The 108,363-nt window shown below is 41.2% G+C and overlaps 10 protein-coding genes and 1 long non-coding RNA gene across 24 annotated transcripts; 5 read left to right on the forward strand and 6 right to left on the reverse strand.

Moving 5' to 3' along the window:
• Nucleotides 1–6,006: 6,006 nt before the first annotated feature.
• On the reverse strand, nt 6,007–10,253 carry LOC135485073 (uncharacterized). Its single transcript, XR_010446522.1, has 6 exons — nt 10,165–10,253; nt 8,337–8,460; nt 7,866–7,978; nt 7,410–7,541; nt 6,549–6,765; nt 6,007–6,232 (listed from the first exon to the last, which is right to left on the reverse strand). It is a non-coding gene; the product is annotated as an uncharacterized LOC135485073 (long non-coding RNA).
• A 4,469-nt stretch (nt 10,254–14,722) lies between these two features.
• On the reverse strand, nt 14,723–41,307 carry LOC135484196 (leucine-rich repeat-containing protein 9-like). 9 transcript variants are annotated; one of them, XM_064765414.1, is made up of 31 exons: nt 41,191–41,307; nt 40,493–40,683; nt 40,098–40,316; nt 39,820–39,960; nt 39,166–39,229; nt 37,744–37,814; nt 36,951–37,133; nt 36,528–36,683; nt 29,439–29,537; nt 29,106–29,197; nt 28,739–28,870; nt 27,951–28,130; nt 27,664–27,787; nt 27,154–27,341; nt 26,045–26,276; nt 25,526–25,665; nt 25,061–25,247; nt 24,744–24,932; nt 24,329–24,355; nt 23,184–23,450; nt 22,606–23,004; nt 22,271–22,393; nt 21,856–22,031; nt 21,309–21,610; nt 20,751–21,037; nt 20,222–20,347; nt 19,741–19,915; nt 19,284–19,352; nt 17,924–17,986; nt 16,251–16,413; nt 14,723–15,904 (listed from the first exon to the last, which is right to left on the reverse strand). In XM_064765414.1, the coding sequence occupies exons 2-31, from the start codon at nt 40,556–40,558 to the stop codon at nt 15,883–15,885; spliced, it is 4,662 nt and encodes a 1,553-aa protein (XP_064621484.1). In that variant the 5' UTR covers nt 40,559–40,683; nt 41,191–41,307; the 3' UTR covers nt 14,723–15,882. The 9 variants fall into 9 exon arrangements, with proteins under 9 accessions (XP_064621484.1, XP_064621485.1, XP_064621487.1 ...); XM_064765415.1 differs by lacking the exon at nt 24,329–24,355; XM_064765417.1 differs by lacking the exon at nt 17,924–17,986 and having other exon boundaries at nt 19,287–19,352.
• LOC135484195 (uncharacterized) lies at nt 29,608–36,360 on the forward strand. Of its 2 annotated transcripts, none has more exons than XR_010446431.1 (2): nt 29,608–35,957; nt 36,246–36,360. XR_010446431.1 is itself a non-coding variant. In XM_064765413.1 (2 exons), the coding sequence occupies exon 2, from the start codon at nt 30,208–30,210 to the stop codon at nt 35,455–35,457; it is 5,250 nt and encodes a 1,749-aa protein (XP_064621483.1). In that variant the 5' UTR covers nt 29,608–29,763; nt 30,052–30,207; the 3' UTR covers nt 35,458–36,360. The 2 variants fall into 2 exon arrangements, 1 of the variants encoding a protein (XP_064621483.1); XM_064765413.1 differs by having other exon boundaries at nt 29,608–29,763; nt 30,052–36,360.
• Nucleotides 41,308–44,300: 2,993 nt separating the features above from the next.
• Nucleotides 44,301–46,613, reverse strand: LOC135485071 (KIF-binding protein-like). The gene has a single exon (XM_064766800.1). The coding sequence runs from the start codon at nt 46,610–46,612 to the stop codon at nt 44,708–44,710; it is 1,905 nt and encodes a 634-aa protein (XP_064622870.1). The 5' UTR covers nt 46,613; the 3' UTR covers nt 44,301–44,707.
• Nucleotides 46,614–46,833: 220 nt separating this feature from the next.
• LOC135485072 (cytoplasmic dynein 2 light intermediate chain 1-like) lies at nt 46,834–50,780 on the forward strand. The gene is made up of 10 exons (XM_064766802.1): nt 46,834–46,976; nt 47,325–47,430; nt 47,697–47,731; nt 48,026–48,095; nt 48,231–48,319; nt 48,578–48,752; nt 48,936–49,233; nt 49,651–49,748; nt 50,022–50,114; nt 50,362–50,780. The coding sequence occupies exons 1-10, from the start codon at nt 46,966–46,968 to the stop codon at nt 50,434–50,436; spliced, it is 1,050 nt and encodes a 349-aa protein (XP_064622872.1). The 5' UTR covers nt 46,834–46,965; the 3' UTR covers nt 50,437–50,780.
• Nucleotides 50,781–52,313: 1,533 nt separating this feature from the next.
• Nucleotides 52,314–63,012, reverse strand: LOC135484197 (mucin-2-like). 4 transcript variants are annotated; one of them, XM_064765426.1, is made up of 13 exons: nt 62,896–63,012; nt 62,564–62,678; nt 62,071–62,177; nt 61,748–61,852; nt 61,322–61,446; nt 60,963–61,143; nt 59,269–59,489; nt 58,889–59,004; nt 57,568–58,646; nt 56,714–57,236; nt 55,540–56,488; nt 53,592–53,652; nt 52,314–53,462 (listed from the first exon to the last, which is right to left on the reverse strand). In XM_064765426.1, the coding sequence occupies exons 2-13, from the start codon at nt 62,661–62,663 to the stop codon at nt 53,382–53,384; spliced, it is 3,648 nt and encodes a 1,215-aa protein (XP_064621496.1). In that variant the 5' UTR covers nt 62,664–62,678; nt 62,896–63,012; the 3' UTR covers nt 52,314–53,381. The 4 variants fall into 4 exon arrangements, with proteins under 4 accessions (XP_064621496.1, XP_064621497.1, XP_064621494.1 ...); XM_064765427.1 differs by lacking the exon at nt 55,540–56,488; XM_064765424.1 differs by having other exon boundaries at nt 55,540–57,236.
• A 47-nt stretch (nt 63,013–63,059) lies between these two features.
• LOC135484198 (TAF6-like RNA polymerase II p300/CBP-associated factor-associated factor 65 kDa subunit 6L) lies at nt 63,060–69,178 on the forward strand. Its single transcript, XM_064765428.1, has 9 exons — nt 63,060–63,314; nt 63,676–63,762; nt 64,041–64,191; nt 64,371–64,534; nt 64,688–64,765; nt 64,966–65,067; nt 65,165–65,422; nt 67,369–67,497; nt 67,736–69,178. The coding sequence occupies exons 1-9, from the start codon at nt 63,153–63,155 to the stop codon at nt 68,738–68,740; spliced, it is 2,136 nt and encodes a 711-aa protein (XP_064621498.1). The 5' UTR covers nt 63,060–63,152; the 3' UTR covers nt 68,741–69,178.
• Nucleotides 69,179–69,267: 89 nt separating this feature from the next.
• LOC135484199 (uncharacterized) lies at nt 69,268–77,545 on the reverse strand. The gene is made up of 15 exons (XM_064765429.1): nt 77,309–77,545; nt 76,816–76,866; nt 76,244–76,351; nt 75,913–75,951; nt 74,593–74,667; nt 74,254–74,381; nt 73,788–73,948; nt 73,611–73,692; nt 73,032–73,189; nt 72,518–72,762; nt 72,099–72,207; nt 71,738–71,880; nt 71,103–71,464; nt 70,775–70,929; nt 69,268–70,405 (listed from the first exon to the last, which is right to left on the reverse strand). The coding sequence occupies exons 1-15, from the start codon at nt 77,498–77,500 to the stop codon at nt 70,380–70,382; spliced, it is 2,034 nt and encodes a 677-aa protein (XP_064621499.1). The 5' UTR covers nt 77,501–77,545; the 3' UTR covers nt 69,268–70,379.
• A 726-nt stretch (nt 77,546–78,271) lies between these two features.
• On the forward strand, nt 78,272–82,266 carry LOC135484201 (hydroxyacyl-thioester dehydratase type 2, mitochondrial-like). 2 transcript variants are annotated; one of them, XM_064765433.1, is made up of 5 exons: nt 78,272–78,541; nt 78,975–79,057; nt 79,504–79,604; nt 79,749–79,824; nt 80,160–80,298. In XM_064765433.1, exons 1-4 carry the CDS (start codon nt 78,276–78,278, stop codon nt 79,800–79,802), a joined length of 504 nt encoding a protein of 167 aa, XP_064621503.1. In that variant the 5' UTR covers nt 78,272–78,275; the 3' UTR covers nt 79,803–79,824; nt 80,160–80,298. The 2 variants fall into 2 exon arrangements, with proteins under 2 accessions (XP_064621503.1, XP_064621502.1); XM_064765432.1 differs by lacking the exons at nt 78,272–78,541; nt 78,975–79,057 and having other exon boundaries at nt 79,543–79,604; nt 80,160–82,266.
• LOC135484200 (uncharacterized) lies at nt 78,961–86,171 on the reverse strand. The gene is made up of 6 exons (XM_064765430.1): nt 85,917–86,171; nt 84,296–85,619; nt 83,923–84,066; nt 83,444–83,506; nt 82,274–82,685; nt 78,961–80,031 (listed from the first exon to the last, which is right to left on the reverse strand). Exons 1-6 carry the CDS (start codon nt 86,079–86,081, stop codon nt 79,929–79,931), a joined length of 2,211 nt encoding a protein of 736 aa, XP_064621500.1. The 5' UTR covers nt 86,082–86,171; the 3' UTR covers nt 78,961–79,928.
• Nucleotides 86,172–87,197: 1,026 nt separating this feature from the next.
• On the forward strand, nt 87,198–88,870 carry LOC135484848 (cysteinyl leukotriene receptor 1-like). The gene is made up of 3 exons (XM_064766540.1): nt 87,198–87,666; nt 87,892–88,112; nt 88,392–88,870. Exons 1-3 carry the CDS (start codon nt 87,353–87,355, stop codon nt 88,868–88,870), a joined length of 1,014 nt encoding a protein of 337 aa, XP_064622610.1. The 5' UTR covers nt 87,198–87,352.
• The last annotated feature ends 19,493 nt before the right edge of the window (nt 88,871–108,363 follow it).

Raw genomic sequence — 108,363 nt, forward strand, 5'->3', positions numbered from 1 at the left:
CTGGAGACAGTGACCGGATTAGCACTAGCTGGTCGAAGGACACTTCACAGGGCGTCAATTCGCAACTTCTCATCTTTTTAAGGCACGACCTATTCACGTGGACCAAGGCTTACCCAAAAACCTACTCCTTACGTAGCGTGGGGTACCAACCCACCGCAGATTCAGGAGTGTGCAATGGTTTCGGAATATCCTACACCAAATTGTGCTGCCCATTCGCAATAGGTTTGCCGACCGCCATTCCCCTCTGACATCGCCATCTCTCAGACAGTAACAGAACGGGGCAATGGGGCTGCAAATTTTTCCCAGAGGGGCGGGATAATGATTATTTCAGACCAATCAGAGTGTCACAAGTTCAGAGCGAAATCACCTGACAGTTATATGGAGTTACACCAAAATGCAGACTCTTCATTTCATTTGTAAATAGGAATCGATTATTTTTGTTACATTCAATGGACCCAGTCCTACAAGTACAATCTCTGGAAGAGCCAAGTCTGCACATAATTACTGGTATGCAGATTTGCCCGCGAGGCAGAAAAGACCTGACAATTGCCACTGCTTTAGGAGTGTAGCAACAATATTGCTTCAAAGCAAGAAATGAATCTGCACATATTTACTGGTATGCAGATATGCCAGCAAGGCATCAAAACCTTCGTAAGCCCTTAATGAGCAACTCATTTATAAAGTTACAAACAGGATTTATCTTACAACTGTACTGCTCCAAAGAAAGAGCCAAGTCTACCCATAACTACTGGTATGCAGATATGTCAGTGAGGCAGACAAGACCTGAACACTGCCACTGCTTCACAAGTGTAGCACTGATATTGCTTCAAAGCAAAACTTAAGTACGCATATAATCACTGGTATGAAGATTTGCCCGCGAGGCAGAAAAGACCTGAAGACAGCCACTGCTTTAGGAGTGTAGCAACGACATTGCTTCAAAGCAAAAATTATGTTTGCACATAATTCTTGGTATGCAGATGTGCCTGTTCGACAAAAAGATCCTGAACACTACCAAGCAACACTAATTTACAATCGACATGAAAGAGTATACAGTTTGAGGGAAAGCCACATAACTATTAGATAATTGCCCTCTGTACTGGTGATAATCAGACTGGCTTGAAATTCTCATTATCGACCACTCCTCAGTGGAAATGAATCCAACAAAAAATGGGGTCAATACTGTATTACCCCGATGAGAAGCAACTGATGTCCCCCACTCTCAACTAAGATATTTGTGCGCGTACCGGTTTGACTACGGGCTGAAGTTGACGATGTACTTCTGACGGAGCCATTGGGTGCTTCGCCCGCTCATTGACCGAGGCATGGTGACCTGGAGACAGTGACCGGATTAGCACTAGCTGGTCGAAGGACACTTCACAGGGCGTCAATTCGCAACTTCTCATCTTTTTAAGGCACGACCTATTCACGTGGACCAAGGCTTACCCAAAAACCTACTCCTTACGTAGCGTGGGGTACCAACCCACCGCAGATTCAGGAGTGTGCAATGGTTTCGGAATATCCTACACCAAATTGTGCTGCCCATTCGCAATAGGTTTGCCGACCGCCATTCCCCTCTGACATCGCCATCTCTCAGACAGTAACAGAACGGGGCAATGGGGCTGCAAATTTTTCCCAGAGGGGCGGGATAATGATTATTTCAGACCAATCAGAGTGTCACAAGTTCAGAGCGAAATCACCTGACAGTTATATGGAGTTACACCAAAATGCAGACTCTTCATTTCATTTGTAAATAGGCATCGATTATTTTTGTTACATTCAATGGACCCAGTCCTACAAGTACAATCTCTGGAAGAGCCAAGTCTGCACATAATTACTGGTATGCAGATTTGCCCGCGAGGCAGAAAAGACCTGACAATTGCCACTGCTTTAGGAGTGTAGCAACAATATTGCTTCAAAGCAAGAAATGAATCTGCACATATTTACTGGTATGCAGATATGCCAGCAAGGCATCAAAACCTTCGTAAGCCCTTAATGAGCAACTCATTTATAAAGTTACAAACAGGATTTATCTTACAACTGTACTGCTCCAAAGAAAGAGCCAAGTCTACCCATAACTACTGGTATGCAGATATGTCAGTGAGGCAGACAAGACCTGAACACTGCCACTGCTTCACAAGTGTAGCACTGATATTGCTTCAAAGCAAAACTTAAGTACGCATATAATCACTGGTATGAAGATTTGCCCGCGAGGCAGAAAAGACCTGAAGACAGCCACTGCTTTAGGAGTGTAGCAACGACATTGCTTCAAAGCAAAAATTATGTTTGCACATAATTCTTGGTATGCAGATGTGCCTGTTCGACAAAAAGATCCTGAACACTACCAAGCAACACTAATTTACAATCGACATGAAAGAGTATACAGTTTGAGGGAAAGCCACATAACTATTAGATAATTGCCCTCTGTACTGGTGATAATCAGACTGGCTTGAAATTCTCATTATCGACCACTCCTCAGTGGAAATGAATCCAACAAAAAATGGGGTCAATACTGTATTACCCCGATGAGAAGCAACTGATGTCCCCCACTCTCAACTAAGATATTTGTGCGCGTACCGGTTTGACTACGGGCTGAAGTTGACGATGTACTCCTGACGGAGCCATTGGGTGCTTCGCCCGCTCATTGACCGAGGCATGGTGACCTGGAGACAGTGACCGGATTAGCACTAGCTGGTCGAAGGACACTTCACAGGGCGTCAATTCGCAACTTCTCATCTTTTTAAGGCACGACCTATTCACGTGGACCAAGGCTTACCCAAAAACCTACTCCTTACGTAGCGTGGGGTACCAACCCACCGCAGATTCAGGAGTGTGCAATGGTTTCGGAATATCCTACACCAAATTGTGCTGCCCATTCGCAATAGGTTTGCCGACCGCCATTCCCCTCTGACATCGCCATCTCTCAGACAGTAACAGAACGGGGCAATGGGGCTGCAAATTTTTCCCAGAGGGGCGGGATAATGATTATTTCAGACCAATCAGAGTGTCACAAGTTCAGAGCGAAATCACCTGACAGTTATATGGAGTTACACCAAAATGCAGACTCTTCATTTCATTTGTAAATAGGCATCGATTATTTTTGTTACATTCAATGGACCCAGTCCTACAAGTACAATCTCTGGAAGAGCCAAGTCTGCACATAATTACTGGTATGCAGATTTGCCCGCGAGGCAGAAAAGACCTGACAATTGCCACTGCTTTAGGAGTGTAGCAACAATATTGCTTCAAAGCAAGAAATGAATCTGCACATATTTACTGGTATGCAGATATGCCAGCAAGGCATCAAAACCTTCGTAAGCCCTTAATGAGCAACTCATTTATAAAGTTACAAACAGGATTTATCTTACAACTGTACTGCTCCAAAGAAAGAGCCAAGTCTACCCATAACTACTGGTATGCAGATATGTCAGTGAGGCAGACAAGACCTGAACACTGCCACTGCTTCACAAGTGTAGCACTGATATTGCTTCAAAGCAAAACTTAAGTACGCATATAATCACTGGTATGCAGATTTGCCCGCGAGGCAGAAAAGACCTGAAGACAGCCACTGCTTTAGGAGTGTAGCAACGACATTGCTTCAAAGCAAAAATTATGTTTGCACATAATTCTTGGTATGCAGATGTGCCTGTTCGACAAAAAGATCCTGAACACTACCAAGCAACACTAATTTACAATCGACATGAAAGAGTATACAGTTTGAGGGAAAGCCACATAACTATTAGATAATTGCCCTCTGTACTGGTGATAATCAGACTGGCTTGAAATTCTCATTATCGACCACTCCTCAGTGGAAATGAATCCAACAAAAAATGGGGTCAATACTGTATTACCCCGATGAGAAGCAACTGATGTCCCCCACTCTCAACTAAGATATTTGTGCGCGTACCGGTTTGACTACGGGCTGAAGTTGACGATGTACTCCTGACGGAGCCATTGGGTGCTTCGCCCGCTCATTGACCGAGGCATGGTGACCTGGAGACAGTGACCGGATTAGCACTAGCTGGTCGAAGGACACTTCACAGGGCGTCAATTCGCAACTTCTCATCTTTTTAAGGCACGACCTATTCACGTGGACCAAGGCTTACCCAAAAACCTACTCCTTACGTAGCGTGGGGTACCAACCCACCGCAGATTCAGGAGTGTGCAATGGTTTCGGAATATCCTACACCAAATTGTGCTGCCCATTCGCAATAGGTTTGCCGACCGCCATTCCCCTCTGACATCGCCATCTCTCAGACAGTAACAGAACGGGGCAATGGGGCTGCAAATTTTTCCCAGAGGGGCGGGATAATGATTACTTCAGACCGATCAGAGTGTCACAAGTTCAGAGCGAAATCACCTGACAGTTATATGGAGTTACACCAAAATGCAGACTCTTCATTTCATTTGTAAATAGGCATTGATTATTTTTGTTACATTCAATGGACCCAGTCCTACAAGTACAATCTCTGGAAGAGCCAAGTCTGCACATAATTACTGGTATGCAGATTTGCCCGCGAGGCAGAAAAGACCTGACAATTGCCACTGCTTTAGGAGTGTAGCAACAATATTGCTTCAAAGCAAGAAATGAATCTGCACATATTTACTGGTATGCAGATATGCCAGCAAGGCATCAAAACCTTCGTAAGCCCTTAATGAGCAACTCATTTATAAAGTTACAAACAGGATTTATCTTACAACTGTACTGCTCCAAAGAAAGAGCCAAGTCTGCCCATAACTACTGGTATGCAGATATGTCAGTGAGGCAGACAAGACCTGACCACTGCCACTGCTTCACAAGTGTAGCACTGATATTGTTTCAAAGCAAAACTTAAGTACGCATATAATCACTGGTATGCAGATTTGCCTGTTCGACAAAAAGACCCTGAACACTACCAAGCAACACTAATTTACAATTGTCATGAAAGAGTATACAGTTTGAGGGAAAGCCACATAACTATTAGATAATTGCCCTCTGTACTGGTGATAATCAGACTGGCTTGAAATTCTCATTATCGACCACCCCTCAGTGGAAATGAATCCAACAAAAAATGGGGTCAATACTGTATTACCCCGATGAGAAGCAACTGATGTCCCCCACTCTCAACCAAGATATTTGTGCGCGTACCGGTTTGACTACGGGCTGAAGTTGACGATGTACTCCTGACGGAGCCATTGGGTGCTTCGCCCGCTCATTGACCGAGGCATGGTGACCTGGAGACAGTGACCGGATTAGCACTAGCTGGTCGAAGGACACTTCACAGGGCGTCAATTCGCAACTTCTCATCTTTTTAAGGCACGACCTATTCACGTGGACCAAGGCTTACCCAAAAACCTACTCCTTACGTAGCGTGGGGTACCAACCCACCGCAGATTCAGGAGTGTGCAATGGTTTCGGAATATCCTACACCAAATTGTGCTGCCCATTCGCAATAGGTTTGCCGACCGCCATTCCCCTCTGACATCGCCATCTCTCAGACAGTAACAGAACGGGGCAATGGGGCTGCAAATTTTTCCCAGAGGGGCGGGATAATGATTATTTCAGACCAATCAGAGTGTCACAAGTTCAGAGCGAAATCACCTGACAGTTATATGGAGTTACACCAAAATGCAGACTCTTCATTTCATTTGTAAATAGGCATCGATTATTTTTGTTACATTCAATGGACCCAGTCCTACAAGTACAATCTCTGGAAGAGCCAAGTCTGCACATAATTACTGGTATGCAGATTTGCCCGCGAGGCAGAAAAGACCTGACAATTGCCACTGCTTTAGGAGTGTAGCAACAATATTGCTTCAAAGCAAGAAATGAATCTGCACATATTTACTGGTATGCAGATATGCCAGCAAGGCATCAAAACATTCGTAAGCCCTTAATGAGCAACTCATTTATAAAGTTACAAACAGGATTTATCTTACAACTGTACTGCTCCAAAGAAAGAGCCAAGTCTGCCCATAACTACTGGTATGCAGATATGTCAGTGAGGCGACAAGACCTGAACACTGCCACTGCTTCACAAGTGTAGCACTGATATTGCTTCAAAGCAAAACTTAAGTACGCATATAATCACTGGTATGCAGATTTGCCCACGAGGCAGAAAAGACCTGAAGACAGCCACAGCTTTAGGAGTGTAGCAACGTTGACGTGATCCTTGTCCACAACCGGCAGCTTGTTTACGAGAGATGTCACAGCGCTCTACCAGCTTCAATTACCAGTGGTTTTCCCGTTGAGGTGCTGAAAATAAGACAAGAGTTCTTTAGATTTTAATGACTTCTTCTACAAAGACAGAGTTTTTAGAAACAGCTCTATGAAAGGCCTCTTGCTTACTAAGAGAGGGTTATCAAATGCACAAGTACATCGTACATTGATTGCAGTTCACTCTGGAACCTTATCCGCCAGGAACAGCACTTAGCAAGTGTTATGACTAAAACCTGTTATAAACTTTTGACCTGTTATTCTCATCGTTCTGGACATACTTGCTTTCTGATAAGTTATCCGGCAGGCAGGCTACTGTACATCTATCCTGCACAGATTCACATTGCACACCAACCTTGTATTCTAAGATTGCTTGTCCGTGCAACAACATTTTAGATTCCTTCATCATTTTCTCCAGTCAGATTTGTTGTAGTCAGCTGATCACAGTGAAATCTTGTTAGTGGTGTTGGAGTTGCAACCCTCAGCATGTGGACTGATCTTGGCTTGATTACCAAGAGAACGATGGTGCGGTAGCTTTTCTCTTTTCAAGTCTGTGCCATCAGATGGACGAGCTGGAAAGGACCACAGTTTTCATTAATAAAATTTTCTAAACAAAATAAACAATGGCGCGAAACGGTCCCCTGGCTTTTCCACACCAAGATAATCATCTGCCTAATATGAAGACACTCAGGCAAATACGAAGCTGTTTTAGAAACAAATGCCATTACCTGCCAAAGGCAGATCACTGGTCTGAAGTGCAACTGACAACCATCACGTTTGCTGACAGACTCTGTGAATAGTTGTCAGTAACTTGTTACACACATTCAGCAAGATAAAATGTTGAGAAGTGTCTGCGTTATTGTCAAGTTTCTTATGCCTTGTTTAGGCCAACCTACCTTCAGTCCACACAGGGAACAACTGCTGATTTTCATCACAAGATGCCTTGGATGGTGTATCAATGTGATGAAATACTAAACACCCTCTCCAGATAATCAGCTGAGTCGGCTGCCTGAGACGATTTGATGTTGAGCAGATTTTGTTCATTATTTGGGCAGGAATCAAGATTCAAACTATGTCAACCAGGTTCAGAGACATGAATTTTACTTCAAGCTGTATGAGACTGCATACTTCTCTTGCCTGAATGAAGGGTAAGAAACTTCAATGCTTTTGACAGCTTTTCGACTAGTTGATGGAATATGAAGAACAATTTTCTTACCCGAAATATTTGTTCCTTCAAAAGTCGACTGAATCCCTCTTCATGATACACACACAGACCTTTATGATACAGACACAGATTTCTCCATGTATGTTGTATCTCTCCATCTCATCTTCCTTGAAACCATGCAGGCTGAAAAATAACTCAAACTATTAGAATACCTGAATTTGTAACACCTCAAGCTTTTCACTGCAAGGACGTCTTGACTGCAGCCAAATTTCTTCTGAATTTTTTAAAACATGTATTGACGAGTTTGTCATCGTCCTTTGCCAGATTGGCAAGGCATAGGCAGACAGATATATTCCGAAATCATGAGTTGTGATGATGGGAACGAGGCTGGTACTCAAGCCTTGGCCTGTTATTGAAAGAACAGGAAGTAGAGAGTACGATTTCACAGCCCACAGAAATTTTAGACTGGAATATTTTCAACGAGGAAAAAGACACTTAAATTTTTACCTCTATAAGTTCACAATATGAATTGATCCTTCCTAGAAATTGGGGATGGCGTTGAGGTGAAGTGAATCCATAGCTCAGCACTACACAAGGAGCAATATATCTGGTGACGCGGTCTACAATAAAACAATTCAAAGTTTAGCTGAATATTGAAAGGTATCTGATCATTCACGGTCAGCACCAGAAACCAGCAGGCCAATGACAGAGTCTCCAAGTCAATAAACCCAATTGGCGTGGCATGAAAAAGTCTGGGGCAAATGTGTGCAGCCTTGATGTGAAGAAAAATATTTCCTGGAGAATAACCTCAGTCTCCAAGCCCTGAGCAAACAACGAAGACAAAAGAGAACATCAAGCAGCTTCTCGATATCAATCCCTCAACTCTATGGGTATAATTCTGTACCAAGTCTGTCGTTGACAGTCCACTCACTCGGGAAGGAGGAAAGAGTTCAATTTCGAATCAATTTCAACATTTACCTCGATATACTCTAGATCTTGCTTGGTCTTGCTAGCAGATGGGGATGGGGGTGAGGTAAATTGAATCCATAGCTCAGTACTTGTCACTATTCTTGTTTGAGCAAAACGTTTCTGGCCAGGCTGCCTGCAACAAAACAATTTAAATTCTAGTTTTTAAAAGATGAATATCGAAGTGTATCTCAGAAACCAACGGTAACATCCAAAAGTTTCTGCAGCATGCAACAGCTGAAGAAATCTGATTGTCCGCATTTGCAGTTTTGCAAGCATGTATGGGACACCAGTGGCAGAGTGGCCGTTCAGAATGGCAGCTTAGGGTAAAAGCTCATCAAGATGTAGAAGAAAGCATGCAATGAATTTTTCTTCAGAATTTGATGGCTCCCATCCTATTAATGCTTCCTTCAGCTCGGCCCACATTACATGTGGTTGGGACACCAAACTGTCCTGGCGGGACATCTGAAATCTGAACACTGGATCTGATCTCTAGTTGACATTGACCTGCTCTCAAGAGACATTTACACATGCATGTACAATCTGAACACCAGGATCTAATTCTGGATGTGACATTGTCCATCTTCGTATAACCGGCTTTTCAATTAAACTCCCCTCTTACAAACTAGGCGCATTACTAAAAAGATGTCTTCAGGGCACATCTGAAATCTAAACACCCATTTGTGGATGAATGACCTGTCCTCAAGGGACATCTTTAACCTGAACACAAAAATGTGTTTGTAGTAGTGACATTTTTTTCCTCAAGGGACATCTGAAATCTGAACACCGAGATCTATTGGTGGTTGTTACACTGACCTGTATTGGAGGGACAACTTAGACATGAACAGAGTGATATATTTGTGGTTGTGATATTGACCTGTCCTGACGGAACTTCTTAAACCTGATCACCGAGGTATCATTGTGGTCTTGACATTGACCTGTCCTCAAGGGACATCTCAAATGACTAGTGAAGTCTTTATGAATTCTTGGTGGTTGTGATATGGACCTGTCTTCAAGGGACAAAACCTAAACACTGTGGTATTTTTGTGGTCTTGACATTGACCTGACCACAATGGAGAAAATGAACACCTACTTGTGGTTTTGACAGCGCCAGGTACCCCCTGGACTGTAAATCCCAACTTTTTTACTAATATCCCTGTTATGCAGGTATAAATTGTGAATGTCACAAAACCACAACCAACTTTGCGCCCCTCAACACTTGTGTGGATGCCACAGAGTTCTAGTGAAGATGTCAAGGACACTTCCCCTCTTGACAGTTGTGTGCAAATGTTTGGAAAATATCCCCATGGTGGGAAAGTTTTTTTGAGAAAATTGTGGTGCAAAAGGAATAAACTGTTCAATGGAACATAGCGAATATGTCGATTTCCTCCCCCTCCCCCATCCCCCATTCTCCCCTGCTAGGCCCTGCAAAAATCAAAACACGACCCACAGTCAATGTATGTTGTTCATGCACACAGCAAACACGTGCATATAACATGGCCGACGAAACATTGTATTCAGTTATCGCGCTGGACTGGTCCGTTTGAACATGATTTTCGCCATCAAAAATGGTAAAAATCGCCACGTAATTCAGTTGACCAGATGCAGAATTACACACAGAACAGGAATATCTGACTCCGGCACTTTGGTGAGTTTCATGTAACACCGAATCGGATGTTTTTTGATGAAAAAAATCCGCCGCGCACGTGCGGCCGGAACGCCGCCATCTCATCAAAATTTTGGCCAACCGCACAAAACTCTTTATCATTGCCTCGAAAACACAAGAAACGAAAAAACATCGGAATATGAATGAGCTGCGATATCTAATCTATGAACTTACCAACAAAAAGTTGTCTTTATTCGCGAAAAAGTGGTTAAATTAAAGAATTTAACGGAGAAGTTTCGAAAGATGAAAGCCGCCGCGTCGGAAAATTTCGCACGAGATCAGACGATTGTGATGACGTAATTATCATTATTCATTAGGCGGATGGCATGGATGGGGTGAACATGCGGAGCAATTTTTCGGCGGCAATTAAAAAAATTCCTGTGTATTACATTAGGTCCTAAATTAAATTTCTTTCCCTGGTAATTTTTTCCGCCACTCTTCCGAATTCAAATTCAAATTCAATTCAAGGTGGCACTACACAGTGTGGAGGACGGTGTCAAGAGCAGCGTCAGCAACCTAAAATGTGGAAGCGGGAATGATTGCCAACTGGCAAAGCGAGGGTGCGTCAAATAGGCCCCCGGCAACCGAAACGAGATAGTCTTTCAGTTCCTGCTGAGGCCAAATCATACATCCCAGGCACCATCATCTATACATTTCTGGGTTCGTATGAATCCAGAGAAGAAGTCTACGCCAATTTCATTACGTTTCATTTATAAATGCACCGATAGGTAACGCCATTTTTGACACCACTTGGAACATGAAAATTGTAAAGAATTGACCTAGAAATGGTATGATGTGTGCGATCTTCAAACGGGCCTAAATAGGTTCAAAATGAATGATTTTGGAATGACATTACCACTAGCAGATAGCCAAATGCATCTAGTTTCTTTATTTGATGTGAAAACATGGGGTCATCTCGGCATTTTTTTCGCTATATGGCCTAGAATTTGGACTTGCATAATTGATACTCGCACAACTACGCCCAACCTCGCGTGGCAGATGGAAGGCATGTTACATAGACCTATTGGGGCCAAATGCCACAGATGCCAGGCTCATAAAACCGCCAAAGATCCCTCTGCACATGGAAATTAAGACCAGGGCGTAAAAGTCAATAGTAGTTGGAACAGGATGGACCCATTCATGAACATGGAAACGACCTGCGTCTTAAGACTACTTTTCTCTCCGACGCTCTAACCATTATGTATGACACTCATCTCCGTAGGCCAGTCTGATGAAACATTAGTGATATCAGACGGGACTTCACTACGCTATGGTTGTTCATAAAATTTACGTCGGCCTCGTATATCGATCACGTGACTTGATGACGTCATTGGCACGTGGTGACGAATCAGCAGAGATTTCTGGACAGAACCTTTCATCTCCTAGCATCATGGACCACCGGCTCTCATCTCCCGCCCACTATGGACACCTCGGCTGTCATCTCCCTCCCACCATGGACACCTCGGCCGTCATCTCGTTTCATGGATCAAGGAAAGTTATGTGGCCAAAGCTAAAATGATGAAATCGAAAAAGGTTTCAAAATATGAGAAAACCAATCTTTATTCTCAATATTCTTCGTTATCAGCGACCAAGGCCCCTGCCAAAACCAACTCCTCCTGCAACAGAACAGATATTTTATTCGTATCACGGGAGGGTCAGGGTGGATGCGATGGCTAAATTTCTTCCATCCTTCTTAACATTCCGACCTTGCAACACACCAAGTCGGCAGCAGGCCCTTGCACAAAGTTTGTTTTGGCTTTCTACGTCACCTGTTCTTTTGGTGGGCCCATTGTTCAGGCCTTTTTTCAGACCAACTTGTGCATTTGCTGACAAAATAAAATCTGAGATTGGCTGGTGTGAAGTTGTCTATATTCGGTCTGAAGACAAAGTCACAACCAGAAAGACAAGTCGGTGGCATTTTTGGTTCGGGGACGGGACAGTCGCGATTGATGCAACAGCCAACAGTTTCGACCACACCCTTGTGTAGGCCTTGAAAAGAAGACTCGTCTTCAGGTAGGATGTAATAACATGTAGGCCTACATTGCGTGGCATGGTTGAATTTCACTTCCTACATGGACACAAGGCCTGTTGGAAATTGACCTAGGCCTATAAAATTATCCAGGCCTTGCGAGATAAATTGAGTTAAATTAGATTGAATGTTAATCTTGAGACAAGAATTTTTTTATCAACAAGGGTATGGCCGAAATGGGGGATTGCCACAAACCAAGTTGGACTGACGTCACTCTTGGCATCAATTGATCAGGGTGTGACGGCACAATTGAATGGTGTTGCAATAACTTTTTATTGACCAGATCAGTTCGGAGAAATAAGACCGCCGTAAAAGCTGATCGTGTACCATTTCACCTTGGCGAGTCCGTGTCCCCACTTTCCGCGGACATGCCAGTTTTCCACGGCTCCAGATAATGATCTCATCTGTGCGGGAAAACAAGCAATGCATCACATTGTAAATAACCCGATTTTTATAGCCAAAACTAAGCTTGTACCGTAGTATGTTGACATGCCTTTGGTTACTGACTCTGCGCCAACAATAGTAAATCAGCGCAAGCATAGGCCTCTCAGGTCACGTGAAGACCTCCCTCCCTCCACATAAGCTATAAATTCTGAATTTCCGATAGACCCTATATGGAGGACAGTCTCCTCCATGTTGAAATCCTTCCAATCATTTCCAATTGACCCGATCAAGGATATGCTCCTCCATGTTGAAATCATTCCAAGCGACAACTATAGCATCGAGGACATCATTCGGGTGGGAATAAGATACAATAATTTCGAGTAGGTGTGGACTGTCTCCTCCATGTAGGAAGCCTTCCAAAAGATGCACTTCCCATAGACTCGACCTCGAGGACAGTCTCCTCCAAGTAGAATCGAAATTCTTGCTAGAGACACCTCCAGTAGTCTCGAGGACGGTCGCCTCTATGAGAGAATAAGAGACAATCATTTCAGGTGGGTGTGGACTATAATCCTTCCAACAGGTAGAATCTTCAGGAGACATGTGGTGGGCATTGTCTCGGGAGTATCTTCTCTTATTATATGAATGGGTATGAAAGAAGATCACCATCATCGTCATAAACTCATAGCTCTACAGATGGAGCATAAGACATCCACGCGTCCGGGCCAGCAAGCCTTGTCAAGTAAACTCCGCCTCAACTCGCGCCACATCTTCGTCCTTGCCCAGGTTCCCCTCAAATATCACCGGTGTTCTATTCTATAAATTGAATCAACTTAGATCTCTGGATGAGACTTATAATTAGAGTAGAAGATGTATCTTGGTTATGTTCACACTTGGCGGCGATGGGACATAGTCGCAGAATTTGTTCTGCCAGGGACCCATGCTGCACCCATGAAGGAGGTCCAGAGTGCTTTCATTCTCCTTGGCTGTCTCCTATCCTATGCTTCGCTCTCTTCATATTTGTTGGAATGCAAGTGGAATCACCGGCAGGGGACGGAGGCGACCACATGCTTCACATGGAGCGCAAACAAGGGGAACCTGTTCACGCTCTCAGCACCGCCCGGCCGTAGTTCGAAACTGAAGTTGACGGACTTGCAGAACATCCACAGTTGATGTGGAACTTTCGGGCGCCATTATCTTTCTTTTTTAAGCAGAATATCGGGTGTATTGGCGCTGATTGCCCTTCCCAAACACCATCGATGCCCACTGGTCGGTCACTGACGGCAGAGTCAATTGATCAAGAATGGCAGCCACCAACGGAAGACAAGATGTTTTGGGAATGTGTTGGGGTTGCCCTCGTCCCATGCTCCACTCATTTGCGACCTGAGGTCCGCTGATGCTTGGTATCTGGACAGCCTCAAAATGTGAAAATGTTTGTCCCGATTTTCCATTTGAAGAATAAAAACAAGGAAAAGACTGTCCTCAGGCTCAGGTGTGTTTGGGTCGATTACCCTTAGAAAGAGCTCAAATTGGAGGAGACCACCTGTCTTTGGGTGTTTTTGAGCTGATTGTCTCCCTTGAAAGAATTTCAACATGGAGGAGTCGAGACTGTCCTTGTGTTTGTTGGAGATAATTGTTGCTTGGAACGATCCCCACTATGAGGAGACTGTCCTTAGGTGCATTGGGGACGATTGTCCCTTGAAAGAGTTCAAACTGGAGGAGACTGTCCTTGGGTGTATTTGAGTGGAATTCCCTTGAAAGAATTACATATTGGAGGAGACCATCCTTCGGTCTATTGGAGATGATTGTCTCTTGGAATGTTCCCCTCTTGGAGGAGACTGTCTCCAGGTGAATTAGGGATGATTGTCCTTTGAAAGAGTTCAAACAGGAGGAGACTGTCATTGGGTGCATTGGAGATGACGCTTTTGAATGTATTCAAGATGGTTGCCTCTTTTTGGAAAGTATTGAAACATGGAGGAGGCTTTCCTTGGATATATTATGTTTACTTGATTGCTGTGTCTTGAAAGAATTCCCTCCTCGAGGAAACAGTCATTGGACTTATTGAGGATGATTGGCTCTTGAGAGGTATCCTGACTTAGTGGAGACTGTCCTTTTATAGTCACTTGGGAATGATCACCATTTGGAGAAGAATGTCCTTGGTTCTTTTGGAGATAACTACCTTTTGGGAAGGATTCCCAAATGGAGGAGACTCAGGTATATTGGAGATTGTCACTTGGTAAGGATTCCCACTTGGAGATGATTGTCCTCACTCCCATATCTGAGGAGCTGGAGGAACCAACATAAAAGCCAAAACTACAAAAATTCCTTTGAAATGATACTGGCTTTTATTATTTTTTAAATAATTCGTTTTTACAAATATTTACAATAGATTGCATTTATTAATTCTTTAACATGAGACAGTGTTTTAAAACAAAGAGGGTGCAGTCATCATTGAAAAAAAACCCAACATACGTTGTAAACAATCTACAATGAAGTGCATTTATACATGTTGATGTCCTTTTGACTTATGACCTCCCCAATCAAAATTGATAGTTTGATGCGCTACTGTTTAATCTGTAAAAGCAGAAGCGATCTCCCAACATCATAAGGATAATGAGAGACATTGATGTGTCTGCACGATCCCTAAGAAACTTAAACATGCCGTATTCATAATGTGTAAAGATTAAACGATGATTTCCAAATAACCTGAATTTACAAATTATACAAAAGTCGACGAAAAAATGCCTTAGCACCACCAAGTGCAACACAGTCATTTCTAACAAACATTCGAACTGCCTACCCTGTGTGTCCAGCTATATGTAAAACCCCTGGGTTTTCTGATGATTTTAGCATGATCTTTAAACATTTTTCCTTGAGTCAAAGTGAGAAATGGCCCTAACACCCAAATGTGTAAGGATAGGCTGCAGTGGTGAAACATGGACAACTTGATACAGAACAGTATAGCTCGATATCAAATAAACATCACACAACATCATAGTTTTACAAATAAACCAACAAACAATTTACACACTGAATGTACACAAAAACATACAAGCATTTGCCACCTTTGTTTATTATTATCTAAAATACGAAATATCCAGCATTCGAAAACTTTAGAAAATATCCAACATTTAATAACTTCAAAATAGTGAATTGCCTGAGCAATGGACGGTTGACTTTTACCAGGCATGGTCACTGACGGGTGAATAATAACAATAAATGTACCTCAGACTAACAAATTTATAAAACTACAAATGGTACATTGTACGAATCACAAAGAGATATCACAGTTGATCTCAGAATGTCTATACTCTTGCAGAATCCAGAGCACCAGAGTTGCAGCAGCATTAGAACAGTCCTTGTATACCAAAAACTCATTACTTCAAAGTAATGAGAATTTGTCATTACCCATTGCGAGTAAACTGGCTCCTGAACTATCCCACATCTATTAACTGACGGATTAGTAACTGTGGTAAATTTTCTCATTTTCGCCCTCCCCTTGGCCTGAAAAACAATGAGAGAAATGAATAAAATCAAGTTATTCACCAAGAAGGTATTTTGGAAAACCATGTACTAATTGCCAAGGATTTGCATAAGCTTCATTCTCTTGATATTATTATGAATTTTGTTGTTTAAGCATCCTGGTACCGATAATTGGAGAAGCCCCTAGTCTCAGGAAACACTATCCCCACAATGTCCTAACATGCACACCTTTCGTTTCAAATTTATGCATCGCCAGAATATTGGACCCGATGAGGCAAATTTTGGTGTGAATAATAGGCAGCCCACAAGTCTTTGTTAATGATTACCCCCCCCCCCCCCCCCCCGAACAGATTCCAACAATGCTCACCTCTCATTTCCAAAGTAGGTGCTGCCAGGATATTGGACCTGATGTGACGAATGATACTGTGACTGAGGCATATTCTGGGAGTGCTGGTATAGAATAGTGCCACTTCTTGTGTTGTTCCCGACCACTTGCCCGTCAGTTTTTCCGTTGTGTTTCTGTCTTCTCCCTGCAAAAGTAAAGAAGTATAGGCATTAAGATTATTGTCAGACTATTGATGTCATGAAATTACATCGGCGTGACTTTGGCGCTGTTAATGGTTGCATCGTGGAAAAATTGTATCTTTCTACAAGAAAGATTCAAGAGGAAACGTCAGGATTGACTTGTCCCATAGATTGTTCATTTGATGGAAACACTGATAAGATGGAAAATGTTGCATAATGCAAGATGGTTGGGGAAGCATGAGTGACCACAATCCTATTCCTGGAACAAGAATGAACTGAAAACGCAGGTTACAAAATGAACAAGTTTTTATTGATGGTCGCAGCGCCTCACCACATTGTCTAGGTTGTCAGATGCACCATGTTGGCTGGGAAATAACAAAGCATAGGGATCGAGCCCATTAAATCTCTTTTGAGTACAGCTACCTTTGGTAGATTTTAAAACTAAAATAATCAACATTTTAGTGTTAGCGAAATGACTGCATTAATTTTATATTGAAGATATAACAATTTGAATGGAAATATAAGATTTATCCTGCCATTTTATACAAACTGTGGAAAGTTTTGATGAAAGGAAACTACGAAATAAACTACATTCAATATCTATCTCTAAAATGTTATACTTGATTTCTAGCAATACCATGTAAGCACTGAGGAAGACTAAATACAGATTGTGAGAAAGAGGTACAAAATGCTACAAGGACTGCAGGTAGGCCAGGGCAAAGGTCTCATGGCTAAGCTGAGGAATTGATTGGCCAAATTATCACTTGAAATAACAGAATAATAACTAAAGAAAATTTGAATTTCTGGCTATTATTTGTGGAACAGCGATGTGATCTGAAAGGTAATAATGCTTGAAACTAGTTTGAAAGGACAGGATATTCATAAATAATGTCATGCATATATTGGTTTAGATTGAGTTTGAAAATGAAATCGTAGGTTACTTTTACAGCACAACCGAAGAAATGATTCAAAGACTGAAAACACCAAGCCAAACCTTCACACAGATAACAGCAAATTCACTCCACTATTTAATGACAATCATAGTTTGATCGACTTCAAAATAGGTCTCAGCACAGACACAGTGCCACATTTGACAAATAGACAAATAGAGATGACAAGATGCAGGATCGAGTTTGAGTGACCATAGAGAAAGATTTTTAGTATGACACCATTACCACCCCTGTTGATTAAAGAAGACTACCTATTTCCCTCAATTGTACCTTTTATCCCTGAAGTGTGTTAATTTAAAGGACAATTCCTAGCAATTCAAAATCAATTTAGCACGCTCCTAATTCTTATCACTTGCGTAGACCACCCCTACTTCTAGTACTAGTCTATCAGACATCAGAAGAGGACTACAGGGTGACCCAATAAAAGTCACCCAACTGTAATGGCTTTTCAATCAGTTTAGGAGTTTTTATCAGGTCACTGTGTGCAATACCCAGGACTCAGTGCATCTATACTTATTAAATGATAACTTGGTAACGTCAATTTGACTCGTCATTATTTTTGTACCTGGTTCCTTGTGCCCTAGACGATATCGGTAATCTAATAGCATATCTCTCATATCTTTCAAAGCTTCAGGCAAAAATAAAAGAGAATAAAAGCATTATGAGCGTTGAAAGCAACAAATTACAGTGTCATCACCTCCACGTCAGCAGCGCAGGAAAACTACTTTTGTCTCGTGCTACTACCAACACAAACATATAACCTCGTCAACATGGCCAGGCAACCCTCATTCAAGCCGTAATCAAGTGCATAGGAATGAGGGCAACCAAACCCATGGGGACAGGGTCATATTGGAATGATCCAGAACCACAGTAACTCCCGATTCCATTTTCTTCAAATATTTTCCCATCTAAACCTCAATATTTGACCTCCGAGTAAATTCAAAGGCTGGAAGATGTCATCTGTACAAATCGGGTAGTTGCAGGGCTGATTAGAACAAACAAGAAGACTTGGCAATAGGAAAGTGGTCCACAGCATCTAGATGACTTATCATGGTTTCCTAAGAGAATAATTACCAAACATGGCACCACAAATACGTATAATTACCTGTGATTTTGGATCAAAATCTTTATCACCCTTGAGAATAATTTCCCCAGCATGATATGATGGCAAGAGCTCAGCCATGTCAATGCAGAAAGGGAAACTTTTCTCAAGAATATTTTTATGGGTGAGGCAAAATGAGGGTTGAACAAAATGAGGTAAAAATTAATGTTTTCAGCAGTAATAGCTCAACATCCAAACAGAACCTTTTGGGTGTCTTTGACACGTTTGGTCTTGCCTTCAGAATTGGTAGCCTTCCAAACTTCATGTTCCACAAAAGATCTAGATCTGAAAATTAGAATCGTTACGAAATGGTGTCAACTGTAGTTTATAAGACAACAGTTCCAAGGATGTCATTTTGTTGAATGTCTTAACCAAAGTCTGAAAGGGTAAAATGCCAAATAAAATGGGGCTGTTGTCACAACCACTGTTCAGACACAATCAGGACAACTCTACTCTTGACTCAATGGTGTATGGTCATTTAAGCCGATGACCATTTCGGCCAGGTTGTTTCAGCCAATGACCAGAAGCCGTCAATATCCCTTCTTTTAATACCCCCCCCCCCCCAAAGGTTAAGAACTGTATAAAACTCCTTTGTCTTGTCATTTAGTCTTGGAAATATCATGACAAGATGATGTTCTGCCACCTACATGTAAGTCCTTAAACCTGAAATGAATGTCAACACTCAGGTGGCTAGCTTGGCATACTGGAAATAACTAAGCATACACGCATCTATAGTAATGAAATGCAGGTATGGATGAACTGGAAACAGGTGAAAGTACAGGACATTGTAGCAAGCATATGCCCAAGTCAGAAAAGGTTTTACCACGGAACAGATCTGCCAGTTCAGAGCGCACTTCATCTACACTAGCCTGGCACTGGTCAACTTCGTCGCCTAGAAATTTGAATACAATTGACATGAATTTTACAAAGATAATACAATCATATTCATTTGCTGGCATTCCATTTTGGATAAACTTGAAATCTGACAACTACCTATCCAGGATTCTAGCTGCCCAGTGAAGGAAAAGCATTTCATTCCCTTCAACTGAATAGACTAGAATTTGTATAATCACGGCCACTAAGTAAAATGTACACATGCCATGGATTTCACCATGTAACTACTGTTTTGCAATAAGGGCGTTTCCAACTTTCTCATTTTGAAACATGCCAGTAATGCACAATGCACCAACCTGAGAACTCGGTCTCGTAATCTAAACTCGACCCCAGCCTTCCTCATTTTGATGCTGACTAATGACTAAACTCATCAATGTGATACTGACCTTTATTTTCCACCTGCTGCTGCTGCTGTTGTTGCATCTCTTCATCTTTATAATAGTTTGCCCAGCCTCGCTCAGGGGAGTTCAGCTGCACATTGGTCACCTTGACAGGGATATGTGTCTTATACTGGCCAATACCAGGGAGCGTCGTCTCAATGGTTGTTGTGATTTGGGGAATCTAAAAGAAGACACATCAAATAAAGTAAATACATAAGACAGAACATCTGCAATCAACAGGCATGGCAGTTTTGAAATAATCCATACAAATCGGTAGCCATCTTTATACTTTACTTATAAAACCACATCAAAAGCCTACTCAAAAGTATTGAATAAATTGGTTGCTGTTTTGACAAACTCTACAGAGAAGAATTGAACAGATGAACAACCACTGAAGGACAGATGGCATTACAACACTAGCCCTCAGGCTCAGAAAGCTGAAAAGTAAAATTTGAATTCATCTCAGAGTCCCATAACATTGACCCACCTGTTGCTCCATAAAGTAGAGCTCAGCCTTGGTTCTCTCCTCGTCACTTACAGGGATACCATCTATCACCAATAATGTGGGCATTCTGTAGACAAGCATCGGGCGATGGAGCAGACGACGAGCAACCTAAAGGAAGACAGATAGGTGTTTGTAAAATCATACTTGGAACCGACTGCACCATCGAATGCAATCCTTTGAGACCAGGTGAAAGAGCAGGGCTCTCTAACCACCCACAGCAGATATGTTGATGATTTCCAATGTGCCAGGTCATCTTAAACTAATTGGTGTCGCTGAGGCCATTTCACCTTGTAATGTTAGTTGTTTTCCTGGTATAAAAACGGTCCTCCTTCTTAACCCTGTAAAAGTGCATGAGTGACTACCAACATCAGTTTGCCAGAAAATTGTCTTCTTACCACGTTTCAAGAATGTTAAGGAATCTATCAAAAAGTTAATAAAAATAGGTCACAAAATGGGCAGAAATCTGACTATCGAACAAATGTATGACTATGAGTAGTATAATGATACTTACAGCATTACTGACCACCGACAACTCAATCAGGTTGGGCAACGCTTCAAGTTTCTCCAGCTCATTAATGTCCTGGATTCGATTCATGCCGAGGTAAAACCTCTGCAAATTCTCTAACGGCTGTAGGTTCGACAACTCCTTGATCCGGTTCTCCTCGAGATGAAGCTCCTGGAGGTTCCACTGGTTAAGGAAGGAGAGTTCGGAGATCGCCTTTATCTTGTTCCTGTCAAGGACAAGTTCTCGAAGATCCTGTAGAGAATCCAGACCCTCGATCTTTGTTATTTCATTGCCTGACAAAATGTAAAGATGAAGCCTTGAAGGAGGAGTGACACGAGATAATACCCTGCCAACACAAAAGAAGTTTCAAGAGCTTCTGTGCAGAGGGCACTCCTTGCATGTAGTTCTTCCCACTGCTAACCACATAATTATTTTACATTCTCAGAAAAGGAGCTGTCATCTTTCCAGGAACGTTGTATGGGACATGCTACCAATGGTTCTTGGCAAGGAATCACACTGCTTTTAACAAAATCCCTTTTAAATCCACAAAAAATAAAGACGAACCTTGCAGGAAGAGAGCCTTCAAAGCTGTCAGTCTGTTTAGCTGTAGAAGGGACATGTCTTTGATGCCGTTGTACCCTAAATGCAAAACTTCGAGGTTCTCTAAAACTGGGGTGTACGACTCTGGATTGTACAGGTCACTGGCTACCGTATGTGACTGGCCATTACCCATGCCCCTTGGTTTACTGGCTTTTGACTTGGGTAAGATGCACTCCACGTGGTTGTAGTTGAGACACAGAACCCTCAGGTTCACGAGGTTGATCAGACCACTGAAGGAGGCTAGATTGTTGTGCTCTAAATTTACACTGAAAAAGAAGATGCATGTGCCATCAGTTTCTTTACAAGATGTTCAGAGAATGATATGAAAGATGAACAACAGCAGTCCTGAGGAAACCATTGTAGACACTGGTGAAACTCTTCCCAGCTACACTTATGACAGTAAGTTATTATCCAGTGAACAGGTTGAATGCTCAAAAGCTCAACAGAGATATCCTCAAGCGAGACACCGAATTTCCTTCAACAAAGACAACTGTTCGAGAAATGAACCTACCTTCTCAAGTTGATGAATTGGTCTGCAGTACTCAGATCAACTGTCCGAATACTACAGTTTGGAAGATCAAGTTCCCTCACTTCATCGAAGTTTGAATGACCTATACGTTCAGCCACAAAATCTGCAGTGAGACGTCCACCAAATGTTTCTCTGGCAGTGCTGGCCTCAGCAGATTCCTAAAACAGGAGAGATTCTTTTGAGATTTGACAGCAGAAGGAAATACAAAATCGATTGTTCCAGATCATGAGCTAACTGAGGATTAAAGTGCAGAAGATATGGTAACCTACTTTACTATCAATGGTCATCAAGCTGTAACACGGGATCAATAGAGTAGATATAAAGCAGATTTAATTCTTTGCAGCTTTTAAACTTGTCTTCAGAGTTTCGTTTCTGATATAGTGAAAGGGTTCCCTACCACAGCCTGTCCGTCTAAAGCCTTCAGACTCCTCAGATGATAGATGATAAACAGTCGGTAGTTCTCGGTCTCCTTAGCTACTGGGTTTCCAGCCAAATCCAATATCACAAAGTTGGGCAGGTTCTGTAAAGGAAGTATAACAATTACTAATCAAATACAAGAAGTTCACAGTCAATGATAGTGCTCCTTCAAGTTGCATTAGATAAATCTACCCATGTTAGTAGAAGAAACAGGCCTCGCATCTCTCATATTAATGTTAATGTCATTCGCTAGCTTTGCCTCGAGCCTCTGTGATCTAATCTGTATCTAAATTTACTTATGCCTACAGTACTCACCTTGAGATAGAAGACCTCACGTATGTTTGAAATCCTGTTGTTCCCAATATACAGCTCCAACAATGACTGTATCCGCTGCAGGCCGAGCAGCGACACAATCCGGTTGTTCTCCAATGACAGAAAGTGCAGATGCGTCAACTTCTCTAGCCCAGACGTTTCAAGAGTCGATAGGTAATTATGGCTCAGGTTTAGTCGACGTAGCTTGGTCAGTCTACTGATATTATCAAGTTTAGTGATACAGTTATTCTCGAGGGATAACTCTTCAAGATTGATACAAGCATCTAGACCCTCTATCTTTGTGATGTCATTGTCATTGAAAGATGCCCAGCGAAGATTTTCCAGCTTTTCTAAGTTGGATAACTTGCTGATGTGCTGACTATCGAGATTCAAGGTTGTGACCTGGAAAATATAATTTTAAACTGGTGATGTTTAAACTGACAACTCAAAACCAAGTGCGAAGACCATTCATTGGAGTGCTAACAATGAGCACTGTCTCATGCTACCACTGTACATTGGTAAACAGCGTCAATGAACAGCATGAATTACAACTTCCTCAAAAGTGCCAAAAATTTACCTACCTTGGCATACCACTGATTGTCTTGCTCACCAACCCTGTCAGGTTTGAGCCGACTAGTCTGAATGAGTGCCTGGGCATAGGAACCCAACCTCAGCGTCCTCGGCCGCGTCATGTCCGTCCTTGAGTGAGCCAACAATGAGACTTGTGAGATTCTTGACCCTGCTGCCATGCGGAGGGCAGCTGTAGCTTCTGCTTCCGTCACTGTAGCACCATTGAGCTTGGTTACGGACTTGAGACGCCCGATGGCTCGAAGCCGCAGCCCTTCAGGCTGAAAAATGTGAGGAGAATGAAATCTTCTATGAACATACTTTTGTCTGGGCTACAGAAATATAAATGCCAAGGTTATAGAAGTTTTTTCCACTTGACCCCAGCTCTCTGTATCTTGAATATTGTAAGATTACCATTTGCAATTTGTTTCATGTTTCAACGCTATTTCAAAATGCATTACCAAAACTCCTTTTTTCAAAGACTGTCTGTGTACCATTGAATGAAAAATCTGAAACAGTGATGTCCATTGTTTAAGGTTCAAAAGCTGAAGTGAAGTATGTAAAGTTTGTTAGTTTCCATATTATTTTTTATCTGTACAAATCAGCTTTTGGTTGTATCACACATGTGGACTGCTGTGCTTTTATGCTTGAAGTGAAAAAATTGTTTTTAAGCTGCAGGTCTTAGAAAGGGGTAAACATGTAATATGCCAGATATTTTGGGTTCTTCAGGGGAGTGGGGACCAAGCTTAAGCTTGCATCAGCAATCAGGCAGAGGGCAGGATTTTATAGTCAGCATGATTCACTGTGCAAATTTAGATCTGTCATGCAATTAAACTGTAAAAGACAGGGATACTGATGAACAAATGAATTAGCACAGGGAGGAGGAGGAACTTGCCCGGCATCATAACATGAAGAATTTGATCCATGACTGGCAGACTTTTGGGGTTGCCAGCAATATTGGGCAAAGTTTGCTTGTTATTGTTTATTACAAAAGTGAAGAAATTATTGAAATAGTCTGTCGTTTCTTTCAAGCTTCATTATAGGACAGGTTAAATGCCTTTAGCTATAGCTGCGACTACCTATTTCATGTGATAGAAATTAGTGCCCGACATACACGTATATCAGAGACAAAACAAGTGCATGTAGTTGATGATATTACCTCACGCCATCCATTCAGACAAGATAACTATCAAAGTCAAAGAACAAACACAAGAGAATGATGTTCAAACATGTGAGTGCTGAGAACACGATGGAATTGTTGACATGAATCAGTGATGAAAATACAGAGGTCCGACATGTTGAAATTGCTTCAAATATTTTTCTATTTTCTGAAATTCTATTTATACTGTACAATGCACTGTCTCAAAGTGCTATACATTTGTTCACCGGCCTAATCTCAACTCTTTTCTGTAGAGACCAAGGAGCACACAAATTGGTGTGCTAAACTTGGCCATTTCAGGTCAGTTGAAAGTATCTCGAACTCAAGAACTTCCAATCAAAAGCCAGACAATCTTCCAGTGCTCAATGAGGGGAAAACTCCCGAGATAAGTATTGGAATTGGTCCGTCCGCCTACCTTTTGCCAGTTGTTATGTCTGAGATCCACCGTCAACAGTCCTGGCGCATGCTTCCTCAATATGGAGATATCATCTCTAGTATTCTGGAGCTGATTCCAACTCAAATCGAGGTATTTCAGCCTTGTCATACTCTTTACGCCTTCCAAGGTGTTGATTTTGTTGAAGCTAGCATCTAAGTATTCTAACGGCTGAAACAGATGAAGTTTTCAGTTTTTTAATCATAGGCAACAAAAACTAAACAGTATTGCTATAACCTGAACTTTATGTAATACTAGACTTAACAAGCTGAAAAAAATTTGTCCTGAAGAGTACTTACCAGTCCCGCAATGTCATCCAACCTGACAAATTCATTGAAACTGATGATGAGTTTCTTGAGCACTGGCATTGAGTTCAAATGTTTGAGTCTGTTTAGGCCGTTACCATGGAGATTCAAGACTGTCACTTTCACCAAACTGCTTGCTTTTGTCAATTTCAGAAGCAGGTCTTCTGTCAGCTGTATAAGCCTGGAATGGAAGAAGAGACATTATATCATTCGTAAGAGTGGACGTTTGGAAGATAAGGGAAAACAGACCTCAGGCTCAGACAATCAGGCTCAATATCTGTATCTGATCCCATGTGCCTACTCTTGCCAGAGCAGGTCACATGATTAGATGTGGTGACAGCTAAACTGACAAGTAAACTCCTACATTACATCCTGGAAAGGGTCACTATGATTCAATCAAAGTACTTGAAGAAGGCTTATGTATTTTGGAAACACTTTTTCTGTGAGTATCCTGCATACCTTGGCCTTGGTTTAATCTTTGGTTCCATGTCCAGTACATCACCATCATCACTTCCATCGTCAATACCGACTAGACCTTTACAATTGTTCACTGACGAGATGGTTGTGGTCATTTGGAAGAATGTGTTGCGAGGTTTTAACTGAAAAATATTCATACAAATTTATAAGTCAGTTCATGAGCCTATGAAAACCTATAAGTTCAATTTTAGTGCCTAAAATACTGTACAAACCAAGACAATGGCCAGGCTATTCAACAACTGTAGTATCAACTTCTCAATTTTGTTTCTTCCTGAACTGACTATAGTTTCAAACAGCTATGTAGTGCTAAAGAGGTATATTTCAAGGTTTTCTACGCAGCTGCCAGAAGGGTATGTGCTCTGAGATGTCTGGTTGTCCGTTATAACTTGACAGTTGCCCTGCAATAGGCTTTATACGAAAACTCGTAACTTGTCTATCTGATAATTCGGTTGTCAAGGGCAAGCGGACAAGTGGGAAAATCTCACCCTGGTAAAAGCTTACCCTGGTCATGTATTCAAACTCCACAACGTACTCTGGCATAACTAAATCTCGATCGAACACAAACCATTCACACTGCCGATTGATGCACTCGCATTGCTGGGGTGGGGCAGGAGGTGGCGGGACAAGATCTGGATTACTCATACTTGTTCGGCTCTGAGCACGCACTTTACAGTTGTCATGTTTCTTTGGTCTGAACACAGAATCCGTGTGAGGGTAAAATGCTTTGTTGACTCTGAAATGATGACGGAGGCTGCAGCATACAACTCTGTAAGGTGGTACAATCATAGCCCTGGTACAATCATAGCCATTTATGATGCACTTTTTGATGGCATCCTCTACTACTAGTCTGACATAATGAGAAGACAAGACTGGTAGATGGTTATATATAATTTCTGCCCTGCTGTATGATTATGGCATAATTCATGGAATCTTTCAACTCTACACCATCACGATTCATCGCCAAACTCGAAGGAGTATTAGTTCATATATGAGTTTGACCAGCTTTTTAATGTCATTGTTATGCAAAGAACGTCTCTAGAATGCCAACCACCTATCCCGCGGAGAGTCACTTACGCAGGTCAAAAATTCGAGAGACCCCACGAAACCTCTCACACTGCGCAAGGAACATTCAAACACATTTGAGAATTTCATCACTTTTTAAACCATGACTATCCCAATGGTTACTCCTTCACACTCAGGAGGGCCTCACAATCTGGAACATTCCTAACTGACTGCCCATATTACATGGTCTTTCAAAACCTTCCATGGTAACCTTTCCCTGGAATTCCACACGTGCTCACAGTTAGCTTGCCACCAATTCTAACAAATTGCACCCTCTAACAATCACACCTCTTTCCAATGACTATTTGCACCAATTTTTTTCACACCAAGGGGGCATTACAAGCCGAAACATGCCCTGCCTAATCATCTGCGAGATGCATTTATATAGTATTGAATCACTTTTTTCTCCCTTTTTATATAAGATTTCTAGACTAGTTCACAAAGAAATTAAATTGGTTTGGGTGAATTCGATGAGCCAAAAATGTTACAGAACATGCTTTTCTTGACATGTATATGTGTATGATCTGGGGAAAACAGTCCAAACTTACTGTTTCATATCCAAGGATGGTTGACTCCTGCCAATGTAAACCTTCGAAATGATAAGCTGACCCAATCTAAAAGGAGTGTTGTCGGAATATTGCTTGCCCTTGCTTTGTTTTAGCTTGTATTCTATACGGAACTTGTCAGCCATGTTCAGACTGTTCGCAAGAGGAATAGCACCATCTTTCCCTAGTTGCTGAAAAAGACAAAAGAGTTGATGGCTTCATGTTGCATATTGACTCGAACAACATTGATGCACCTAGTTGACGGACCAGCGCATATCCAACTTTTGCCACACTCAAATGCAAAAGCATAGCTGTCAGTCAACTAAAGGAAGCGGTGGTGGACAGGATTGGCACCAGTTGTCACATGACTTTCAAATGAGAGAGAATCAGTCAGAGTAACCTGCGAGTGCACATGATACAATGCATGCTTCATACCACTGCGGTAACTGCAAATACCAAGTACAGATTAGACAATCAATCCATACTGGTACTTGGTAATACTGTCATTCTTACCAAATGTGTGTCAGCGTCAAGGAATCCTTCTTCAAGCACTCTAGCAGGTTCTGTCTGACCCCCAGGAACCTCAGGGTCCCACACCCAGAAGAGATATTCTAGAAGCTTCCTTTGTTGGGTGTTTCTGCATGGGAAGAGATAAAGACTTGAAATATCTACTGGTATGAAATGTAATCCATTGATAAATCCACTCTCTAACAAAATTCAATTGAGAAATGTTTAAAAAGTAAAGCTGGGGCATATGCCACTACACTAAACTACACTATACACAAATAAACTGTTCTTACTTCTGTGGATTATAGATGTCTTCCTCTTCGGAATGTTTGGCAAGTTTGTCGTCGAACCTCATTCTGAGAATACGATTGTGGACACGCGTAATGCGGTGGATTTTGATACCAGTGATGCCTTGTTCCTTGTAGTCCGAGGCACAGAATCGGGACAAGATCAGGTCATGGCAGGACGTGAACCTTAAGAAAGATAATGATCATTTCATAACGGCAAATGTTACAGTTTATAGTTTGATATCCAAAGCAATGACATGGTCAGTTAACATAACATGTCAGGGGAAATCAAATTTCAAATTTTCCTATCTGGGTCTAACACATTAAAGTCGCATTAAAGTACCAGAACCAAATTTTTTTTCCATTCAATCCAAAACAACCTTTTCCCCCAAAAGAATAAGGCAATAGAAACAGCTAGAAAACTACATAACATATATTTTTTGGAAATACAAAGAGTTTATCAGAGGTTACCAAGATAACCGGGGGTTGCTTTTACACAAACATCATTTCCATGGGGTTTTTCTGTGTTGACAGTCACAATAACCTGTTGCCATCACACCTATCCTACATCGAAGGAAAATGTCAGACTTACTTCCTGGACAAAGGCGTCATAACATCTAATGCTCAGACTGTCAAAAATGTGCTTTCATAAATGCTCAAGTTTTTTGTGGCTTTCTCAAAGAAATTATCAAGCATCTGAGATATAGTCATCTTTAAAATGACCTCAGAGCCCTTGTTTCCAGATATAGGCAAATGCTGAATCCTTCAAAGATACTAAGCATTTATCTCCTTACCAAACATCTGAGAGAGCCCCATCCTCAAAACGCAGGTTTCCTCCTGTCTCAAGTTCACATAGCAGCCTATGTATTGTCAGCTCGGTCATCTGTTTCAGACGATTTTCACTCTCTTTATGGAAGAATTCAACCCTAGAAAACATGACAACACATGTAAATGACCGAATTTGACTCACCAGACCTCCAAGAGACAAAGCTTTTTAAGAACCTGGCTCCCTAATTCGGGATACGTAGGACTAGGATGCCACATGCAAGTTCCAATTTTCTAGGGAAAGAGGTACCCGGTACATTTAAGCTTCATGCAAGGACCTTTTATCACTACCTCAAGTTCAAAGATTATCAAAGTCGTACTTGAATATCTGCTTACTCATTGATCTTTTTCTCCCATTGCTTCATTTTCTCATTGATGGCATCCATTTTTGTTTTCAAAGCAATCAGGGCCTCCTGGTCTTCTTTAGCCTATAAAATCCAGAAAACATCCGGTCAAAAACAAACCATGAAACTCCGAAATCCCTTTTTCAGAAACACAACCCTTTTCCCAGTGAGGGTAAAACTCCTTGAAGACACGATTTTAAACATAATCCCCCCCTTGCATGTTGGTAGCACTCGAGTAAAAACGACACGATGACAGTAAAAGTTCTTTTGGTTTAAAAATATTCCTGTGCTTCATCAGCCATAGTTCGTTAACCTCTAAGCTCACCTGAAGGACTCGTACATCTCGGTCACTCTCGGTGTCACTGTCATGAGTTTCTACCGTACTCTCGTCAGCAGACGTCAACTCCTGAATTTCCCTTTTTATCTGAAAAGATAAGAAGAATTTCACTGAGTGCACATGGTTAATATTGATATTTTCAGTACTCAATGGATTATTAGATGTGGATTATGGCGCGGAAGTTTGAATTTCCCGCACAGATTATTTGTAAGCGCATGCGCACTCGCCAAATTACGTGAAAACAACCGGAGTCAGGAAGAACGGAGTGGTCGGGGAAAAAGGGTCGATTTTCATATACTATATGGGCAGACTGGTAAGAAATCTATCTGTATTATAAGATCAATATGTATAGAAAGTGTACGCCCCTCAATATGTAAGAAAGACTCCTGGTAATAATAGTAATCGCCGGTGGAATTGGCGAAGGTTCATTTCCATGTGGTCGCGCACTGTTCTTCAATGCAGTGCTGCCCTCTTTTATTCAGCTTATAACTAAAGTAATAGAAAGAGTACTGTAAAATCGCACCTGAGACATCAGTTTGCTGGGAATTTCTAGTTATGGTCAATGTTAATGTCACATTCTGTTCACATTGTATCATTGTAGGTTTCAAATGACCTTTTGGACCTTTGTACGGTTAGAAGTCAAGAAAATCTAGTCATAGTAAAAGTCTGCGTTTCGTCCATTGATTGAATACAACTCCGACCCCCCCCGCCTTCTCTCTCCACAATTTGAAACCAGTACCACCAGATAACGAAAAGGATGGCAGCTACAGCTAAAGCCAAGAAAGAAAGAGGTATTGCCAAGGGATCCGTCACGAGAGCTGACAAAACGTTGTATGGTTTGATTGGCAGGAAACGGCCTTTGGTTGAAGTGAAAACGGCACATGAGACAGCTACTGCTGCCTATGAGGAACTGGTGAACAGACATCAAGAGTATTTGCGTACTCTTGATGAACCTTCCGATATTGAACGTGAAGATGAATGGCTTCAGGATCATGCCGATCGTTGTGACAAGTGGGCAGATGATGTGAATGATTACGCTGCTACATTCACCACGACAACTGTTACGCACCCTGCTGTTAGGCCAACGGTAGCTGCTCCGAAAATGGATTTAAAAGTCGATAGGGTGGAAAAGCCTACCTTTACGGGGAAAGTGCTTGACTACTTTCAATTCAGAAAGGACTTCAAGTTTGTGTATGCCAAATACTCTGAGGAAGAAACTCTTTACTGTCTTCGCAAAGCAGTAGGAGACGATGGCCGCAAATGGTTAGTCGCAGTGAACTCTGTGTCCGAAGCGTGGGCCATCCTGGACCAGCAATACGGTGATCCACGTGTAATTTCTGATGCAGTTTTGAACAGCCTTGCTAAGCAGAAACCGGTACCAGAGGAGGATATGACCAAGTTTGCAAACTTTTACCACCATATCAAGAGCGCAAAGAACATACTCGGGGAACTGCATCGCGCAAACGATTTAGACAACTCTACAACCCTGGCAACGATGGAATCAAAACTTAGTTACAATGACAGACTCAAATGGGCTAGATTTCAATTAGAAAAGGTTGTGGACCCTTGTGTTGATAGTTTTTTGAGGTTTTTGAATGTTGAAATGAATGTAAAGCGTATTGCTGGTGCGGAAATTCGTAGTGGGGCATCGAGTAATTATGGCAACGGTAGTCATAAATCCGGAAAGGTGTGCGCTGAAACCGCAAAATTACGCAATGAGGCCGCATCCTCAAATTCTTATGCTACAGTGTCATTTGGTAAATCAAAGGCCGCTCCATCTTCACCTGGAACCGCGTCCGCAGTTAATACTAGAGAACCTCCTAAAACCTCATGTTGGGTTTGTTCCGAGCAACATAGGCCCCAGGAATGTGGAAAATTTCTTGGGATGAGTCTAGGGCAGCGTTTATCTGAGGTAAAGAAAAACAAAGGTTGTTATTTTTGCCTAAACAGGCATTATGGCCAATGTAAACAAAGAAGAAAATGCACAAAGTTGACTGACAATCAACCCTGCAAATACAGTCACCATGTTTTGCTTCATGGAGCTCCCTTTGAAGTTAGAGACAGCCCTGTCCCTAGTGTGGCTGGATTTGAAGGTGCAGTGACCAACCCAATCACAGCAGAAGATCGAAGCCTCCTTCCTGTCATCCAAGGCAACATATCAAACCCATCCACTGGTCGTACAATGGCTAAGGCGTGTGTCTTTCTTGATAGTGGTGCCTCCCTTTCACTGATAAAGGAAAGCACGGCAAAGAACTTGGGACTTCCAGGACAAAACCTCACGGTGACCATTGGGAAAATTGGAGCGTCCGAGGAGGAGTTTTGTACAAAACTTTATAGTCTGATCGTGCAATCAGTCAAAGGGGGTCCAAGTTTCAGAATAGAGGCTATAGGTATTCCCGAAATTTGTGGTGAGATCGCTAAGGTGAACACAGATGTTTTAGCACAGCTGTTTGGGGTGGAAAATGGTGAACTTCATCGTGGTTCTGGTCACCCAGATTTATTGATTGGTCTGGACTTCGTTAAATTTCATAGTGGTGAGACAACGGTAAAAGGGGATGTAGCACTTAGGAAATGTCCATTAGGCCCAGTGTTATTTGGAATCGGTGAGGGAATTGGGCAGAAAGCTGGCATTCATCTCCTGCAAGAGGTTCATCGTGCTCCTGATGTCAGTCTTAAGGAATTCTGGTCTGCTGAGGAAATGGGGATTGCTCTGAATCCATGCTGCTTGGAAAGCCCAGGTGAGAAAAAGATGACTCCCATCGAGAAAGCAGAAGATGAGATGATCCGAAAATCAGCAATCAAGGTTGGAGAGCGATGGATGATTCCTATTCCATGGAAAAGGGACCCACGAGAGCTTCCTGATAACTACACTCAAGCACTGGCAAGATTACAGTCCACCGAAAAGAAGTTAAGACAGAACGATGAGTATGCGCGGATGTATCAGGGACAGATCGATGACCTTGTTGCACGAGGGTGTGCTAGGAAACTTACCACAGAGGAGATCGAAACCTACAATGGTCCGGTATTTTATCTGAGTCATCACGCTGTCCTCAGGCCAGAAAAGGAATCTACACCTTGTCGGGTTGTCTTCAACAGCGCAGCAAATTTTCGTGGTCACTGTCTGAATGAGTACCAGTGTAAAGGACCCAACCTGCTGAACAGCCTCCTGGGAGTGATCATGAGATTCCGCGAAAAACCCATTGCGATATATGGGGACATCTCCAAGATGTACCATTCGATTCTTATATCACCAACTGTCGATGCCAATACTCATAGGTTCTTGTGGCGCGACTTGGAAAACCGCCCTCCGGATATTTACAAAAAACTTGTGCTCACCTTTGGAGATAAATGTTCACCGGCAGTTGCAAACACGGCCCTCAACCTCACCGCTGAGGAAGCAGCTGCCCAGTACCCTGAAGCTGCTGAAATGATACTCAACTCGAGATACATGGATGACATAGCTGATAGCTTGGATGATGATGCTGAGGCAGAGCAGCGAAAAGATGAAGCCGACCAAATATTGGAAAGAGGCCATTTTCGGATCAAAAAGTGGACATCAAATGCCAGCCGCCAAGAAACAGAGCCGACGACAGGAGAAAAGTTCACTCTTCTTTCAGCTGATGACAAAGTTTTAGGCATCTGTTGGGATCGCGTATCTGACACGCTTCACATCGCTTGCAATAATGTCAACTTAAACGTAAAATTAGGCAAAATAGGAGAAGCGCTACCGCCAATCATGACCAAACGAATGATACTTAGTGTTATAGCGGGGGTATTCGATGTCATTGGATATGTCTCACCTTTTTTGATCACTGCCAAGATTGGGCTACAAAAACTGTGGCGTGAAAATTATGGATGGGACGATGATATTTCCAGTCAGGAGAAGGAGCTCTGGCGTCAGTGGTTCATACAGTTGAGAAAACTAAAAGAAGTCCAATTCGACCGATGTCTGACCCCGACAGGTGCACAAGGGAAACCAATTTTGATCGTCTGTTGCGATGCTTCGGAGCAAGCTTTTGGTGCTGTGGCCCACATAAGATGGCTTTTGGACACGGGAAAGTTTGATGTGCGTTTTGTCATGGCAAAATCCAAAGTTGCGCCTTTGAAATCTCTTGGTATCCCAAAGCTGGAAATCAATAGCTGTGTTTTAGGGGCACGGCTAAACCACACCATCAGATCGAATACACGTCTTGATTTTGAGAAAACTGTTCTATTTACAGACTCGAAGATTGCATTAGCGTGGATTCAGTCCGAGTCCCGGGTGTATAAGCCATTTGTTTCCGTGAGAGTAGGGGAAATTCAGATGAAGAGTGACAAAGCTGATTGGCGGCACATCCCATCTGAAGACAACGTTGCAGATGATGTCAGTAGGGGCCTTCAACTAGACCAACTTGATGGACGTTGGAAAAATGGAGCCAGCTTCTTGCGGCGCCCCGAGGGAGAATGGCCAAAGGATAGAGGGGAAATCGTCGGGAGTACGGAGAAAACAGCCATAGAGTCGGAAAGGAGAAAGGTGCAGATTGTGTCAGTCACCCTTGCAGAAATCCAAGACAGCGAAAGTTACATCAAGAGGTTCTCAACGCTAAGAAAAGCCATTACGATAACGGCCATGAGAGACAGGTTTATATACAACCTGAAAGCAGTACTTGGAAAACAACCCAAAATGACAGGGGACATCACTCTGGAGGAAAAACAAAAGGCTGAGAGAACTCTTATACAAGATGCCCAACGTGCACTGGTACCACTCATGGAAAAACAGAAGTTAAACAATCTTTCACCGACAAAGGATGAAAATGGAACTATTGTAGTAAAAGGACGTACTCGGCATTTGGTTTCGTACGACGTACACAGTCCACCCATATTACCGGCCACTGCGTGGCTGTCGACACTCATAGTCCGACATGTGCATGGTAACTGTGGACACCCTGGGATAGCAGCTTGTGCAGCCAAGGTGAGAAGGAAGCACTGGATATTGGGTGTGGCACGCCTTGCCAAAGCAGTGAAAAGAAGATGTGTATTTTGTCGTGAATGGGCAGGAAAGACGGAACTACAAGTCATGGCTGATCTGCCATTGTGTCGCCTACAGCCGCACACTCCACCATTCCACTACACATCAGTTGACCTGTTTGGGCCAATAAACGTACGGATAAGCCGCAATAAGACTGATAAAGCATACGGTGTGCTATTTACCTGCCTTATGGTAAGAGCGGTTTACATTGATGTCGCCACTGACTACTCGACTGAAGGGTTTTTAATGGTGCTGAGAAGATTCTTTGCAGTAAGGGGATACCCAACAACCCTATGGAGCGATCGGGGAAGCCAGCTTGTAGGAGCAGATGCAGAGTTACGTCGTGCAGTTGAAAACTGGGAGCAAGCCGAATTGAAAAACTTCTGCCATGAAAGACAAATGGAGTGGAAGTTCTTCACGCCCACTGCAGCACATCAGAATGGCTGCGCAGAAAGTATGATAAAGACGACAAAGTTGGCGATCAAGAGGGCTATCGGAGAACAGACTCTTACAGCACTTGAACTACAAACGGTGTTCTTCGAAATAACGAATCTAATCAACTCGAGACCCATAGGACGATGTACTAATGATCCAGATGATGGTCCGTATCTGTCACCAAATGATCTGTTACTTGGTCGTGCCAGCTCCACAATTCCACAGGGACCGTTCTTGGAGACCAAAAATCCACGCCATAGATATGAGTTCTGTCAAAAGGTAGTACAAAACTGGTGGGTGCGTTGGTACCGCGATGTTTTTCCTGAACTTGTGCCTCGCAAAAAGTGGCACAGCTCGGAGCGCAATGTCTCAGTGGGGGACTACGTCCTGGTGAAAGATCCTAATCCTATTCGGGGTCAATGGAACAAGGGGCTGATAATAGAAGTGTTCCCAGGAGACGATGGAAAGGTTCGAAATGTTCGTGTAAAAACCGCGCGCGGAAAGTATGAACGCCCAATCACGAGGATTGTCGTTTTGTATCCAGTTGAAGGTTATGAAGATTAGTCATGAACGCAATACTTGACAAGTAGTTGAAAAAATTAGGGACACTGAACTCTATAAGAGTATTCTGTTTGTTTCATTGAATACTTGGTATTCATATTCCAGTCATGAAGTTCACGTTTGAACTAGGTTTGTTCTGTTTGACATGTTTGAAATTTGCTAGTTTGTATCTTTGTAAAGTTGAATCATTATATTGTATTTCATGTTAAAGGTAAAGGTTACCCACAATTTCAAGTTTTAAGGGGAGTGTCCACGAATGTCTTTGTTTCATACTCTAGGTGAATTCAATAGGAGTATCTTTATGTTTCATATCCAATGGACTCTGTCAGCGGGGGGAGGGTGGATTATTAGATGTGGATTATGGCGCGGAAGTTTGAATTTCCCGCACAGATTATTTGTAAGCGCATGCGCACTCGCCAAATTACGTGAAAACAACCGGAGTCAGGAAGAACGGAGTGGTCGGGGAAAAAGGGTCGATTTTCATATACTATATGGGCAGACTGGTAAGAAATCTATCTGTATTATAAGATCAATATGTATAGAAAGTGTACGCCCCTCAATATGTAAGAAAGACTCCTGGTAATAATAGTAATCGCCGGTGGAATTGGCGAAGGTTCATTTCCATGTGGTCGCGCACTGTTCTTCAATGCAGTGCTGCCCTCTTTTATTCAGCTTATAACTAAAGTAATAGAAAGAGTACTGTAAAATCGCACCTGAGACATCAGTTTGCTGGGAATTTCTAGTTATGGTCAATGTTAATGTCACATTCTGTTCACATTGTATCATTGTAGGTTTCAAATGACCTTTTGGACCTTTGTACGGTTAGAAGTCAAGAAAATCTAGTCATAGTAAAAGTCTGCGTTTCGTCCATTGATTGAATACAACTCCGACCCCCCCCGCCTTCTCTCTCCACTCAATTTGATTGAGGCAAGACAGACTAACAATAACATCACAGGACCCAAAAATCAAATTCTGTGAGGTTCGTGTGAAAGCTCTGTGGCAAATTACATAAATGCAGGCATAAGTTACAAAAATGAATTTAAACTAAAACTCTCAATTTAAGTCTAACTCACCTCTTTCACAGCACAATGCAACCGCCTCAGCCTGTCTCTAGGTGATTTCAACAGGTGATTATTCGCCTCCTCGAGTTTCGCCAACATATCTGAGAGCTGGCGCTTGATTGTCTTCACACGCATGTTGTAGAACATCTTCTTTTTCACAACCGTTGTCTGCAAAAAACAAGGTAATCAACAATCGTCAGTATGAATTTTATTTTGATCCCTTGCAAAATACAAATCATTTTTTATTCTAGTTTTCATACATACACGCATTGTATTTCCAAACCTGTGATAGAGTCACCTGTGTGAACGACCCAGTGAAATGCCCATAAAATTGAAAGGTAATCAAAAGCCAATTCAATACAGATTTTAAATGCTAACTAAGATATACTGCACTTATTATCGCTGACATTATAGATGAAGCTCAAATTAACTTACTTCTGCTAATTCTCCAAGACTCTTGTTGGAGACATCCAGGCAATCCAACCTGGTGAGGTTTGGGAGGTGATAGAGCACGTGAGTAGAGTAGTTACAGAGTAAACACACTGGGTTTGGTGAATAAAGTGGGTCCTTTAGGCTCAGGTGGTTCAAGAATGGAAGACGAATCAAGTTTGTCAGGTCCTGCAATTGGGAGAATGAGGCCATTAGAAATGTGTTCATCAGAGTGTGTTTAACACTCGAGAAGCGGGCAATAGGTCTCCGGTTTGAACCCAGCAGTCAGCATGAGACTCAGACAGGGCTCTTTGTCTAACTCAATGCCATACTCATCTAGGTGTACAAATTGAAACCGGTCATGAATGCTCAGGAAGTAGCACTGATAGAACAGCTCTACTGAAATGCTTCAGGATTGAACAGGGTTTTAGTTTGAAGTCAGATGATACCTCAACCGTAGTTGATATGCGAATCGAAACCACAACTTTATCTTTTTGGAAGTGCTACTAACAGGTATTGATTGAGCAAACCACTGTCACTGCACACCAGTGAACACATTGACACGTAACTCTAAGCAACAGGACAAGTCTGAATGAATGCACTGACGAGGAAAATAAATGAGCTAATTGGATCAATTTCCTGTTTCAGGTATCACGCCTTGAATGGGGAGGTACTGCTAACAGCATTCAACAAAATAGCTACAGTGTAGTGTAGACACTTTCTAAAATGCAAAAAAGAAATTTTGTAATCTAGGTCCAGGATATGATTTTACACTACATTTATACCAAACTAGACCAACCTTGAATGAGTATAACTTGTTCCCAGACAGATTTAATGTCTGTAAACAAATGTGCCCATCTAATGAGTGACCTGCAATGGGAAGACATAATAAAGGATTATTCCCAATTATCAATGCTACTGAAAAGACTACTGAAGTATAACGGTTTGGTCTATATTTTCTAGGGCTACATCTAAGAATATACAGTGGAACCCCGGTCGGCGACCACCTCAGTAACGCGACCACCCCGCGAACACGACCAAAATTCTCCGGTCCCGAATGGTTTTCTCTCGAATTCCCATTAACTGGCCCTCGCTAACACGACCACCCCGGTACCCAAACCGCGACCACCAGCTTGGTCGGTCCCAAACTGCAAATTAACCCCGCTAACGCGACCATGAGGCCTAATTGCCGAAATCAACCATGACCGCATCGTATCAATTGGCACCTTCTCGCAAATCCGTGTTGATAGTTAGCACCTCGAACACAATGACCATGGGAATCCATATGAAAATAAATGATGTGTGAGTGAGTTTGATCAAATGTAAGCGCAAATAAAATGAAGAATAAACTTTCTTTTCGACTCACGGTTTGTTTTCATCATTTAGTATTAAATGATGTCAAGAGGCATGCGCACGTAGTTTTTAGGACAAATAAATTATGTTGATTAGTAAGAGTACCAATACTCAAAGTAAAGAATGCTTACTACGTCGTAATATTGATAAAATACGTTTTTAAAAAGATGATTTAATCAGTACCAGTTCAAATTGGCTGAAGTTAAAGCAGGAAGACATCAGGAAGAATTCTCAACATCTTCTCACATCACCTCTCTCAATGTTAGCGGGAATATTAGCTTGACATCAAGAAGGGCAGCTGCCGATGGTGTGAATAACATGCTTGCTCTAATTAGCATGCTCAAGTTTTAATGTAATGTTTGGTCTAATTAGCTCTCGTCAGTTTATTTACTCATTTACATAAGTTGTAAATTAAACGCAAAACACTCAAGAAAATGATTTTTTATTCGTAATATACACACAAAATTATCGAATCACCCGGTGGCGTAGTCATTAATGCATGTCAATGTACACACAGCATATCTGCCAGGATGTTTTGGCGGGAAAACCTACTTATCATTCTTAAATTCACTAACACGACCACCCCGGTAACACGACCACTTCGGCTTAGTCCCTTGGGTGGTCGTGTTACCGGGGTTCCACTGTAATCCATTTTTCCCCAAAGTCATTTTTCTCACTCAATCATTATCTTAAAAATGGATTTTGAGCATCTCGGAATACACATTCTTATTATAGGTAATTCATCTTGCATACATGTAATGATGTATCATCATGACCAGGCTTACAAAGCACTTTCCCATCACTATACATACATTATCAATCAGTTTACGATGGGATATTTTCAGTGTAAACAACTTGAGAAATTTACCTATTTTTTCAATTTGGTTATCGGCCAAGTTTAACTCTTTCAGCCTTCTTATGTGGCTGATATTCTGAAAATAACAGCATAGAGATAACAATTACAAAGTCGTATATAGTGGACACAATACAGAAAATAGGCTATTAATAACACTTCTAAAGAAAATTCCATTGCCATGGGCTTTACATTCATGAAAACTTACATCCTGTATTTAAAAAGGGAAACTCATATTTACAGGCACGAGCCAGGTATCAAGTTTCACGAAGTTGCCGATAGGGGTCTCTCCTATCCCACACTATATAAAAAATACTCATTTTTGAATGAGAAATATAATCTTGTTGAATCAACCAAGCACTAACTGAGTATACATACTATTATTCACCGGCCTGAAGATTACAAATTTGATCCCCTTGTTACTGCCTATACATGTAGTATAGTATAGTAGCCAGGCTTTAGTCCGTCCCCATTTGATTTGAATATCTTTAATGAAAATGTTCTCAATACAATATCACATTGGGATTTTGGGTGAACAATGCTCAAACGTCAAAGGAGGACAATCCTTCCAATATTTACCTTTGGAGCAATCATGATAAAATAATGAGAAATCCCAAAGTGTACAACTTTCATCAAGATTTTTCCTTATGATATGTGTCTATCACCTACCTCAACTCTCTGAATTTCATTCCCATTCAGCCATAGCACCTCTAGTTCAGTCAGGCCTTCTAGACCCTTTATTTTTCGTATCTGGTTTGAATACAGGTACAGTTTCTTCAACAACTTGCATGATTCTAACCCTGTGATTTCCTGGAAACAGATAATAAACAAAGATCTGAACCTATTTTGCATCCATCATTTAGAAGAAGTCAAGGCATTAAACTTGAAGTCTCTGGTATTGAAAATTCCAATTACCTCATTCACACGAAAACTCAAAGGAAACTTACCCTGATGCAGCACTCGGAGGCCCAGAACTCCTGCAGCTTTGGACAAAAAGACAATCCTTCTATTTTGTTGATTTGTTGGCCCATCAGAATAAGCTTTTCTAAGTTGGGAAAATAATGCATTCCTATGAGCTTTGGGAAGCCAGAGAAAAACATTTCCAATAGTTTGATGCCTTCGCCCTCCTGTTCTAGTTTTCCAAAATTGAGTCCATTCACGGCACACTAAAAATGATATACAAAAAATAGGAAATAAAATGTGTTATAAATGTAGCATGTTTGTTAGTTTCAAACTTGATCATATCCAATAATGCTATTCAAAAAGGAATCACGGTAAATTTCCTCTAACATCTGATCCCCCCCCCCCCAAGTCAAGAGAAGACATGGGGTGAAATACATACCATTTCTTTCATGATTTCATCTTCCTCCTCCATTGAGAGCTTGTTTTTTTTCACAGGACTAGCCATGGTGATGTTATATTACTGGGCAGTCAGCACTTCTAACTCGAGAAGAACTTGGCCTTCACCAAGCTGGGTTCATGAAAGGCAATATTCACTGACACTTAGTGACAGCCGAGACATTTTTGGAAATTCTGAAATAGTGAAATGGTAAATTTTAAAGGTAGGCCTAGACTTTGAAATTACTATACAGGCTAAGAGTGGGAGTGGCTCTGATCGTCTTTGTCGAAAAGGCCTAGCCTAGTTAGTATTGCATGTTACAGCACAAACCTATTGAGGCTATTCACCAAAATTTGATTCGAATTCCTGTTGCCCAAGCATGAGATGGGTTGAGAAAAGGCACTGGTGTAAAGGAATGGACATCCTAGGAATGCAGGACCCCATACAATACCTATGTATTGTACTTTAACGAAAGGACCGGACTTCGATTCCGGGGGACTTGCATTTTTTTTACACCGGTCTCACGCACTTCACAGGCATCATACATTACAAAAACGCACGTCAATCAATTATGAATTACGTGACTGTGCGAGACTGGTCGCAGTGCGATTGACTTTTTGGGGGAGAGCTCATTTGAGGCAAAATAAATAAAACGAATACAAGTCTAGGGAAAACAAGAGAGATAACCATTATCCACATACCATTTCCATTTCAACAACACTGTCTACGTTACTTAAGATTATGTGAAATGTGTGATGAAAAACAAAACAACAGCAAAAGTTAAGATTCAGGAAATCACGTCCGCCATATTGGACGCCTACAGTCCATTCAGGATTGGTTGGAATAGGGCACATGACCAAGGCCGTTGCCTGGGTTTCACCAGTCATGTGATGGCGGGAAATTAAAAAATTTGCCACGTGGTGGGTTGTACCCCGTGAATTTCACTGGTCCTGCCCAAAGATGAAACAAAAACAAGAGGGCATTCAGGCCAGTAATATCTCGTGGGGCAGATTTGATCTTTTCCGACGAACAGATAAAAGCCTGTGTTAATCACAGGGGTCTGTGATATATATCGCAGTGCTTTCGAAAGGTGGGTTTTTGGCCAACACAAATTTGCACCCCGTAGAGGTTTTTCGCCGAAATGAAAACGCCGAATGGTTTTTGAAATTCTCAAACACCTCTAAGTGCATTTTTTGTTACTTTAGTTATGTCACGGGCCGGGAAGGTGTGGACGACACACTGGCGATAGCCCCCCGGCACTGAGGAGTGTGGGTCTCGTATTGATCCTCATCGAGTTTGAACTAGCTCTCCCATGGCAATAATGAGTCACACACGCGCCCACTGGTCGCATTTAAATACCTGGGGTGGCAATAAGATTGTCACATTAGCACAATTCAACACCGACATCAGATAGACGGAACGTCTGCGAAACGAACGCTGAGCAGCTGCAACGTAGGCCTACGTTTGTTCGTCCTGGTGAAAGAAAGGTCCAACTGATACCCGCATTTCTTCGATTCATAAGATAGACGAGAAGCTCAGGTAACTTCTCTCTACATTTCCAAACCGTTGGGACGTTTTTAAAGTTGTCTTTATGTGTTTCCAGATCGCCATCCCTTATGCTGATTTGTCGCCGGCCGGTGCGATTTATCGGCGAAGGCCTTGCCATGCAGGCTCCTCCTCAAAAGGATTGACGCAAAACGCCCGTAAATTGGCATGACCCGCCCCTGAATATCAAAGTTGTGGAACCTTTTTTTTTCTTGGAGTTAACAAAAAAGATGTTTCAGGAACCACTGCCCCCAAATACGGTACTGCACATTGTTCCAAATTTGTTCATGGAGCGTACTACGAATAATCATTCTCATCTGACCATATTTCTCGTTCTTCTTGCAGAATTTTAAACACAACAAATAATGGCAAAACGGAGTTTGAGAAATGGACGAAGAAACAGCAGTGTTGTACAAGAAGTGAGCATACTCGAGTTGTGCAAGCGTTTTGGTGAACGCACGGCCTACCAGATTGAAGAAATGAATAAAGAAAACACACGAAAAAGTTTCAGCCTGGCGCGGACTACCGGACCACCAGGACGTTGGGAAAATCACGCAGTGAATGGTCATATTAATGAGCGGAGACGGACACCAGACGTCATGCCGAGCAGACGACAAAAGAGTCTGTCTATTCCAATGGGAAGACCAGCAGCCAAAGAAAACACCACCTACAGACATTCTCTGAGAACACGATCCATTAGTTACTGTGACGAAATTCCATCTCCTGCAAATGAAGCCCAACCATGTCAACGCTTGAGTAACCTTCAGCCTGTCCCTCCGAGTCAGGTCCTCAGGCTGAGAGGTTCTAAAGCTGACTACTTTAAAAGCCCGTCCTTGCATGTCACCACACGACAAAAGTGCGGAACAGCAGCTGAAGACAACCAAATGGTAGCCATCCATAAAACACCAGACGTAGCTTTTGATGAAGCAGACTTGATCCACACAGGTGACGCCAGGGCCGTTCGAAATCCGAAAGATCTCAGTAAGACTCTCTTTGATTTCCCGTTGCCAACAAAGAACACAAAAAAGACAAAACAAGGAGGTAGCGTTTCTGTAGACTCTATAGCTCACCTGAATCTACCAGATATTTTGAAGCTCAGAACCGGAGTAGAAGTTCGAAATGTCCTAGGATAGAATGTCCAGGGAACAAAGGATTCTATTATGCGCTTTAATCTCTGCCATTGATGGTCATGGCCTCTATGGAACTATGTACCATAATCCGTCTGAATATAGTCGGGTTGGACAATCATTTCCAGGGGGACATTTTCTACTTCTACATCGCGGGCCGTTTCTGTGTTCCCTGTCAGAATGGTTGTTAGCTGTCGTTCATTATCGTTAGGGCATAAGGAGGTTATCGGTTGTTAAAGATGAACTGCCAAATTCAATGTTTTGTAATTTGATATCATCATAATAACAAAAGAAAACAATAAAAATGTCATTCTGTTATTTTTCGCTCCTGGTCATCGCAAGGCGGAGTATATTGAAAACCACTCAGACGGAATCGCGGAATTTTCGTGATTGGTCGACCGGTGTGACTTCGTCACCAGGGAAATAAAGACGTCATGTCCCAAAGATCCAATAGATTAATACTTCGTCCCAAAAAGGTATACAGCGTAGCGGATCGAGGCTATATAATGGGCTAGAGATCCAGTTACTGAATACTATAAAACCAGTCAGGAGCTGTCTCGATTATTTTGTGGTGTGACAACACCCTCGGGCTAAAGGTTTTAAAATGATGGTCTAGAAGGGTTCAACAGCGTATATCAGCATCACCGAAGACGGGTGCAACGAGTTTACAGTTAGGCCTAGCCATCACCATGCCAAAAAATATTTCACCCTCCCAATTCTCCATGGTGAAGTGCTGTCAGTTTACCATGGTGAATTGTGGATTTACCATGGGGAAATTGAGACACAATTTTCCTAAGTATGGAAGTGCACTGCGTCATAATTCAGGCTAGAAACCTTGTTGGGTCTTATGTTTCTAGTATCAAGGGTCTTAGGTTTCTAGAAAGGTCTTATGTTTCTAGTATTAAGGGTCTTAGGTTTCTAGTTGGGTCTTAAGTCCTTGCTTTCTAGATCCCAGTGCTATTAGAGACACTGCATTTGGTTAAATATTGGTTGTTTCTGTTCCATTTCATCTCTGCAGTCAGGACACCTTTACAACAGAGGCAGCATTTGGCAGTCCCGAGGATGTCCTTAATAGACAGGCTCTTCAGTGCATATACGATGGCGAGTGAGAAACACAAAACAAACTATTTTAGCCTTGTACAATTCTGTAGAATTTAAAACAATTTCTATGAATAAAAATCTTATTTAGCATAAACCGTACTACAGACTCCATCCAGACCCAGTGTATACATGTTTGTAGCCTGGATATGAAGTCAGCATCTACATTATTTTTTTATGAACAAATTGTAGTTCAACACAAAATATTCTGCACAGGAAATGAACAGTTTACAGAACACTAAACGAAATTCATTCACACTCACAGGCAGAAAGCATGAGAGCTAGCTCAGCGGTATACAGTTTCATTGAGATGTCAACACGTCCAATGTTACACATGAAGCAGGATTCAGCTTATTATACATGTTTGTTCTGTCATTTGTCAATACATTGTATCTCGTTATATCAGAGTTTTTGACAAATTGCTACTACATGAAGGAAATCATGCCCATCACAGTAGGCTAGCCTGTTCTCTATATCTTTCCATTTTCAGAGGCAACAACTGCACCATTTCTCGACACACATCCAACTCGGTTTCCACAACTTCCACTGCTTGTGGGTGGAGCTTGCAGTAATCTACCAAAAATTTATAATGTTCGATGCTCATATTCATGTTAGCAAGCCTCTTCTGAGGTACATATTCAATGAACTTTGAATACAATCGACCCATGCAGAATTTGGCAATAAGAGCTGGTCGGACATCATTATCAGAGAATTCATCGGGGAGTGGTTTGTCTGGAGTTGGTCTCAACGTATTTATGTATCTGTTGAAGTAATCTATGGTTTCTTGCACAAGGGCATTGATCTTTCTTACAGCAGTCATTGTTGGAGGTTGATCATGCATCTCAATCATGGCAAGTTTACTATCAACAAGGGCGCTATATGTTTCAGCAATTTCAAATATCAGTTGCCTGCAGATCAGAAGGTAATGTTGCTGACTGAGCTGATTCAAAGTTTCAGTGAGCATGGTGATTCTCCTTCTGTGCATTTTGCACTGCCTTTCAAAATCTGGTTCAAAGAATGCCAAAATCTTAAAAGCCCTACTATAATCTTGAACAAGTTCAACGTAGTCAGTACAGTGTCCATCTAAGGCATAAAATTCTTTGGCTTTATTCAACCACCTCTGCACACAGAGAAACAGTTCCCTGGCTTCACTGAAATTTTGAGCCATCTCAAATGTAATCACTCCTTCAGCAGCAGTTAGTTCAAGGTCAAAACAAGCCGCAGACTCATCAACTTTTTTCTCATCATCTAATGCCTCTGGTGCACCTCCTGACGCTGATTCACCATCACCATCCCCAGCAACGCCATCGGCATTAGATTCAGATGCAGCAACCTCCTTGACATCTCTATTGTGATCAGCATCATCAAACTTCTCCTGGCTCTCCTCAATTTCAACCATCATTTTGTCCCTAGAATACTCCATTAGAGCCAAACCATATTTGGCCCAGCATCGTTTCAAGTCGGATTTTGCTCTTGGTATCTTCTCATAAGCATCGATATCAGCTTGACCACCAGTTTCAGGTGGAGGTCCAAAATCCTCAACTTCAGCTCCAGGTACTTCATTGAATATCAGAGAAGCACTCGCCAAACAGTGACGAGCTGTGCGAAAATCTTCATTTACAATGTAGTATTGTGCAAGAGTAGCAGCATTCAAGGCCCAATCATAAGGATTATATTTCTTTGTTTCGAGTTGGCGTTTCAGGGTATTTTGACAGTACAAAGCAGCCTTTTTATTTTCCTCTAATCGTCCATAAACCTGAGCAAGATAGTACAAAGTCTTTGTGTATGTTTCTTCAAAAATGTCATTCCGCTTTTGTTCAATTACTTCTTTCGATTCCTTTTCTGCCTCTGCATCAAAAAGTTCATCAATCGAGGTAGGAGCACCTCCGACTTCATGCTTGAATTTCAGATACAAATTTTCTGCTTGTTGCAGATACTCGAGTGACTTCTCTGGTTGTCGTCGACCGGTCCAAAGAATTCCAAGCTGATTTAGTGCATTCTGGAGAACATTGCAACTGTCTTCCTCAGTTCCTCTCGACTCTAGCATTGACACACATTTATTTAAATGCTCTTCCCCGGAACCAGTTTCATCAGTGTCTGCATAGTTCATACCAATATAGAAATGCACTGCGGCCAATCGGAGGCCAGTTGCCCGAACACTGTTTTCATCACCACCTTCATTAAGATACTGCTCCAGTTTAGCTTTCAGTTCAGCCCACGACTGTCTTGCCTCGTACAGGGACTTGTAAGGTTCATTTTCAGGATCATTTTTACTTTCAACATCAGTGAGATGCTTTGCTTTTTGATAAATTGTGAAGCCCTCATCCATCAAATATTGGTTCGTGGCAGCCATTTTTGATGCTTATGCGTTACTCCGTGGTAGTGATTTTGGCCAAGAAAAAACTATTCGGATGTTTGAAAACATAACTTTGTATTAGCTATTTTTTGAATAACGATACATTGTTAATTAATCAATAATATTAAAGAAATCTAGTTGATTAAAATTTAAAAAATAATTATTTGGTGAATACCAACCAATCACAATGCAGAATGTTCCTTAGTCCGACAAGAAAATTCCAATGAAGTTTTGATATTCGGTCTGCTACATCACGATAAAGTCACTTTTCTCAAGTTAGGAGCAATAATTGTTACTTAAACTAACGCCGAACATTTTCTATCATATGTGTGATTCATTCTACATCAACGATGTCGAGAGGGTAAGATTGGCAAATCACTCTGGGGTGATCAAAGTGGGATGTTGACACTGACATTTTGACATTTCAGTAAATTTCACACAGGGTGCAACAAAAAAATGCAACAACAAAAATATGGGATTCCGAAGTATGACCTCTCATTGATGGATGAGACTATGTATTACTACACTTGGAATATTCGAAGTGCATCTCAGTAGATGTTGGGAGACCAGTACTGGTTTGGTTTTGTGCCAATACATACCGTATTAAATGTTGATTTAAAAATAGCAATTAGCATGCATCATATCACCAGCCCACAGCAAGAGTAAGCATGTCGCTTGTCTCTAGCATGGCTTCTGTACCTAATTTCAGAGAGTCAGTCTGGGACTTAGCTTCAAACCAAGCCAAAGCAGCAGAGGTTGAAGAAGGCAAGGCCGGAGAGGAATCATCTGTTCTATTTGTTGGAAGCAAAAATTCTGTAAGTACCGTACACATTCAAGAGTCGATTCTTAAATCTAAGTTATGAATCCACTCTTTTTAGTTTAGGCGTACGAGTAAAAGACTACTTGCAGAAGCACTACCAATCCAAGTGAGATTCTCAGCAAGATTCTCCGGTAGAGTGGAAGGATTTATCATATACATGCACCACGACAAGTGATAATACTAAGATTCCCAGATCCAGCCCTGAATTAGCAGCCTATGTTGACATAATGTGATGTAAAATGGTTTGCTTTGTTATTTCAGGGGAAAACTTCAATAATCCTAAGGTTCTTAGATAGGTATGTCAAAGAATTTTCATGTTCTCTTTAGTAAGTTGTGCAAGAAGGATTTAATATTTCAACCATCTGATAATTAATCCTCAGTTTACACCTACAAATTTTATCAAGTCTGTTATATGAAAATGAAATAGAAAAAATCAATGATAAGTTTTGATACATTTGTTCCAGTCTTACATGTCTTGTAATGGTACTATGGTGTGAAATTTGGAACAAAATCTTTTAACTGCTTCCAGTGATGATTGAGGTTTCATGCTGACTTAAAGTAGCCTCCTGTATGTTTTATTATTGCAATAGGGATGAAGCCCCTAAGCCCACCACTGCACTGGAGTATACATTTGGTAGACGAGCCAAGGGTCACAACATTGTAAGTATTGATTGACCTTAAATTTTTCAAATCCAGCGATGTTGTTATGTGCCTTCTCGTTTTTGATTGTGGGTCCTTCGTACATTGTGATTGTTATAAAATTCCAAATAATATCTGTGTCATTGCAAATTTCAGGCCAAAGATGTAGGGCATATCTGGGAACTTGGCGGTGGGACCTGGCTTTCTAAGCTAATTGACATACCTATCAATGAAGATTCAATACTGTAAGTCAAAAATAAGTCATAAAACCATAAGAAAGATATTGATTTCTACTATTGTCTCAACACTAAAACTATAGGATTTATTAACATTTACAGAATATTGCTTATTCAGTTGGGTGTTTGCAATGAAGTTCAAACTTACCAAAGATCTGATTGCAGTCTATATTTGGTTCTAAGTGAACTGCTCTGCTCAGAACTATATCAATCAAAGGATTTGGGAGGTGTCAGACAATCCAATAAGTTATGTCCTTCATCTTCCAGGCACACATCCCTGATCCTTGTTCTTGATCTCTCCCTTCCTAATGAACTGTGGGTAACATTAGAAACAATGCTGCACACTGCCAAGTCTAGACTAAATGAGGTGATAGGGCGAAATAGCAAGCTCAGGGACACACTGAAACAAAGAGCCATAGAGAGAGTCGGACAAGACCACCAGGTACCTAGATTTCAGTGAACAGATTGAACTTTCTAGTGTTACATTAGAACATACTAGTAATGACATATCATCCAGTCAGTTGGTCCACTATGGTAACGACATATCAACCAGTGAGTTGGTCAACTATGTCAGAACAATGATACCCCACATTAAGCCAGAGGTTAAGCTTATGTATTTTTGCAGGACAAAGACATGATTGATCCTTTCCCTATTCCACTCGTGATGATTGGAGGAAAATATGATATCTTCCAAGATTTTGACCCAGAAAAGCGGAAAGTTGTGTGTAAGACATTACGATTTGTTGCCCATACTTATGGAGCCACGCTGCAGTTCTTCAGTACAAAGCAGGAGAATCTCATGAACAAATCTCGGGTCATTATCAGCAATCTTGTCTTTGGAACGGCACCTAGTAAAACACTGCAGACGGAGCACAACAAACCTATTTCTGTTGTGGCTGGGGCTGATTGCTTGTCTCAGATTGGTAGGTGTTATTTCATCATTATCAGTTCAGTATTGGCAACCAATTTATAAGGAATTCACCCTTGAGAATAGCTCCAATGCAAACAGGATGAGAACAGGTGGTTTTCAAGGTCTTACTGGAGTGAGAGATGGGTCTGATAGGTGACAGTGGAAGAATGGGAGACAATCTGACAAGATGGATTGAGGCATTTCAATGGGACTCCAGGCCATTACATGTGAATATATAGATGGAGATATGAGTGAACTGGCTGCATGTGTAAGATGTAGCCTCGAATGGTTTCATTGCATATGGTTACCCAATTCCTTTCTGACAATATTATAAAACTGAATAAATGCTGGTTCTCAGGATGATGAATCCTGTCGTCAACTTAAAATAATGCTCTTAAAAATATGACATTGGATTTTCTCATCGCTTTAGGCTCTCCACCAATTGCTGAAGGAGATCTTGGAAGACTGAACGCAAGAACACCTTTGGACCTCTGGAAGCACGCTTTCATTACCTTCTTCCCACAAGAAGTAAGATCTAATTCCCCAACAAATCGTATGACAGGCACTGATGGTCGAACTTTGATCTTGCTATACTATTACTATAAGTGAGAAACATGAGTAGCTTGCAATTGATGCTACCTCTGGCCAAAGATGAAGTCATTGGCCCCCCCAGGTGGCATGTAAAAACCCCTTAACCTGCTCTGGAGAAGAAATACTCCCTGGAGAATAACACCTACAAGTGCAGAGCTAACGTTGAAGAAGGTGATCCAGCATACATCAGCTGTTCCTTTTTATTTTCAGAATTTGAATGACCAGTCTGTTGTTGATGATCCAGCGAAAGATCCCCAGTATACAGAAGCGGTTATTGACAACCTGCGGTCTCAGAAAGATGAGGTGAGAACTATTTGATTTAAGCTTGATAAGTTCTCGACGTCATACTCCATAGTTTTGCCTGATGACAACATGTGTAGTGCAGCACATAACAATTCCTGACCTGGCTTCTTCCTAGCAGATGCTCCCACAAGTTACAGACTGAGTCATTCTTGAGCCGAATCTGGCAACATGTTCCACCTGAATAATTTGTAGTTAGCATTCGGGGTCATTCAATGAAATTTGTACTCTTTCACTTAATTTTTTTCAGGAGTTAGAAAGATATCGTCGACTGTGTGAAAGACGTGCCAAGGAAACAGCTGCAATGTCTGCAGATGGTTACTAAAACGACTTGTTTTAATCAAAAAAGCCTGCACCATACACTGTTTGTAGTGATAAATGGCAGACTTGATGTTGTGGAACTTTCCTCTTGACTAAATCCCTTAACATTTTATGGTGACATGATGACTGTGGTCACACAACTGCTGTGCAGACTAAAGCATGATAGCGTCATGCCCAAGATTGATCTATTAAGGAAATATCTTGAGGCATGGAAACAAAACTTGTGATGTGGTCCGTCACAATGGCCTTCTTTTTGTGGACAGATGTAAAATTTCGGTCTGGAAGACCTTTGTACAATGAATCCGTCCTGAAGTTTATCATGTAGATAGAGTATTCTTTGCCTGAAATAAATTAAGTACATCTTATATCGCTTTGTAGTTATCTTAAGACGCATGCTATCGGATGTGCTATTTATCACACTATGCAGTTGCGGATTGAGCCCAAAGCCATTTTGGTGCGGTATTCCAGTGTTACATGTATGGTATATGTACAGTACTTCATATGCCCATGCAAAATGCCTGGACAAGGGTCTCAATGAGTTTATTTCAAATATCTGGTCGGCCACATGAAGAATGTTGGACCAGTTACTGGATGGCTGGCCCCCTTTCTTTAACTTCCCACAGCATGCTATTGAATCGTTCCGGAAATTGGCTTGATCAATGTGCCAGGACCATTTTCAGCAGGGCTTTGTGTGAGTGTTTTAGAAACAATCCAAAAGCCTGCTATGGGAGGATGACTTCCATGACCACAACATCCATGAAGTCTGAAATCCAGAAGGGAGCCCAGCTTGTCTGTTTTTGCTGAGAATAAGAAAGTACACCCCCAGGTTGTCTTGTGAAGACCCCCCAGACTGAGAGTGAGAAAGTTAACGCCAGGATTGTCTCATGAGACCACTCATACCCCAGGTTTTCTCTTGAAGCCCCCCTAAAAGATCAAGAAGAAGAAAGTACGGTACACCCCAAGGTTGCCTTGTGAAGACCCCCATTTTAAATACTAAGAGTAAAAAAGAAAGAAAACCCCAAGGTTGTGTTGTGAAGGCCCCCCCCATTCAAAATGACAACTGATAAGAAAGTACCCCCCCCCCCCCAACTGCCTTGTGTGGATGACTCCCCCAAATGACTGGAAGTTGGATAGTTAACCCCCAGGTTGTCTCCTGGAGATCCCCCAAATGACCAAAAAGAAGTGTCTTCTAACCCCCCCCCCCCCCCCAGGTGATCTTGTTAAAAGACTGTTTGAATAACCGAGTGAGAATGCAGCGGTGGGCAACAGCGGTTAACAAATCAAAAACTGGCCTCACTTGCGTATATTTGACTTGTTACACTCTCAGTCACGTCTTCAACATGCTAATTTCCAACTTAGTGTCCACATGTACGTGTGTGACTTACGTCAAATTAAAATGGCAGAAGAAACTGCCAGAGTCCAAAGTTATGCGTCAAGAATGTTATAAAAGTTGCAGGTAGTACTGATGTAAAGAACTTTTATCCTTGGATGCCAGATGGCTTCTTTTCATTTAAAGGGGTTTGCGACCATCACGCACTGGTTGGGAGTGGGAAGAGACCCAAGACTTCCATCGAAGTGGAAAGAGACCCAAGACTTCCGATTGAGTTTTTTTCACAACAGAGTTGCAAATGGTTGGGAAAACCACAGGATAATGATCAGCAACCTCTGTGAACAATGATATCACCCTACACTCCATGACGACCCAAAGAAAGACTGCTGTAGAGGCAACCCAGAATACAGTGAGCATCGGTAGAACCAAAAAGTTGGGGGAACTTCCACTATCATAGTATTGAATCCACTGGCATGATTTCCTCCAATGTGATCTCGATTGAACAGAGCAGAGGGGAAAAGTCTCTAATTTCAAATACAATGGTTTATTGTTCTTGCACAGTGTAATAAAACAGTACAAGTATAAAACATACAAAGGCTCCATGATTGTTAACACACATAAAATATATACAGATTGCGTTATTACACAAAATGTTCCCATCAATTTTAAACAATGCCTGTTTCAGTACATATGCATATTGAACTATTTTTGTTTCCTGATGGTAAATCTGGGAATGAAAAGAATCCTGGAATCAGATGGACAGAAGACTCTCCCACAAAATAACAGAAGGCACTTTATCATCAAGGAGAGTGAATGGTTAAACTACCGAGCCCATACTGGATGGCAAACATATGACCAGGATCACCAAAATGTCAACGTAACATCTGTACAAAATTGCTGCAATGTATGTGAAATATAGGCCAAGTCATATACAAGTAACGATTCAGCAAGCATCTCTATCCAAGTAATTTTTGTTCATGAATACACGTCATTCATTTATATTTACCTAAAATTGATTAAATAAATCAGATTAAGAAGTTAAAATACGTATATCGCCCCAGAAGATACCAGTGTGAAAGGAGCGTCAATGTATATTATGGATGTACACTTCGCTAAAACTACAAAAACAATCACCGCCAACAGAAATTAACTTCTTCATTTATGTTATTAACATTTCGCTGTACAGTTTTTCCTGCATTTAAACATCACAGAACATAATACCATCTGTTGTCTTCAACCAACTGTTTTCATACTGTATATTTCTGACTAAATGCTAGTAATAGCATCACTGGTTTCCAAGGACAAGGTTGCAAGCACAACAAACCTATAACATCAACACATTTTCATCACGATCAGACAGTATCAAGGACAAAGATCGCCGTCCAAAATGGATGCTACAATTACATCACTACAAGTCCTTTACCAAAGTTGCATTTTATATTGAGGCGTGTAAGATAATTCACCTCAAACCTGAGAGTAACTAACTTTTCTTCAAAGCACCGAAAAATAGTTAGCATTGTTTTCACTGATCCCAAAATTGATTAATTTCCTTTTAGCATGTTTAGGGTCATCTCTAAGCCAGGCTCTGCCATATTGCACAAAGCAATACTGCACCAACATCAGTGACTTTCTAGCTGGAAAGGATTAATGCGCCCCACCGGCCTTCCTTGGATATCTGACGTCTGGTTTGCAAGAGGTGACTAAAAGGCAAAAGGAAGATAACATTGAAAGAGACAAGTAACTCTAACTATGTCAGATATGTGTAAGCTAAGAATTTACACAGAAGATTCCAGGCTAAAGTCTTTAGTTTTACTTGCAATGATACTCACCGGATCATCTTTGGTTGTTCCATCATCATCGTCATCATCCGCGATTACTATCGGCTCAATGCTGAAACAAAATGGGAGAACCTTTAAGCACAATGATCAGGACGATCAAGGAGAATACCATAAACTGAAAATAGATTATTAGAGGGAATAGATTTATTTATTATTTTTTTATTATTTATCACGATCCTCCAGGGCATAACTTATGAACATTTCGCTGGGCAGACGACTGTGGATGACTGAGAAACGTAGAGACTGGAGAGTGATTGGTGCAGTTTTTTTCACCAACCCTGGAGTTGACCTGGACGGTTGTGAATCAGTTCCCTGAATCGTCCTTATTAGATCCAAAAATTATTTACAATCTATCCCTACAGTCAGTTAGGCTTAACAGTGGTGCATAATCTCTACACATCAAAGACTTTTAGCAACAGATCAAGTGGAGGAGAAATTCGAAAGCCCTGCTGTGGGCAATGATTGTACTGGGGCTTATCAGTTATACCACTTTACCTTGCTGGTCTCCAAGTACACCTAATTCATGCTAACAACAACAGCAAGACAAGAAAAGATTGTAAAATATATCTATGAACTGTGCATTGTTTCCATCAGAAGGGTATCACGAAGTAGGGAGAAGTACACCCTGTGGCAAATTTCATCGAAATACCACTTATAGGAACCAGTAGAATCAATGTTTGTCAAAATTTTCAGGAATAGGTCCTCCGCTCCCCTATTGGTTGATGGTAATGCCATTCAATCATAACACTTGACAATATATTTTGTGTCTACCACGACTTCTGGAGGAAACGCTGCTCAGTAACTCAGTAATGCACTATCAGAAATAAATAAGTGCTTACTTCGCCAGTTTTGAGACTATGTTAGATACATAGTATGTAATGTACCGTAAACCGTTAAATGTTTGCAAAGATGAAAATGTCCTCATTTTCAGTTGGCAGTAGACTTCATTCATAGTTCCCCGCCTGCTGCCAAAATTTATAGGTACCGGTAAATGCATAAGAGTAAAAAACAATGGTTGCAAACATTGCCCAATCTACAGTACTGCTCAACACCAACATGCAGTAAATTGTTAAACAGAACATGTGCCATGTGCACTTGAACTGAAACTTTTGGGATGTAAATTTGGTCAGATGCTAACTGGGAGTGGGAGTGAATTAAAAAGTAGGAAGCTGAGGTACAATGTGTCAGGAAGAATCGATTTCAGCAGCATTTGCACGAACACCCACAAGCTATGTCACTACTTCAAACATGTCAAGACAAAGGATGCACAACTTCATACAATTTTCAGAAGATAATGGTGGCTGTTCAAAGTACACCACACTTTACAAGGAGAATAGACTGATGGGGGGGGGGACATGGATTGGTTGAGCTCGACTCAATAATAACAGCAACCTCAACAACAACCAAGTAAGCCTTGAGGCGAGAGTAATTTGAAGCGGAGCTTGTGGGCACTCAGAAACCTACCCAATTTGTCAGAATTTTGGTCAACAGCATAGAAAGAGCAAAAAACAAGTTCCATTCTTAACATTCACGGGACTTACAACAACTGTTAGGAATAGGGAAAGGATGTTCTGTTAAGTTTTTAGATAATGTTTTAAAACTAACTCAGGAGATGTACAACTAAAATTCAACAACAAGTAAATTGTTACCTAGACCGGACCTTGAACTATGCTTCAGATGCAAGTCCAGTGAATGTCAATAACATAGGTGTCGCAATGCCCTTTGAGACAGACTTAACACGAGATGTACTCAGGCAACTGATCACTAAATCACTAACCAAGATCTGGGATAGAGGTTGCAATTACGTTGGGATGTTTTGCAACACCTATGCTGAAGAAAACGTTTACAAAACAACAGGAAAAGGAAATATAGTCAAGGAGAAGACAACATTACATATCCACAAGATTATGTCCACAAGCAGGTTTTTGATTGGACATACCTAACGAGTCCGATACTGGCACGAGCTGGCTGGGACAGCCCTGCTGCGGCAACCGGGATGAGCACCTTGTTTGCCGGCCCCCGGAACAAGGTCATGTTCTTCTGGAGATGACCAGGCACCGATACCACATTTTGGTTGGCTTGATTGAAACTACTCTCTATTATGCAGACCGAGTCGTCATCATCTTCTGCAGTTAGGTCAACAAGATCATCATCATCAGAATAGATGATCACAACTTGCTGACAACTTGGCTCCACTACACTTGATTTTCCCTTTACATGTAGATCATCATCGTCGTCATCAATGACTACTACGGGCGGATGAGTCGGTACCACTAATGGGAGGATAGGGTCACTTTCGTTAGGCTTAGATGTCATCTGAGCTTTTTTAAATGTTGATTGAGAAGGTGCTTCAAAAATGTCAACTGGGCACAATTTTTCACATGTACTTTGAGAAGGTGGTTGAGATTGGGCAACAATGGGTGCACTGGAGGCAGGGGGAACTTCCAAGTTTGGAGATGACACTCTTCGTGACACAGTAGAAACAATTGCAGGTATTACTTCCAAGGCTGGAGACCAAGATCTGTGTGTTACAGTGGGAGAAGTTGTTTTGTAACTGGTGGTAGGGATGACCTCTGGTTCTGCAGTTGTTGGGATGGGTTCGGATGCTTCTCTTGGCACATTTGCTGTAGGAGACAACACTGCAGACTCAGGTCCCTCATCATCAGTATCGCTCAACACCAGGGCAGAAGACAGGGCAGACAGATGTGGGGAAGTCTCAAATGGTTGGCAAGAAAGTTCAGGACTTTGACTTGCAAAAGAAAATGATAAACTCTTCATAGACTTCCTTGCTTTGTTCTTGAGCTTCCTTCGGTATGGACTCTGATTCAGTGTTGCCGAAGTAACAGGAGAATGTTTTTTTGGTGACCCTTGACTCCATGAACTGCATCCTGCAAAAGTTTCCAAAGGGATATATTCTGGCTGATCTGTCAGACTACCTTGGTCTTTAACACGATTGTCCAGTGGAGACGTGGCAGGTGATCCTGGTACTTGACCAGCTGTGATTGCATCTGACAAGTTGGCTGATGGTGAATGAGACGGCCCTGACATCGGCACATAGTCAGAATCGGAGTCAGAGGAGATGCTCGATGTACTAGGAAGTGGGTTCTGCTTACCTGGTGATGTCGGTGCTGAGCGGTAGCGGGTGGATTTCGAATCCCGTCGTCTGAGGCCAACTGCTACATTCGGTTTGATGACAGAAGATGATCGTAATCCCGATTGCTGCAACCGCATGAATGAATGCTTGGCCACTTTGTCAACTCCTTTAGGAAGGTAATACCACTTCCCTCTTGGATACATTTTTGATGATTGTTTCTGACAAGGAGATTCAGTCTCAGAGCCAGATGAAGAGGAACTCCACAGTCTATCAAACTCGGGTTTGGAGAGTGGGACCTGGGAGGGGTACAATCGGAACGAATTGGCTGCATTGGTGAGATTTTGATCAGATTGTGACCCTGGTGATTGGATCGTTGACTTCAGGTCTTTGCCATACTTTTCAATTTCTTCTAAGAAGTCAAGTCTCTTTACTGACTGTCGGGGTTCAGAGTGGATGTGATTCAAGGACCGCTTGGAATGTAGGCCTCTGGACACAGAGTGAAGCGAGCATGTCGACCATGACTTGTTTCCAACATTCCCAACCTGAAATGTACAGGCTAGAGAAATAAGCATATTGTCAACTGAAGAAGTGCAAGGCTCCAGCCGGTGATTGAGCAACTGCTTATCTTAAAATTCTTTCCCCTCAAGAGAGGGGCTGGGGAGACATGTCCCCCCATTAAGTATAGATTATAAATATACTACACATTTAGAAAAATATTCCTCTCAGCCTGAAGTCAGATAAAAGTTGAATTGTTATAAAGACTTGGCTCGGAATTACAAGCCACAAAACAACACGTACAATGTCATGATATGGTATGATATTTATGTGTCTAAAGTTAAACATTATCGTTGTTACTTATGGAGGAAAACTTACATTTCTGTTGATTCCTTCACTGTTACAATCGTTGTGTACAACGTGAGTGCCAGCACTGCTAACTTCTACTTGGGGTGTGCGACATCCAAACTTGGGTGTAGAAAACGTATCATCATGTGAAACAACTTGGAATTTGTTGATACTTTTTGATGACCTGCTGCTGCCTGTTAGGAGACCAGGTGATTTCGAGGAGGACTGAGGCGTCTGCAGACCGACACTGGAACTACGTGCAGGAATAAACACAGGCGATCCAGTGGAAGTATATGGTGTCGTCTGCTTTCGGAAATTTGCAGAACCTTTCGGCGTAAAATCACTTGAAGAGGATGAGCTTGGGGAAACACCTAACGTAAAGCTAGAATTTCCAGGTGTGCGATCGCCAAAGCTCATGGGTGATTTTGGTGTAATTGGTGACGATTTCATAGACGTATCTGCACAGAGTATTGATGATTTCCTTGGAAACGGTGAAAGGTAAACAAATTCAGACCCAAAAGATTTGGGGCTTGATGACTTCACGACACTGCCAAATTCCAAGCCGTCATTTGAAAATGGCGAGATCGAGGGGTCATTGAGGCTCCGTATCTTTCTACGCAAATTATCAGAATCAATTGTCTTGCCGGTTATTGGCGAGGTGATTACTTTAGAGGGAGAAGGCGCACTCTCCATTTTCAGTCTCTGTTGCTTGATAGCCTCAAGTTTTTTCCGGAATCGTGATATGTCCAATTTACTTTTTCTCATATCCTCCGATAATTGCTTGCTTCTCACTTGTTCTTTGGAAAAGAACTTTACCGAAGTACGCCCCGGAGATAACAAGCACCTTTTACCACATATCTCCTGTTCTTCTAATTGTTTATCGATAGATGTCAATCTCACAGAACATTCCATGATTCGACACCGTTTGGCTGATGGCCGCCCTTCGGCTGCACTGCATTTTCGTTTCTGTCCCTTCTTCGCAGGGAATGCTTTTGTTGGTATGTACGAACTACGTCCCTTTTCTTCGAGATAGGAGGCAAAGTTTTGTGGTGACTTAGATTTCACAGTTGCTTGTCCAGGGCTTGGCACCTTCTTCTTTTTATCCTTAACTGGAAAGGCAAGATATTAACATCTAGTAATCTTATTTTCACTCTGACCAATTGCCATGCACAGATTTTGGCTGCAGAAAGGAAAGTGAAATTTCTAAGGTCCCCCATACTACCTCCATTACTAAATCCAATCATTGAAGGCCCCTTTACAGAGCTGCAGACAAATGGGTTTTGAAAATCTTTATTGCACCTTTATCCCTCTAACATTGTGAAGGTATTTAATTTAGACAGGGCATATTTACCTTGTACTTTCTTGCAGTCAGGGCAAGCCCATGCACTATCCTCACTTTTCAGGTTTGAGCAGGCCAAGTGAGTTCCCTGAGAACCACACAAGTCACAGAGGGCGATGTTGAACTTCCTGTAAAGGTAGGATAGAGAGCGTATTCAACTTTTTTTCTCTCAAAGAAACTTATGATTATAACTACACAATTGATTGTTTTTTTCTGTTTTTTTCCCTACAACATCAAGTAAACAAAAGTTTTAAATGCCAATAAGAAAATGATTGAGGATCTAGAGCATATTATAAAAGTCAGGTAACAATTTTTCCCGAGTTTAATCCCTGGCTTCCAAAAAGCAAAAGAAACAAAACTTTTTTTCTGCCAAGTATTTCTTTTTTACATACCCAGATGTTTTGAACGTTCTGCCATTTTGACAAAGACAAGTTTTGACATCGCACCGGCTATGTCTGTCAAGTAATTCCTGAAATGCATTCGCTTCTCGTTCCCAAGCAGCATCTTGATCAGGAATGTAAATGCCAAAAGTCAACATCTCCTTCTGGAAATTATCCTTGTTGTTGCACAATGGGCACTTGAAGAAGTGCAGTCCAGCGGAAAGAGCTTGATTCTGAAAACAAAATGCAATAGTTTGATACCCACATATTTTTTTCATGTCATGGTGAATCCTACAAATGGCTGTAATGCAAATGCCAGTCATGCCAATGCATGTGCATTCACTTCAATGCTACTTTTATATTTTATTTTAAGGAAAACATTAGATCATTACTGTTCCCTCAAATCCAGGTCTATTCCCGAGAATTCTATAGGAGAGCACATATGGTAAATAAAAAACTAGAATTGTCAGTTGAGTCTGCAGGCAGACTCTGGAGTCTCCGTCAACTGTGGGGTGCTTTGTTGAGGAAGTGGAGGAGGCAGTATGTTTTGGTTAAAAGTTTATTGGGAAAATAGATATATACATAATATATATAGTTGGAGATTAAAAGTCGGGTTACTGGTTTGTAGACCTTGGTATGAGAATTGTCTTCGCTGGCAAGGTTTGCATTGGGTTTATGTTGCTGCTGTGTTAACGCTGTGTTGGGATAGCAGCGATGGTGATGTTGTGGTAACTGTAGTAAGTGTGGACTGTGGAGAATTTGGTATCAGGTTAGCCTGGTACCACTGGCCACCGTCAGACGACGCTGTTGTGTTTGACCTATTTTGACTTTTGTATTGACGGGACGGACGTCTAAACACAACAGCGTCGTCTGACGGTGGCCAGTGGTACCAGGCTAGTATCAGGTGCGGTTGAGTGTTGACCGGAACTTGATCGTCTTATCAACGCCGTCGCCTCGCTCCAAGGCCCTGCCTGTATTGACCACTATTGTTGCCGCGAAAATTTGTTTGTAGCAAGAATAACTTATAACAACAATTAATCATAAAAGATTTCAATTTATTTCTAAGCAAGTGTGTTCCTGTAATCGTTGCTCTTAAGTACGAATTTATCAATTGCGGCCATTTTCAGTCCATAACCACGGGCCACTTCCTGTCCAACATGGAAGCTATCGAAATTGGCAGGGAATATGGTCGCAAAATACGTCTCGTTTGGAGAATGTGCAATGGCGGAAATCGAAATTGGCAGGGAATATGGTCGCATAATACGTCTCGTTTGGAGATTGTGTAATGGCGGATCAAATTTTCACGACCCATCGCCAAACGGCTGTCTCGTCCCCTAAAATATGTCGTTATTGCTCGCTAAATAATTCTGAAAATTCGCACTGCACACCTTTGATGTTTCGATAAACAACTCATTATACTATTTGATTTACTTAATGTCCAGTTTTCCCTAAACTTCGCGAACACGAATCTACCTGGGTTCTCCAATCACTAATGATATACACAGTGCATTGCATACACCGTAGTCACCTGGAACGGGGTTATAAATTGGGGGAATTTGCCTAGCTAAACCAAGAGTCTCCTTTCAACCCTACATGCGTAGGTTGACGGAGACTAACAAGTCCATTTATGGAAGTATTTCTAATTTGGTCAGGAGGGGTTTCTAGACAATGTGGAGTAGGTGCCTACAAGTAGTATAGGACCTTACCTGGATGCATTCTCTATGGTACCATGAGTTCTTACAACAAGGAGTCCTAAGGGTATCATTGGAGGCCCTGGCTTCAACTGAACACATGCATATTGCACAGTTAGTGACAGCCGTCCCGTGAAATGCCAAGCGATCACTTGATGGTGTAATCTGCTTGAGCCGATGGACGCCACAGAACGAACTGAAAAGTGAGAGAAAACAACTGAAGAGACATGAGTAATGACAATGTTTTTCAGCAGTTAATTTTCAGGAAATGTTTTTTAAGGACTAAGAGTTAATTTGTTCTTCATGTTGAAAAAACCATGAAAGAGAGATCTCAGTCTCACCCAAACTAACTTACAAATGTTGAAGTTACTTACCTAAAATTACCAAAAAACTGGTTGAGAGCACCATTTTCTTGACCGCAATTAAAATGGAAGACAGCACGGCAACTTTTTTTACAACATCCTATTGTAGCACCTCTTTTCCGACAATAGATACATTTCTGAAATGAAATTGAAAAGGAGAATACAAAAAAATAGAAAACTTGTTTCAGAACGTTACGGTTTTCCAAATTCAAGAGTTTCCAGTAGATTCAGGTCATCACTTGTCCTTTCTAGACAACCTTTAGACAGCTGTGGAAAATCAACTTAGTTCAATAGTATATCCTGACCACACCACAACATCAATGAAATTGTGGAGATGGCCATTGATTCTGACTTGTGACACACTCCTTTGACAAGATCAGTGCACTACTGCTGACAAGCAACCTTGCACTACTATTCTTAATTTAACTCTAAACTTACAAAACGATGTCCTCTGGAAAGCTCTCGGTTGATATCTTTGGGAAGAAACCCCAGAATTCCATCTGTTTCAGTGCAACCATTCTGTCCAAGACCACTGGCAAAAAGCTAGAAAACAGAAAAGATGGCATTGTGGATGAGCCTTGCAGTTTTGCACAAGAATAACCAGTTCAGTTGCTATTGCCTAATCTCCTTTCAGGAAATAATCAGACTGTCAAGTCAAAACAATATGTAGCATTATTAGTATTACACGGACATCTAAGGACAAGTTATTCATTCCTCTCTTGACCTAGCTTCTGTTGCATTATCACCACCTGAATACGTACCATACAAAAGTAATGCGTGACGATTCCATCCTTATTCAGGAACTTCCCATAAAGATTCTCACTGTCAACATTTAAGTGGCAGAAGCGGCATGCCTCAGGGTCTTGTTCTGAAAAATTTTGTGCACACCAAAACTTACATGTAGTCATTATATTTTCATCATTTTTACACCGACTTTGCAATGTCCACTTCCAATTAGAGTTAACAATTTGACAACTGATCAAAAATGCTGTGGAAAAAGGAGCACTTTTAAATCCAGCATATATCAAACCAGTCACCGTCTCTTTTGCCAAGCAGGCATTCCTACAGAGGTTTGACTTTGATAACTCGAGTACCATTGTACAATTCATGTCATTACAGTCAGGACGTTTGATTTCGATACGAGATAAAAAGCGTTGGGCAATTTACACAACAGCCCAATAGTCTTGGGTTGTTTTCCGATTAGGAGTGGCTCTGGCCAGCGGCAGAGAATGAAACAGACGGGGAAAATTATACCTAATTCGCCATCAGAGACTGGTGATACTGGTTCAACCTTCTTATTCTTCTTTGACTTTGGTGCCTTGTACCAAGGATTTGACTTCTTTTTAGGTCCCATGATCACCTATCACATCTGAAATTTGTGAAGTAAAGTAGATCAGTTTTGAGGAAACCCCTGTAGTCCAGGCCCATGCATGACATGTACATGTTACAGGGCTATCCGCTATGTGCATGCATGACTAGTGTTACACACCCGCATCAACATCAACACTCACTAATACATTGATTACTTGTTTTTTAGAGGGTTAGATGTATCTTGCATTCTAGGATTATGATCTAAAGATACATACCGTAGCTATGAATTACATAACAATAATCATAATCAATGAACGTGGACTTTATTTACAAATTTATTCATGTAATTTTCGAAATTTTCGAACAAATTTATCCGGCGGGTGAAAGTTGTCACGTGACTTTGTGCTCATAAACTGATGACGTAGTCAGCAAAGCAATTCAGAAAGCAGATCAGATTTGCCCAAAAAGTCATGATAAAATACAAATAAATTCATATTTACTCAAGTTTTTCAGCCGCTCTTTCCTTTAAACAATGGCCTCTGAGTTGAGATCATTTGAGGAGAAGAAATATGCAATCCTGTCGAAGGAATCTATTAAAATGATGGCAGAAGAAGCTGGCCACAATGAAATTCCAGATGAAGTAGCAGCTATTCTGGCTGAAGATGTTGCCTATCGCCTGAGAGAAGCTACCCATGTAAGAACAATGAAAATAAACTCCTCTGTTCATTTGTGAAATGCTTCAATTGTGCTAGTAATCACCACGTCTTTGGCCGAATGACACTGGCTCTAGCTCTGCCATTCCAGATACGCTGTGCCTGCCCTATCTCGGGTCAGGAAAACATACCACTACAAAAGGACAGGTTTTCACTGTCAAACATTCCAGACAGTGCCTCTAAATCCATTGTCAGGTGTGTTTGACCGTGAAGATCAATTTTAAAGATGGTTTGTTTTCCCACCCTAATTATTAAACATGGCCTGACAGAAGTACTCGTAATTGTATCAAGGCCTTTAGATGATAACATTCAAATCAATCTGTGATTGATCTTCTTTTACAGAGTAGCTGTCAGTACATGAGACATGCTAAACGAAAGAAATTAACAGCGGACGACTTCAACAAGGCACTTAGACACAGTGATGTCGAGGTAAAAATGATTCCTTGATAAATGTATGTAATGAATGATAACTAATTGATAAATAGGCAACATATGTTTTGTCGTGTCATCAAAAATCTTAGCTGATAGGCATGATATGATTCGAAACGTGTGATTCACTGAAAAGCTTTGATTTGATTTGAAACATAATATTGTACACCCCTTAAAACTCTGGGGAAATCATCAGTTGTGTGTAGAGGATTTGAAATCCATGATTCAGATTGATCATTCGGAGTAACACTGAAACATCCAAATATTTTCTGTTTCAGCCAGTGTTCGGTCAGAGTTCTGGGGAGCCTGTGAATCTCTTGTGCACCAGAGAGCTAGATATATTCTTCCCTGAGGACCCTGAGATCTCACTGATAGAAGCTGCTGATGATGATGTACCTGTGTGTCACCCAGGACAGACGTCTGTCAAGGGTAAGAAATGCCAGCAAAATCGAGATTATATATATATATTGGCACTGAATGATAGGCTACCCATTGATTTGTCCTCAAATCCTGTTTGATAGATATGGGATCACTGGCTTATTATTGGTATGGACCATGTCCAGTCAAGCTGCAAAGTACTAAAACCGAAGTACCCATTCCTGTTTCAGGCCATTGGCTGGCTGTTGAAGGTACCCAGAAAGGTGTCCCTGTGTCACAGAATGGACAGGGTAAAACCAATGGGAAAGTTACTAAGCTAATATCGGAGGACCTGCTTGTTTACTATGACAACATGACAAAGGCAATACTCAGTAATGAAGAGGAGTTGATGAAGGTATGTCAGATTTTACTAAGAATATTTTGATTGTGATATGTGGTCAGGCCATTTGATCTTATCCAATTATCCTCTGTTAATCAGACTTGTCTTACCATCATGGGATCAGTACAATGCGAAGATAGTTCTTAATTTTTACGATTTTACTTCTAGGTTGCTTTGGCAGATCTCCGTACCAATGCTAAGATAGTGCCACTACTTCCATACTTTGTCAACTTTGTGTCATATGGGGTAAGTATTTTAGTACTGTGCCAGAGATGAGTCTTAAAAGACTCATCTCTGGCACAGTACGTTTCTGCAATACAATTGCTTCCAAGTTCTATAGTTCTATTTTCGCTTTTCAACCTTTAAATTTTTGAATGAAAGGTGTAGGCCTTTAAGGAGAAATATAACAGCTCTTCATACTTCTGATCTTTCTGTTTTCATTTCAGGTGAAAAAAGTGAGCCATGATATTACACAGCTGACCAAACTACTGCATACCATAAAGGCACTGACAAGTAATACATCATTGTACTTGGAACCAAAACCATATGTAAGTACTCATGACCCATCACATCGAATCAGGACATACTCAATTCTTTGTTTTGTCAATTAAAAAGTGTTTGATTTTGATATTGTCTTTCTTTCAGTTGAACATGCTTGTGCAGGGTGTGATGTATTGTGTGACAGAACCTCTAGCAGCGTCAATCAACCCTTTGAATGATCACTGGAGACTTCGTGACTATGCTGCTCGACTTCTTGCGCAGATCACCAGGCAGTGGAACAGCCCCCTCAATCAACTTCTCTACAAGAACACACAGGAATTGAGGGACATCCTCAATGATGGTACTAGGCCATTGTCATCACATTATGGTGCCATTGTTGGGCTTGTGGCTCTTGGCCACGAGGTTAGTACTAGTTCGCAACCAAAACACTTTAGGAGTTGAATTAGTTGAATTGAAATTTCATTTAGATCGGCTAACTTTATCAAATGGGTAATATCCCTTAGTTCAAGTTGGATTTAATGATTGGTTTTCTCTGAATATTCATATACTTTTTGGCTCACCGTAAGGGGAGTCTATACGATAGCGCTGTGTCCGTCGTCGTCGTCGTCGTCGTCGTCGTCGTCGTCGTCGTCGTCGTCGTCGTCGTATCCTAACAGTGGCACGTTTCTTAACTGCTAGGGCTATGAACTTGAAACTTTGTACACAGAATGCCCTAGGTCAGCTGACCTCTGACACTGATTTTCGGTCTGATCTGATTCTCTGTTTGGCCACCAGGGGGCCAAATGTCGATATCTAAAAAGTGTGATATCTCGCTTATTAGTGACTTGTTTTCGATAAAACTTTTGTTGTAGGTACTCATAGCAAATATACATTTTATATTATACGGGTTTTTAATTTGACCTTGTTTTCAAGGTCGCAGAGGTCATATGGCGTAAATTGGCCATTAGAGTGTAAACTATGGCACGTTTCTTAACCACTAAAGCTATGAACTTGAAACTTGGTACATATAACCCCCTATATCACATAGCCTCTGGTGCTGAATTTTGGTTCGATCTGATTCCTAACTTTGCCACCAGGGGGCCAAAAGTGGAAATCTAAAAAGTGTGATATCTCGCTTATAAGTGACTTGTTTTCGATAAAACTTTTGTTGTAGGTACTCATAGCAAATATACATTTTATATTATACGGGTTTTCAATTTGACCTACTTTTCAAGGTCACAGAGGTCATATGGCGTAAATTGGCCATTAGAGTGTAAACTATGGCACGTTTCTTAACCACTAAAGCTATGAACTTGAAACTTGGTACATATAACCCCCTATATCACATAGCCTCTGGCGCTGAATTTGAGTTCGATCTGATTCCTAACTTTGCCACCAGGGGGCCAAAAGTGGAAATCTAAAAAGTGTGATATCTCGCTTATAAGTGACTTGTTTTCGATAAAATTCTTATGGTAGGTACTGTTTGGAAGAATACATCACATATTTTACGGGTTTTCAATTTGACCTACTTTTCAAGGTCACAGAAGTCATATGGCGTAAATTGGCTGTTAGAGTGTAAACTATGGCACGTTTCTTAACCAGTAAAGCTATGAACTTGAAACTTGGTGCATATAACCCCCTACATCAGATAACGTCTGATGTCGAATTTTGGCCTGATCTGATTCTTTATTCGGCCACCAGGGGGCCATAACGGAAAAAGGAAGAAGTGCAATATCTTGCCTATTTGAGTGAATTGTTTTCGATAAAATTTTATGGCAGGGACTCCTAGCAAGGATACATCACATTTCCTATGATTTTTGGATTTGACCTCCTTTTCTAGGTCACAGAGGTCAAATGGCGTAAATTGACCGTTCGAGTGTAACTATGGCACGTTTCTTAACTGCTAAAGCTATGAACTTGAAAGTTGGTACATGTAACCCCCTACATCAGATAATCTCTGACACCGAATTTTGGCCTGATCTGATTCTTGATTTGACCACCAGGGGGTCAAAACTGAAAAAGTAGGACGTGCAATATCTCGCTTATTAATGACTTTTTTTCGATGAATTTTTTATTGCAGGGACTCTTAGCAATCACACGATATTGATCTTGTTGATGTCATAGACAATTATTGGTTGGATCATAAACTTATATATACTGCCCTGTCTTATTACTTGACATCAATACACATCTAAAAAAAGTCTTCATGCCTGATTGTGTTCACCATATTCACCTCTAAACTAAGCATGATCCTGCCTAATAAAAGATGTATACGGTGAGCACAATGGCCCCTGGCCGTTTCATTACATTATAATTGGGAAGAAGTGAAGATGCCAGTTTTTATAATAGAATTCCGTCCTGATTTTTAGGCCATTGAAAGAATTTTGTTCCCGCACCTGCAAATCTATGTGCCTCACCTTCTGTCCCTAATGAAGGATACATCTTATGCAAATGCCCTGGTCAACACAGATGCTCATAGAGTTTATTCAGCAATTCTGGTGAGTTAACCATTTTTTGGCTCAATTTATTTTAGGTGTCTTCATTTGACCTTAGTTCTGTACCAGTCCAAAAAACATCGTCCTCAAAAGTATCCAGGATGATATCAGAAATGCACAAAATGCTTGTCGGACAAGCTTGGCAGATCAGATTGGAATTTATAAACTTTTGGTCATATTTTCCTCTGTATGAAAGCAATAAAGAGTAATTGATAAATGTAGGCTCTTTCCTTTATTTCAGCTGGCTTCCGAATCTGTTCTCAGGAGAGAACTTCTAAAGTTCCAGTTGCAAGAAACCACATTCAATGGCACTGTTGATGAGATAAGCTTTGTACCAAATGTTGGAAATGTGTATGGCGATGTTGAGATGAGGTCAGAGTTGGCAGACTTAGCGGACAAAACGCCTAGTGATGAACAAAGTGAAAAAGAAAAGAAGCAGAAAAAGGATAAGGCCACAAGTTATTTCGAAATGTATAAGAATCTGGTGGAAGTTTTTGGTGATGAACTGTCATCAAGGTTGCCACCGATTGTGCTCAAATCTCGGAGTTGTCCGCGGAAGGAGGTGCCTTCAGTGCAGCTATACGACACAGAGAATCAAAGAAGTGGTGAAGATCTTTTGGCGGAGTTTCTCGATGTGACGGATGTAGCTGATGTTGCAAAGAGTGATGAGACAACCTACGAATCGAAAAGTGACAGGAGTTATCATAGTCCATATGATGTGGATGTTGATGTGGATAGTCGGTCTTACCGATCTGATCATTCCTATCGTTCTGATCGTTCAGATGATCTGTCATTTTTGGACGATTCTTCGGTTGATTTGACTGTAAAAAGTACAGTCAATGACCCGAGACTCGGTATAAAGTTGACAATAACAAAAAGACCAAAACAAGCCATGCCAAGTAAGGATAAACTGTCTGATAGATCGAAATCAGAATCAAAACATGGACGAAAAAAGAAACTGCCAAAATTGAAAATGATAGACTTTTTCGAAAAGTGTCCACTTCGAAAGGAACAGGAGAAAAGGTTTACTTTCCATGTGCCAGGTATTTTACCGATCAGATCAACTCCTAGACCACGACAGTTTAGTATTGAGTCGGATTATACCTGGTACACTGGCAGTGGTGCAGGACAGTTCAGAAAACTCACTCTCAAGCATCCTAACTTTTGGAAGAGGAAAGTTTTGTTTCCTAAAACCAGAGACTTGAAGAAAGTGTCAAAATCTGGAAATATAGTTTCCATGCTTTGAAAAAGGAACATTGCTGGTGCATTGCTTTAGACTGGGAACATCGCTAGTGGAAAGGCTTTAACTTGTCAGTGTTATCATGCCCTGAATCCTCTAAAGAAAGCTTGTCTTGTGCAACTGTCAGCCTGTATCTATGTCATGCTACATTTAGTTATCGATGTGGTCAGTTGGCCATCTTTGATTTATAAAAATCTTTGTTATCAATCGAATAGATTATGTGTTATTCTTTAAATGAATTCTTCAGATGTCTCAACCTCTAATTGTTAGATGATGTCACACCAGCTTGACTAATAGTTAACACTCTGTTGAAAAATGTGTCTGAACCCTGTCCAAGCAGATGCGGACAATGTCACAACCATCTACGTTGTCCCATCAATGGGTGAAAATTCCTGGTAGATCAGACTCCTAAGCCTGGTAAGGCAACTGATCTTGGGGAAAGACCACTCTAAAAGAAACCAAGCAATGGCAGTGAGGTTTTGAGGAGGCGGCTCCTCCTCACTGGCCAGCTGTTGATGGGCTAACAACTCATTGCAGTGCAAACACTATGTTACAGAAACAAGATCAAGAGATGTACTAAACACGGCTGCTTAAGACCATAGAGAATGGAGATGTGTCTTTGCACAATTGACATTGATAAGTTGTGCTAAAATATGTGTCTCCACCCTGTCCAGGCAGATGATGGACAATGTCAACTTTTTACAACTGAATACATTGTCACAACCAACATACCATGCTGAACACCCTGGCTGAGAAAAATGTTCTGCTTAAAGGGACAATATAGGCTTGGAGTTCGTTCCCCTCCCTGATGGCTGGGGCAGAACTTTCATTTTCATAGCAACAACCTAGGCACCAATTTTGTGAAAGCGGTTAGCCTTCAATGTGGTGTAAGTGAAAGCAACACTGTGTTTATTGACAAATTCTTCTTTATTAGAGGATTGAGGAAAAAACGACGTAGAGAAGTTACAGTTGTACAGCTCAAATAGTTAGACATTAGAATTAACATAATACATATAATCAAAATGAGCTGATATAATGTAGGCTATACGGATTTCAAGGATAGAAATCATTATGAATATATAACAATCACCATCTGCACTTATTCGTGCAACATTATACAAAATTTACAAGTTTTGAGATCAAATAAACTGATTATCTTTAGCTAAGCTTTTGCACGTATCTGTCCGTCAGACTGAACTTCCAGCGGTATTGCCTGCGTAGCCTCCGCGCGTGCGTTGTCTAGAAGCTGAGCAATGTCAACACGTTTAGGGTCAAGATGCATGTTCGTCTGATGCGCCCAGCCATCGACTGACGGCAGCTACCGCGCATTCTCACATTCCTTCTTATAGGTTCCAAAGCGATGCGGTCAGCCTAAATGCAGCTTCTGGTGAAATGCAACGTCAGTGGGGACTAGAATTACTCACCAAGGATATATCTCGAGAAAGATTAGAAAAAAGCCACAAAACACACATTATTACATAAGAGATGGACCAGATACAACATGATGAGAGATTATCTCGAAATATTAGTGCCTTATTTTGATATAGCACCACCGAATTGTCACGTTCTAAGTTAACATCACAAGGTTTTAATCAATATTACAACATGTCCTCGTCTAACAAGAGACATTTTTGCTATCATCCGTTCAACGTGCGGCTAGGAACTTTCGACCTGAAAAACAGAAGATTACGAAAGGTGAGAGACTGAATGGAAGTCAGAGACGAAACCAAACATGCTTATCAAAACGTCACTGATTTTCTGTCACTCAGTTATGCTTTGGCTCCCGCGCGGGAATCTGTCTTGATCAACCATCCCAAGGACCAGACGCAGGCCAATGAAACAGAATCAGAACAAATATGGATATAGAATTGTCATTGTTTTAAAGTCCTGTTTCCTGAAGATGATGTCACAGCTAATGCACGTGTTACATCAGAAAACAGCGTACATCTGAAGGTCTCGAAGACGTTCCTAAAAGATGAATTGACGTTGGTAAAGTCCATGACATTCACTTGCTCATGACCTCGACATTTCATTACTTACCAGTCATCATTTCCGGTTTGACAAAGTCGGCCATGCTAGTTGTCTCGAAGTTCCTGTTTCCTGTGGTATCCATATGGAAGAAGTGAGAATGTTCGATCGGTTTGTTCTTGTGTTTGATGTCCTGGTTAAGCATCGTCTCTTGTGCGTTTGTAAACCTGGAGAAGAGGACATAGGCACCGTTTAGCTCAATTCACGTTACACATTGACCACATTTGCGTCTGAGTTAACTTATGGTTGTATTGCATCCTCTTGAACGAACGATGCATCAACAGAGCCCGGGAAAATGAACCTCAGATATTAGCAATCAAGCCTTGTACTTGAAACTTACAGCCTCCTTTCAGGGTGTGTGTAATCAGCCATCATGACTGATGACGCATGTATTGGCACATCCGAGTCATCCCTATCTTTATAAAGCTTGGCATTCATATCCTTTGTGTTCTCGCTGTGATTGATATGGCCGAACTGAAATTCGGAGATCTTCTCCATCTTTCCCGCCGGTGGGATGTTCTCATCTGATTTTGGCTTGCCGTCAAAGTTCTCCTGTGCCTCGGAGGTATGGCTTTGTTGCGTGTAGCCCAAGATGAAATGGGTGCCCTTGCCGTCTGCTAGACGGGATTTGCATTGGTCTTGCTGGTTGCGACGGCGGTTCAGGGAATCGTTTGAGGTCATGAAGCCGTCGATGAAGTTGAACTGAAAAATGATGAAAAAGTCAACTCGGGATCTGAACGAAAATGCTAGTCGCTTCTGTTTCAAGTGGCGCTCAGCTTTCGTCAACAAAACAGAATATTGTTGAAGGGAATATGTCAGGGGAAAGCAACCCGGTGCAAACTGTTCATTAGTATCCATCCTCTTTCTAAAGACACCAATGTAAAATGAAAAACATCTTTAAAAAACATGGTAGTTAACTCATGTTGTGATTAGTTCATTTCAAATCAGAAATATAGAGAGATATTGATTTCTCACCTGATGATCGGTGGTCTTGACCTTTGGCACGGGGAAAGGCAGAGCTCCATCGGTTTCAAGGAAGTTGTATTTGGATGGCTGAGCGGTCATCGGAGCCATCGCCTTAAAGTCTGCAGGAGGTGCCACGTAGTCTTGTTTTGACGCTGGAAAATAAGACAGGCAGGTATACTCAACAGAAAAGTACAGCGTAAATACATGTACTTGCCGTTAAATGCATGATTGGTAAAATAAAGTGGTACGATTAGCCCCTCACTCACAGAGGCGACAATTGTACCGGGGCCACTCCGATGGTTACACGATAGCCCGGTATATTGGAGGATTCAATGTTCCATCAAACGTTTCGCAAAACAAACCGTCTTACTAGATTTTTGTCTGTCTTGAGAGTGTTTCTGCATGTCGCAGGAGAAGACAACATTGTGGCCGTGGCGACGTTCCAGGTTACGCCTTGCTATATCCATTGTATCCGCATGCTGTAACACAAGACGAGATGTGTCATGAGAACATCTATATCGCAGCACATAAAAGCATTATTAAAATTTCCGTCAAGTGTGAACAATCGTTATTGGAAAGTCTCTAATCCAAATTTAGTCTCAGACGACAGTTATCAGACGATTCATCGCTTTGGACAGTTTTTCTGTATGGTGATGATGATGGTATAATGATGATGACGATGATAATGATAAGACAATTTGCCGTTAATTGGCGTCTCGTCCCAAAACCATTTTGAAAGACACATTTTCAGTGTGGGAAGGCATATCGCTTGGAACATTTCTGACTTACCACGCCAGCTCCCATCTGCTTGATGTGTTGCCCGAACTCATTGGTGGTGGTACTTTGGAAGAAAGACTTGTCGGTATCTCTTTGCAGTACCTCAGAGTCTCTTGGCGGAGGCTGTATGAACGGCTTCATCTGTTGCCTCATCCCTGCCGTCTCGTAGTCCTTGGCGTACATGCTCTCCGGCACTTCATTATCGTTGCCAAACTTGAAATGAGCTGAAGTGTGTTCTTTTTTTCCATCACGTGCCTCTGGAAATCAACATTGCAAGATGTTCTTTAGACTATGAAAGGAGCTCGTCAATAATCTGACCGATCTTCTTAGGTATGGGTGTTTCGATACTCATGCTACATCAGTTTCTACACTGATTCTCACAAGATACTTTTTTGCCAAAACTCAGCGCAAGTTAAAAACCCATCACAAAATCTGGACCAGTGCGATTCATTGACGTTGAAGAAAGACAGAGCCTCTCTGGTTGGATAATGCAAACGGAAGTCCCAGCATAACTCGGAATTCTTACCTCCAAATGTGATTGGAGCAACATGGTTGATGGCGTGCTCAAACAAGCTTGGCATGCGCCCATCTTCGCTCTTTGGTCGTCTGCTGGGCGTTTGCCGATTCTCATTGTTTTCCAGTTCTTCGAGCTCGTCAAGGAATGTCACAGATTTCTTCTTGTTACTGAGAAGTAAAAACGTTTATTTGAAGATATGTGGAAGGATGTGATTTGTGTAGAGGAACACTGATTACAACAGTCGCGGGAAAACGGATGTCAGTCTGTGTCCACGTACTGCTCCCGAAGGGAACGTGTATGGAGAAGGAGGCGAGACGGAGACGATTACGGACGTGAAAAACTGGCTGATAGACAGGTTCCTGTGTGAATCCGTTGGCCACGTTGTATCTTGAATGACTTTTTAAACCATTTCTATGCTACTGTGGCAGTGGAACACTTGGCTTTGGGGACCTTTATAGCGTTCTCGAAGTAAGCGGTAGCGTAGGCGTATGGGCGTCGGCGTCTTGCTCACGAGAGTTAGATTGAAAGCTATTCGAAAATGAAAAGATTGCCTCGAGGACTGGAAGCATTCATTTTAAGTCTACTTACTCTGACCTGCTGATAAGGTTTGTGTCGGAATTAGGTTTACGACCGTAGTCTGTGGTAAACGTCGTCTGGAAGGAGTTGTCCACTGAAAGTGATGGTAAACAGGTTAAAAATGGTGTATGAACGAGTTGACAGGCGCATTTACATTTGAACGAAAGGTGTCTAAACGTTTCGACCTACCAATATCGTTGTAGTCTCCTGCCCTAAAGACGTTAGACGACCTTTCCATGTCCTTCATGAACTTGGTCACGCCCTGCGCGGCATCGATGCCTTCTTGCAATATTCTGTTCCCTTCATCATCGGGCAGGTTCTCGTATGCTCTTTTCGTCTCGGACTCGTAGCTGGAGAAGACAGGATGTTCACACTAATAATGTAATGTGACGATTTAAAAGAACTTGAAAATTATAGCTGTCCTCCACTCTCGATGGTGGTTGTACCAATGCGCTATGAAGAACTATGAACTTTTTCTCGAATTGCGAAGTCTGAGTTCTTTCATCGAGCATGTGATTCAACTGAAATCGAGACATCAACATTTCAGCATTGCTTGCCTCACGCCTAACAGGTAATTTACATTTGCGTGATCTTTCACAAAAAGCTATAGATGCAGCTGCCAGCGTGAAATCGGGAGACAGAATGACAAGCTTACTTTGAAGGGTCACTTCCCAGGTTTACGTTGGTTCCCTTGATGTGTCGCACTTTCTCAAAGTCAACTGGTAACTTTATCTTACTCGTGTCCAACTTTGGATAGGTTGGCCGACTGGGATTTAACATGACCTGCAGAGGTGGAAAAACAAGGTAGGGAAAATTAAAAGAAGATAATTATGCAGGTTTGAAGCTTGAATATATTCTTTAGTCTACAGAACGGAATATTGGGTGTATACTGGTGATTTTTTCTATACTAGGATGAACGGGTACGAATTTTGACGTGCTCCATGCCACACCTCCCATTCAGAAATACTGTCACATGTGTTTGAGTTTCCTTTACCTCGCCATCTGCGAAGGTGTTCTTGTATTCTGAAGTCCCCATCTTTCGATCGCCTTGGTACTGGGGTGCCATATCCTGAAAAAGAAAGATTATACAATTTTTTCTGTGAGACTGATCTCAGTCGCTGCTATGCAACTTGCGACTGGTCTTGACTTGCTGGTGTCGCAAACCTATTATATCCGATAAGTCGCTACAGTGACGCGTCTGGCAATATTCAATCGATGACACAGTTTGCTGGGTATGGCACTGGGGAGGAGATTGTAAGTTGTAACGTAAGTTACTACATGTATCATCTGCGATGGTAGCAGAAGTTACAGCTAGCTCGATGGGCTCCAAAACTAGCAGTGTTTCGAACTCATTTTCGTTATTTCGCATCTCCACCAAGTGTTAATATTATTGCAGAGTTGTTGTTGATTGCTAAAAATATTAATTTTCAATCGTGAATAATATAGTATTCGTTTTTCTCAATTAACATTGCTACATGTTATGCCTTGTTGATTTGTTGATGGGAAATTTGTATAACAAAATATTTCCGTTTAGCACTTGGCATGTTTAGTTATACATAGGCCTTCACAATCTAAAGTCCATTAGAACTTTCTAAGGTATATGTATATGAGTTTAATACTATTCAACCTCAACTAAGTTAAGCCAGATTTAGTCCAACACAAATCCTTTGAACTTTCAACTCACTCTTATTTTGATAAACAATACTTGATGTCCAATATTTCAACACAGGCCCTTTTAAAGGGGAATTAATGGATTTGAGACCATAATAATCCTTAAGCTGTTTAAAACTCGAAGGGTTTGTAACATCATGTAATTACAAAATTATAGGCATATTTTTAAAAGCTAGTATGTTATACTATTTCACACGTTGTATTCAATAAGCATTAATAGAAATGCATACTCTCACGACAGTGGATAACTCAGCAAATCACTCTTTCATAGTTTTTTGTGCACTTTTAGATTGGGCAAAATATACAGCATGACGGTGAGACACTCAATAAAGTATGCATCGATTTTGTGTCATGGCAATGTTAGACTAATTAGTTACATGCCTACATAAATAATTAAGAAATAATATTCCCATATCCAAATGCCATACAAATAATATTGTATATTAGCACTAGTCTGATGACAATATTCGACACTTGGGTCAATAAAACAGCAATTTGCAATATACATGTACTAATTTCCGATACTTCGGTTACTTCGATATTTCGTTGCGATCGGATGTGGGGCCGGTTGTGTTAATAGATAGATTGACTGTTGGAAGCACGTGTCCCAGTCGTTGTGATGACGTCACGAAGTTTTACATACCGGCCAGTTGATCGTCCGATCACCTTCGTAGATCTTGGGCTGAAAATATAGGGCATTGGGTTACTGATCATAGGGACTCCAGGAAAAAGATTTACCTTTCCTCCGCAACAATGCGTTTTGGCTTACGTTTACGTATTCATTATGTAATCCAAACCTCACTACTATATATTTTCAACAAAATCCACTGTTTTGCCCTCGCTTGCCACACATCTTGGTGTTCATTTACACAAACAGCAGCAAAACTCCGAAAATTTGCTTTCTGTGCTTTTTTTCTTCTAAAACACAGCTTGTTTGATATTTTTCGGTAGATTTTAATTTGTCGTCTGCTCACCTTGGCAACGTTCTTTTTGTCATAGTCGGCTTTGGTTGTTGACGTCTGGAAAATATTATTCGGCAGGGAACTCCCACTGTCGTTGCCGAGTCTGAAGTGGGTGGCGAGCTGATTGAGAAAGACGGAATGGACAATCAACGAGTTGTTTCGTGACAGGACGATGAAGACACGACACTTCGCTTAGACGGCTACGACATGATGCTTTCAGCCCATTGTACGCTGGTAGTCTCAATGTAGCCCGAATTCGTCATCCTATTTTATATTTTCCTGCACGTATTCATTAATGCGACACTTTTATGAAATCAGCTGACGATGATCAGGAATTTCGGAACTCTTGAAAAACCGCCGTCGATGAAATACATACATGTAAACATTTACATACTTCATCGTTCGTAGCTGGTCGTATGGGTTGCGATACCTGCCTAATGTTCTTGACGAAAACATGATTATAACTTTCGTCCTCGACCTCATCATTCGGGATTGTTTTTCGCAATGGGCCGGCGGCCCTTAATTGGTGCATTGACGGGCAAAGGGAAAGGCGTGATAACCTTAACTGACATTCATGAACTTACTTGCGTGTGTTGCGTTTCGTACTGTTTGCCAACCACTTGCGGCCTTTGACCCTATAGGAAAAAAGTGAACAAATCATTGAATGAGAAGGAAGTTTATAAAAAATCTGAAGGTGAAGTCCCTCAGCGACCCAATTTTTTATATAAGATATATATATATATATACGTACGATTGGTTTTAGTTCCGCATTTACCTTTGCACCTGTCTCTGTTTAAGACAAAGACCACATTTAATCGTCTTTGGTTGAAACGAACATCTTTTGCCCGTTTGGTCGAATCTTTGTAATGCGCGCAACCGACAATTTAAAAGGGACCTTTTGATATTATCGGCATTAAAAGCGCGCATTACAAACTTGTACCGTCAACAAACCCAAGCTAACGCCAGTTCATATTAGTTTTCTTTTCCTTTAGTCATCATATATTCATAGTTTTAGCGTCAAACTCCACTATTAGTATCACGAAATGATTTGCGGACGTCTAGAGTAAAACTACAAACCCTGAATTCAGATACGGTTGTACTCTTCCATGACGGATCGTGATGCTCCGGCCCCTTGAAATTATATTCCCCATTTTGTAAAACGTGACTCTGCTGTAACACCTCCTTGATCTTATTTGGCTCATTTTGTCTCCCTGGACCGTAGAGTTGTCTCCGGCGCCCATCCACTGCGCCATCCGTAAAAAGAGCCATACTCGTCAAGAGAATTAAGAAGCGTCCGAGTCCTTTTCCCGCGGGTCCCCGTGTCCGTCCTACTACTAATAAACTAACTCGCCTTTTTACAGCCAATTACATGATCAGGTTTTTGGTTTTACTTCTGGGCGAAATGGTGTTGTTGACACGCGACGTATCGAACTCCTGTCGCATGGCAACCATTGTGGTGCACAAGGGATATTGGGATTAGTTGCGTCATCGCTCGGATTTAACCCAGGCGGATATTTTGGATTTACTGATTGATTTGAGCTGTGAGAAATTCATACTGAGCTAAGCGGGAACAAATAGGCAAGATTTCCACAAACCAATGAGAATTTAGGCCCTTTTCACAACCTGCCCGGGTATCGACAATAGCCTACAAATGGGTCAACAGTGGTGATCTTTGTGACACGGACTGGGTATACTACTGTGGCAGAATTAAAGTTGTTGAATACGTTAAAATCTGCAAGGTGCCATCCTGAATTCCTTGATGGGATAACATACCTGGGCAGCCCATCGCCTGATCCTAATTTGGTCTCATGCGTCCGAGGAGTGTAACTCATGCCGGGTTATTGGCCTATCTTAGACTATCGACACTGGCAGGAGAAAAGTTCATTTATGCTGATTCCGAGGCACTTACATGCTTACTCGCATCGATACAGAGGTCATCAGCAACGTGTCACCTCTTTCTCACGCCGAAGACATACTCGACCCCGGCAGGAGTGGTAGTGGCCCACATTTGCCGGGGATAATCACAACAAAGATGTCTGCGCCCATGTTTTGTAAATTTTTATTAAAAATTCCTTCTTTTTCTTCAAAATATGGCCTTAATTTGGCAGATAAAACTTCAATTATTTGCAGAAGATGGTGCTCTGTAAGAGTTGGTCAGACTGCTGAACTGACGAAAGTATTTACTTCGAGGGATGTCCAGAAATTTGCAGATATTTCTTTGGACACCAACCCTGTTCACACGGATCCTGAATTTGCTAAAGTACACTCGAGGTTTGGGGCCTGTATTGTTCATGGCGTGCTGATTAATGGGTAATTACTATGGAACGAGTTTACAATCCCCGATCACACCCCAAAAAAAGGTAATCGGTTGACTAACCAAGCACCACTGTTCAATGGATTTATAGTTGAATGCGATCAAACTACGTCATTTCCGATCGGGGATTCTAAAGTTTAGCCATTACTATCTTCCGAATAATAGGTGTTAAGGAAATGCACAGAGGGGTTGGCGAGACCATGGACTGGAGATAGACATGATGACTGATAAATCTCTGCATACCCTCCTGTCCTGATCCGGCCTCCAGCATGAGGCCTCTAAATCAGAATCTTCACTGGTGTAATGAATCGAAGACAAGAACAATACATTTCATAGAGCATTACAATACAAAGTCAAGTACAATACATTTCATAGAACTTCCACCTAAGGGCTTGTGGGTAATATATTCTTCCCTTTCTCATTTGAAAGCTTGGTATCTGCCATATTTGGAACAAAAATTGGAGGTCACGGATCATTGTACCTCTCTCAAACTGTTGAATTTACAACTGCATGTAAGTTGAGTTTCAGTGCACCTGTTCATCACATGAAAAGAATGATAATTGATATACTGACTACTAGGCCTACAGAGTATAAAGTATTGCTTGTTGAATACAAGTCAAATCCAATGACACTGAAGATTATGATGCAAAACTGCAAACCTACCATTAAAATTACATATTCAATAATAGTGAAGAAAGACCAACTATTTTCAACAAATTCTGTTTTATTTATAATGATACTGGTCATAGTTCATTGTATGCTGAATATATCTGTGCTATTGGCATGTGATTTATCACATAGAAAATTTGGTTGGGTCACTTTTCATGCTCTGTTGACAAAGAAGTACTAGTTAAACCAATGAGGTTAAGTTGTCAACTCAAGGACATTGATTATCACTTGGTTATAAATGTGTTAGGTTAGACCTACAGGTATATTTATGAGGTTGACTCCTTTCCAGTGTTTGTTGGTGAACCAGTAACTGCCAGGGCAGAAGTAACAAAGATCGAGAAAAGGATTGTGGAATGCACCTTCAACTGTGTTGCAACAAATAGGGATAAGGTTGGTATACATGATTGCGTTTAAAATAACATTTGAAGTTTTGGTCAGAGTCAAACTCATGAGAAAGAGAGAATGGTGGCGCTACCAATGGTGTTACCACACTTATTCTGATTTTGAAGTAATATGATTCGCATTTCTTTACAGGTTGTCCTTCGGGGAACAGCCAGACTAATGGTCCCAAGGGAGGCGTTGGTGTGAGTGACAGAATGACAATAGCAAGGTATAGCACTTGAACTTATGTTGTCGCAAGTGTGCAGTATTGTAGATTGCGTGTTTGTTCACTGTTCTTTCAGTTAAAACATGTCACCATTTCCCAGGGATGTTTCATGTGTTGGCCTTTCTTTCCTCTATCTGCTTCAAGTAGTCAAACTCCCTGGGGTTCTGTGTACACTGTTGTTGATTGTTAGGAGGTAGGACTTTGTTGTACCTGAAAAAATCAAACGGTAAGACAATGTGCTTATTATAATGATGGGGTTAAAGGGTCTATATATTTGTAGTATGTCTATGTAGTATTCACATCCCAATTTATTGAATACAATTTATGAATTTTTCCAGACTGATCAAACACTGAAAGCAAACTCAGCCGTAAGATGCAAAAAGGAGAAGTCTTGGAACGATTCAGGGATGATACTCAAACAAACATTGTAAGGAAAATTCAGTCCCTTCATGACTTAGATGATGATGATGACAAAGCAGTGTATGATGTGACTCTTAAGGCAGGGGATTACTCAGTGCAAGCTCACAGGGCCAACCTGGCAGCCAAAAGCGACTATTTCCATGCCATGTTCTCGGGGCGTTGGTCGGAAAAAGAGAACACTGAAATAACTCTTCATGAAATTACACCCGTTGGACTGAAAGCTATTTTCGAGTTTGTGTACCTTGGAAGAATTACCATGGACACAGAAAACGTTGTTGATATTGTCTCTGCTATTCATCATTGTCAGTTTGAGGCTGCCTATAAGATGTGTGAGGACTTTATTGCTAAGAAAATTGATGAATCAAATTTCTATGATCTCTTACGTCTTTCTGAAATGTACGATCTAAATATTCTATTGGCAAAATTGGCAGAGTTTGCTACAAAATTGTTCATGCCGAGATTCCCTATGGTTGACCACTGTGCTTTTTTTAAGCAGTTAGATTTGTTTAGTTCAAGTTTCTTACGACTAGTTCTGAAGACTTGGGACTTTTCAGATGCTGGTTTTGGCAAGATTGGTGTCTATGACCTCATTGCGACTTGGGTTTGCCAAGACTTGTCTAAACGTGAACATTTGCTGAGAGACTTGTTGTCAGCTGTGGCAGATGGAGTTTATGTAAATGAAGCCTTGCGGTATGCTAAGTTAAAGCCAGCTGATAGATTACAGGAAGCCAAAGTTGAGGGGCCAAGGCTAGTTTCAGTTGTCTCGAAAGATATATGCGAACAGATGCCTCTCTTTAAAGACGATTTCGTATGTTATGATTTTGACACAAATTTGATAAAGGAGATGGCACCATTTCCTGCTATGGTAGGGACAAACCTGTGGGAATCCGGTATTGTAGTCATGAATAACATATTATATGTGGTTGGGGTGCGTAATCTAGTAACATATGCAGTTGATAGTTGTTACAGATATGACCCTTGCCTGGACAAATGGTCTCCAATTGAGCCGTTGCAGACCTCGCGCACTCAATGCCCTGTTGTCGCCCTGAATGGTAAATTGATTGTCCTGGGTGGGAGTGCTGTTAATCGAATGATTTTGGATACAGTTGAAGTATATGATCCTATAACTGATACATGGTCATATGGTGTACCAATGCCTGGCCTATTAAAACATCATGCTGCTACAACGCATCAAGGAAGTGTGTACGTTACAGGTGGTGAAAAGGAGGCCAAATCACGTTTAAGACAAGTACTGTGTTATGCCTCTGAAAAACTTTCTTGGTCACAAAAGGAGGACATGATTATGGCGAGAAGTGGTCATGTGGCTGTTACTCACAAAGATCGTATGTACCAGATTGATGGCTTGAGTCCGTTGCAGCCATTTTCAGCTAATGCTCCATTGATAGAGTACTACGATTTCGACACAGACTCGGCCACACATGTCACGTGGACTGGTATAGACTTGACATCAGATCTAAACGACCTCAATGTGGATGGAGGTCTAAGCACGGGAGGCTTCATGCACTTTTGCGTTAGCAGAGATTACAATGACGGTGATGATGAGTGTGGTAAGATAAAGGTTTTTAGATTTGATTCAAATTATAAACAGATGGTTGAAGTCTTTCAAAAGGAGAGAGGCAAAGATGATTACAAGTGCTGGGTGTCGCTGTCTTTTCCAAAGTTTGTTTTGGAACACCTGCCTGCCAGTGCAGAGAAACCGGAAACCAAAAGCGACTAATGAGGACTTCCATTGCATTCTAATATGCCACAATAGGAACGCACCATGTCTAAGATCCTGCAATACCAGAGTAAAGTCGAGTTGGCTTGCATTTACATAACATACCCTTGTCTGTGTTCTCAATAGTTCCCAATTCCATACAAGGAGAAGTCATCAAACCAATGCTTTCATGCCAGACAAGGACTGGTCCTGTCTTAAATCAACCAGGTCGGACGTAGGTCAGGATGGCTCCATTCTTTATCAGCCACAGGGAATAGGCATGGCGTTTTCCTGATGCATATATCATGATCTTACCTTCTCCAGTCTCCTTTGCAAATGATCCAAGGCAGCATATCTATCTTATAATGAAGGATGTAAGAAAGCTCTGGACTGACAAGATTCGGCGTCCCCGCTCCCTGTCCTCTTGTTATCAGCTGCATCCACTTGTCATAGCAGCAATGTTGGGCAGAAAATACCTCGCTATCCGGAACTAACAAGGATCTGATACACCGCTCTGCACTTGGTTTATAAACCTCAAGATGTTCCTCTGGATTACTTGCATCAGTCCACGATACATAGACATTTTTCTCGGGGTCCCACACCTTGTTATCGAATTCCATACCTACGGGGTAGTAGCAGGGACAGCTTGGCAGGCTGGCAAGGTTTTTCAGTTGGCTAAGAAAGAATTCATCCTTGCAGGTTGCCCACTTGCCGCATGCATCGATTTCTGTAAATATTCAAAAGAATCGTTTTAAAGCCATGTTTTGTTGTGTGTTTTGCAAATGTTATTCTTGGAAGACTTTTGTGCTTGCCAAGTTAAAGTGATCTTATCCCAGCCTTCTGGTTGTGACTTTAGTCCTCATAAGAATCAAACACAACTCTACATCCATTAGAAGGATTGTTTGTTGTGTGTTGCCATCCCAACAGGGGCCACTGGCACATCTAGGCCTATTATAGAAGGAACAGAGATATTAAGAGGTTATGATTTTCACAGCCCACAAATTTTTTGGAATATTTGCATGAAGGGAACTGCTGTCTAATGTCTTGGCTGTAGAATGGGCAGTTCTTTCTCTCTACCACACAGATTTTGATAGCAGGCACCAAATCCATTTCTTTTCACAAGCAAGAACATTAAAGGGATGATATCAGGGAACCAGGTTGGTCAGATAATTTACACAGATTGGCAAATAGGTGGAACTCTCAGTATATTGGACTGTTAATGCTCTCATCGGGAATACTTTTATTACCACCAGTAAGTCAAGCCAACCCATGCAGTTATTGACACATGGAGACCACCAATTTGGACCACCTAGCTCTTGTTTACAACCACCCTTAGATGTACTCTGCCAATCTATATATTCGTTCATAAAGATGTGTAGGGTTTTGTAAGATTTAGATTTTTACGAGTTCACTTCACCGTATTCTTGCATTTGTTGAGTTGAAGGCATTTATAAATTTTATAGAATAAAATGATAATTTTCCAACCTGTGTTTAGTGTTTCTTCTGTTGTGCCTTGACCAGGCATTACAGGGAAGATATCCTGGAGACCTGAAAGGAAGATGCGGTTACTGAGTGAACAACCTTCTATGTTTATATCCTTCTTGTGCAGTGAATGGCACCCGATCAGGGCTACCAAATGCCTGAGGAGCTGATGAAACCTGGTGTCCTTTGACTTTAAATTGCCTTCATTCCCTCTCGACACAGGCCTACTGCACTGATTATTGTTAGCTACCGAATCATTTGGTTATAAAGGATTCATGGAAACTCACTTCAATAACGTCGCAAGTGGATTGAAAAAGTGTCCTCAATAAAAACATTACCCTGACTGATTGTGACATCCATAGAATGTTATGAATTGCCTTTTCATATGGACTTCGACTACCAGAGATACGGGCGAACGATGGGGGGGGGGGGGGGGTAGTGGAGGTATGTACAGTGGGATCCAGGTTGGGACAGGTCCTTACCTATTTCAAAGCAAGGCTTCACTTTGCATTCCACTTTATCTTTGAATACGCAACTGTCGCCGCAGTGTCTTGATCTCTCCCTAAAACCATAACCACATGTAGCACTGCAACCAGACCATTCGCTCCATTGCTTGGCGGATCCTGCTATTCACGAAATACAATATAAATAAACAAACTGAAGTGACAGACTGCACTTTTTGGTGTAATTAATGAATACAGCTCTTCCCCTCTTGTCTTGCCCCAGTGAAAAACCAATATCAGACTATCGGTTGCACCAGTGATGTAACGCGAAGGACAAACAATAGAGAGGGGCTGCCTGTATCCCACGCCATATATGTAATGACCACAAACGGCAGCATATAGCCATACTTACACCCGCCGTCCCCTGAACCAAAGCCGGATTCCTCCGTTATGATGTTCCCAGCTGCAGGTTCCTCAGTAACTGACAGAATGTCTACCTCAGTTGACGCATTCGTCCTTTGTCCGTCTGTGTCTGACTTCAGCATATCTGATGGCACAAGAGTAGGAGATACCACTTCTGTCACATACCTTTCGTTCCCCTCAACAACGACAGTAGCCATTGGCCCACCTACTGAAGTCGCAACCACTTCATCAAAATTGTCTCCGCCGGATGAATCTGTGATGTTCTCAACATTAATCAGCGTATCATTGACGTTTTCTCGCTTCTTGAAGTCATTTTCTTCTCTTTCACTGTTTTCATGTCTATTCTCATCCCTTTTCCCATGAGTTCCTAACGTGCTGTCGCCGGTTTTGTGACTATTTTTGTGATTATTTACATGACTATCGATATCTCTATTGCTTTTTTCATCATTCCTCTCCTCGTTGTCCTCGCGACTATCTTCCGCCGTATTCGGCTTCCTATCCACCTCATAGTCATCACCTTCTAGAATGTCATTATAATCAGCAAAAAGTTCGAAATCATCGTCATCATAGCTGTCGTAATCAAAGAAATTATGGTCATAGATGACTACCCGGTCTTCCTCTTGCTTATGGCGGCTTTGATAGTTATAAGGACCAATGGCATCACCCCAATGAGATGCGTCCCGTTGTGACCCGTCCCATATGAAATCCGGCACATGTTCCTTAGTCGTCGAAGCGAAAGTTGGAGTGGACACCGTCGTCTCTGGAGCAGAATTCCAGAGGGAACTAATACTGCCGAATAGCCATGAAAGGCCAGATCGCTGCTCGGGTTTTTCTGTCGTAACATTTGTTTCGTCTGTTGATACGACGGCCACTGACTCGGACATTGTCACATCATTTCTTTGATCTGTTTGCGTATCACTTTGTGAGTCTGATCTCCTTATAGACGTGGGAATGGCAGGTGACCCCTCAAGCACATGATCTCTTGCCCCTAGTGGAGTTGTTCCGCTGGCGTTCAACGATGAAGGAGTCGTTTGAGGATCAATGGCACTGGCTCCAGTTTTGGAACCTCTGCTCAAAATAATTTCACTAATACCAGCTCTTGCGATGCTGTCCAATGCACTATTTTTCCCAACGGTGCTGTGGATTCTTGTCACTGTCTCTGTTTTCTCGATGTGCCTGACTTTGGGTTGGGAAACTACCGGTAGAAGTTCATCCGCCAGATCACTAACGTCCGCGTCGTCGCCGCTCTCCGCCATCCCTCCATAGGAGGAGAAATTGACATCAACAGGATGTAGGGATACGTTAGCAACATTCTGAAAAATAAAGGATAATAGGGTGGAGTGATGAAATGCTCAGTTGCAAGCACCAGCACATTGGCGGTGGAAGTGGAGTGGAGTTGAGGTGGCCGGGGTGGGGTTTGATGGCGATTGGTTGGATGTCAGTCGTGAAGTGAAGATGTCAGTCGAGCAGCTTATACCGGGCTTCTATAGAATCCATGCTTGGTCCCTTAGAGTAACCAGACTAGTCTGGTTACTCTAAGTTAGACTTGACCATCTTGACCAGCAATGTTTTGAGATCGAGTCAGGATGGGGCCTGATAACTGTACTCACCTTCAGAATGCAGAGAGAGACAAAGAAGTAACACACAGAGGATGGTTTAGTCGTCATGATGCAAAACTGATGGTTAAATATTCCTTCTCGAATACGTCCCTGTGTACTGGTAAGACATCCCTTGTTGACTACGAAATCACATCCTGATACACGCCTCCTTACCATCAGCTACAAGGAAAATACCTTCAGACTGATTCACAGTCATGCCACTTTCTTCCCTACTCTTTCTTCGAAGATTTACCTTTCACCCGATCATTCATGAATAGATATTGCATGATTTGTGTGTAGGATGTACGTACACTTGGTATTTTATCAGAAGATTTAATTACCGAAGACCGAAACATTGGTAGGCATGTATTATTTTTAGTTCAGGCTGTGTGTGTTTGATAAACTTCTCGGAACTTCTCGAAATGCAATTATCATTCCATTAGGCCTATGTTTTGGTTATCTTGACGGTTATTATTATCAAGATAGATAAGGAAAAAAGATATATCCTGTTTTCCACTGGAAATTCACTTTACTATCCTAGTTGTGGTAATATGCTGTATTTTAACATTTAGTTGATAGTCAAGGGCAGACAAGAAAGCAAAGATATTTAAATGCAGCGATTGAAAGGAGATCACATTCATAGCAAATGACTAACCATTAAAATTAGTAAATGAATGTCATTCTTCGATCCTTCGACTCTTCGGTCCTCGCCCGTCCCGTCCCAGCCCATAACCTTTAGCTATTCATGGTAGGAAACAAAAATCATCCTCTCGATGGGTTACGTTTATTTGCCTTTGCTGATTTAGGTCTATCGACCCCCTGAAAGCTACTTCGTGGAGGTCGATGTTTTCAAGATTTGATAAGACAGTAGAACAAAGGGAATTTAGGCCTAGGTTCGAGTGGACTATGTGTAAACACAATAAACCGTGTATTGAGCTAGGTCTGAAGTATTTTAAATGCGAGGTACGGGACAAAGGAAAAGTGATGATGAAACAACGGATACCAAGCTGATGGCTTTGTTCACATTTATATATATCTACTCCGACTGCACATGCAGTTTCCAAGGGGTTTCCAACAACAGCAGTAAACAAGTAGCCTATTTTCGCGTTGATCGTGAAACAATTTTAGATCATATCTCCTTGTGCTATAAATGGAATAATGAAGTAGCTAGGCGATACCAAAATATCAGTGATTTAAAACAATCGCACAAACACCAATAATTAGAACTTATTAAGGCTCAGAGCATATGTTCAGGAAATCAACCTCACGTTTTACTCAAGGAAACGAATGCGATGTTAGCCTACCATCTCAAATGCAGCAAAATGATGAGTCTACTTGAAAAGACCATGGCCTCAATATGTAGACTTACACTTTAATTTATATACGATGTGAGGAGAACTGTCTCCGGAGGCACTCAGGCAGGCCTAGTTTTCGGCCATTAGTTGAGGATGGCGGGAACGACGGACGACATAACGCCATATCCCAACGGCAACGATGATGATAGGCTCCTAAAAATGATGCAGGTCATCATCACCATACTCGCCAATTACGCCTGGATAGTTGCTGTCATTTTCGGTATACCAGGGAATATTCTGTCGGTGCTGATAGCCACTAGAAAAAGAAACAGAGGTCTGTCCCCGTGTATCTATATCACCGCAATGGCAGTTGTTGATACTGCGCTGCTGGTACAACTGGCCTGGCTTTCCCTGTTTTTCTCTGATATTGGAAAGACATTTTTGACTGATAGAGGTATAATATTCAGGTATGTAGTAACTCATCTATCGGCTAATACGTCGATTAATTAAATTGTCTTCACTTTGAATGACATCCATTTCAACAAAATCTTGCATGACAAGTACCGCTGCGATCAAAACGAGGCCAAACTTATTTCCCGTTAAAAATATTGATATCCTGTAACAAGGCCTTTCATTCGAATACATTAATGTATCTTGGAAAATGTATTCGAAAATTGTTTGCATTCTTCTAGAGTTGTTGTATACACGATGACTACCTTTGGGACCCAGTCAGGATTCTTCCAAGCAGCTATGTCAGTAGACCGCCTGATAGCAGTAAGGTGGCCTATGGCTGCACCTCGCCTCTGCAGTACGCCCAGAGCTAAGAAGATCGTCATTACGACATTTTTGGCAACAGCAGTTTTTAACATCAAAGACTTCTTTACCGTAAAGTATGTTCTGGATCAAGCTACAGGTAAACCATCCTTTCACTCAACTCTTACTGAGCATTGATGCGTACGAGGGGAGAGCATACAACTGATCCGGGTATTCGAGGATGCAGGTAACAAGTCTCTTGTCGTAAAAATTTGAAGTTCCAGTCAGTTACTGACTGAAAAAAGAATGCGTCATTCACAGCGATAGCTATTGATTTTGATTTCTTTAATCTGAGGTGGATTTTCATAAGCCAGCCATTTTGGAATATAGATGATATCTGTAGCATCTTTGAATTGGCTTTATTTCATTTGCTTTTTAGGGGTTGAGTTTCTTGTAGTGTCAACACCAGGAGATGACGAGCGTCTTAAAGTTTTGTTGGCAGGAGTAGATATTTTCGTTGGAAATATTTTGCCGTTTTCCATCATATTCAGTTGTAACGTTATCATCGTAATCACTATTAAACAGGCGTCAAAACAGCGCCGTCTAATGAAATCAGGACTGGATACAAATGCCAAGGACACACAATATCTGACCCGGATGTTGCTGTTGATCAGCGCCGCTTATATGGTGACGTCACTTCCTTATAGATGGTATGAGTTTATGATAGGTATACCAGGCGTGGCATCTTATTATGATCTTACCAAGCCATATTGGAGCCTTCGACATACACTGGAATTATGGGCCGTTTATGATTTGTGGTGTTGTAATTATGCTGTTAATTTCTACCTTTATTGTCTTGGAGGTGGCAAGCGCTACAGGGATGATTTAAAACAGTTGTTTAAAAGAAAGCCTCAATAAGTAGTTGACCTTCAACTGCAATACCAGTTTGGACCATGACGAGAGATCTCCTTTCTCTTCCTGATCTTCATTTTGAGAACCATGCCTGATGTTACGCAATCTAGATAAAGCATATTGGCATTAAATCAACATAATGAAGGTGGGTCTGATTTAAGAATTGGATTCGTGCCTCTCAGAGGTGCCCAAACGATTTTTCAAGTGCTGTTAGCGCAGACATTATGCGCTTAAGATATGACTCAAAATTTTAAACTCTTAGATAAAGTTCTTAACCTGGTCTTTTTATAGTGAAACAATTCGTATCACGTTATAATGCCTACAAATTAGAAAAGTCCAATCCTAAACACCATAGACTAAAGCCTTTGAGATGAATATCTGAATGCATCTGGATGCCAGTTATAACTCTGCCTTCAGGACAAAAATTGCATGTCCTCATGTTGACTGTAAAACAGTTTTAGATAGATCTACTATAATTAGCGGTATCGATAAATACCGTAGCCAATTCTTCAGAGATTCGAAAATAAGGCTGATTGCTTGATCACAAAAGCACAAACTCAAAGGGCCCGGCCAGTAATGCTTATAGGAAATGTACCCATATGTTTACTTAATTATGGAACGGATACGCAGTGTAATAGTCCCGACTTCAGCATCATGATGAGCCCGTTAGAGGAAATATTGGAGGATATCCCCGCGTAAAGCTATCTATAGGGCGTATTGTTTTCAATCGTATAGATATATAGATGGACTTCACAACGCCAGATGACTATGCGTCCCTTCAATCCGATGATGATGATAATGGAGTCAACAAAATCATGCAGATCGTCAGCACCATACTTGCCAATTACGCCTGGATAGTTGCTGTCATTTTCGGCATACCAGGGAATATTCTGTCGGTGCTGATAGCCACTAGAAAAAGAAACAGAGGTCTGTCCCCGTGTATCTATATCACCGCAATGGCAGTTGTTGATACTGCACTGCTAGTACAACTGGCCTGGTTTTTTTCTTTGTTCTTCTCCGAAATTGGAAAGAAGATTCTGACAGGCAGGGGTACAATATTCAGGTATGTACATGAACTTGTTATTGGGTAATATGTTTCTTGCGTTTTATTCTCAAAGTGTTGAAGAATTTATTTTTTGGGTTTGAGTGGTCATATTCGTTATTCAGTCTGCTCGCCAGGCGAAAAGATTAGGTTACCAATTTTGTTTTGGTTTGTGACTTTCATATTCAGCTTGTTGTTGTTATCATTCATAGAGTTGTTGTATACACGATGACCACATTTGGGACTCAGTCAGGATTCTTCCAAGCAGCTATGTCCGTGGACCGCCTTATTGCAGTGAGGTGGCCCATGGCTGCCCCTCGCCTCTGTGGAACAGCTAGAGCTAAGAAGATCGTCATCGTTACATTTCTGGCTGCAGCCGTTTTTAATCTCAAGGACTTCTTTACCGTAAAGTATGTCTTGGACCCTGCCACAGGTAATCTACTTAATCAAAACTTGAGTGATTTAAAGGAAAACCCATTTACAGAACACACTCGAAAAATGTGATGAGCTTGGTTTTGTCAACTACGCATAAACCTGTTACTGATCGTTATTATTAGTAAAACCTCGGTCTATCCTAGAACACATAATAAACCCTTGTAATTCAACTGAAGGTTTCAGGTGTCGATCTTATCATAAGTATTGATGCCAAGGCACGTTAAGAGTCTGAAATTGTTGTTGTCAGTCGGTGTTTCATTTTCATTTTCAGGGGTTGAGTACCTCGAAGTATCATTGCCAGAGAATGTCAAACACCTGAAATTTCTGTTGTCAGGAGTGGATTTTTTCGTCGGAAATCTCGTGCCTTTTCTTTGTATATTTATCTGTAACATTTTCATCATTATCACAATCAGGCAAGCATCGAAACAACGCCGTCTTATGAAATCAGGACTAGATACAAATGTCAAGTACACACAATATCTGACCCGGATGTTGCTGATGACCAGCGCTGCTTATATTGTGACGACGGCTCCTTATAGATGGTATGAGTTTATGATAGGTATACCAGGCGTTGCTTCTTATTATGATTTTACCAAGCCATATTGGAACCTGCGACATACACTGGAACTTTGGCTTGTCTATGATATATGGTGCTGTAATGCGGCAGTCAACTTCTACTTTTATTGTCTGGGAGGTGGTAAGCGATACAGGGACGATCTCAAGCAGTTATTCGTAAGAAAGACTACTCGTTGATCACTTTGCTGCTGTTCCCAAATGTATACTTAGGAACGGCACGGACAAAGGTAAAACTTCTCATATTTGTGATTTATTTACATGTACCCTCTGTAAAGTGTGCAAGCTCACCAGTTTCATCATCATCCATCGAGACTCGGCGTTAGCAAGACACATGTTGAAATTGGATCTGCTTTTGAAACAACGTTTCAAACTTTTTTGTAATCGTTGTGATAATGTATATCAAATTTCATTGGAGTTGGTGGTCAAACCAATACACTCTATACAAAGTGACATGGGTTTAGACGTATTGGATCTTAAATAGATTCATGCCATGATAATTTATCTTTTCTATCAATGATCTGCTATGAATGGGCTTTACATAAATATTTTTCTCATCACGGTTATTTGATCTGAAGAAGAATTCATTAAAAGCGAGGAAGACAAGAGAAGGGTAGATGCACTCTTTGCAGACACGATGGCACTCAGTGGCAACTCTACTCTCTCGGCGGATCTGAAAGTCCTGCAAGTCGCGACCAAAATACTTGGTTACGCCTGGATAGTTCCTGTAGCCGTTGGCGTACCAGGAAATATTCTGTGTGCGCTGATAGCCGCCAGGAAACGAAACCGGGGCCTCTCTGTTTGCATCTATAGAATTGGCATGGCAGTTGTTGATACTGCGTTGCTCGTACAGGTTGCTTGGTTTTATCCATTCTTTCAATCCCAGATGCGCAACCGATCAAGAGGCTTGATACTTCAGTAAGTAATACTTTCTGGTCAATACTAATAATAGGAATATAGATGATATCTATAGCATCTTTGAATTGGCTTTATTTCATTTGCTTTTTAGGGGTTGAGTTTCTTGTAGTGTCAACACCAGGAGATGACGAGCATCTTAAAGTTTTGTTGGCAGGAGTAGATATTTTCGTTGGAAATATTTTCTCGTTTTTCATCATATTCAGTTGTAACGTTATCATCGTAATCACTATTAAACAGGCGTCAAAACAGCGCCATCTAATGAAATCAGGACTGGATACAAATGCCAAGGACACACAATATCTGACCCGGATGTTGCTGATGATCAGCGCCGCTTATATGGTGACGTCACTTCCTTATAGATGGTACGAGTTTATGATAGGTATACCAGGCGTGGCATCTTATTATGATCTTACCAAGCCATATTAGAGCCTTCGACATACACTAGAATTATGGGCCGTTTATGATTTGTGGTGTTGCAATTATGCTGTTAATTTCTACCTTTATTGTCTTGGAGGTGGCAAGCGCTACAGGGATGATTTAAAACAGTTGTTTAAAAGAAAGCCTCAATAAGTAGTTGACCTTCAACTGCAATACCAGTTTGGACCATGACGAGAGATCTCCTTTCTCTTCCTCATCTTCATTTTGAGAACCATGCCTGATGTTACTCAATCTAGATAAAGCATATTGGCATTAAATCAACATAATGAAGGTGGGTCTGATTTAAGAATTAGATTCGTGCCTGTCAGAGGTGCCCAAACGATTGTTCAAGTGCTGTTAGCGCAGTTATTATGCACTTAAGATATGACTCAAAATTTTAAACTCTTAGATAAAGTTCTTAACCTGGTCTTTTTATAGTGAAACAATTCGTATCACGTTATAATGCCTACAAATTAGAAAAGTCCAATCCTAAACACCATAGACTAAAGCCTTTGAGATGAATATCTGAATGCATCTGGATGCCAGTTATAACTCTGCCTTCAGGACAAAAATTGCATGTCCTCATGTTGACTGTAAAACAGTTTTAGATAGATCTACTATAATTAGCGGTATCAATAAATACCGTAGCCAATTCTTCAGAGATTCGAAAATAAGCCTGATTGCTTGATCACAAAAGCACAAACACAAAGGGCCCGGTCAGTAATGCTTATAGGAAATGTACCCATATGTTTACTTAATTATGGAACGGATACGCAGTGTAATAGTCCCGACTTCAGCATCATGATGAGCCCGTTAGAGGAAATATTGGAGGATATCCCCGCGTAAAGCTATCTATAGGGCGTATTGTTTTCAATCGTATAGATATATAGATGGACTTCACAACGCCAGATGACTATGCGTCCCTTCAATCCGATGATGATGATAATGGAGTCAACAAAATCATGCAGATCGTCATCACCATACTTGCCAATTACGCCTGGATAGTTGCTGTCATTTTCGGCATACCAGGGAATATTCTGTCGGTGCTGATAGCCACTAGAAAAAGAAACAGAGGTCTGTCCCCGTGTATCTATATCACCGCAATGGCAGTTGTTGATACTGCACTGCTAGTACAACTGGCCTGGTTTTTTTCTTTGTTCTTCTCCGAAATTGGAAAGAAGATTCTGACAGGCAGGGGTACAATATTCAGGTATGTACATGAACTTGTTATTGGGTAATATGTTTCTTGCGTTTTATTCTCAAAGTGTTGAAGAATTTATTTTTTGGGTTTGAGTGGTCATATTCGTTATTCAGTCTGCTCGCCAGGCGAAAAGATTAGGTTACCAATTTTGTTTTGGTTTGTGACTTTCATATTCAGCTTGTTGTTGTTATCATTCATAGAGTTGTTGTATACACGATGACCACATTTGGGACTCAGTCAGGATTCTTCCAAGCAGCTATGTCCGTGGACCGCCTTATTGCAGTGAGGTGGCCCATGGCTGCCCCTCGCCTCTGTGGAACAGCTAGAGCTAAGAAGATCGTCATCGTTACATTTCTGGCTGCAGCCGTTTTTAATCTCAAGGACTTCTTTACCGTAAAGTATGTCTTGGACCCTGCCACAGGTAATCTACTTAATCAAAACTTGAGTGATTTAAAGGAAAACCCATTTACAGAACACACTCGAAAAATGTGATGAGCTTGGTTTTGTCAACTACGCATAAACCTGTTACTGATCGTTATTATTAGTAAAACCTCGGTCTATCCTAGAACACAATAAACCCTTGTAATTCAACTGAAGGTTTCAGGTGTCGATCTTATCATAAGTATTGATGCCAAGGCACGTTAAGAGTCTGAAATTGTTGTTGTCAGTCGGTGTTTCATTTTCATTTTCAGGGGTTGAGTACCTCGAAGTATCATTGCCAGAGAATGTCAAACACCTGAAATTTCTGTTGTCAGGAGTGGATTTTTTCGTCGGAAATCTCGTGCCTTTTCTTTGTATATTTATCTGTAACATTTTCATCATTATCACAATCAGGCAAGCATCGAAACAACGCCGTCTTATGAAATCAGGACTAGATACAAATGTCAAGTACACACAATATCTGACCCGGATGTTGCTGATGACCAGCGCTGCTTATATTGTGACGACGGCTCCTTATAGATGGTATGAGTTTATGATAGGTATACCAGGCGTTGCTTCTTATTATGATTTTACCAAGCCATATTGGAACCTGCGACATACACTGGAACTTTGGCTTGTCTATGATATATGGTGCTGTAATGCGGCAGTCAACTTCTACTTTTATTGTCTGGGAGGTGGTAAGCGATACAGGGACGATCTCAAGCAGTTATTCGTAAGAAAGACTACTCGTTGATCACTTTGCTGCTGTTCCCAAATGTATACTTAGGAACGGCACGGACAAAGGTAAAACTTCTCATATTTGTGATTTATTTACATGTACCCTCTGTAAAGTGTGCAAGCTCACCAGTTTCATCATCATCCATCGAGACTCGGCGTTAGCAAGACACATGTTGAAATTGGATCTGCTTTTGAAACAACGTTTCAAACTTTTTTGTAATCGTTGTGATAATGTATATCAAATTTCATTGGAGTTGGTGGTCAAACCAATACACTCTATACAAAGTGACATGGGTTTAGACGTATTGGATCTTAAATAGATTCATGCCATGATAATTTATCTTTTCTATCAATGATCTGCTATGAATGGGCTTTACATAAATATTTTTCTCATCACGGTTATTTGATCTGAAGAAGAATTCATTAAAAGCGAGGAAGACAAGAGAAGGGTAGATGCACTCTTTGCAGACACGATGGCACTCAGTGGCAACTCTACTCTCTCGGCGGATCTGAAAGTCCTGCAAGTCGCGACCAAAATACTTGGTTACGCCTGGATAGTTCCTGTAGCCGTTGGCGTACCAGGAAATATTCTGTGTGCGCTGATAGCCGCCAGGAAACGAAACCGGGGCCTCTCTGTTTGCATCTATATAATTGGCATGGCAGTTGTTGATACTGCGTTGCTCGTACAGGTTGCTTGGTTTTATCCATTCTTTCAATCCCAGATGCGCAACCGATCAAGAGGCTTGATACTTCAGTAAGTAATACTTTCTGGTTAATACTAATAATAGGAATATAGATGATATCTATAGCATCTTTGAATTGGCTTTATTTCATTTGCTTTTTAGGGGTTGAGTTTCTTGTAGTGTCAACACCAGGAGATGACGAGCATCTTAAAGTTTTGTTGGCAGGAGTAGATATTTTCGTTGGAAATATTTTGTCGTTTTTCATCATATTCAGATGTAACGTTATCATCGTAATCACTATTAGACAGGCGTCAAAACAGCGCCGTCTAATGAAATCAGGACTGGATACAAATGCCAAGGACACACAATATCTAACCCGGATGTTGCTATTGATCAGCGCCGCTTATATGGTGACGTCACTTCCTTATAGATGGTATGAGTTTATGATAGGTATACCAGGCGTGGCATCTTATTATGATCTTACCAAGCCATATTGGAGCCTTCGACATACACTGGAATTATGGGCCGTTTATGATTTGTGGTGTTGTAATTATGCTGTTAATTTCTACCTTTATTGTCTTGGAGGTGACAAGCGCTACAGGGATGATTTAAAACAGTTGTTTAAAAGAAAGCCTCAATAAGTAGTTGACCTTTAACTGCAATACCAGTTGGGACCATGACGAGAGATCTCCTTTCTCTTCCTCATCTTCATTTTGAGAACCATGCCTGATGTTACGCAATCTAGATAAAGCATATTGGCATTAAATCAACATAATGAAGGTGGGTCTGATTTAAGAATTGGATTCGTGCCTCTCAGAGGTCCCCAAACGATTTTTCAAGTGCTGTTAGCGCAGACATTTTGCACTTAAGATATGACTCAAAATTTTAAACTCTTAGATAAAGTTCTTAACCTGGTCTTTTTATAGTGAAACAATTCGTATCACGTTATGATGCCTACAAATTAGAAAAGTCCAATCCTAAACACCATAAACTAAAGCCTTTGAGATGAATATTTGAATGCATCTGCATGGATGCCAGTTATAACTCTGCCTTCAGGGCAAAAATTGCATGTCCTCATGCTGACTGTAAAACAATTTTAGACAGATCTACTATAATTAGCGGTATCAATAAATACCGCAGCCAATTCTTCAGAGATGCGAAAATAAGCCTGATTGCTTGATCACAGAAGCACAAACTCAAAGGGCCCGGCCAGTAATGCTTATAGGAAATGTACCCATAGGCTATGTTTACATAATTATGGAACGGATACGCAGTGTAATAGTCCCGACTTCAGCATCATGATGAGCCCGTTAGAGGAAATATTGGAGGATATCCCCGCGTAAAGCTATCTAGGGCGTATTGTTTTCAATCATATAGATATATAGATGGACATCACAACGCCAGATGACTATGCGTCCCTTCAATCCGATGATGATGATGATGATGTCAACAAAATCATGCAGATCATTATCACCATACTTGCCAATTACGCCTGGATAGTTGCTGTCATTTTCGGCATACCAGGGAATATTCTGTCGGTGCTGATAGCCACTAGAAAAAGAAACAGAGGTCTGTCCCCGTGTATCTATATCACCGCAATGGCAGTTGTTGATACTGCACTGCTGGTACAACTGGCCTGGTTTTTTTCTTTGTTCTTCTCCGAAATTGGAAAGAAGATTCTGACAGCCAGGGGTACAATATTCAGGTATGTACATGAACTTGTTATTGGGTAATATGTTTCTTACGTTTTATTCTCAAAGTGTTGAAGAATTTATTTTTTGGGTTTGAGTGGTCTTATTCGTCATTCAGTCTGCTTGCCAGGCCAATAGATTAGGTTACCAATTTTGTTTTGGTTTGTGACTTTCATATTCAGCTTGTTGTTGTTATCATTCATAGAGTTGTTGTATACACGATGACCACATTTGGGACTCAGTCAGGATTCTTCCAAGCAGCTATGTCCGTGGACCGCCTTATTGCAGTGAGGTGGCCCATGGCTGCCCCTCGCCTCTGTGGAACAGCTAGAGCTAAGAAGATCGTCATCGTTACATTTCTGGCTGCAGCCGTTTTTAATCTCAAGGACTTCTTTACCGTAAAGTATGTCTTGGACCCTGCCACAGGTAATCTACTTAATCAAAACTTGAGTGATTTAAAGGAAAACCCATTTACAGAACACACTCGAAACAATGTGAGAGCTTGGTTTTGTCAACTACGCATAAACCTGTTACTGATCGTTATTATTAGTAAAACCTGGGTCTATCCTAGAACACAATAAACCCTTGTAATTCAACTGAAGTTTTCAGGTGTCGATCTTGTCATAAGTATTGATGCCAAGGCACGTCAAGAGTCTGAAATTGTTGTTGTCAGTCGGTGTTTCATTTTCATTTTCAGGGGTTGAGTACCTCGAAGTATCATTGCCAGAGAATGTCAAACACCTGAAATTTCTGTTGTCAGGAGTGGATTTTTTCGTCGGAAATCTCGTGCCTTTTCTTTTTATATTCATCTGTAACATTCTCATTATTATCACAATCAGGCAAGCATCGAAACAACGCCGTCTTATGAAATCAGGACTAGATACAAATGTCAAGGACACACAATATCTGACCCGGATGTTGCTGATGACCAGCGCTGCTTATATTGTGACGACGGTTCCTTATAGATGGTATGAATTTATGAGAGGTATACCAGGCGTTGCTTCTTATTATGATTTTACCAAGCCATATTGGAACCTGCGACATACATTAGAACTTTGGCTTGTCTATGATATATGGTGCTGTAATGCGGCAGTCAACTTCTACTTTTATTGTCTGGGAGGTGGTAAGCGATACAGGGACGATCTCAAGCAGTTATTCGTAAGAAAGACTACTCGTTGATCACTTTGCTGCTGTTCCCAAAGGTATACTTAGGAACGGCACGGACAAAGGTAAAACTTCTCATATTTGTGATTTATTTACATGTACCCTCTGTAAAGTGTGCAAGCTCACCAGTTTCAGCATCATCCATCGAGACTCGGTGTTAGCAAGACACATGTTGAAATTGGATCTGCTTTTGAAACGTTCCAAACCATTTCGTAATCGTTGTGATGATGTATATCAAATTTCATTGGAGTTGGTGGTCAAACCAATACACTCTATACAAAGTGACATGGGTTTAGACGTATTGGATCTTAAATAGATTCATGCCATGATAATTTATCTTTTCTATTAATGATCTGCTATAAATGGACTTTACATAAATATTTTTCTCATCACGGATATTTGATCTGAAGAAGAATTCATTTAAAGCGAGGTCGACAGGAGAAGGATAGATGCACTCTTTGCAGACACGATGGCACTCAGTGGCAACTCTACTCTCTCGGCGGATCTGAAAGTCCTGCAAGTCGCGACCAAAATACTTGGTTACGCCTGGATAGTTCCTGTAGCCGTTGGCGTACCAGGAAATATTCTGTGTGCGCTGATAGCCGCCAGGAAACGAAACCGGGGTCTCTCTCCTTGCATCTATATAATTGGCATGGCAGTTGTTGATACTGCGTTGCTCGTACAGGTTGCTTGGTTTTATCCATTCTTTCAATCCCAGATGCGCAGCCGATCAAGAGGCTTGATACTTCAGTAAGTAATACTTTCTGGTCAATACTAATTTCGTATTTTTTTCTGAGGATGATAATCGACAGTGGTCAATTTTGCTATCACGAATCTGCAAACATTCTGATTCATTTTTCTTCCATTCTTAGGGGAGTGGTGTACATGATGACAACGTTTGGGATGCAGTCTGGATTCTTTCAAGCAGCAATGTCCGTAGATCGCCTACTGGCCGTTAGGTGGCCAATGGCCGCACCAAGACTCTGTAGCACGGCCAGAGCTAAGAAGACCGTCATCATTACATTTCTGACTATTACTGTTATAAATCTGCATACTTTCTATACAAAGAAATATGTATGGGATCCAAACACAGGTAAAAGTGTATGCTGAAAACGTCATCATTGTTTTAGTGAATGCTTCATAGACAATTTTTCCTCCTGATTCCTGATTGTCTTATATCAAGCATACCTACTTTTCATAGGTTTTAAGGGAATCATCCCCGGGCCGGACCATCAGAGGTGACAGGCACGGATGTTTCTTCTATTGGTATACTGCTGATTCCAAAATGACTTCTTGATGTAATATTTCCCTGCTGATGATTCAAGCAAGAGTAAAAAAAGGTATAGCTACCGGTACCACTTTTCTCAGGATCTCCAACATCGTACTTTCCATATTCTATTCGGTTTTAGAAACATGAACCTTTTTACCTTTTCAGGTGCGGAATTTCTCATTGTATCTGTAGGAGACGACAGGCGCCTCGAATTATTGGTGACAGGCATTGAGTTTTTCATTGGAACCTTTTTGCCTTTTCTTATCATATTCATCTGTAACATTCTCATCGTCATCAGTATCAGACTGGCGTCACAATCTCGTCGTCTCCTGAGATCATCAGGCACAGCGGAAGAGGTCAAGGACACGCATTACTTGACTCGGATGTTACTGATGATCAGTATTTCTTATATTCTGACGTCACTTCCTTACCGACTGTATCTGTTTATGATGGATATGCCTGGCGTTGCCACATATTACGATTTCAGTTATCCATACTGGAACCTTCGCTATACTTTAGAGTTGATTGTTGTTTATGATATATGGAGTTGTAATTATGCTGTTAATTTTTACCTTTATTGTCTGGGTGGAGGCAAAAGATACAGAGACGATCTCAAAGAGCTATTTAAATGTAATTTGCACTAAATTAACGACAGAAGAATTTAGTCATCATCTTGTCAAAGAGATATTTTGAGCCATTGGTCAGTTATCATTGATGTTCGAAATAGATAGATACCTGCAGAATAGCCATGATAAATCTGGAAATTTGAAAATACTTCCTGTTTAATATCATTAGCTGCTTAGACGTCGTGGTAGCAATGGCACAAGATAGGAACTCCACATTGCTTTTGAAAGATGTTAAAGTCATGTTATCTGCCCTTAACATACTTGGCTACGCCTGGATAGTTCCTGTCATATTCGGTGTTCCTGGGAATATTCTTTCAGTGCTGGTGGCTACGAGGCAACGAAATCGCGGCCTATCCCCTTGCGTCTACATCATAGGCATGGCTGTTGTTGATACTGCATTACTCGTACAAGTTGCTTGGTTTTATCCATTCAATATATCTTTTAAATCTGAATTACGAAAGGAGTCAAGGGGCCTTATGCTTAAGTAAGTATTTAGGTTTTTAAAATTGATTGTTCTTCATCGTACTTGTAGATTGATTGATTTGTAGAGTGCTGTCATTCTCACAGTGTGCATCTCCGGTCACCAAACTATCATTAAGCCCCTGGCTGAACCACCTCTTAGTGAAGAAAATCCTAAAGGGAAGAGCCAAATTCGCCGAGTGGAGATTCTCGCATCACATTATCACTGTGGCTCATTGGCTGTTTCATTGAATATCCGTGCACCACAATATACATGCTTCCCGAAATTGGTGGCTTGCATTGGAACTAACTTTTTCCCCCTTGTCCGTCATTAAAGGTATTCAAGTGTGTTGGTCAACCATGACTATCTCCTTTGTCCCTCCACCATAAGGTCTAGTTTCCCCTTATGACATCACTATTTCGGACATTTCACTATTGCGCCCCTTTTTTGGAAAGTTATTCTACCTCGTACTTTAGTGCACGACGTCATATTGTCCATGTTACCACATGAACACAATTTATTTTATAATCTTTACCAATGAGCGCACATTTTGGCTATTTTTCTTGTGAGACAAACATTATCCAAGGGCTCAAGTAGCACTATCAAGGGCAGGCTGCTCGGTAAGTTGGAAGGCCTGATACTATTCTCAGCAATTTTGTGAATGATTCTCCAGGGTGACATAAATATAGCCCTATGTTGGTAGCGCCAGTCAAAGAACTTTTATAAACATCGTGCTCTGATGCTAAAAGACTTTATTTTCGTTTTGATTATCAAAGAGATATTCTGTACCGTCGATCAATTATTCTTAGCTAGAGCTATATAAATGAAGAAGCAGAAGCAAGATATATTTTCAAAATAGTTTACATCGCGCATTAACGTGAGGTGGACGCTGTGTTGCTCACAATGTCACGTTTTCGCAACTCGACTAACCTTTTGGGTCATGAAGATATTGAAGTCATGCTATCAGCCCTTAACATAGTCAATTACGCCTGGGTTGTTCCTGTCGTTTTCGGCATACCAGGGAACATCATTTCGGTGCTGATCGCCACAAGGAAAAGAAACCGGGGTTTATCTCCTTGCATCTACATCATAGGCATGGCTGTTGTTGATACCGCACTGCTCGCACAAGTTGCTTGGTTTTATCCGTTCAACTTATCCTTTCGATCTCAGATAGAGAGGAGGTCAAGAGGGTTGATACTGCAGTAGGTATTGGTTAGCAATTGTTTCCCTGAGAAAAATGACCTGATAATAGTTTATATTCTTTTCCTTAATCACCACTTCTTGGTACCTCTATTTTTTAAGAATCCAAGTGTACCAACAACTAAGTTGAATTTTATGCAGTTAACTATACTAATAGATTGTGTATGTCTGTGTATTTGTTTGCATCCTTTAGGTGGGTAATCTACATGATGACAACATTCGGGATGCAGTCTGGATTCTTCCAAGCAGCAATGTCGGTTGATCGCCTTCTCGCCGTTAGGTGGCCAATGGCTGCACCAAGACTCTGTAGTACGACCAGAGCAAAGAAGATCGTCATCATAACATTTCTGACAATAACTGTCATAAATATGCATACATTTTACACCAAGGAATATTCTTTGGATCCCATCACAGGTAAATATAATGTGTAAGAGGAGTCAAGTTGTATAATCATCCATCTACAAATACTCATTATATTGATACGTGTACTATACTTGTGTTTTCAGGGGCTGAGTATCTCGTTGTATCTATCGGAGACAACAGGGTTCTTGAACTTATGGTGACAGGTCTCGAATTTTGCATCGGCACTTGCTTGCCTTTTTCCATCATATTCAGCTGTAACGTTCTAATCATTATCAGCATCAGACAGGCATCAGAGGAACGACGTCTTCTTCGATCTGGGACAAATGAAGAGGTCAAGGACACGCACTTTTTGACCCGGATGTTGCTGATGATCAGCACTTCGTATATTCTGACATCAGTTCCTTACAGATTATTTGTGTTTATGATGGAAATGCCAGGCGTAACGTCAAATTACGACTTTACTGATCCATACTGGAACCTTCGCTATACTTTGGAGTTGATAGCTGTTTATGACATATGGATGTGTAATTATGCTGTCAACTTTTATCTATATTGTCTGGGCGGAGGCAAACGATACAGGGAGGATCTCAAGCAATTGTTTAAATGTTATTTTCACTAAAACCAATCTGTTACAAACCAAAATCCGACATGCTCATGATACATTATCGTGCCTTTGTTCAGCATAATACGTTTCTGATATCGGCAAGAAAGGTACTGATTAGTTGGGTCAATACATGTATTTATTTTAAGATGACTTCAAATGTTCTGGTGCTATTGATGAAAGTTTAATATAGATCTGCCTGAGATACATAATCCTGCCTATTTCGAGCTTTACTTCAGACTCAAAACCATTCGACTGTGCGATGATTGTCCCGTCACTGTGTCTTTCTCAAGCAAGAATCATATAGCTCGAAGAGAAAATTTAGGAGAGGTTACTATGTTAACAGATATCAACGCAACACTCCAAGGAGGCCACGATGAAGATGTTGAATTCTTGATTTCTGCCATCAACATACTTGGCCATGTCTGGGTAGTTCCTGTCGTTTTCGGCATACCAGGGAATATTCTTTCGGTGCTAATTGCATCAAGGGAACGAAACCGGAGGCTGTCCCCGTGTATCTATATCATTGGAATGGCTGTTGTTGATACAGCATTGCTCTTAGAAATTGCTTGGTTTTATTCACTCTTTGCATCTGATCTCGGGAAGGAGATCTTCCAGCCAAGGGGCCTTATATTCCAGTAGGTATCACTATGATATTGGCTGAGGCTAATGCACTTTGTATTCCATGTTGGCAACTAATGAACGTGCTACTACTATGACTATGATGATGTCATGCCAGTGAGCATAACCTGTTGGCTAAATCGTGGTTATCTTACATAGCTTAGTATGCCAAGCATTAGTACAAACTGTATGTCTCAAAATTTGAACAAGAATATTGTTCTAGGCTTTGGGATTATCCTTTTTCGGAGAATTTAGAGAAAAAAACACTTTGATAAACATAGATCGGTATGACACTGCTGGTATAGTATAGAGCGGGAACTATTAAAAGTAGCATCTCGAAATATTGTCGCTGTAGTTTGGCAGGAGATGACAGTACATATTGGTGTATGATATCTCATTTGTAGGGGTGCAATCTACATGATGACAACATTTGGGATGCAGTCTGGATTCTTCCAAGCAGCAATGTCCGTGGATCGTCTAGTCGCCGTGAGATGGCCGATGGCTGCACGGAGACTCTGCAGCACAGCCGGAGCAAAGAAGATCGTCATCATTGTGTTTCTAACTATTTCTATTGTAAACATCACTATGTTTCTTACACAAAGTTATGAATCGGATCCAATAGGTGAGATACAATTATGATAATCTTCATTTGTAGGGGTGCAATCTACATGATGACAACATTTGGAATGCAGTCTGGATTCTTCCAAGCAGCAATGTCCGTGGATCGTCTAGTCGCCGTGAGATGGCCGATGGCTGCACGGAGACTCTGCAGCACAGCCGGAGCAAAGAAGATCGTCATCATTGTGTTTCTAACTATTTCTATTGTAAACATCACTATGTTTCTCACACAAAGTTATGAATCGGATCCAATAGGTGAGATACAATTATGATAATCTTCCTTTTAGTGAATGTTATTATCCTGTGTGATGCATGAACTACACTTTTTAGTTTCTTTCGGTGATGCTTTCGTAACTTTCCCCGTAGTAGCAAGTAGGAATTTCGAGATAACACCTGATCAACTCTAAAAAGGTTTACAAATTTCGTTTATGGAAGGCGGTTCCGTCATGCTTCTGTCAGAAAATGTGCGAAAAGGTGGTATAGCAGCATTATCTCGAGCAATCTTCCTATATGTGATGACAGAACTAAAGATTGTATATTTTTCAGGGGCGGAATATCTTGTGGTTTCTGTAGGAAATGACAGACGTCTACAACTTTTGGTGAGAGGGCTCGAATTCTCAATTGGAACAATATTGCCTTTTCTTATTATATTCATCTGCAACGTTCTCATCATTATCAGCATCAGGCAGGCGTCTGAAAGACGTCGCCTTCTCAGATCTGGAGTCAGTGAAGAGGTCAAGGAGACGCACTATTTGACCCGAATGTTGCTGATGATCAGCGTTGCTTATATTCTGACGTCACTTCCTTACAGATTGTATTTATTTATGATGGAAATACCAGGTGTTACACATTACAACCTAATTGATCCCTACTGGAGACTACGCTACACTTTGGAGTTGATAGGTGTTTATGATTTATGGAGTTGTAACTATGCTGTCAACTTTTATCTTTATTGCCTTGGTGGAGGAAAAAGATATAGGGACGATCTCAGTCAGTTGTTTAGAAGAAAACAGAGGTTTTTAAGATAAAAATGATATTGATAATTATGCTAAAAATAATAATACTGATAATATTATATGTACATGAATGAATAAAAAACGTAAATGAAGAGAAAAAATGTTGTGGATACACGGGGAGTCGAACCCGTGACCACCAGATCGTAAGTCCGGCATTCTAACCGTTGAACCACAGAGGCTTTTTATGTTAGGGTGGAGATTTTCTTTGCCTGTAAATAGCCAAGCTATGGCGATATGAACCTTGTGTGAAATAGAGCGACATTTTTATTTCACGAAACCTTGGTTTAAATTCGACATTAAAAGATATATACAATTGTATGCCTCGTCCAAGATCTTTTGGAAATGCGCTAGTACAAACTAACAAAGAGAAGGACAAACATCTCAGTTCCTTATTTGGTGAAATACTAATTAAGTTTGTGGTGATCAGTGGTCAGAAGTATCAGATGCTTTTTTAGTAATTAGCGTTGCACTTATCATCAGGTGTCTAATAATAGCATATCTTAATATTGACTGTCAAACATGTTACTACAATTGCATTTATCAAATCTAAATGTGGCGCCATAAATATACTTTACATATAGATCTTGCAAAAGTACATAATTATCAATATAAAATTAAAAACTAGCCTGAGGAATATACTTAATTTACCTGTCTACCCTCTATGGCTGAGATATTCTAGATAAAACCTAACACTCACATGAGGACATATGCCGTAGACATAGAGGTGACAATGGCACAAAATGGTAACTCGACTCTTCTTGCGGATAAAGATGAAGGTTATGAATTCATGGAGTTCATCACCAACCTCCTCGCCAGGTACGCCTGGACAGTGGTCGTCACTATTGGCATCCCGGGGAATATTCTTTCAGTGCTGATAGCCACCAGGAAACGAAACAGAGGCCTGTCTCCTTGTATCTATATCATTGCAATGGGTCTTGTCGATACAGCGCTGCTACTACAGATGGCATGGTTCTATTCGTTGTTTAGCTCTGCGATTGGAAGGAAAGTTTTTCAACCAAGAGGCTTAGTATTTCAGTAGGTACTCTTTAGTTTGACATCAATTATTACAGTATGCTTAGTATGCTTTTAAACCTGTGGCAACAACTCATACATAAGAAAGATGACTTGATACTTTTGGCAGCTGCTGCATTCGCTGCCAATGTCAGAAGATGGCTTATAATATCATGTTGCAATAAGTAAGTAGAAGTAATATGCTTTTAAATTAGTGCATCAGTGTGTTTTCTCCGAGTATCCAGCATTGACAGTAGTTGACATATTATAGTACATTTGTCATATCATTTTGATGATCATTTCTGTTTTTAGTGGTGCAATCTACATGACGACGACATTTGGGATGCAGTCCGGTTTTTTTCAAGCAGCAATGTCAGTGGATCGTCTTCTCGCCGTAAGGTGGCCGATGGCTGCACCAAGAATCTGTAGTACAGCCCGAGCTAAGAAAATCGTCATCATCACATTTCTGACCATCGCTGTTATAAACCTCACCTCATTTCGTACACAAAAATATGTAATAGATACAAACACTGGTAAGTTGTCCTGTCTTTTGATTTCTTCTGTTACATTTGGGTAACAGATTTTTGCTCAGATAAGTCACAGATAGGAATAGAATCCTTTTGATCAATTTCCAACTTACCGGCAAACTTACAAACTCTGTTTACTTTCAGGGTTTGAGTTTCTTGTGGTGTCTGTAGGGAATGATGAGCGTCTCGAGGTATTGGTGAGGGGATTAGAGTTCTTCATTGGCACCGTAGTGCCATTTCTTATCATATTCATTTGTAACGTTCTCATCGTTATCAGCATCAGGAAGGCTTCAGAGAAACGTCGCCTCCTACAATCAGGGCCAACTGAAGAAGTCAAGGACACACATTATCTAACCCGGATGTTGCTGATGATCAGCATTTCGTATGTTCTGACGTCACTTCCTTACCGATTGTATCTATTCATGATGGAAATGCCGGGTGCTTCATATTACGATTTAAATAATCCTTACTGGAGACTTCGCTACACGTTGGAACTGGTAGTTGTGTACGACTTGTGGAGTTGTAATTATGCGGTCAACTTTTACCTTTATTGTCTTGGTGGTGGGAGACGATACAGAGACGATCTTAAACAGTTGTTTAAATGTAGAGGTAACCTGCAGTGATATATAGGGTTCATGAACGGCCTTGATAAGAACTGAGACGTTTAGATCGGCATAGTCACTTGAGGAATTAAACGCTGCATACATGCATTACATCAATTAATACAGAAACGTATTTCAGGCGTAAGCTCTCATCATCTAGCCTACACGAAGGTGAAGTTTGTGACGCGCGAACACGTACTCATGGGCATGCATAAATGTACCCAGTAGACTTTTGTGTACATGTAATAATAATATATAATGTAATCTTTAGTCTGGCGTACATTGCATCAACGGATCGCAAAGAGTATGTTTTCATGTGGCTTCAAAGGAAGGTATTTTCGTACCATCGATTAAATAGATATTTACTGGAGCTATAATTGGAGTTACTTCAGCCAAGTTCTAAATTCAGCAGGTTGGGGAAGAGTTTAAGACTTCGATTTGTGCAACAAGAAGAGACGAACCATTCTCAGTTGTACTGGTAACCATGGCACAACATAGCAACTTAAGTATCTTGATGAAAAATGATGAAGATGTGCAAGTAATGCTTTCAGCCCTTAATATATTTGGCTACGCCTGGATAGTTCCTGTTGTTTTCGGCATACCCGGGAATATTCTTTCGGTGCTGATAGCAACTCGGAAGCGAAATCGCGGCCTATCTCCTAGCATCTACATCATAGGTATGGCTGTTGTTGATGCGGCACTGCTCGTACAAGTTTCTTGGTTTCATCCCGTTTTTCAATCGGGAAAGGAATTGAAAACAAGACGTTTAGTATTCCAGTAGGTATTGGTTGGATTATCAATCAAAAATGAGTCTGTTCACCAACATTGTAAATAATATCTTTAAAAGCATATGTCTGATTGGCCGACCCGTGTAAGAAAAATATTGGATGCTGGGAATTAAAAAGTAAGCATCAACTTTTGTAGTATCTTTTTGGTTTAATATTTTATCTTACTAGGGGTGTGATCTACATGATGACAACATTCGGGATGCAGTCTGGGTTCTTCCAAGCAGCAATGTCCGTTGATCGTCTACTCGCCGTTAGGTGGCCAATGTCAGCACCGAGATTCTGTAGTCCTGCCAGAGCTAGGAAGATCGTTATTGTTACATTTCTGGTTATAGCTATTCTAAATCTGCACACATTCTTTACACAGGAGTATGTGCTGGATCCAAACACAGGTAGAGTACTAGTAGATTATTCGACAATTAGCCAAGCTCATTGTAAAACTATGTAGAACGTTTAAGGTCAGAGGTTTTCTCCTCTTTGTAACAAATATGACAAGACTGCCAATATCGTGGGGAGA

The sequence above is a fragment of the Lineus longissimus genome, chromosome 3 (genome assembly GCF_910592395.1).
Source record: "Lineus longissimus chromosome 3, tnLinLong1.2, whole genome shotgun sequence".
Taxonomy (NCBI): Eukaryota; Metazoa; Nemertea; class Pilidiophora; order Heteronemertea; family Lineidae; genus Lineus; species Lineus longissimus.

Coding starts and splice junctions, on each gene's coding strand:
- LOC135485071 (XM_064766800.1), bottom strand. CDS start 46,612: ATGGCTGCCACGAACCAATATTTGATGGATGAGGGCTTCACAATTTAT.
- LOC135484195 (XM_064765413.1), top strand. CDS start 30,208: ATGGCAGCTACAGCTAAAGCCAAGAAAGAAAGAGGTATTGCCAAGGGA.
- LOC135484200 (XM_064765430.1), bottom strand. CDS start 86,081: ATGGTAAGGAGGCGTGTATCAGGATGTGATTTCGTAGTCAACAAGGGA. Junction 85,620..85,916: donor TCTCTCTCTGCATTCTGAAG/GTGAGTACAGTT, acceptor TTTATTTTTCAG/AATGTTGCTAACGTATCCCT. Junction 84,067..84,295: donor TGGTTCAGGGGACGGCGGGT/GTAAGTATGGCT, acceptor TTTCGTGAATAG/CAGGATCCGCCAAGCAATGG.
- LOC135484201 (XM_064765432.1), top strand. CDS start 80,195: ATGCAAAAAGGAGAAGTCTTGGAACGATTCAGGGATGATACTCAAACA.
- LOC135484198 (XM_064765428.1), top strand. CDS start 63,153: ATGGCCTCTGAGTTGAGATCATTTGAGGAGAAGAAATATGCAATCCTG. Junction 65,068..65,164: donor ACTTGGAACCAAAACCATAT/GTAAGTACTCAT, acceptor TCTTTCTTTCAG/TTGAACATGCTTGTGCAGGG. Junction 65,423..67,368: donor TTGTGGCTCTTGGCCACGAG/GTTAGTACTAGT, acceptor CCTGATTTTTAG/GCCATTGAAAGAATTTTGTT.
- LOC135484197 (XM_064765424.1), bottom strand. CDS start 62,663: ATGGGACCTAAAAAGAAGTCAAATCCTTGGTACAAGGCACCAAAGTCA. Junction 61,853..62,070: donor TCACGCATTACTTTTGTATG/GTACGTATTCAG, acceptor TCTGTTTTCTAG/CTTTTTGCCAGTGGTCTTGG. Junction 61,447..61,747: donor TTTCCAGAGGACATCGTTTT/GTAAGTTTAGAG, acceptor ATTTCATTTCAG/AAATGTATCTATTGTCGGAA.
- LOC135484196 (XM_064765414.1), bottom strand. CDS start 40,558: ATGGCTAGTCCTGTGAAAAAAAACAAGCTCTCAATGGAGGAGGAAGAT. Junction 39,961..40,097: donor CCTCCGAGTGCTGCATCAGG/GTAAGTTTCCTT, acceptor ATCTGTTTCCAG/GAAATCACAGGGTTAGAATC. Junction 23,005..23,183: donor ACAATCAGTGGTATGCCAAG/GTAGGTAAATTT, acceptor TATATTTTCCAG/GTCACAACCTTGAATCTCGA.
- LOC135485072 (XM_064766802.1), top strand. Junction 47,732..48,025: donor ATCCTAAGGTTCTTAGATAG/GTATGTCAAAGA, acceptor TTATTGCAATAG/GGATGAAGCCCCTAAGCCCA. Junction 48,320..48,577: donor ATCAATGAAGATTCAATACT/GTAAGTCAAAAA, acceptor TTCATCTTCCAG/GCACACATCCCTGATCCTTG.
- LOC135484848 (XM_064766540.1), top strand. CDS start 87,353: ATGGCGGGAACGACGGACGACATAACGCCATATCCCAACGGCAACGAT. Junction 87,667..87,891: donor GATAGAGGTATAATATTCAG/GTATGTAGTAAC, acceptor GCATTCTTCTAG/AGTTGTTGTATACACGATGA. Junction 88,113..88,391: donor TGTTCTGGATCAAGCTACAG/GTAAACCATCCT, acceptor TTTGCTTTTTAG/GGGTTGAGTTTCTTGTAGTG.
- LOC135484199 (XM_064765429.1), bottom strand. CDS start 77,500: ATGGCTCTTTTTACGGATGGCGCAGTGGATGGGCGCCGGAGACAACTC. Junction 73,949..74,253: donor CTGGGAAGTGACCCTTCAAA/GTAAGCTTGTCA, acceptor TGTCTTCTCCAG/CTACGAGTCCGAGACGAAAA. Junction 71,465..71,737: donor TCAAGACCACCGATCATCAG/GTGAGAAATCAA, acceptor ATCATTTTTCAG/TTCAACTTCATCGACGGCTT.